Source organism: Solea senegalensis, linkage group LG15 (assembly GCF_019176455.1).
Source record: "Solea senegalensis isolate Sse05_10M linkage group LG15, IFAPA_SoseM_1, whole genome shotgun sequence".
Lineage (NCBI taxonomy): Eukaryota > Metazoa > Chordata > Actinopteri > Pleuronectiformes > Soleidae > Solea > Solea senegalensis.
The window spans coordinates 16,408,683-16,533,702 of NC_058035.1; the positions used below are offsets into that span (position 1 = coordinate 16,408,683).

The 125,020-nt window shown below is 39.2% G+C and overlaps 5 protein-coding genes across 8 annotated transcripts; 4 read left to right on the forward strand and 1 right to left on the reverse strand.

Annotated features, from left to right (window-relative positions):
• Positions 1–6,822: 6,822 nt before the first annotated feature.
• nphp1 (nephronophthisis 1) lies at positions 6,823–14,311 on the reverse strand. 2 transcript variants are annotated; one of them, XM_044045046.1, is made up of 20 exons: positions 14,148–14,311; positions 13,517–13,578; positions 13,327–13,387; positions 12,345–12,478; positions 11,956–12,157; positions 11,302–11,403; positions 10,848–10,999; positions 10,598–10,646; positions 10,425–10,512; positions 10,025–10,119; positions 9,821–9,949; positions 9,579–9,653; positions 8,844–8,954; positions 8,643–8,725; positions 8,455–8,531; positions 8,055–8,148; positions 7,825–7,937; positions 7,678–7,751; positions 7,334–7,378; positions 6,823–7,196 (listed from the first exon to the last, which is right to left on the reverse strand). In XM_044045046.1, exons 1-20 carry the CDS (start codon positions 14,211–14,213, stop codon positions 6,918–6,920), a joined length of 2,091 nt encoding a protein of 696 aa, XP_043900981.1. In that variant the 5' UTR covers positions 14,214–14,311; the 3' UTR covers positions 6,823–6,917. The 2 variants fall into 2 exon arrangements, with proteins under 2 accessions (XP_043900981.1, XP_043900983.1); XM_044045048.1 differs by lacking the exon at positions 14,148–14,311 and having other exon boundaries at positions 13,476–13,575.
• Positions 14,312–14,815: 504 nt separating this feature from the next.
• Positions 14,816–16,870, forward strand: zgc:65997 (uncharacterized protein LOC794398 homolog). The gene is made up of 4 exons (XM_044046099.1): positions 14,816–15,181; positions 15,483–15,660; positions 15,808–15,902; positions 16,325–16,870. Exons 1-4 carry the CDS (start codon positions 14,855–14,857, stop codon positions 16,514–16,516), a joined length of 792 nt encoding a protein of 263 aa, XP_043902034.1. The 5' UTR covers positions 14,816–14,854; the 3' UTR covers positions 16,517–16,870.
• A 2,580-nt stretch (positions 16,871–19,450) lies between these two features.
• Positions 19,451–39,134, forward strand: pank1a (pantothenate kinase 1a). 2 transcript variants are annotated; one of them, XM_044045945.1, is made up of 8 exons: positions 19,451–20,166; positions 29,421–29,567; positions 29,705–29,910; positions 30,599–30,852; positions 33,165–33,341; positions 34,043–34,166; positions 36,120–36,245; positions 36,359–39,134. In XM_044045945.1, the coding sequence occupies exons 1-8, from the start codon at positions 19,863–19,865 to the stop codon at positions 36,416–36,418; spliced, it is 1,398 nt and encodes a 465-aa protein (XP_043901880.1). In that variant the 5' UTR covers positions 19,451–19,862; the 3' UTR covers positions 36,419–39,134. The 2 variants fall into 2 exon arrangements, with proteins under 2 accessions (XP_043901880.1, XP_043901882.1); XM_044045947.1 differs by lacking the exon at positions 19,451–20,166 and adding an exon at positions 20,677–20,862.
• A 4,744-nt stretch (positions 39,135–43,878) lies between these two features.
• Positions 43,879–54,559, forward strand: LOC122781420 (monocarboxylate transporter 12-B-like). Of its 2 annotated transcripts, XM_044045050.1 has the most exons (10): positions 43,879–44,047; positions 46,697–47,041; positions 49,024–49,127; positions 49,255–49,398; positions 50,259–50,354; positions 50,550–50,703; positions 51,631–51,815; positions 52,455–52,680; positions 52,755–53,014; positions 53,313–54,559. In XM_044045050.1, the coding sequence occupies exons 2-10, from the start codon at positions 46,905–46,907 to the stop codon at positions 53,498–53,500; spliced, it is 1,494 nt and encodes a 497-aa protein (XP_043900985.1). In that variant the 5' UTR covers positions 43,879–44,047; positions 46,697–46,904; the 3' UTR covers positions 53,501–54,559. The 2 variants fall into 2 exon arrangements, with proteins under 2 accessions (XP_043900985.1, XP_043900986.1); XM_044045051.1 differs by lacking the exon at positions 50,259–50,354.
• Positions 54,560–69,889: 15,330 nt separating this feature from the next.
• Positions 69,890–98,569, forward strand: LOC122782014. The gene is made up of 4 exons (XM_044046186.1): positions 69,890–70,256; positions 72,516–72,916; positions 79,256–79,377; positions 93,116–98,569. Exons 1-4 carry the CDS (start codon positions 70,240–70,242, stop codon positions 93,278–93,280), a joined length of 705 nt encoding a protein of 234 aa, XP_043902121.1. The 5' UTR covers positions 69,890–70,239; the 3' UTR covers positions 93,281–98,569.
• The last annotated feature ends 26,451 nt before the right edge of the window (positions 98,570–125,020 follow it).

Consider the following 125,020-nt stretch of genomic DNA (forward strand, 5'->3'; position numbering starts at 1 on the left):
TGTAAAAGGGAAATAAACCTGCTCTGCAACGGTATAAGATTTATTTCAGAGGACCACAAAGAAAATAATCCACCAAACACAAATTTCCTAGCAAACAGGGGAGAATGACAGAGTTGGGAGTGGCTTAAAATGGGTATTTATCCACAAGCTTACCATGAGCTGGCAGATGAAACAGGCTTTTGTCGTCCTGTTTCCAATCTTTTTGCTATTATTTAGGATCCATACATAAGAACAAATATCAGTCAGGACCCAACGATGGGCTTTGAACATTTTTTTTTACATAATATTTACACATTTGCTGTATTTTCTTTTTCCAGCCATTGACTTCATATTCCAGTGTATATGTTTTAAATAACAAAATATGTAAATATGTAAAACCGATGCAAACTCATGCAAAGGAAAACGTTTTTCCTATGAGGCATTAATGGAACCCACTGGCCCACCGTGCAGCCCCACATGTCTAAATCAACAGAACATCAGTGAAAAGTGAATAAATAACCATGTCAGACTAATCGTTTAAGAAGAATCTTACATTACATTCTGTTTATTGTTTACGAGAAATGCCTGATGCCAGGTCAGTTACGTTCGAGAATAAATGAGTCGGATTGTGCTTTTGTCTGTGAGAGTGTCGCCATGGCCGAAACTGACAAACACAGCGTGATGGTCTCTAAGCTGAGGGATTAAAACTCGCAAAACATAATCTACACCTATTGTGTGGGACGATTTAAGAGTTTTCATTTCTCACTCACCATCGCACACATGATTAATTGATTAAATGATTTGAACAGACAACAGTATTATTTTATTTTTTACTGTTTGGCTTTTGACCCAGTATGAGACGTCAGTTATGTGCGGAATGGTATTGGGCCACATGTAAAAAAAAAAAGAAAAAAAGTTTGAAAAAATAAATAAAACAGCAGGAATTCTGAGATTTCAAGTCACAATTCTGAGAAAAAAATCACACAATTCAGAGATTAAAGTCCCGATTCTGAGATTAAAGTCCTAATTCTAAAATAATTCTAATTTTAATCTAAGAATTCTGACTTTAATGTTTTAGTTGTGTTGTTTTCATATTTTCTACAGCTTCTTTTTGTTTTATTGTTTGTTTTTAGGTGTTTTAGGTGTTATGTTTCTATATTTTATTTATTTCTATTTATCTCTGATGTCCAGCACTTTGTGTCAGCTATTGTTGTCTATGTATATGTGTGTGTATATATATACATGTATATGAGATAATTCAGGTTTTGTTTAGAAATGACAGAAACAAAGCATCTACAGGTTTCAAATTACACGTTAACTTAAAAGCATAAAGAGTCGATGATGTTTTATTTATTGCACTATAATGGTTTGTGTGTATCTTTGTGTGTTTTGGTTTGTAATCTGCCAGTTATCGAGACAAAGGCAGATGTTTCGTCAGACAACTGACCAACATGCATCACTGAGTCCTAACATTGTGCAGTGACTCATTCTGTAAAGGGAGCTTTTTTATGTTTGTCCTAATGGAGTGTCTCTTTCCAAGGGAGAAACTTGCTTTGTTCTACTGATGCTAACACACCCTCGGTCAACCTGTTAGCCTCCGCTGGAGTCACTAATGTGTGTTTGGAGATACTACAAAGTGACAGAGTAACGTCTAGGCAGAGCGAGGGTGTTTCCCTCTAAAGATGAAGTCCAGTTAAACTGACATGACTGGGGCCAGAGATGCTTCCACGGCCTCCTGCACATTATAGCTGCTGTGTCAAACACGGGTGTTGCCTTCTCTACAGCAAACAGGGCTTTGTCACAAGTAAGATCGTCCAGCTGTGAGGTTAAAATTCATTTGGTTTCTTTTTATTTTCAAGCACAACCAAGCAACCACCTCTGCTTTAGTTCAATGAGCAGACCCATCACCCATCATTATCACCTTAAGGGATTTATTTCATGTACTCTGGTATTATATAGTAGTATATTGTGTAGTAATATACACAAACACCACTTTCACCAGTTCTAAAGCATGACTATGTGTGAAATATAGTAAATGGTATCAAACGTCACATGTTCCTGCATCACCACCATCCTACTTCTGGACAACATTTATCTATTTATCTGCAAAGACTTTAAAGATGTAAGATATAATAATACAATCCGCTGGTTGTAGAAAACAAAGTGTTTTTGCAGCTGTACATTTGTGTTTTTGTAATTATGAACTTTCATACACTGTTGATATTGTTCAGCTTTGATAGACAGGTGATGTGTTCAGGGTGACCCCCTGCCTCTCATCCACTGAGGTTGGGAAGCACAACTTTTCAAAAATACTATCCCTATTCTAGTAATATACAAAGCTAAATCTAAATCGGTGAAGTATTCCTTTAAGGTAATGTTCACTCACATTAAAAATGAAGAGCTTGTTTTATTTACATATCCAAAAAAATAGAGTTCTTTATGGAACCAGTGGAGTCGCCATGTTTGATGTTTATTATTTAACAATTTGTCAGCATTTCTTTCAAACAATCCTGATCACAGTCAATTGCAGTCATTTCAACACACACTCAAAGAAATGGGCAACAAGATGTGTTTGCTCAGTGTTGAGAGAGAAACACTTAAGACTGGCTCCATCGTTACGGATCTAGCGACAAGAACACACACACACACACACACACACACACACAAGTATTTCCATAGGAACACATGCCACCGCTATCACAATACAATAGCTATGATCAGTGTCTAGTTTTTAATACACCAAAGACTGATTAAGAAAGCATTGTATTGTGTAACCTGAGTATTTTCATTCATAAAAACCAAAAAGGTATCGTCTGTCCTCGATAAGTGAATGCACTACTGAATCACTGCAAGCTCCAGGAGATCGGATGACTCTGACCTTTAACCTCCCCAGGTAAACACTAAAAATCCTACATGACTGAAGATAATCCCAAGTGTTAAACAAACTGCAGCTGAATGTCATGTAGAAATAGACACACCATCAAAGTATAGTGCCGGTGCCGGCTCCACTAAGAAAATAAAAAGTGTCAGAGCTAAAAGTCTGGCACCGAATGGCTGGTCCAGAAATTGATGCCACAGATTATTTGCCATTTTGAAAAATCTCTGTAAAAGCAGCCACAACGAGATACTTAGTTTCCACAACTTTTAAATGCAAGATGCGATTATACTAAAGGTTAAAGTGATAGTGACACATATTCATCATCAACCGCCTGCACCGCCACTTCTGAGAACCACAAGCCTTATTAAGAGCTCATTAAAGGATAATCTCATAAAATACAAATCAGCATAAATCCACAATAATAAATATTAAAAAAATATCAGCCTCTCGCTCGAAAGAAATTCTGTCTTTAGAGCTCAGGGACACACGAGCTGTTAGTCTGTGGTTTAAGTGTGTGACACAAAGAGTACAACACAAAAGAATGCAGTTGAACTGAGGCAGAGGAGGGTGAACAGCTCCTGTGTGCCATGATGTAGAATCGCTCAATGCTCAAGTGGTTCACAAAATAAAACACACTTCGATTTCCAGTCGTAAAAAGGCTATGGCAATGGCAAGATAAGGTAGCAAGCATGTTATTATAGACTTAAGTGGACTTAGATTTTATCAGGTAAGTATTTTGTTAAGGGCCTCTATGTCTACTGTATATCAGGTAAACACAGAGCACAGTCACTGCTGATGTATTGATAACACCTCACTACAAACCCTGATCTAGCCCTTTCATTTGTGTATTTATTTTTTTAAAAGTAAAGCAGTTATGTTCCGTCAGCTATTATTTCCCTACTCAATGAGTACTTCCACTCCTTCTTCCTCATCCTTTGATACATACATGACAAACCGTTTGTGTGTGGGCGACACTGTAAGTCAAATGCTTGTTTACTCATCGAAACAAAGAGAAGGAAAACGTGACTCCTGGATTATCGTTTGAGCTTGAGCCCAACAATTCCCAGGAAACCTCCCAGTTTTCCTGCTCAACTGGTCTTCACCTGCTCGTGGGCCTCCTCGTCATCTCCTTCTTCCTCCTCCTCCTCCTCCTCCTCCTCGTTAGACATTGAACTCCACCCGGGGCACAATGATAACTGGGTGAGAACGTCTCAACTTTTCCAGGTGATAATAGCGGTCACGTCTACAATGACGTCTCCTGTCTGTGGTCAAGTATCATTCCACTGCGCACAAGAATGGTCAGTATTCAGTGATGAGCAGAGAGGTCGTAGAGTAGTGACTCTACTGTACTTCCAGTGCGTCTTATTTACAGTAAATACATTTTAAGTGAATATGCACTGAAAAGCGTTCGATCTGTCAAATAAATGTCATTAACCAGAGATTTATCGAGAAAGAAACTGGGAGTTACATCTTCTTAAATTGCCTTTTGATTAATTAAGCTATTTCTGAGGCACTTCAATTACATATTACAGTTACAAATGAACGACAAAAAAGTAATTAGTCAATGATCATAATAATGTGAAAAACAGCTTCTTTTATGATGAAAGTCTCATAATATTCGTACTCAATAACATCTAAGATTACAGATTATTAAACTATATCATTAATAAAACTAAAAAATGACGCTGAGTTTTATTCTTATTATAATTTTCAGCTCAGCGCTTAACAACGCTTTCTTGTCACTACGGGTACTGTAACCATGCCAACACCAAAGGAATGTGGAAATACAGGATATGCAATATTATTCATCAGCAAACACAGCACCAAAAGAAAGCCAGCCCAGTAAGTAGGTGTGTGTGTTTTTTTTACTTATTTTATTTCTCAACTCTTTTCTGGAACTTTTCTGCCACAAACTGATCTTGTCAGGATCAGGAGTCCTCATGGAGAACCAAAACCTGGTTCCAATAAGGCAGAACCTAATTTCTGAGGAAAGTTTACAGCTGGGATTTGAATTGTAGTTAGGTCAAGGTTAGGGTTAGGCATTAACTGGTTATGGGTAGGGTCAGGTCAGAAGGTCAGAAGGTCAGAAGGTGACGTTGTGGGTTTTATCTGTGTTAGTTTTAGGGTTGAGGTAAAAGCTCTGCCCTGTAATGTTGTCGCTGAAGGATTCTTAGTGTAGTAGTATACAAACATGATGGGTGTGACCCGTTGGTCTACACTTGCAAAGGAACTGTTTCACATTTTAGGAAAGCTCTGTGCGGGTTTACACTAAATAGACAGCTTTTGTTCCCACTGACATTCACAACTGAATAAAATGACATGAAACATGAGTGTAAGCCTTTTTTTAAGACAGCACTAATTTCAAGTGTCAATGTCAAATTTAAAAATCAACAATAGCTGAAACAAAGTGCTGTACATCAGAGATAAATAAAACAAATAACATATAAAAACAATAAGATCTAATAGACCTAAGAACAAACAATAAAACATACAAAAAAAAATAAATAAAATACTGTAGAAAGCATAAAAACAACACAAATTGAAAATATTACAATGCCGTTAACAATCTACCACACTACTGGACATTCATTTTCATGGCAGCTGTAGATTAACATCAAGATTTTGTGGTGTGCGTCCTGTGTTTTTAGGACTTTATTATGTATATGTATGCAGGATGAGTATGCACAGTGTATGTGTGGGTATAATTACGTCTTTCATTTTTAACACGCACCAGTCATAAGGACGTTTTCCATTTTAAAATGCAAATTCTGATTTTATTTGGTTCTAAGCGTGAATATAAATTAAAACAACTTCACTCTTAAGAGGGAAAAGCAATTTAATCCAGAACCATGACTTCAGTGCTCGGTTCACCTACATGAACTTTAAACTCACCTTCTCCTTCTTCTATATTGCGGCCTTGACTTATTTTAAATGACGTAACCTGTGCACTTTCCAACTGTGACTGTGTGATCTGTATCAACATTGTTAATGAACAGATTGAGCCATGATGAATCATTGTAATGATCGTGAAAGTTACTCAGTGTGAAACTGCAAGCACAATCTGGGCCCAGACTGATTCAACCTCTCACTGCTCTTGGGCTTTTATAGCAGACTATAAAAAGACGGCAGCACACTAATTATTAACTGTCAATGCTGCTCCAATGCCCTGTAACTCTATACTACACACACACACATACCTGCCCAGTGTTGAACAAATGGGTGGAGACCTGAATAACAGTAAACAACCTGATGCAGTTCAAGAACGAGTTGTGAACAAAAATCATACAAAACTAAACTATCTACAATAAATGACATTATCAGGACATCCTTATAATTTTTCTTTCGCTTATAGAGTTACGCAAAGGTCTCACATCTTTGTTGACAGTTGTCTCAATTTGCTCACCTTCTATTTAACACATATTCAGGCAAAGAGCAAGTATATTCAGCTGCAATCAGGGACTCGAGTCATGACAATACACACAGAGATGACTGTTTGTGTTGGATTGTAATTACACCACGTCTTGTAATTGTACTTGCATTTTCGCAAAACTGGTGCCACTTTTTTTTTATCCATCCATATTCTGCCACTTTATCCTCCACATGAGAATGCTCTGCCAGTCTCAGCTGACGTAGGGTGATAGGCGGGGTACACCCTGGACAGTTGGCCACGTGTAGAGTCAAACAACCATTCTCTCACATCTGCGGTCAGTTCAGAGTGTCCGATTTGCCTCATCCTCATATTGCATGTTTTTGGACTGTGGGAGGAAGCCAGAGAACCCGGAGAAAACCCACGCACACACAGAAAGAACCCGGGTCTTCTTGCTTAAAAGGCAAGAGTGCTAACCACTACACCAACCGTGTGGCCCTCACTTTATTCAGATGATGGGACAAAAACACACATTTATGGCCAGAAACAGCTTCAGTAGAGTTTACACATTTCCAGAAAGGAATTTACGACACATTTATGGGTTTTATTCTTCTTTATTTGGCCAAACTGATGCCTCGTACAAAATAATTTAAAACACAACAATCAACCCATCATTGGGATGATGAATTATCACTACTGTGCTACGTGGGGGAGGTCAAATGTCAACTCTGTGATATCAAAGGCGAGATGCTGGTGCATGGGGTCAAGGAAGACTTCTGGACTTCCTGTTTGGCCGTTGACCTGCTGGGTGTGTTTAAGAGCATCCAGGGTGGCGTAGATGACTTTGGCTCGCTGCTCCTCTGAGGGCGGGTCGGCCCAGCGATGACAGGCCAGAGAGGGAGAGTGAAGGAGGAAATACACGGACGACATGTAGACTTTAACAAACTCCTTTTTGAAAAAAGACAAATCTCTCTGCAAACACAAAGAGGAGACATTATTCTTTACAACACTCCTCATCAGCAGCCTGCAGACATTGTACAGTACGCAGTGAAGACGCACTGCCCTCTACAGGTGTGAACTGGTATTACATTACACACACACAGTCTCACCTTCTGTCCTCTGCTCATACTGATCTCAGCCTCCAGCCAGGCAGCCTGAGGCAAAAACACCAGATGATTTTATGGACGAGCCAGTCTGCTTAAACACTCAGGATTTCAGGAGACTTTCAGTGACAATTTTAAAGAATTCTCAAGTTTGCAAATCAAGTGAAGATAAGGAATGTTGGAAAACCATAAACGTATATTTCAGTTACTTTAGTTCTACAGTAAAATCCATGTATCAACCAAAAAACTACTTGGAAGAAAATTGAACATGGTTAAAGATGTTTTTTAATTATACTGCTCACAATGCTATAATTATGCTATATCCCCATATGGTTTCCCACCCAACTGACCCTGAGAGCATCCAGCAGGTCTGGTTGGTCCAACAGCAAAGGAAATGTGGAAAGTACAGGGCTGCATATCAGATCTGAAACAGAAATGTTCCCTAAATGTTGGAAATCTGCAGTCTGGATCAGAGGCATGGAGGAAGTGAGTGTTACCTGCATTCTGCATGGTAGGCCTGTCCATCAGCAGTGTGTCAGCTAACAGCTGTCTGTGCAGAGCCAGCAGATGGACACAGCTCAAACAGTGCAGCAGAGTGTCTGGGAGGAGACTGAAAGGCAAAATACTATATTACAGTAGTTCTTCACACACATGTGATGAGTGTATAACACCAATTACAATGATACAATTAACAGCAGATATAGTTTTTCCTCGCTGACTTTCCCACCTAAGCTGCGTTCTGGTCCGACTGTTGGTAGATTTCAACTTAATGATCAGTCTGGGCTGTCGCTTGGCCTGAAGCATCTGTTGGAAAACACCAGCTGGAGTAGAGAGGAGAGGAGAGGAGAGGAGAGGAGAGGAGAGGAGAGAGAGGAGAGGGTGGTTGAGTGAAGATACTTTTCGACTGAACTTGTGTTGAATGTCATTGAACGTATATAAAAAATGGATGGAATTGAGTTTTGAAAGTAAAGCCTGGACAGTAGGTCCATTGTGAATTTTGAGGACTCTCGTGATTCCCTCCTGTCCATTTTTTTATACAGTCTTAAAGCTGAACCAGAGTCAGTATATAAACATGTGTATAAAGACATATATATGTATATATATATATAAAATGCCCGGTATCTTACTTCCTTTGATGACTGAAGCCTCCAGTGCCACGTTCTTCTCATATGGAGTTCCACCATTCACTTGCAGTTCATAGGTTCTATACACAGATGAGTATTTTCAGTTTCATATGTTTGTGGCTCTCTTCTATATGATTGAGTGTATTCATTTAAGTGTATTCTGTGTATGTACAGCGTGTGTGTAAATGTACTTGTTGGGGAGCGGGTTCCCCGTATCATCGGTCAGTTTGAGGAAAGCCCAGCCGCAGCTCAGTTCTCCTCGCTCGCCTGTCGACTGAAACAGGAAAAAAGTCATTTTTAGAGAGTGGTCTCAGTTCTGCAATGGTTGAATTACCTCACAATCACTTGTTGTGTGTATATGTGTGTGTGTGTGTGTGTGTGTTCGTCCTTACATTCCGTATAAAGGTGACTCCCAGTTCAAAGAGGACACCGAGGTCAGGAGATGTAGAGCTGCAGCGTAGGAAACAGTCTCCATCAAGGAGGCTGGGTAGGATACCTGCCATCTGGAGCAAACACAGAAATACAACATCAATATTATTTTTAACCTTAGTAAAAAAAAAAACATAGACTGCATATATAAATGGACATTCTATTTAAAAGTCTATATAAAAGAATTTTTTTTTTAAAAGAAAATTTGACCGGCACAGCCAGAAAATCACAGATGGCACCAACAATCAGGCACCTACTGGACAATAGCAGCTGTCAATCACACTGGTGTCCACTGGTTTAATGATGGTTTACAAAAGTGGCATCATGTTCTTTTCTGAAACTAGTTACTAAGACTATTAAGTCCTCAGGAAAATGTTTACTGATGTTATCAATCATCAGGGGTCATTTTTCTATAGACTTCGATAGAAACTGACAAAATACTTTATTACATTACATTACATGTCATTTAGCAGACGCTTTTATCCAAAGCGACTTACAAAAGTGCATTTAAACATTTGGGTACAAATAAGAGCTAGAAGTAAGTAAGAGCTTCAAACTATGAAGTACTACTTCCCCTTTTATATACGGCCATGGTAAAAAAAAAAAAAAAAACAGCATACATCTTGTGCCAGAAAATGTTTAAGTAGAGTTTACATCACCAGAGTTTTACAATAGAGGGAAACCACAGTACAACATACCCTTGGAGAGAAGCTCCACGTCTTTGGGCTCTTGGAGTTGTAGGTTGCCCTGACTGTGTGGATGTTACTCAACACCTGAAACACAAGTAGAGTTCATTAAATAAAAATCCCTGAAAAGCTCATTGAGACATGAGATGAATCACTATGATTTTATTCATAAATACAAAAATAAATAGTATTTGTTAAATAACTCCCACTTGACAGAGGCGATACATAACATACTAGAGAGATAACTCTGATACCTGAGTTCCATCAAAGGCACAGAGGCGGATGTGTCTGCTGAGGACCTGAACCCCAACCCCTGGGGTAGGAATCATCCTGCAGTTCCACAAAGTAAAACAAACACAGGTGCGCACCTGTCGAGTCCGGACCTACATGACCAGAGAATGACAAGTCAAATCACACAAACTAACAGAACATTTGAATAGAAAGAGAGACCATCTCACCCTGCCAGTCTCCACGTCCAGAAAGAGGTCCTTAAAGGAGAGCTGTGATTGGCTGAGAGCAGGCTGAATATAGTGACTTCCTCTGTATGTTACACCTACACAGAGACATAAACTGCTATTACTTTGCCTTTTTATCATATACAGTAGCCCTCGACTACTCCGTTCATCAAAGGATTGTTAACTGGCGGTGCCAACACCACATACAAGACAATCCAGTACAGTAGTAATTACAGAAATGTTGTCCAGTTTCACTGTGCGTGTAATATCGTACACACAATATGCATAAAGTGTAAAACTAACACCTAATTAAAAGAAACACACATTGGGTTTAAGGAATTACGGCTGAAATTATGTTTTTAAATGAATAAATACATTGTATATGAAATTAATGTTAGTTGACCTTCCTCCACCAGCAGTTTGTTGAGAGTTGATGGTCTGAATCCCGAAGGTATAGCACCCATTGCAGAGAGCACATCTGTAGCATCAATCTGTTACACACAAAGAGTACAACATACAGTGTTTGCTGACGGGTAAACAACGGCATCATCAGCTGTAGAGTATGTGCAGTTTTACCTCAGTCAGAGCCTTTCTCACAGTGGACCAGTTGGAATGTAAATCCTTGCTGTCAAAGAACACAATAGTTTCAAAGCAATACTCTAATGATGTCTGCTGACAGTGGATCATGTAAACAGTTTTCAACTGGTTAAACGTCCATATGAGAGAAGCATCAGAAACCCAAAATAGAACCAAACTGTATATATATATAAAATATTATATATATAATATATATAATAATTTTCAAGATTAGATGAAAATGTCAAACCTCTGTTTGTCTTGGTCATTAGCCAACTCTTCACCCTCTTCCTCCTCCTCATCCTCTAGTGACTCCTCATCGTTTTCATCGTCGTCGTCATCTTCTTCATCATCATCCTTCTCACCATCATCATCATCGTTGTTGTCAATACCAGAGCTAATCTGAACATTGGGTGATTTTAATAGTTTCATAGTAACATGTCAGTTACATTATTTAAAAAATAACACATGAATGTTATTGAGTGTTATATGATATATGTTATATGTTATATGAGTGTGTGGAGACAACACATGCCACAGTAACTATATTTACAGTTTTGTTACTGGTGGCTGGTGTAAATATGGAAAAACAACCTTAATTATGTTGTTATACGTAGAAATGATCCTTTGCTAAATGGCTGTTTACAGTAAATGAATGCTAGCGATTACATTGTTGGACACTGTGTGGTGCAGTTGTTTCCTACCTTCAGGTATGTTTTTGGAACCACTCCCCTGTTGCCCTTAGAGTCCTGAGCCAGCCACCATCCATCTGTTGTCTTTCTGATGACCTTCAATGCCTCCCCTTTCTTAAAACAACATGGAATTTAGTCAGTGAATTCACACACGCTAACTGCTAAACTTTTTGTGGCTAGAGCGCCCCCTCTGTTTTAAGTAAATATGACACAATGCAATTTCTGGTACATACTGAAAAGCAGGATAATCTGTAATCACACTCACATGTAATCTAGTTTATGGATTTGGAGAGAAGGTATACCATGACACTGATTTGTAGCTTGTAGGCTTCAAAGACCTCACTCTGGACCATTATTAATACAGTATGTCTTGAACCTATTTTTGTAATTTCATATATTTTCCATGGTTTGTCCATATGAATACGCACATTATTACAACTAACATTAGGACTAGTTTGTAGTTTTGGTTGCCGATCAGTACATGGCATGAGGACATTTCGATAGAGGTGGGGGAACTGTGAAACAGATCAAATGGTATATAATGTATGTGTACTACAGTGCAACTTGCTGAGATTACATCTCCAGCAGATCATTTAAAGCAGGTCTGCAACTCCTGCATGTTGCTGACATCTATCCTGTCAGTCTCTGGAACAGGAAGTGCCTCACCTGAACGGACAGATCTCCAACCTGCTCTCCTTGGAAGTCACTGAGGACTTTGTAGATATACGTGTCTGACTGAGATGGTGGTTTCATAGCTCGCTTCTCATCCTCATCCTCCTCCTCCTCCTCCTCCTCTTCATCATCATCATCGTCATCATTACTGTCTTCGTCCTCATCCTCATCTTCACTATCTGTCTTGGAAACATTGCTTGAGGACGAAAACAATGTAACATGAAAACACATATTTTTAAAAAATATAAACTTTGTTGTCAAACTTATATTTTTTCCTTTTCTTCTATGTTCAAAAAACTATGTCGCATTGCAGTTGATGTCATGAAATGTTTGTTTCTCTGCAACTACTTTAGGAAGAAAAAACAAGCACGCGTGTCACTGACCTTGCGACACTGCTTGGTCCTGGAGGCGAAAGCTCCAGAGAAAGTGTGTTCAAATGCTCTAGGATGTTCTGCAGTCGTTTCTCCTCTTCCTTTTTCCTTAGATCATAGTTTCCCACTGGAGCAAGCTCATCTGCCTAGAAGCAAATGGAGCAACACTTCATGACATTAAAACAAAGAACTGTCCAGGGCCTATCACCCTGTGTCAGCTGAGATTGGCAAAGCAACGCCCCCCGCTACCCTCATCTGGAGGATAAAAGTGGTAGAAAATGGATGGATGGCAATATATGACATAGTGAGTTACAGGCTGATGTAGGGATGGCTACACCACTTTTTTCTTTCTTTCTTTCATGTCTGCTATCACGGCGTTGAGTATCTACTGATACCAATATCAGACAAAATTGCAGATTGCGGATTTTTTTCCCCTCTTGTATCTTGAAATATGTCCACATGGCTCACATGATCAATGCAGTGGGGAAGACATGAGAAGCATCACATGATGATCACGATATAACTTGGTAGTCCCGGTCTGTAGAGTTTCACCTCTGCACTGTACATGATGCTCACTCACCAAGTTGCTGCTCTGAGAACTAGTACTTCCTGTTTCATCATGTGATTCTGCATGCTGAAAATCTCGCCTCTGTTGCCACTGGTGTTTTGCAGACTGTAACCTTTTACTTTTATTTGGCATGATTGTTAAATTTTGGGGTGGTATGTGCAATAGCTCTTTCCTGAATGAATATTCATGCATTGTCATTGTCTTTGATCTATGTGTATCTACCCAGTCTGCCTTAGATCTGCCCTCGCAATTACTTTCCAATAAGAAAGAGGGTTCAGTATAGTACAAAAATATGAATACAATTTAAATAGTATTCAGAATGATCTGAATGTTATAATGTATGATATAATGTTATTGTTGAATGTGGCTGAAAAATGAAGGAGATAGTGACTGCGAATTAGACTCTGGCTTAAGTGAAGTACTCACCTTTGTTAGTTTCTTTAGTGTCCTTAGTGTGTTCTCAGCTGACATCTGCAGTTCTTGACATCTTGGTGAAATATAGAAATGTAATACATGAGAAAAATATTCAGAATAAATATCTGAATAAAAGTAGTGTTTAATTGCTAGTGGGTTACAAATTAGGAAACACTGCTGTGATTCTGGGAGAGTGGTTTACTTCCGAAATGCCTCTTCAGTGGATCTAGCCTGACTCCGCACATCCTTCACCAGGTTGTCAACCTGAAATTAAAGAACCGTGAGAAAAAAACTATAGTAAATGCAGTTTAGAATTGAGTTTATTCATTTCTGTTACACGTGTCAAATGAGCTTGTGTGATCTATACATGTGATTTATTGTCATATTGTACCAATGCAAGTGTTCATTCATGTTTATTGACCAGACTAAGCCTTCATTTGGTAAATTTGCTTTTTGACAATGCGCTTCATTGTATAAGACAAATAGCACTTTGTTTTTATGTATTCTACAAGATTTGGCATAATTTTCATCCACTAAAACGGAACAATTATGGAGAAACGATCGGCTTTTCCCTTTGTTTACATATGGAATTTAAGAGGCAACAATGAAACATAGCTTGTATTTTAAGAATAAATGCTAAGATATATTCCACATTAATGGAGCTGCTGCAGCTCAAACATTAGATCGATTTCATGTGAGGAGCGGTTTGTGTTATTGGTACCGCTGCAACAACAATATCCATTTATTATGACTGTGTAACATGCACGTTTCAAACTGTTGGAGTTAAAATTTTGCCGAAAGAAATGCACAAACAGGCGCCATTTAAAACAAACCTGCTTTTCCTTTTCGTCCACTTCTCTCTGTATAAGTTGCAAGGCTCCTTTTCTTTTGGGTGGCATTTACTCGCAGGTTACGCTCTATGTGTTCGCCATATGTGTTAGTTAGCAAATCGCCTAGCTACTAGCTAGCTAGCTGACGCTAGACTTCCACTAGTCGCTAGGCAACCGAGTCCTTTTCTGCACTGGCTCTGGTTTTCAAGTTAAAGCTACTGCCACCTACTGGACTGGAGAGTTGGAATATAGAAACCTCACTATTAATTTGACAAATTAAAAGTGTTTTTTCCTTGGTGGTTCTTTTTCCCATACTGTGGTGAGTACTGTGCAACACTGTGTAACGTCGATCGAATGACCACAAGAGACACATGCACCTGCTTTTGTAAGTTTTAAGTAAGAGTTTTGTAAGCACGTGACCTCGTACTTGTTGTGAAACATGCTGCGTTTGTGTTCTCCTCGGTGGCTTCTCTTACCCAGGTTAAACGCCGAGAATGTGATTTTTTTTAAACACGTTTCTGTTGTGCTTTAGGTACAAAAAAACCGAAGGTACACATACATATTCAGATGTCTTGTAAAAAACAGTTTTTAATAAACGTCTTCAATATAATGCTATTGGAAATGTGAAATAACGACGTTTCTAGTCGTACCCGAACGCGTCAAACTATACATTCATCCAATCACTGCCGGCGTTACGTGATTCCCCTGTCATGGCTGCGCCTGTCGCTCTCATTCAGGGCGCTAGCAGAGGTCTGGGGCTTGCATTTTGCAAGCATATCCTGAAAAATAAACCTCCCGCTGCCGTCATAGCAACATGCCGAAACCCGGACGGGGCTGCCGCACTGCGGGACCTAGCTGGAGACCACCCAGGTAGGCTCACTGTCCTCCAGCTGGATGTGAATCGGGAGGATGACATCCGCGGAGCGGCTGCTCGTATCAAGGAGAGTTTCAGTCGGCTGGATTTGATCGTCAACTCTTCGGCGATGCTTCACCCCACCGGGAAAGGCGAGACCAGTCTGAGGGACGTTACTGCTCAGGTAAACATCTACATTTTTTTTCTGCAAGATATCCTAGGTATGGTCGATAATTTTTCGATTAAAACGTGCAAATATGAGACTTTTAATTCGAAATAAATCTGCTGAACACAACCTAGTTAGTCGTGTCCAGAACTTTTGGAAATGATATATTTTATTGCATCTCAAATTTGAAAAAGTGCGAATATGGTACTTTTATTTAAGAATTTCTGTAAAACTGCACACACAAAAAAGTGTCCTCCTTCCATAAACATTTTTAAACAGATTCAACCTCTGATCTACACTTGATTTATTTTTCTTGTAGGGCATCATTTCCACCTTGACGACAAACACAGTGGGTCCTCTGGTTATGGCAAAGTATTTTGCCCCCCTCCTTCAGAAGGGTGGCGGTGGTTTCGGTCAACAGGCCACAGAGAAGGCCAAGCAGCATAGTGGCATCATCGTCAACATCACTGCCAAAGTGGGATCAATTGGTGATAATGGTACGTTAACACCTTCTGGAAATTACACTAATGCTCTCACTTTAACCTAAAGTTGTTTTATTTAAATTTGGCATGATGAACAAAAATATGTAGTTGCTCTTGCAGCCTAATCTAACTTCCTCTCTCCACCTCACCTTCTTCATTCAGCTCTTGGAGGTTGGTATAGCTACAGGATGTCTAAAGCAGCTCTCAACATGGCCACCAGGAATCTGTCCATAGAGTTGGGCCGCAGTCGACCCAAGGTAGGTCTGAGTGTTTTTTAGAGGTGCTTTTACATCTACAGAGTTCATACAATCATGACAAATCTGGAAAAAAGTGATTGAATTTGAAAATGCAAAAATCTGCGACGAAACTGCAGTTTGCAGGCCTGTAAATACAAAAAGGTAAATCTGATTTACAACTGCTGCTGCTTCAGGGTGAGAGCGTGACCACCATTTATCTGGCCGAGATTAACAACAGAAGTTCACAGCTTAATCTGGGGCAGAAAAACATAGTGTGGTCAAGGTCATTGTAAAGTCATGGCAGCGCAGTGAAAAAAAATGCATATGAACCGTGTATCTAACCAAATAGATAACCTTTTGTAGCTTTTGGAACATATTTGGAAATTGATGCAAAGTATAAAACAAATAAAGGGCTAATGAGTTGTTTCTCATTTTTCCACCAGGTGGTGTGTGTGTCCTTACATCCAGGGACAGTGAACACAGACCTCTCCCGACCATATCACAGGAATGTGCCACAAAACAAGTTGTTCAGTACTGAACTCTCTGTGAACTGTCTGATGAGCATCATAGACACACTAAATATGGAAAAGACTGGCAAGGCATACAGCTGGGACGGGACTGAGCTTCCGTGGTAAAATCATTGATTAGAGGGAGAGGACTTTTTTTTTCTCATTTGATGTCAGTTTTCTCAGCACCGTCTTAAACTGTGCAGTAAGATAAATCTCACACTGAAGTATTAAAATAATTAAAAATAAAATGGTGCAGGATGTTCTTGGTGGATTCACAGTCAAAGTCTAACCAGCTGAAAACTCTTCTACTCCCTCACAACCAGCTAATTTGCTTTACTCACCTGCAGTGCTTACAACTGACAATTGAAACCCAGGTCTTCTTGCTGCAAAGGCAAAAGTGCTAACCACTTCTCCAACCATGTGCCCCCCCTTTGATTCTTACTCAACAATAATAAAGTTGGAGTCATTAGGGACATGAAACTTGTCTTAAATGTTTTGTTTTGTTTAATACAATCACTTGTAGGCCTCAACCTGCTATAAGACTTATTATGACAATAGAAATAGAATAATATCTCCATAATATATATGGGTATTTTATTGATACAGTGTGTACAATTTAGCAACATTTATTGGTGAAGTTGCATGTTAGAACTGAATATCCCTCGCCTCACCCTTCCCTTCCAAGTGTGTTCTAGAATCTATGAAGCCTTCAGTAGCTATTGTAAAAACATGGTGGTCCAAAATATAAAGCTCCTTAGAGCTGATCCATCTTTTGATATAAATCTAAATCTTACACACTGGACCTTTAATGTTAAAGGAATAATTGGGGCCATACTGTATATTTTCTTTCACTGTTATTTGGATAACGATGGACACAACAGAACCAAGAGCCTTAGTCTAAAAGCTGGGTAAACACTATCTTGGCTTTGACCAAAAAAAGAAAAATCAACTGAGAGAAACGCAAATTAACATTTTTATCTGTACAAACTTATAATTTGTGGTTTAAAATATTAATTTGTGCTTTGAATTTTCAACAGATAAGCAAATAAATGCATATTTTTAGAGTGAAACTATTGCTGTCCATACTACAAGTACTATTTCAACTCTTTACATTACATTACATGTCATTTAGCAGACGCTTTTATCCAAAGCGACTTACAATGAAATTGAGTACAATCAGTCGAACTTGCAACCATTGCGACCATGATGTCTTTCGCAAACAGGGTACCGGTCTTAACCACTGAGCCACTCCACCCCCTCCACTCTTCTCTTTCACACCTGATTGTTAAATACATGAAATGTGTATCATAACTTTCAACAAATAATTCAAACCACTTAACTAATATTTATGAAGTTTTGTTTTCATACAGATATGAAAACAAATGATTTTTACACTATATTCCAATTGAATAAGGGGACTGTGATAAAAAGGCAGGTGTGTGCACAGTGATTGCTCCTGAGGCTACATCCTCCCTAATTTGAACAAGAGTTCTTAACCACCATGGTCTGACAAGTTATACTGTGCTTTTTTCCCCTCAGACCTTGCAGAATTATACATTGTGATGAAGAAGCAGTTGTATGGGTTTCGGGTAAATCACAGTGACACCAACGTTCTTGACCTGTTGCACTTTCCAACATGAAGCTCATCGTCAAATGGGTTTCATTCTTACATTCATGTTCACACAGGAAAAACAATCCAGGAATCTTGGTTGTAGTAAACAAGTGATTGTCTGTGCTTACAGATGAAGAGGAGACACGAGACTCAGGCTTTACTGGGCTGTAACTAATTGGCTGGGTAATGACTGAACTCAATCCTGTTAAAGGATTTTTATTTGACAGTGACCTGATTATTAGCAAATGGAGGTTATGTGTTGTTGGTTTTTTTTGGACTGTTATTACCACATTTAACCAAAAGTTTGAATAAACATCCCATTTTATGAAGAGGACTTTTATTTTACCACTCATTGGTGGCATTAATTCTGTATGAGAGTTAGTATGAGAGTGAATTGTTTGTCTATGTGTTGGCCCTGTGATGGACCGATGACCTGTCCAGTGTGTACCTCGCCTTTTGCCCTATGTCAGTGATACTGACACTAGATACTGATTACAAACTCATATCCCCCTTAACCACAGACAACATGATTATTCACGTTGAACCAGAAGAGGGCAAGGTTTGGAGACTCAATTACGCTAGACTGAAATAGGCTTAACCACAATCTCCACATTTATGGCTTTCTCCTCAGTGAGTTTGGGGCCTCGTGGAAACCATGACATCTATTCATCTGTTGTAATCTCATGACTCTAACTACCCTCCAGTTTTTGACTGTTAGATGGTGGTAAAAATGGTACTACAACATGATTCTGTCAGTGACCGAGATAATGTCTGAATACTACTTTATATTTCATGGTACTGGTGTGTTGTATAGATATATGTAATGTATTATTCTTCATGGCATTTCCTAATCTTAATGGTATTTCTTGTGTTTTTTATAAACCCACAAATGCAGTTTCAACAGTGGTGTTAGGTTTGTAGTATATTCTCACTTTGTGGGATTACATGAATCTGAGCAGTCTGAGCAAATTTTGTTTTTACATCAATCATTGAGTTGTAGAGAAGAAAGAAAGGCTGATTGAATTCTTTATCAAGCAGAGACTGTTGTAGTTTGACCTTTGATTACTGCAACAAAAAACTAACTGCATGCTATTGTATCACACAGCTAAGGCACAAAGATCTGTGAAGGGAGACCTACAAAACAGCAACAGTATTTTTTTTCAGAGCCAAATGATGAAAGAAATACATTTGCATAATTGGCTGCATCTTTTTATAGTGACATGTTGACTGGTGGCCTTGTGCCTGAGGAGGACTGCATGGAATGAGGATGACAGCTCGCAGCGACGCTCAGAAATAAAACGCACACAGCTGCACGTTCGGACCCGCGCGCGCGCGCGAATGTGAATGCGTTGGGCTTAATTTAATATTTTTTTGCGAGTGCTGTTTCTGGAGTGTAGCGTTACCGTGTCGTTTGCTCCAGCAGCAGGAGAGAAAACCGGTCGGAGGAGGTGAACGAGTTCGCTCCTCGGTTGGATGAGCTGGTGTGACGTAGCACCACATACACACACATACACGCCGGCTACTGCGTCGCCTGCCAGGATCTCAATGTGGGGAAATGACCGCAAGTGACCTCAAAGAAAACACTGTATTGTAGCGCTGCTCGGATTTTTATTTTGCACAACATTAAAACGAGAATGCGTCCTTAATTTTAGCTGGATATTCTTACGGTAAATCGCGCTATATCACGGGGAAAAGTGCGCTCTGTGTCGTTAGCCAATCGCCCGAGTGTCTCACTAGCTTTCAAGAGGCTAACATTAGCTAGCTACGCTAAGCTAAGAGCAGCCCAGTGCTACGGCCGGCGCTTCTTGTATTCCACTTCCCGCAGATGCTAAGCTAATTTAGACGGGGCTAGCTGCTGCCATGGATAAAGCAAAGTCATTGGCAGACAAGAAAGGAGCGCCGGGACCTTTTCATGTCAACAACGGACAGAGCCAGAGGGGGCTTAATGGCCACGTCGCTGTGGCCGCAAATGGAGGCTGCTGCGGCGGCAGCGCGTTCGCCTCGAGCGCCGGACCTGGCAGCAGCAGCGGCGGTGGCAGCAGCAGCACCACTTTTGACAGCATGCATCACCTGCACCGCGGTGACGATGCCGAGTGCAACGGGTCCCCGGCCAAGAGGTGCCGGATGCGGAGGAGGACTGAGTCGGTGAGACGGAATAGACCCCGTAAGTGTCACCCAGTCTGCAGGAAAGCACGTTTTTTTTTCCTGCAGCTGTCATTGATTTTGAGTGTGTGTGTGTAAGTGAGACTGACTGTATTTATGAAAATGTTGTGAAACCGTGTAAAAACGATCCAACGGTGTTTGCACAACCATGCTGTTTTGTAACGACAGGGCAGCATCACCATCTGACACCCAGTGTGACTCGTTACACTGCCTTTTTATAAGCCGATCCTCGGGTTTCGTGGTTAATTTGAGTTTTCGATCACTGAGAGCAGAGCGTTTCTTCGTCTCTGTCCAATCTGTTCGGCTTTCGTCGTCGTCAGGGAGACCCCCTTTTGTTTTTATGACCCCTCGGTTGTGTTGGTGCGCTCTGATTGGCCGATTCTCAGTGGTGAAAAAGCTCCTGATTAGTGGGCTTGGCTTGACTCAGCCAATCAACGCCCGTCTCCTGTCTTCAGAAGGCAGACTGACCACGCCCCCATGTACAGGTCCTTTTAGAATGATGAGAGTAAAGATCATCCAGGGAAACTTAGCAGAATGTAGTAAAGTATCGCTTTCTTCGTTGTCTGACACTGGTTTGCTTCACTTCTCCTTTTTCCGGAGTCATTGCTTAGTCCTTTTTTGAGTTACATATTTTTGTTTTGTGTTTCTAAGCTGATATTTTACCTCATTATGAAGCTTTTAGGGGAAAAGAAGCCTGGTAAGTGTGAGTTGTTTTTTTTTTAATTGAATTGAGAAGTCCTTTGTATATCAAGACAACTTCAAACTAAAAACTATTTGACTATTTACACATTTTCTTCAAGTCTCTCTTTAAAAATGAACTTCAGCATATGTAAACAAGCAATTTATGTGTTATATTTCCCAAGTTAATCATCTGTATATGGATAGATGAATGTTTGATGGGAATGGAGATGAATAGGAAAAGTGTGTGCACTTGGACTTTGACTGTCACTCTCTTTACTTTTTTAAGTCATGCTTTATATGCATTATAATTCAGCAAGTATAAATCTAGTCCAATCTCAAAGTATGTCTATCTCTTAAATGAGTTTTAAAAGATTTAAAATAGTTAAATGTCTGATATTCAGTTGAATAATTCTATTGCTTAATCGGTAGTCCTTCATTAATCAGTGACTGTGGGGTGGTGGTGGTCTTCACTGTCACATGTGAAACCTGCCCTCTGAGCATCAACTGGAGGCAGGGCTGTATAATATTTCAATGTTGTTAAACTTGCTGTCTGATCTTAAAACAAGATTTGTGGGCCATCATTCTCAGAACCAGAATCACAAATTCATAGAAGAAATAGGGTCAATTCCATTTTCAAGACAACAGAGTCGACATAAAGTTTTTTTCAGAAAAAGATCTACAATAAGAAACCCTTTGGGGATTTGATGATACAGCGCTTTACTTTTTCTACACTGTAGTCGTTAGTATTTGTGCTAATTTGTTTTTCCCCATCTAAGTCCCTCCAGGCTGTATGTTCTATAATATTTATTTAGGATTGTTTACTTTAGACTACATCCTTTTATAGTTTTACAAACATTCCCCAACTTCATTGTGGGTTCCAATGCACTTAAGCTCTGAAATCTTAAACCCGTTTAAGAGTTAATTCCAGCTTTTGCTTGTAGTTTCAATTAACCAGTGTTGACTTTAGTTTGTTGACCTTAGTTTTTTTTTTTTTTTACCATAATGTTGAGTTTTATGTTGTTTCACAGCAGCTGCACATCCTTTTTGTTCTTGATCCCTTGATTGCAATTCCTATAACGCGACCTTGAAACATTCAAGAATATTCAGGAATTTTGGTCAAAATTAATATATAAAGTTTAGGGTTTTGCTAAATTATTATTTTATCATTGATTAATCTGTTGATTATTTCCCCAGTTTAGTTGTTTGGCATATACAATTTCAAAAAAACCTTTGGTATGTTAACTTCTTGGTGTCTCTCAACCGTGGTTGAGTGGTTGAATACTAGTAGTTAAATACTACATGGATTATGTATCTGTGAGAGAGATGATATTTAATTTTCAAGTTGCACTGAAATTAAAAGTTAAAGAACCTAGTCATACAGGAATATCATAATGGAAATCTCAACTATACACAGACTTGACATTCTGTTCTGCTTGCATAATATAGTGGTGTGATTATTGATAGATTACTTATAAAGTACTGTAGAAGAGGGTTGTTACCTTAAACTCACCACTGACAATGCGGTGTGGTTTTCTTGTCATATGTTATTGATAAGATTATGTAATCAAGGTGCAGTAAATTTTGAAATGTCCAGTCAGAGATTTTGTGCTTCATGGCTGAGTTGTCTTTCGATAGATACCAGCCCTTATGATAAACCTAAATAGCACTCTAAGCTTTTGCTCACCAAGGGCCAACCCTGGAATGCATTATTCCCCTTGGGGTGTGATTTTTCACTTTTGTCCTCAGACTCTTCTGTACTTGGGGCAGAGGAGCACTGTTATTTTGGTAACATTTCGACTGGTTCCTCTTTGTTCACACACCAAAAGCAACTTGGGAGAAAGTTCATCAGAATTGCCTTGAAACTTTAACCTCCAGTTTAACCCTCTCTCCTGTGTAACCAAGCAGATGTTTCCTTTTTATACCTTAGGTCTTTTTAAATGTGTGTATATGGAAGTTTGGGGGACATTACACATTTTTCACACACAGCAAAAAATTATGAAATCAAGAAGAACAGGGGGGTTGTTGGCAATTACATTTTTTAAATTGATTCTCCAAAATTCAGGTCTAATACTGATGTCAAAGTTTAAAATTAAAATTGCCCCACATATATATGATATTGATGCTTAATTTATTTTAATTATGATGTTCTTGTAGCAGAGACACACACAAATCTGCATAATAGAAATGACTGTTATAAAGTATTCAATCCTTAACACTGTCTTTGAATAATTACAATTTCAATCATATAACTTTAACCTTTTATTCTACATTTGATCACAAAAATAAACAATCTTAATCAACTGTTTATTAAATTAGAAGATATTTTTAGTTTATTGCCCAGATAAATCATTTTTAAAGTTTGTTACATGACCAGATGTTATGGATTAAATCAACTTTGCACACATACCTTTAGCATGTACTGTTGAATTCAGTCTGTGTTATCCAATGGATGTGATTAGTTGTGACCAAAGTTAAAGTTTTTCAACTTTAAGTAAGCATCATTATTTAATAATCGGCATGTGTGAATGAAACTGTGGTCACTTGGTTTTCTACGCGATACACACACACACACACACAGTGACTAGTGACTTTACACCAGACTTCTGTAGTTGCGAAAATAGTACTATGCTAGTGAAAGCGCTACTTAAACCGTGGTGTGGCGAGGTGAGTAGAGCCGGTGGAAATGCGGCATTACTCACTGACTGACTGCTGCTTTCATATGTAAATGAGACACGTTGCTTTGACGGATGTGTTGCACCATCTAATCTGCTGTGTGAGGCCGCTTTGGAGTAAAAACAGATAGCTCAGCAGTATTCAGTATGGTATCTTTTTATCAGTGTACAGTATCTAGAGGGTTTCCTAAAGAGACGCAGAGAAACATCACCAGAGGTGATATGATAAAGCTTTTATCATACTGGATGAACACTGTTGTTGTGTTTTTCTTCTATTGTAATTCACATGATAAATCTGCTGAGGAGTTGAGCATTAGCAGCAGTGTTTGATTTTCCATGTTTTGCAAAACCAAGGCACGCGAAGGTCTGCCATGTTTGGTCTCAGTGTTTGAGGTATTTTTGACACAGGTAATATTGTGTGTCTGTGTTTTGTCACAGAGAAATTAACATTTTGTCACAGATAACATGGTGATGTGATGTAGGACATTATGGGAAAGACATATATTACTGTGCAAACACCAGTTTTTACCAGTAACAATATTTAGGGTTCCATTCCAGCTTTAAGAAAGCCAGGCAGGGTTGTGCTACTGTTCAAGTGTTGGTCACCCTAAATACTTCACACTTTAATCTGTAAAAGCTGCTTTCTGGAAAAAATACGGTGCTTGTTTCCCACATTTTCGTAATGTGTTCCAATAAAGTGACTGAGAAATAATTAGACTGTATGGTCTTTATAGCATTGCTAAAACAACACGTTGGCCACCATTATATGCACAACAACAAGAGACTATAGCCTTTAGCTGTTTGTACTGAAAGGTCATTTTTCCGTGTTTACAACTTATTTATATAACTCCCCTTTAAGTGGTACATGTTTGTAAGAAGGTTCTGCCAAGGGTAATTTGCAGATGTATCCTGAAGACATTGTGCTAACAGGTTTCAGTTATGGTGTGGGGGTAATTTAGGTAAGCAACGAGGGTAATGTAACATGTAAATCAAGATGAGTGGAACTGCATGGCACACCCGAAAACCAATTCAAACTACCTTTTGTCACTGTGCACACACCTACAGGAATACTTAGCCCTTTGGGAAAATGTGTGGTGTTGGCGCAGAAACTTTTTAATACAATGGGATGAAAATCTATTTGACCTTTCATTTTTTTCAACTTTTAGTAAGCATCATTATTTAATAAGAAGCATTTTATTGGGCAATGGTGATGTTTTTTCCTCCGCTGTTCCTCCAGGCTAAAGGATTTGTAACATTGTTTACTTTTTAAAGTCTTAAAAGTTATACTAGGTTTAGGTTTGTGATAAACGTTTGGTCTGACAGGTTGTACCTGTGTAACTTGCTGTCATATAGTGCAGTGTTAGCAGAAATTCACCTTTAATGTAATGCTGTATTATGTTTCACAACTGCTGCTCTTGAGGTAGCTCTCGGTTCTTAACTCCTCTCAACAAATGAGTACAGATCCAATCCCAATGCCATCAATCCTGCCTACCTTTAAACCATAACATTAAGGCGCATAAAAATAAATTTAATTTTAGGTAACATTTTATAAAAAAAAAAATAACTGTGTGGATCCAAGTGAGTGTGAAAAATGAATAGATTTAAACCTGCACACGTGCTTCTTGTAGTGACATGTACTTGTTTTCTAACAGTACTGCAGTAATGGTAGAAATCGTGTGTTTCGTAGCAGTAGTACATCAGTGGACTATTTGCACCAAGTGTATGATTTTGTCAAAAGGAGTGGTTAGGTTGAGCTGTAGCCAATGATTATCTTCAGTGAATCATTTGCTCTATACACATAAATCCTCTGAAAGCACTTCCAATAAAGGTTTCCAAAGGTCTACACTGACCTTTTTTATGTTTGTTTTATCACATAAACGAAAAAAATAAAGCTGAAACAGTGATTCAATTAAGTTTACATAGTATAGATAGATATTCTAACGTGAGAACATTATTAATAAAGCAGGCCAAACATTGCCCACATGCTAGACAATAATTTTTTTATTGGTGTGTCCTTTGTGTATAAACACGTCATTTTCTTCTTATCACGCTAACATACTGTACAAGTTTTGTTCTTGTCTTGCGTTGTCTTATGCTGTCCACACCAAGCCTCTGTGAAACCTGAGATTGTCCTTTAATTAACGAGAAACTTCATAGAAATGGTTGTCCCTGGTTATCTCCAAGGTCATGGATGGAAAGCTGAACAGTAAACAGCATGCTTGTGCTGGAAATGATATTATAGACAGAGAGTCAGGACCAATACCTTTCACCTACAAGGGACACAAATCACTCCTTAACCCTCCTAACTGCTCTTTGTCACACTGATCTTTGAGTGAACACTCTGTGCGCATGTGCTTTTTAAATAGAACATATTTCACAGGTTAAGCAATCAGTGTTTCAGCCTTTTCCGGTGATGCTTTACTGGCCCGGTCAAGGAAGTGTTGGTGGGAATCACTGAACAGTTGTAATTACCTTGTTTGTGTTAAGTTAACCATGGAGCTTAAGTGAACATATGAGAGAAGAAATGTAGGTCGGGCTTTTAGTCAGTGTTTTAAAATGTTACTGACAGCCAGCTACTGTAATAGAAGCAGCAATGTTTCCCCCCTGGCATTTTGTATTATTTCTGTTTGTTGTTTTTCCACTGCACGTGGGGACGATCGTGTGAGATCACTGACAATAAAATCTGATGAGGACACATTTCATTCAGTAGGGTTGGATCATATGGCCAAAAAGGTTATTACAATAAATATTTATAAATATTATCAGTCAGTATCAATAATTATCATGATAAATTGATAACAGGCTGTAAAATGTATATGTGTGCGTGTGTCAACAAGACATAAGCAAGGTTAAATTTAAAAAGAAACACTGAATGATAATTATAGAAGATGAAAACATTTCCTGGATGATTGAGATCAGTGTTGTCATAAGTGGAAGATAACAGATACCCTAGTAGAACACATTCATTTGAATCTACTTTTAAAGTTACAAATCCAAAACAACTGTCAAAGCAGATCGTTAAACAATTAGCAAAATCAAGCAAGTGGATTTTGTAGAGCAGAATCTTTGCTTCCAACTTGTTGTCAGAGCAGGTCAGTAGGTGAGAGGGAACAATAACAAAACGTCAAGTAAACAGTAGTAGAGGAGCTAGATTTGTCCCCCCCACACACCCCTAGCATAAAAGGTAAACAGACACCAACCACTGTGGTGGAACAGGAGCAGTTGTGGAGGGTAATACAGCAGGTAACAGGAGCAGCAGTAATGGTGGAGGTGATGGTAGTGCACCGCCGACAGTCACCCTGATGTTATTAGTTTATAGTCGGCACGAGAGGTCTCAGGAAAACAAGTGCACTCCAGGCCAGTGATCATAAACACGCTGTTTAATGGAGTTCAATACAACATCATAGGTCCATTTTGCGGTCGGTCTTTTTTTTATTCACACTGTTTAAAGAGCGTCACATCTGTTTAAGTTTTATATTGTCACTCTCTAAGTCAGGTAATAAAATCAAGACTGTTTATCTCTATTTGGAGAGCAGATGTTGCATCATATGGATATAATTTAATAACACCATGAGAGGTTAACTAATGTATAAAACACATTTGCAGGTGGTTCACTCTTAACACTCTTGTCTCCAATCTCAAAGTGGAATTTGTATAATTATGACGGACATAATTAACTGTGTAGTGAAATGGTCAAAATTCCATATTGTCATCATGACAGAGCTGTGTGGAGGCACAGGGAGGACCAGGGTGACATAAGAGTGCAGAGTTTTTGTTTTGCTGGTAAATGTAGTTAAGGCGAAAACGTAACTCACTTTTTAACTCTTAATTTACCTTCAGTGGAAACATATTTCCAGGATTTTTGTCCTCCTTCTTTTGTCTAATAAACTTAGTAATTAGTTCATAAGTTTCCATCTCACAATAACGACATCTACTTAGTTATTGGTTTTATAAGAGCAGTTTATATCAGTGTAAGTTTGTTTGTATGGTTGTGTCTTGGTGGATGTGGGTCGGCCAGTTATCATGCGCCAAATATTTGCCTTCTACACATTCTTTTGTTGAATGCTGCTGTTTTTCACGGCCACGTTTCAGTGGCCACACTTTATCTGTAACAGGGTTGTCATTGTTGTAAACTGGAGTCGCACTGATTGGTCAGAGTGACACCCTCCGTATCGAGTGTCTCGTGTAACAAATAGAAAACATGAATGTTTCATTGACTAAATGACCGAATGACGAGTCTCCCTCTCTGACATGAACTGCAGTAACCCTTGTTGTCTCACTGAGACTGAGTTATTGGTCAAAAGAGCACACTGTCCTCACTGAGTGTTCACCTGGAACAAGGCGTTAGTCAGACGAAAGGCCATTAAAGAAGCACAGCTAATGTTGTTTTGCTTGTTTACTTTTGACAGTCTATCATATATGATAAAAAAAATTTAATTGGATCTTTACTTTTGAGAAGCTGAGACATGATTTTCTTAAAGGTTGCATGTTGCTTCTGTCTTGATTGAATTATGGAGTAATAGTTGGAACATGTTTTAGTTTCTGCACCCATTGTGGAAATAAATGTTATCACCTTGACCTGTGGGAGGATGCAGGAGTTTGACGCTCTTGATCTCATATTTCCTACACGGTAACTCAAGATTTTGAACACCATTAAACGGTGTTTGTTATTTATCATAAATGTTGATTGTTGATTCTCTTATTCTGTTAATCTGCCCTGTTCTGTTTATCTATTATATTCATAATTGACAATGTAAAATATTCCTTTTACAATGTTGTAAAACTAGTAGAAACACAATTTTTAACCACTCTAGTCTCCATTCAACTGAATCCTGGTGAATCTACGACACACTAATGTACCTCCCAATTAAAATGCTGCAGTTGTTTTGTGGTGCACTGCAAATGTCTTGCTGTCCTTTTCTGTCCATGCCATCGCGCTGGAATGGAATTAAACTGATCGAGAAGGCAGCAAACATTTGAGAGCAGAAGAAAAGGAGACGGTTTAAAGGAAATAGCCAAAACAAAAATTAAAAATCAAACCGGAGAGAGATGCCAGTGTTGGAGTCAGAGGAAGAAAAACAAAGATAGATGATGTGTGTGTGAAAACGGGATAGAAGCTAAGGGAAAGAGAAAATAGGAGGCTGAAGTGTGTGTGTGACACACAGAGACAGATGGGGGTCTGTTACCATGGAAACTGTGGCTCTTACTGAGCTGTGGTCGTTTTCCTTTTTCTTAGCCTCTTGTGCAGAAAGATTTTTTTTTTGCACTGACCATACTGCCCTTGGTCTGCAGCAGTTTTATTCAGCTCACTAATATCATACTGATTTCATGAAACAATAATCAGATTACCTCAGGTTTAAGATCTGCTGCTGTTTGATTGTTGTAGGTCAAATCAGTCGGGCGTAGATTCTTTCAGACCTTGTCTGCACATTCTTCAGTTCAGTTCAATACACTCCTCAGAATGACACAGAATTTCCTTGAATCACGGCTTTCAGCCGTTTCCTCCGTTAAGTCATCAGTTGTTTGTCCCATAAAACTGTCCAGTAACCTTTAATTCTCTTGGAGTATTAAAGGTTCTCCCCATAATATGATGCTGAAGTCATGATGAGAACAGAGCTCATGTGATGCATAAAGGCTCGGACCATGAATCGCAAGTTTGCTTTTTTATGATGCAACTAACTTTTTAGTAAGGTGGTTTGGTTTTATTCAAAATAGTTGGGAACCGCTCAACCAAAACAAAGAGTTTGTTTTGTCTTCTGAAGACATTTTCCTTTTGCAGTTACAATGGCAACTTAAGATGTTGATGGTTGGCATCAGTTAAATCCTGTTTTTTCTTATTTTCCTTTATATAATGTTTTCAAAAGGAAAATATTCTTTACACCTCTGTCTCCCTCCTCCTCAGCTTTCCCCTGGTTTGGTATGGACATCGGTGGCACCTTGGTGAAGCTGGTGTACTTTGAGCCGGTCGATATAACGGCAGAGGAAGAACAGGAAGAAGTGGAAAACCTCAAGTCTATCCGTCGCTACCTCACCTCAAATGTGGCCTATGGTTTGTCTACGCACACACTGTTAATCTCATAAAGACCTCAAGTTCAGTAGTATATTTTTTAAAAATGGAAGCGTGTTTGTTGCACATTTGGCCAGAATCTATATTGGAAAAATAAAGGTTCTTCTTGCGTCTCTCAGGTAAAACAGGCGTCCGTGACGTCCACCTGGAACTGAGGAACCTGACCATGTGCGGCAGGACGGGGAACCTGCACTTCATCCGCTTCCCGACACAGGCCATGCCCCGTTTCATCCAGATGGGACGTGACAAGAACTTCTCCAGCCTACACACAACACTCTGTGCCACCGGCGGCGGCGCGTATAAGTTTGAGAATGACTTCCGATCGGTGAGTGAATAGTCTTATGAAGAGATGGGATAGAGAAGTTGTTGAAATAACTTTATACCAGTTTGAATATCTTTTGAGTTTTATAAATAAAATAAAAAAACAGCCATTTTTCACTGTGAAAATAAATTGTTGGTTCATTGATAATTTAAGTTACTGATCAAGAGCTTCTTAATTAGCATTGTACTACCTTAGACCAATCTCTGAAGGACTTGAGAATTAAAATCAAGAACACAACTGATGCAATTTGAAACAGTCAGATGCTATGAATCCCTTACCTGCCCCAATACAAACCTATCCCTAGGTTCATGGAGACGGCATAACAAGTTGAGGTTGTTTGTTTGACTGAAAGTGGAGATGTTGTTTGCTTTCCTAAAACACAAACAACTCATTTGCATAACAGCATCAGAAGAAAAACACATGGCAAACACTGCACACCACAGTTCTGTTCCCTCATTAGTTCAGCAGAGAGAGGAGATCGCACTGCCAAGTTTATGTTGCATTACCTTGTTATATGGGACATTATTTTATCACTGACTTTGAATTAAAATATCCAAATGCCCAGTTGCAGATGAAATTCTATACCCTACTATATATAGAGTATATGTACTGTATTTACTGTACACTCTGTGTAGTGCACACGTCTTGGTCATGACTTGATTGTGGTGAGATTTATATATTTGTGCTGCAGATGGCAGACTTGGAGCTGCTGAAGCTTGATGAGCTGGACTGCCTGATCCGTGGCCTGCTGTTTGTCGACCGGATGGGCTTTAACGGACACCCAGAATGCTACTACTTTCAGAACCCGTCAGACACCCAGAGCTGCGTGAAGAAACCCTGCACCCTGGACAACCCTTTCCCCATGCTGCTGGTCAACATTGGCTCCGGGGTCTCCATACTGGCCGTGTACTCTGAGAACGACTACAAGCGTGTGACTGGAACCAGGTGAGAAGGAGAGACGACTGTGTTCACACTGTTGACTTTTCAAGTTTCTGTTCTGTGCAGCAGCGAAACGGAGTGACAAGCAGGAGATAATTATCACATGATGGGAGGAGAGCTGATGGATGAGGCAAAAACTTTGAATATTAAAAACATTATGAATGCTTTGACTGTCCACCAACAGACAACAACATATCTGAGAGAGGAAAAAGGACAAAATGAGCAACAGCTGTGCCAAGATGCTGCACATAGGTTAACAATAAAACAATGGCATTTAACACAAAGTTGGATGACAATGCACTCATTGTCAGTTCAAGAGTGAAGTTCAAGGCTGCTCACAGAAATCTAACTTCCATGCTCTGAGTCAGAGCTCTGTTGATACTGATCTGACACACTCATATTTTCTTCTTAAATGTCCATTGTAATTGGTAGAACTAAGCTTTCACAAGTTATTTACCCAGTGGTAACATTTGCAAGTTACAAAATAATAACACCTGAAAACACAAAGTAACACCCCCACACTTACATAGGATGTTCCAGCAAAGCTAAAAAAGCAAAGGGCTCATCAGGTGATCATGTGTTATCATCTGATTTCATAAAACATTATATTTCAGAGCAAAGTGTCTACATTCAGCACATATCGACAATAATCTAAACTCTTGTTTATAAGGGAGAGATACTGAAACAAATGCTAATGCTAACCAAATAGACTAGGAACATGTGCTGAAATAATTAATAGCCTTTTGGGCTTTAATAACTATTGACTCTAAGCCCTAAATCAATACGTTTGGATCGTTAGGTTGTTTTTGCATAAGAGAAAATGTGCAAAAGGTGAAGGATTATAGCTTTTTATAGCTTGAGTGAATCTGCCAGGTCAGACGGAATCAGTTCTTTGCCGTCCTTCATCTCTTATCATCATTAACTGTACCTTTTTGTTATGATGTAACATACTGGAAGATATGTGGTGATTAGAAAATGAACTCTTGAATATGTTAAAAACAAGACCCTGCTTGCATTGCTTTTGGCTGATACTCAACATTGGTACAGGTCGGAAACTGTTCAAAGAAAACGTAAATAATAATTTTAACTAAATCATAATGTTGACTATTTCTTTTGTAGGAGTAGAATATTGATTGAAATGCATGAAATTAATTGAATTTGTTGAAGTGTGTCACCACAGCGAATCATCAGCATGAATGTATTATTGGCAGCTTAGTTGATTGGATGGAAATATTCAGATGTCACTAACCACTAACATACATCTGCTGTAGTTAAATTGTTTTCTAGTTGGATTATTTTTGTCCAGAATATCAGCTGTAACCTCTCGCCATCCCAGTTCACACATACTAATGTTAGGTTCATGGTGACAACATGATGGAAGCAGCTTGTTTATCTGGGAGGTGAGGTGAAGCAAAGTTGTCTGTTTCCAAGCATCAGGATTTTCTCTGCAGTAGTTTGCTTTGCTGAACCACTTGAATCGAATTTGCATGCCATCAACAGTAAAGAAAACACAGCAAAGAACCCTAAAGGCTAAAATGACATGAATAACACTTGTTTAAACAGTGACACATATCACTTAACTGTGTTTGAGTTGGGGATGCTTCAGCTGCCTTTGGGACAATTTAAACAACAATAATATTTTTTATAATATTTTATCTAAGGTTGTCAGTAGTGCTTGTTATGTATTTTGGGATAGATGCTTTTTTTTAGTTTTTTTTTTATGAATTACTTTAATTGTTTGCCTCCTCGTCTCCATGAACATAATTTCACTCTATTCATTACTGGGAGCATTTGAAGATAATGTATCCATCCAATCACAACAATGTTTCACACACACATAAATAAGTGGTAGTTAAAAGTTCAGTTCCCTAGACCTCTTTATCTGAGAGAGTGCAAAACAATAATGTGTAATACATTTTATAAAATAAATTAAGACTAATGAAGTGTTTATACAGTTTAGAGACACTACACTGTAATAAGGTGATTGGTATCGGAAATTTGTAAACAGTGTTTTGCATTTTAAACTTGTTTTGTGAAACGTATTTCAATTTTGATCTGTCATGAGTCAGATCAGCTGGTGATCAGAACATAGCCTCATTCACGTCACATGGCCACATATTGGGTATTTATCTGATCTAGGACCACATACTGAAGTGACACAAGTCTGTGACACATGGTGATCTGACAATAGCCAAAGTCAAGATAAATAAACTACCCTTTTCTAAATTGAATTCCACCATACGATCACCACCTTTATCGTTTATCTCCCTCACATTACCTTATCCATCCTTACTTATCCAATTACTCTCTTTTTTCAGCCTGGGAGGTGGCACATTCCTGGGCCTTTGCTGTCTGCTGACAGGCTGTGAGACGTTCGAGGAGGCGTTGGAGATGGCCAGCAAAGGCGACTCTACCAATGTGGACAAACTGGTGAAAGATATCTATGGAGGAGACTACGAGCGCTTTGGCCTGCAGGGTTCTGCTGTCGCATCCAGGTGAGTGTGATGAAGGTTTGTGACCTGAAAGTCAGCAAGACACTAGGTGCTCACAGTTGGTCCCATTGTTGGGAGAGGTGCTATTTATTTCCATTGGTCATAAAGTGGCCTAAACCAACCAGCCAAAGTTAGAAACACACTTCTAAAGTACTTATCCCCATCAGTGTTTATATTATTTTTGTATCCTCATCAACTCTCCTTTATTCCCAACATTTGAACATTCCAGAATCACATCTAGGAGTATTTATTGCTTCATTACACTTGTTTTACCATCATGCTTTATTAATGCTTTTAATGGCAAACATGGCAACAAAAAATTTAGCACATTCACACACTAACTCGAAACACACTCAAAACATTGTTCGTTAATCTGGCCTTGGCATGTGCACAGTAAACCCTCAGCCGTTTGACTAAAGGTCGATTCATAAAACCAAAGACAACAGAAGATTATAATCTCTGTTTATTGTTATGGTCTCACATTCTGTCATTAACTGAAGCAAAACACACTCATGTTGACAAATGATTCTCTGCCTGTTTTTGTTTTTCCTTCAGTCTCTTATTCATTAAGAGTTCATCAGGCTTGTATATAATGCACAATTATATAATAATATCTAGGAAGAAACTGTGTCTCCATTTGTCTCAAACAATTTGTTTGTTTATTAACACGTGTAATGTGTTTTTTTTTTGTTTTTTTTTTACAGTTTTGGTCACATGATGTGCAAAGACAAGCGAGACAGCATTAGTAAGGAAGACTTGGCCCGGGCCACGCTGGTCACCATCACTAATAATATAGGATCCATAGCACGGATGTGTGCTGTCAATGAGGTACACATACACACACACACACACACCTTTAACATAACCAGTTAATTGACCAAACCAGAATTCAAATCTTAGCCCTAAACTTAAAGGAATACTTCACTGATTTTCATTTAGCTTTGTCTTATTAGAACAGGGTTAGTGTGCTTCCCAACCTCAGTTTCCCCTGAGTTGAGAAATATCTTCATTCTTTTCTATGTTACGTGCCCATCAGTAACGCTTGGTCCTGTTAGCGTAACTGTTAGCAAAGATGGCGGACACTGTTTACATTCTGTAAAGTCCCACCCCCCTAACAACAAAAATAATGAAGATATTTCTCGACTCAGGGGAAACTGAGGTTTGGAACAACAACTTTTCAAAGATATTACCCCTATTCTAGTAATACAAAGCCAAATGCAAGTCGATGAAGTATTTGTAGTTCCTCAGAAAAGAGTTTCTGCCTCATTAGGACTAGGTTTTGGTCTCCATGAGGACTACTGGACACACTGACACACTGGACTTACATAAAGAAAACACAAATGCATTCTCAGTGTACATATTATAGAATATTTAATTTCTAACCTTCACAAGCAATAAAGAAATGACTTTTTTTTAAAAAACACAATTTTCAAACTGTTTTGCATAGTTTTAAGAAACTACAAAATCCAAACTTGAACATTTTTATTGACTTTGTTGTATTGTCACCTTTTTTGCATATCAGTGGGCTTCAGTATTTTTTTTTTTTCATAGTTTAGAAATACATAACATGAATAAATGAAGATGAAGATTTTAGAAGTTGAATAAGTTGAAGTTTCCCCATGGCAGCAGTCTTGTTGTGTATGGAGTCAGGGATCAGCCTGGAGTCTTTCTGTGTGCTGTGAGCTTCTTTACAGTGTTGCCTTGTGGCATGGCGATCAAGCAGCATTGTACAGGGCTATCACTGCACACAGACGTGCAGCAAGGACACACACACACACACACACACACACACATACTCACCAGTGTGTTTTTGATTTCAACTTATTTTAGATGTTGGCTTTCTTTTGCCTTGGAATAGTTTTATGCGGAAATGACAAACATTTATAGAACATTTGCAATGAGAGACAATTATGTCATAAGAAGTTTAAGTGAGCAGTACAATAAAAATAAGTCAATGAACTACAAACAATATTGACCTTTCCTTTTGCCATGGACGCAACGTTTTAGTCTCAATCCTCTAAACACTTGCCCTGTCTGACTTGAAATCAATTATTTCTGTGACACAACAGAGTACAGTGTACAACGTTTTATCAGAATTGAATGGCAGCGGTTTTATTTTTCTTGCTTCATTGTCGTTTTTAAATATTAGTCGGTGTTTGATTGATGGACTACAGTATGTTATTATGACAATGAGTCAGGAGATTTACCGGAGTCTCGTTTTTATGTTCCCTGGCACCACCATGTGGTTTGGAAGAGGTGTTGCAGTTTTATCACAGTCTACACCTTATTTTACATAAATAAGTAATTTATTAGATGATCCATGACCTAAATGTTGGTGTTGTCAGTAGGTGGAAAACCTTAAGTCACTGTCTTGCATCTGTAAATAATATTGTGGTCCAGTCAATGCTTTCCAAAGTGGAATTTAATAACTGAGATATCGACTTTCACAAATGTAAGCCCCAGTTGATAAGTTGAATTTTATTTTTTGCCATTGTCTTACTTCAACTTCTCAAATTCATATTTACAGTATGTAGATACTGTATAAGTCAGTTATGTATTTAGGTTTTAGACTGGATGAAACTTATTATTCTGTGGTTTTTCAGCTTCATAAATATGAATATTTTCTGGTTTCTTTGCTTTTAAGCAATCATTAAAGCTAAATCATTTTGGTTTGTGGGAAAAACAAGACATTTTAGGAAACACAGATCAAGTTTTTTCAACATTTTCTGACATTTGACAATTATTTTTTTAACGGCTCTCTCTTTTCTTAACGCCTGTCAGAAAATCGAGCGTGTTGTGTTTGTGGGTAACTTCCTTCGTATCAACACTGTGTCAACGAAACTGCTGGCCTATGCCATGGACTTCTGGTCCAAAGGACAACTAAGAGCTCTCTTCCTGGAACACGAGGTGAGCACTTGATTCTGTAACTCCAGTTTTCACATGAATCAAAGACACAATCCCACCTTAGTGAAGTGCTCTTAGGTCTGTGTGTGTTTAAACGGGGCAACGTTGTGTTTCAGGGTTACTTCGGAGCGGTGGGGGCGCTGATGGAGCTGCTCAAGACAACAGAGGACCCGTGAAGGAAACCGCACGACATCACCAATCCTCAACAAGGTGATGTCGTCCACCCCTGGAAGATGCGATGTCATCACCTCTTGATGCTGTGACGTCAGCCACTTTTCGACGCTGCTGAAAGGTCCACTTCCCAGAGGCCACTAAAGGAACACTGAGAGAGAAAAACTGAAAAAAGCCATTTTAATAATTTAACAGCTGTAAATAGTGATAACCTCTAACATTTATTGTCTAAATTTCCCAAATAGACCCCCCCCCCATCAAAGAGGTTTTAATATTGTAATTTTTAATTTATGGTTTCCTATAATTGGCTCTGCTGATTCCTGTCGTCACAGAGACGTATAATATTTTAGCGTGTTCTGTTTTGTTACTGTTTGTGAGTTTGTGTGAACAGCTACTGTAGCGTTATGCCCTAGAGACTGTGGTGAGCCGAGCGGCTGTTTGTGCAACTGTTTTTTGTTTGTTGTTTTTAAGGTACACTGTTTGCACAGAAATTAAGTTACTCTTGAATGTTTTTGGGCATTTTATCATTATTATTATTATTATTATTATTATCATCACTATCACCAGGGACTCACAGAAACACAACTCCTCCCACCCTTATGTCAGAGCGCACATGTGCAGCTGCACTCAGACAGTTTGGTAATGCTAACGTCTGGTTGTTACTGATGCTATAAAGACTACAGCTGTGCAGTTTATCAACGGTTCAGGACAGCAGGCATTTTGTTGTCGCCTCTTTGTTGCACAAACAATCGCTCCCGCACACGTCGGTCCTCTTAGGAGTGCACTGAAGCCAAAACCTATTGAGATTTGTACGAAACAGTCTTTAATTCTCACTGTTGTTCCATTACGCATGGCCTTTGCTCCGTCGTTGGTCTCTCCTCCGTCTCCCGACAGTATGTGCAAAACAGCACCAACAACATGGTATTGCCACACATGCATTCTGCTCCTTCTCCTGCTCGGTTAAGTGTTAGACAGTGGGACCAAGACATTGTCTTCCAGTAGATCTGCATTGTTGAGTTCTGTTGAGTGGCACCACTTGTCCAGCTCAGCAGCATGTGTTTGACTTTTCTGAAATACTATGGGTTGTTTATTTTATGGGTTTTTTTTTTTGTTCTTTTGTGTGATTTTTCTGTCTCTCTTTACTCACACTGTCTGATTGTCTAGTTTCTGGGACACTTGAGCATGGTTGAGCCCTGAGTGCTCCTCGTCCTCTAGCTTCTCTGCCACCCCACTGCCTTGATTGGGTGTTACATTGTGATGTAATGAAGCATTCAGGCTGAGCTAATGTAATGCTAATGCTTAAAGTCAACCCTGGGATTTAAAAAAACAACAACAACAACAACTTGACAATGGGGACCAAGATGCTTTTCGATTGGTCACCCCTCGTGTAAAATCCACTGATGCAGGAACTGAATTAGGAACAGAATCCGTTCGTCCGCCGTAGATTTGTCTTCACTGTTTAATCGTGGTGATGTTGTGCATGACGGTTGCTGAATTGTCTGTCATCATGCCGCATCACACCCAGTATTTTATGCTTATTTCTTATCAGCCATGAAACCTGTCGTGCAGTGTTTGTCCAGCTCCGTTGTGACTGAGCACTGTCGCTAGAATTGCTCAGAATGATCCACACTAATGCAAAAGTAAAACTCTTAAGAATTGAGCTCTATGATGCTCAGTTTGCATGCTTCTGTCCAAGAATATCCACAGCCACGCGATGTAGTGTTTCAATGCATCTGCTACTGTGTCTCTGTCGTATTTTAATCAACCGGTGACCAGAAATTCAAGGAAGTAACTTTTATTGAAATGTCTGTAACAGTATCAAGAGTGGACAAAGGCATCTTGCCGTAGTTAAATGAAATAGTCATTGTAGATAGCTGTTGTAAAGCGGCTGACATCATCATCAGTTAGGAGACACCAACAGTGAATTGTGGATTATTTATATTTGTTTTAAAAGAAACGTGGACCACAGGTGTTCAGCTTCCTGGTTGGTAGTGGTGTCCATTACTGCCTTCTTCTGGATTACTGTCATGATAACGACCTTTCACCTTTAACCTCTAGCGCCTTTCATCTCCGCTAATAATCAGAGCAGCTGGACCGTCCAGTCTCCACTGTGCTTTTTCTTGTTGCCACCGTCTTCTTGCCTTATTTTCCCTCCACACTGAGAACCAGAGCTTTTTCCCCTTAACTGGAGTCAGTCCTGTCTCTCAGTTATTGAATTATTAAGTAGTGATACGCCCAAGCTATCACTGCTAACACATTATAGTTTGATGTTCCTCTGTGTTACTGAGCTGGACAGATTCTCTTCACAGGACCTTGTGATCTATTCATTTTACCTGTAGTATAATATTATGGTGACATCCTCTTCATCTGTCTAAACATTATGCAGGAACTCTGTGTTATTGGTGAAATGCACACACCTTGTATTCATCTATCATATACATGCACTACACATGGACATCGGTGAATAACCTGTTTGCTGCTATAACAGTTCTGTTGGATTCATTTGTAAAAACTGGCCCGTAGAATAATCACATTTACACAGTAAAATCCTCTGTATCTAAAAGTAGTTGTTTGCCCTCTGAAAAGAAAGAAAATAGATCTCTTTCTAAATCCACCTCATTTTCAGCCAGATTTTTCTGGCTTTTTTTCAGTTTTTTTTGCCTTGTCGGACGATGTTAGTGGCCTCGACCTGTCGGGTTCCACTCAGCTTTAAAACCAGGCTGGTGTTGGTTATTTTGTGCCACCTGTTGTTTTATTCTGAAAACCCCCTGCAATCTGTTGCCTTCACCCTCTGTTATCCTGGTTACATCACACATGTGCCCTTCACTTTTACGTGGGAATTCATTTGAGTTTCTTACATCCTGAATTTTATCTAAGTGTGTTTTTTTTTTGTCACGGATGCAGGTTTTGTGTGTCTGCTTTCACTCTTTTTTTTTTATGTTTTGTTGTGTTTTGCCATTGTACCGTTTTTATGTTGTTTTTTTGTTTTTCCTAAAGCCACTTTAGATAATGCAGATCATCTCTAACAAGTACTGAAATTTGACTCCTTTACATCATTTCTTTTAAATGTTTTGCAGTTTGTTTTGAGAGCAGTTTTTTTTTTTGTAAGAAATGTTATTTTATGTTCGTAATAATCAATGTGAGTCAATGTGCTTTTCCCCGTGTTCTTTTTAAACACTGTTGTACTTAAATTGTCTTTGGTTGGCACAAAAAGAACCAGTGTGACTGTTGTCAGAAATGTAAATCCCTGCCATTATGCTCTGTCAGTGTTCAGACTTGGTATTGACATCTGACCCGAGCGATCTGATCATGTGTAGGTCCCGGATGTGTCTTGGAAACAGACGTGACCTCATGTGGTCGTTCAAATGCGATCAGATCACAATGGACATCTGTCAATACCAGGTCTGAAAGGGACCCAAGACATGTTGTGATATGCAGCACTTAGTGATAATAGTGATCAGTCTCGGTACGCGTTTTAAACACCATATCCTTGCTTTTTTATCATTTTAAGAGACATTTTAAGATGACACACAATCTCTACACAGAATACAGATGTGTTTTAAAATTGTCCTTGTGCCTGTTTGCCCGTAGTGATGTTGGTATACTCGAATCTGTAATCTAAAACGTTCCTAAATTTAATATGCTCTGTATTAATGCTCAGCAGTATCAAATCCTGCGCTGTCTCTGATATTTTTCTGAACAGCGTTTTAAATATGTTCTGTTGATCACATGATAGATTGAAGTCATGTTACTAAATTGGCTTTTTTTGTTCTGTTATCAGAAGTCAACAGTGGATGTTTGTTTGCTTTGGTAACTCAGTGAGTGAGGTGTGATTTTTTATTTTTTTTTGCCTTTCAGTAACGCTTTTTTTTTTCTGGCATTCACTTCCCAATGGGACCACGTGCAGACCAGTATGTATTTCTCTGCTCTGTTACCCGCTTGAAGCAACAGTGCGCGAAGCGTTATGTCATCCATTGAGAAAATGAAACTAAAGGCTATGCAGCAACACCTCCATCAATCCCTTTGTCCCTTTAAGCAAACTGGCCGTTCCTCTGAGTGTGTCTCGTTTTAATTTAACTTGTTTGTCTACATATGCAATCCTGTGAGTCCCTCGTAGAAATCCTGTTTGAATCTTGATGAAAAGTGTTTCTCCTCCAGGGGTTTTCTGTCCTGCTGATTTAGTTGTTAACACTATTAAAGGTGGATGTTTGCAACAGGGTGTTATAGAGGAAAGTATTCAGTGTTTTTTTTTAATAGTTTTGTTGAGGCAGCCTATGTCCCATTAGTGTGTAAATGTGGTACCTTAAATAGTCTTGTTTTTATCTTTTATGGAAGATACCAAATTGTAAGCACCTTGTCTCTGTCAAACCTTGTGTCACATACTGGTCAACAGTGACAGAGTGCTCCTTTTGCTTGTTCTTATATATTTCATCGTCCTCCTGGAAGCTAAACTCCCAGGAGTTTCTTTATCTGGTGAAAACATCCTGTTGCATGAACACATCCAGCCTTTGAACTGTCGTCTGGAATGCTTGACTGGCAGGACACGACCTTTTCACCCTTGTGTATTTAATTGTACAGAGATTTTTTTGTAAATAATAGTATGATATATTCTACACCAGCAATCTGTCTGTTGATTTAACAAAAAAAAAAAACTTTTCAACTGCTCAGAGCCAGGTTTCCCAAACAGGACTTGACACTTGCATTTAAAGCAGACAGAAGATGCATCGAGACAAAACCACTTTGATCTGCAGCTTCATCCACAGCTGAACTCGAGCTCTATTAAATAATAGCTAATACTTGTAGGCCTGTGTTTTATTTAGCTTCTAGTATGCAGTTGATAGGACTTTTAGGTCTATATGTGTGTATGATTGTTTATGGTAGCAGTTAGAAAGCTGTTGTGCTCAATAAATTAATCCTATAATGTCAGTTTATTGTCACTTTATCACAATTGTTTCCAGGTCAAGTTGACTTTGATTTGTTAACAATACCGAACAGCGGTTGAGAACATAATTAGTGATTGTTTTTAAAGAGGAAATTGTTGTTTTAAATTGCAATCCTCTTGGTTGGCGTTCATCTCAGTGGCTGCAGTCTGTCTGTCTGTCTGTCTGCTGGATTTCAGTGTTGGTGGTTCGCATTGGCTTTTCTGTGATTTAGATGTGAAGGTTTTGGGAAGCCTAGTGCTGGTTGTTGGCGTCAGTTCCGCTGCTGCTTTTAACTTGGGTTTGAAGAATAGAAAAAAAAAGAAATATACAATTTTAAACAGGCTTCCTGCCTTGTGCAATGTGTATGTACTGAAGTGAAACGATTTTGTTTTTCTAAAAAGGAATTAAACTAAAACTGGATGAGGTCTATGTTTTTGTATGTTTCTTTATTCCTCTGTATGTGGAATTAAACAAAGGACGTCGAGACAAACGGACGTGAATAAACAAATGAAAAAAAATAAAAGACACGTTCATCACACCATCCAATTAAGGCTAAACCATTTACCCCCCTGTAAAAATAATGGATAATTGCCTGATGTGTAATATTTAAAAAAAAAAAGTAACACTGTCACAGAAATAGACCAAAAACAACAGTGAAGATGTGGAACATGCATATAAAGTTTTGCACTCTGTAAACTCAATAAGAAGCAGACAACAATAATAATGATGGCATCAGTGAATCATCCTTTTTACTAAGTTAAAAAATCAAAGGGTGGATTTTTGAGATTTCCCTTTTCACTCTGGGACCAGATTTCCAAAAAAGAAAATGTTTTAGCGCTCCCAAAATGCTGTTTCTGGGATAAAAACCTTATATAAGACCAACTTTTTGCAGACTTGTAAACGTGCTCTTGTTTGCACAGGCCCTCAGTCAGGGCTGATTGTACAGTATTGCTTGGCAGATAAGGGACACTGCATACAAATAAAGTTCAAGGATGGTTTTATCGAATGGGTTCCGGGGGCCCTGAAACCCAAGCCTCTGAGCTACTATGTTTTAATGGAACACTGGGGCCACATAACAGTGGTTATATCATGTGGTGTATGTTGATAGGTTCCATTGACCTCAAATCAAGTCCCTCGAATTTTCAGTTTTTTTGTTGTTGTTTTTTTTTACAAACAAGCAAATATAAAAATGAAATGGTGTAATCAGTGATTTTTCTGCACCTTCATTGTGTAGTTGGTGATTAATTAATGGGAAACCTTTCTCTGCTCAATTACGGCCTTTGTTATATGGAGTGTATAATTGCATTCTAAAAACAAACGTGAATTTGTGGCATTAAAAATGTGTGCATGCTGTGTGTGGGTGTGCGTGTCTTTCATGTCCACGAGTCTTTTCTCTTAGATGGCCACACTCTGAGTTATGAACTAATAATGAATATTAATAACAATGATGGAGAAGACACTTCAGCAGTGTGAACTCAAAGTCATATTAGTTATATTATATGGTATAGTCATATTATACCACTGCTCACTCTATCATCACTGTAAGTGAAGGTGGAAAACCATTAGGTAGCCTTTTTTTTTACAGGGTAACAAAGAGATGAATTACATTTACTCTTTAGTAATTTAGTATTTAGTAAATCGCTACATTTTAAATCACATCCGTTACTTTTTAAAAAAATATATAAAATATCACGCACCGGAATCTTTGGAATGATGGTGAATTGGTGTTGATTACGGTCCCTGAGTGAGTGACAACGTTAAAGCATTTGTGACCTCTGACCCATGTTGACTGATACATTATGTGTTTGCATATTTTTATTTTGTCGGCACTTTCATTTGTAAAGGTTTTGCATATTAATGTGATTTGTGGCCCCTTGTCCTTTTTGCACGGCACAAGAAAGAACCTGGTTTTAAAAAAAGTGACTAAGTAACTTTTACTCTGAGTCAATTTTAAACAAGATACTTTATAACTTTAACTTGAGTACAAATTTAAACCAGTACTTTTACTTGTAATTAAGTCAAATGTTATCAAAAATAGAGGTACTTTTACTTGAGTAGAATAGTTCAGTACCACTAGTAGTAGTAGATTTCCACTGCGGTAGCATTTTCTAACATGACACCGGCTTTTCCTGTCTGTGCCAATAAATCCATATTTTATTTTGTTTGAAAATACCGACAAAACTAATTCCATACAGTAATAACATCATGTTGCGTACTGCCACTTTAAGATGTGGGTATTCTCCAAATTGCTTGTTTTGCGGCTCTTGCTCAGTTTTTGCGTCAGTTCGCCTTTGTTAAAGTTGCATTAGCGCCATCTACAGGAAAGCACGTGGTAAAACACGATCAAGTACATAAGTTGAAATGTGTCTGACTGAGTACTAAATGTTGTAATCTAAGCGGTCAGAGTCAGACGTTTTCTGTGCGGTTTCTTTTAAATGTACATGTGTTTGTGGAACAACTTCCCACCACACTGTTGTTTTTCACACCTCCCCTCTCTCCCCTCTCTCCCCTCCCCCTCTCTCCCCCTGAGCAGCAGTAGATTTGGTTCATATTCATGACAGATCACCTCAGCAGCTCAGAGCAGCAGCAGCAGGCGCAGGGAAGCCTCACGTGTCTTCCTGTTTCTGCTTCTGCTTCTTTTTTGTTATCACCGGTCTTTATCGACCATTCGAGCCATGGAGCGGTGACAGAGCAGTGCAGACGGGAGTTGATGTAAGTTCACTTGTTTTTCTCTTTGTACTCTCTTTCCAATGTTCTCTATTCTCTAGTAAAACATAAAAATCCACAGAAATATAAACAAAGATCACGTGTTTGCAGACGTCCAATGTAAAATCTTCTTTTATTTAACATAAAGTTGTTATATATATATAATACAAGTACATGGAGAAGGTGAAATAAAAAGTCAAAAGTGAAAATACAGTGGGAAAGTTTTTTGCAAATTGAGTGAAAATGAAGTGATGATTCAGTAAATTCAGCCAGATAATGGAAACATATTATTTACACATTATAAATGAAATGAAAATGTGTCATTAACTACTAAACTGCCCTTAAGACTTGCAGTGTAGATTTGTTTCAATAAAATAGTAATTTATTTTTTTATTTAACCAGGAAGAAAACACATTGAGATTAAAAATCTGCTTTTCAAGTGTGTTACACACAAACACAGGTCAACGAGGTTACAGACAGTCAATCCCATAAACACACTATAAAAACATAAAAACATAAAAACGTTTTCAAAGACCATCATAGCAAAAGAACCCTGCAATAAATTAAAGTCAAAAGTAAAAAAGATTCATTTCACATGTTTACACATTAAGCAAACAATATGACCTTACAATAATTCTACATAGGAATAATAATAATAGAAATATTAGTAAAATACTAAACATACTTATTACATATCTTACATTCAAATTTTAAACAAGAATTTGTATAAACACGTACAACACTGTCACGTTCTCGACAACAAGTCTGCGCACAGTCTTTGCTCATTGTCGTTAGTGCAATCATAGAAAGTGGCAAGCATTGTGTACAACACAGTTTCCCATGCAACCCTCTCCCAGTGGAAGTGCATAGTCACCCACGGTTTTTATTTAGACTTGCTCAGTGTCAGTTTACTCGGCAGCAAAAGGAGTATTTTCTGTTGTTGTACACAGGCTGTTAATCAACAAGTGCACATAAAGCACAAGATAATCTCAAAATGCAGCGGCTGTCAAAGCAAAAGTAGCTGCACAGAAACCTTTGATCAGGTGCATAAGAGCACACTCAGCAGGACAGATACGACTGGACTTGATATTTATTGTTAATCTCTAGGTTTTTTGTTTTTTTTTAAATGTTGTTTCTCTTTCTGTTGGAAGTTAGCTGTCATGTGACGAAGGTCTCTGCCCTCTCTAACCTCTCTATCTCATTCAAACACACACACACACACACACACACACACACACAGCTTGTTTGTCTGCCTTTATCCATGAATTACAGGTACTCTAGCTTGAATTCTGAAAAACAGCTTGTGCTCATTTCAAATTGAAAGGCACACCTTTTGCTTTGCTTTGCTACATGTGAAGTGTCAACGAGCTGTTTTAGCATCACATTAAAGGGACATTCCAACAGGGCAGAGCATCACCCCAGGGTGCCATTTTCAAATGCAAATAACGAGAAACGAACCGCTGCCTTTACATGTCAACCACGAAATGGCTTCCAGGGAAAAGGTGTCTGACCTCTGATTTGTTGTTGCATATGTGTTAACTCAAACGACCCGGGAGGCCATGGAGTGTCTAGTTTGGTCAGTAGGGGGCCGGTCGAGGGAAGAAAAAGTCCAACTTTTTGATCGAAAGACACCAAACTATTAATGTTTCTGATGATATTTCACATACTTTCAAAATAAAAGTCTTTGTTTTGTTATGGAATGACAAATAGTTCACATTCTAAACGCATTTATGATGCAAAATGAATCTATTAATAAAAAAAGACCATACAGAAATAACTAAATTAAGTTGATTGAGGCGCAAGAAGTTTGCGAACTCTGGTTTAGACATTTGCAGTTTCAGCCATGCTGTGAATCACAAATTGTTGGAGGGTTTTCCCTCCTCATGGCATTGTCACTAAATCTGCATGTGTATAAAAGGTGTTGGTATGACTCTGGCAACGTACACGTAAAACACATGTTAAAGCTTGTAATGCATCGCAGAATGCACAACAAACATGGGTGCCAGACATACGGAGAGTAGAAGCTGTAACACCGTGTTCATGTTCAAAAACACACCCTATGTATGCGATAAAGGTGTGTCTGCGCCGGAGCAGCAGCAGACAATTGTCACGCGATGAGAGGAGACGACAAGGCGACAATAACTGACTGTAAAACATTATTATTTTATACACCTACTACGTTTATGCGAGAGAAGGAGTGGGGGAGCACAAGCCAACCTAGACTGTCCAGGAGAAAAGCATCTGCACCAACATGTCCGTTCACTTTTCAGAGGGGTTGTGAGGCTTTTTAGTCAGTCTTAAAGTATAAAGTACCTTAAAGGGATACTTGAGTAAAAGTATCTTATGAGAAACTGACTTTGGTAGATGTTGAAGTCACTTTTTATAATATTACTTAAGTAAATGTCTTAAAGTATATGAGATGTACTGTACTTGAGTATCAACAGTAATTTTTTGGCAACCAAACCAAAATATTTGAAGCCCACTAAGGACAAGTTATTTTGTGAATATACTGGTAAAACCACTTTAGTTTCCCTAATCTCTAATGTCTCGTCATCTTTATTCAAAGAAGGGCTTTTCATATAATCAGGAGCACAAATGAATGCACAGGAAATGTTAGGAAATGATATTTATGCTGGGTTCTTTGTGTTTTCTCAGTGATGGAGGAAGAGGAGACGAATAAAGGAGCCAAAGGAGGATGGTTCTTTTAGGTTTCTGAAGAAGTGAATGGCTGAGAAAAGCAGGCCAAAGAAGAACATGCTGTGCATTTAGAGACAAAGGGAGAACAAGAGTTATAACCCCCAGCTTCCCTTGTGTCAGAGGGACAGAACGCGGACGCCAGTTTGCCTTGTGATCGGCTGGAACGATGGCAGTCACCAAGGAGGAGAAGCTCAGTGAGAGCAGAAGCACGTCTGAGGACTCGGCCCCACCGGACGGCGGCTGGGGTTGGATGATCGTTGCTGGCTGTTTCCTGTCCACCATTTGCATCAGGGCGGTGACCAGGTGATTATTTTCCTTTTTTCCTGTCCACATCATAGTCTGCATTTAAAAATGTCCCCCAGTTGAAAAAGTGAAAACCAGGACATGGGATAGAAGTAGCAGTTAGCTCGTTCATTTTGCAACTACATTCATTGTTATATGCAGTCTGTGGTCCAAACTAAAATTCAACCTCTGGGTTTTCAAACTCAGTTTTCGGTAATGTGGATTGCTGCCTTACCTGGAGCAGAGTGTGTGCATCCTTGAATGAAAATGGATTCACTTTGTTTCTGAGAAATCAACTTTAAAACAATTTTATCACTGTAACTATCTATCTTAACAATAACCTAACTGTTTAAAACAATTTTATCACTATAACTATCTATCTTAACAATAACGCTATCTTATTTTTTTTGCAACCATGCACCATAAAGAGGAGGGGAAGGCAGGACAATCAGAGACGATATCACACCCGGGACAGCATAGTTACATAATGTGCACCTTACACCACTAATCCATCGAGACAAACACATCATAGACTGATATTGATCAGTTAGGATCGTCCAGTTTTATGCAAGTCGACTTTCCTGTTGCAGATCAGCACATTTCCAGTCCAGCACAGTTTCCTGTGATATACATACATGGTATTTTAATGTACTCTTTAATAAAGTGTACTGAACATGACTGGATTACTGGATTAGCAGCACCGTACTACAGTTTATTACTTGGCAAGACTCTATTCCCACTCAGATCAAACCTTTAAGCTGCTGAACCCAAGTCAGCAGCCACATTGTCTTTTTTCCACTGAGACTTTTAAAACTCCTACTGGTGTTTCCATATTTCCAAAGTTTGCACAGTCAGCACATTGTCCCATAACTCAACAGATACCTTACAATAGTTGACTTTAGAGCTGCAGAGACAGTGTAACTTTTATTTTGTCGACTAGTTTCTGGATTCATCGAGTACTTGTTTGGTCCACAAAATGTCTGCAAATGTTGATCAGTGTTTCCCAAACGTTAGAATGATGTCCACAAACTGAGATTTCTTTGGTTTAGAGAGCAAAGAACCCAGAAATGATTCACATTTAAGGAGCTGAAAATCCAGAGAGCTTGCTTTGATTATTTAAAAAACACAAACTATCACAAATAGTTGATGATTAGTTTAGTAATCATTGCCGGTTTTGAGCAGTAGAATTCATTATTTGTTGGTGTCTGTTTTTTTTATTGTCAGTGCAGGGATTTCACTCACTGACACAAGATCTAAGGAATACTGAGGAACACACTGAGAGTCACGTGGAGCTGAAACGCTCAGTCATCATTGTGTGAACTCATGTGACAGTGGTTTAAATGTTCCATACATTTGTTTATGGTAATGTTATGAAATGCAGTTTTAATTCAGCTCCAGATTTTTGATATAGTATTTTCATGTTAGAAAAACAACTGTCGCAGTCTCTGTGTCCAAATTTACTTTGACAAAATGTGACATTCTTTCCTGTGTAGGAGCTGTTGAAATTAATTTATGCCTGCAGTAATTCATTTTCACTTTTTCACAATTTGATCTTATTAATGTGATGAGCGACTTTAGTGTGTGGTCACAGCTTTGTCCTGATGAGACATAGGATTGTCCTCTGACTTTATATAATAGACAATGAGAGTCATAAAAAAGGGGTCAGGAGTACACAGCCCTCAGATTGTTACGAATGACAGCCATAAACTGAGAAACACCTCACTCGTCTCCACTTTATCAACATAGGGTTGACACCTAATGTGACCATAATCCTTCAATAATTATCTCGTCAGACGCCAACTCAGCATCATGACAAATCATTAAAGCAGTTCCCTTTCCCTTTTCCTCGATGTAATCTAACGCTGTTAATCCCAAACAAACTGGGTAAAGTGTCATGGTCTGTGTCACTGACGGTTTCCACTTAATAGAAATACATTTGATGTGACATTTGTTCTGTGAAAATGCACTCAATTCTAACCCCACCCCCCTCTCTTTTTATCCAGATGTATTTCCATGTTCTTTATGGAGTTTCAGCTTCACTTTGATACAGATTATTCCACCACCGCCTGGATCCACAGTCTGATTGACTGCACCACCATGTTATGCGGTAAAAACATCCATTCCTTGTATTTATTTGTATATGCAGGTAATCTCCCTGCCCTGGAAGTTGTAGTTGCAGCGTAAATCGTTTTTATTTTCAAGTTATTTAGTAATTTAGACAAATGTGTTTGCAGCTCCTCTCGGCGGATTCCTCGGGAGTCGTCTGTCCTGCAGAGCAACAGTGATTCTGGGAGGTCTGCTGGCTTCTGTCGGGATGGTCATCAGTGCCTTCGCTTCCAGTCTGGAATATCTCTACATTTCTATGGGTATCTTCACAGGTACATGAGTACATGAGCATTTAATCAATATAAGTCTGCCTGTCTGTACTTTATTCATCCAACATGAAGCTGTTTATAATGTTATTCTCCACCACATGATTCCACAACAGGTCAGTCATTAAGGATTATCTACACAAATAATGATAATAAAAGAGTTAAACCACACAAATTGGAGGATCAGGTTCAGAAATACATGGGCTGTAATATCAAATTCTGCATTTAGTCCCTACTTTGGTTTAACAATAATTTATTACAGGACACATGAGCATGTGATTCTCCGGATGAAACCATTGTCTTATAACATTGTCATAATATTTATGAATTTACAAGTTTAATTTTATTTTAAATATCAAAGGCTCAAGGACAGTTATGACCTGCCTGGATTGTCCTTTTTTTATACCTTCAATTCAGATCAGTGATTTGGGCCATTATATACTTTGGCTAAGCCTAGAACCTCCTATTCTGGTCTTGGATCAAGCATCTACTGTATAATGAGTTGGTCTCACAAAATGCCAAAGTCCTGGGAGTGACTGGGACCTGGAGGAACATGACCTTGCACTGTCCTGAGAAAACATATGGGCTAACATAGTTTAAAAGAAATAAAAGAACGTATCAGACTTAGAAATTCAAGGTTGTGATATGTGATTAAGTGCGTTACAGTTGTTCATTTCTAAAAACAGCCTGTACCTCTGTGGTACAGAATGAGCTGTAGCTCTTTGTGTGGGAAAGGTGCGTTTAAAAGTTTAAAAATGATGTTTTGTGTTCCTGTCTTTTTGACAGTGAAATAGTATCTGCTCCAATTCGGCATCGATTGGCAGGTTTCTGCCAGTTTCCAAACCCCTGTTATTCATCTTCTACAGGTCTTGGCTTTGCTCTTAGCTACACACCAGCCATAGCGATGGTTGGGAGTTACTTCTGTGAGAGGAAAGCCCTGGCATATGGCATTGCCTTATCTGGTAGTAACATCTTTGCTTTTCCCGTTGCTTTCTATTCTTGTCATTTATACATTACTTTCCCATCTCCTCCAATCTCCTTTATTATCATTTGCCTCTGTGCCTCTTTTCTCTAGTCTGCTTGTCATGTTCCTCTCTTCTTTTTCACTCTTTTTTTGTTGTTTCACCCCATCAAATCCATTGTCACCTTATCTTCAGGTAGCGGCATTGGGACCTTCATCCTGGCTCCGGTGGTCCATCTGCTTATAGAGTATTACACTTGGAGAGGAGCTCTGCTCATCCTGGGAGGATTTGTTTCCAACCTGTGTGTCTGCGGTGCTCTGATGAAGCCACTGAAAGGAAGAGCTGAAGGGTAAGTCCTCAGATTCTTTGTTTTCACGTACACTGAGTCCATGGGAAATAGAATATTCAGCTTATCACAGGATGTTAAAATATAAAAAAATCCTTTATATTAAGGTACACATACTCACCATTAACTAGGTGCTTACTAACATGCATATAAGTAGCATAATAGCCCTTTATTAGTAATTATTAATAACACCTTATTCGACCTCTATTATGACATGAATTAAGATTTTCCTGCACTTAACTACTAATTATCACTTATTGACTGTAAATGAATGCATTGTTGAATAAGTTTATGTAGAATGAGGTGTTAATATGTGCTTAAAAATTACTAATAAAGGTCTAGTATGCTACTAATGTGCATGTTAGTAAGCATGTAGTTAATGGTGAATATGTGTACCTTATTGTTACCAAATTTTTAGCGTAATCACTGGAAGAGTCATGTGGCATACCGACTCCGCCCACGTTGGGGAGGTACTATCGTAATGGATAATTAACTGTGTAGAGTCCGAGCCGTGCTACAACTGTAGAGTGGAAAAGCACCATTAGATATATCAACGAGTCTGGGTTTCTCCAGTCTCTTCAGTCTTTTAACTATTAACTTAACAAAAAATGAGGACTTTAAATATGCCCATCACACGTTCATATAGCACATTTCAAGATTACTTGCTAAACAGGTCTCTTCTTTTTACCGTCAACCAACTTTTATGAGCATAAAACTAACTCGGTTCATGTTAATCTGCCTGGCAAATATGACAGTGGAGCCAGCATTTGATTAGCTTACCTTATTAAATGTATGCATGACCACAACTTTGTTGTTTTTACTGTGTTTGCTTTTGTACTGATGGAAAAAACTGATTTAGAACTTCCTATGTAGTCTTTGCTTGACCTATTTTAAATGATTTCAATCTACTTTGTTTTCCTCCATCTAAAGGCAGTTAAAGGAAAAAGTGACTAACAAAGAACAGGGTTGCATGACAGCGGTCCCCGAACAAGTACCTGCTAATTCCGGCCCAGTGGAGCCAAATCAGCCGGAAATAAACAAATTAAAGGACACTCAGCAGCTACTCATAACCAACAAAATGCTCAAACACATTGGACTTGGCAAGGACAAACTAGGTGAGTGGAACAAAAGATGACATTTAAGCCTCTTTCACACGGAAATTAGCACTTATACCTGGAACCTGTGAATCCAAGTGAACCTGTAATTAAAACCATTCCCATTGCCAGTGGTTGGTCTCCCTGTAGTTTTTTGTTTCACCCCTGCATTAACTGCGATGTCAAAAACTGCCTGGCAACAAAACAAGTCTTAGAAGGTGGTGGCTGTGGCTCAAAGTGGTGATCAGTGGGAGAGCAGGTTGTCTTTCGTTGACAGGATGTGGGTTCGATCCCTGGCTCCACTACTCTACATGCCAATGTGTCTGACTCCAAGTTGCTCCTGATGGCTGTACCACTGTACCAGTGAATGGGTGTGATAGAAAAAGCACTGCACGCGTGTGAATGAATGGTAAAATTGTCGCGTAAAGTAGCTTAGAGTGTTCATCGAGGCTAGAAAAGCATGATATAAATGCAGAAAACAGGAACACCATGGAGCTCAGTGATAATGTTATGTTTGCACATGTTGCATTTTATTTAGAAACAAGACAACGGAGATTGTGCTCAGAGAGAGATCAAATGCTCAGCGGCTGATGTGTGGGGGGAAAATACAAGAGAAATAAAATAAGAGACTAAAAATGAACTGAACTCTTGTGATCGCAGAGACTTCAACCAGCAAGGAGTTTGGATTTCTTCTGATGCCCGACTTCTTGATTCTTTCGGTGTCCATCCTGTTTTTGGCGTACGGCTGCAGCGCTCCTGTAGTTTACCTGGTCCCATACGCACTAAGCGTGGGAGTGGATCACCAGCACGCTGCCCTCCTCATGTCCATATTTGGAGTCAGTGGGATTGTGGGGAACATCACCTTTGGATGGCTCACTGACAGGAAGTAAGTAGGGGCCTGTTGTTGTGTTCCGTGTGTGATAGAATGGCAAAAGTACTGATACATTTCCTTCATGCCAGGTGTTTGAAGAGGTTTCGCTTACTGAGTTACATGGTGGCGATTGGCTTGGAGGGCCTCTGCTGTATGTTCGTCCCCCTCCTTCAGTCCTTCTCCCTCCTCCTCCCCTTTTCCGTTCTCTATGGATACTTTGACGGAGCTTATGTGGCGCTCATCCCAGTGGTGACGTCCGACGTCATGGGCTCCACCTACCTCACCTCTGGTCTGGGTGTGGTCTACTTCCTGCATGCCATCCCTTACCTCATCAGTCCACCGATAGGAGGTTAGTGTCTGTGCAGATTACTGTTCAGTTTATTTTCATTTCACACTTACATTTAAATATGAAAAAGTTTTTTTTCCAAACATCGCATTCTCAGATTTTAGAAGCTGAACTTTGTAATGTTTGCCCTAAAATGAAAATGGTAAACTGATGTCTGTGCTTGTGTCTTGTGTCTGTGACATTTCACTTTCGGATTTCTATATAATTCTGTTTATAAACTGAGGAAAATAAGGAAAGCAAACCACAAATCACAGCAGTTCATTTTTAATCCCACCTGTGTGTCTGTCTCTCTCTCTCGCAGGTTGGTTAGTGGACAGGACGGGCGACTACTCTGCAACTTTCTTCCTCAGCGGTGCTTGCTTCATGTGCAGCTCTGTCGTCCTGGTAGTTATGATATTATTCAGACACTACAGGAAGTCAAAGTGTAAATCATCTGTACATTTTAGTCTCAGTCAGGTGGATGCTGCAGCACAGCAGGGGATCATATGACGCCAGTGCTGATGTGCACCTCACTGGACTGTGGCTTTACACAGAATATACTGTAGAAGAGCTTAAAGCTCCAGACACTCACCTGAGGAATTCTGGGAAAAATACCAAAACACTGCCTGAGCCACTACATCACATACTAAGAATGGGACGACATCACAGGCTGGAGTATCAACGGTTTACAAATGTATAAGTTTTACTTTGATTTGGCCACTTTGAAACCAGTCCAGTTCCCCCTGGTGGATATTTAGTATATTTTCACTTCTGTGTGTCGTGTCTTCATACAAATCGGACGACTGCACGAACTGAAAAAAAATGTTTTGTGTGTATTAATGTAAAAACAAATGATAACAATTTCTACTGTATACCTGAAACTGCACTTCCTGTATTTCCTGCTCTCCAAGCATAAATATTTGGAAAATATGCTATTGATTTTAAGTCATGATGTATGGGATTACTTTGAGGAGTTAACCTTTAGGTATTTCATTTAATGGATTTGTTTTATGATTTGAATGCTCACCTCACCTGCAGTGGTGTGCTTTACGTCTCCATATGATGATGTAAATTATAACACCTATGAAAACATATGATGCATTTCAAGCACTACAAACTCAACTGTAACGCACAACAATTTACTGTATATTACTTCTTCTTTTTGTCTTTCTCTTTTTTTTTTACAAACCTTTTGTGCAATACCTGAACTTAATTAAGACCTGCATTTCATCCAGTATGAACCATTTGTGATTGCTTCATTGTAACCAGTCACATTTGTACCATGTAGCAATAACTGCTTTGAAGCTCGTATGTAGCCGTTTCTGCTCAACGTATTAGAAGAGTCCCCAAAAGACAGGACTCCCTGCTTTTGAGGTCTGACTTTTGGTGTATTTTGAATGAATGTGGAGATTCTTGGGGAATAAATAGCCTATGAACTGTGACCAGTAATGATTATTTGATTTTAAATTGACAACGTACATCTTATTCATACTGTGTTTTTATGGTGGCTGTCTGGTAAACAAATCATACCTGTTGAACACTGTAAATAAAGTTTTTATGCAAGAGACACTTTTGTTGAGTAAAACAAATGTATGGTGTGGCTCTTTAACGTCTTATGTTATGCCACTATATTGACTCCATGAATTTTTATTTCCCTTTAGCTAATTAGACTTAAGTTTTTTGATGAACAAAATCAAGCTAATAATAATGATACTCTTTTAAATGCACTCTGTCTTGTATTGTCTCACAATGTCCGTGTGTCACCGTTGAGTCTGCTCTAACAAGTGTTTGTGTGCTACAGTAAGAGTATCAGTAGTTTGCTCTACACTAAGTGTTACAGTAGAGGTTGTAAATTAACGCCACACCAAGAAGAAGAGATGGGCGTAGAGCAGCGTGCCGCCTGCACGCATGAAAGAGATCCCGCCTGAAGTTTATGGCATCGTTAAAGTGACTAAATACCTAATGTCAAAACTATAAATTATGGGATAAACTGGAAATCACTCAAACGGTCTGACATGATAATTTGGAAATCACTTACAAAGAAAGGGGAAAAGTCCCAAAGCATCTTACACAGAGAAAGAGGGTGTAAATCCTTCCCTTACAGGTTTTTTTTTTTAAAAAAAAGGAAAGACAAGACAGCTAGAAACGATTAGAACAGTTTGACAAAAGCTAATAGTGGAAAACACCTAATTTAACAATACAAATAAGGGTCAGGGAAGGGGGGCGGCTTCTTTCCCAGAAGATAAATAGAGATGCTCCATGAACAGTTTTTCAGTGTAGTTCTGTACTCTCACCTTGGTGTTTGATTTTTGGATCCAGAATTAAATACTTTTTGATTTGAAGGACAACGGCCTCAACTCTTCATTATTTTTGCTCGACAATAGCTGATTGTATCAAGACAGAAAACCTAGTTGATTCTCTCAGAAACCCCACCATGACAAACACATCAACTGAACTTTTCATGCAAGTCTGTCCTTTACTTTTGAGTGTTGTTACCCAAAACCAGTGGAAAGGGACCGGGGAAATACCTTTTGTGGCCTTCCAGTTCATGATTGTAGTCTGTTTAGCTCATGATAAGGTCATATATTCGCCTGCTTTCAGTCTTAGTTGGACCTTCCACAACTCAAACAATCTGTGTGTAAAAGCAGCAGAATATCCTTTTCAATCTGACATTTTCTTGATGTTTATCATTTGGAATCATCCGTTTTCATGGTTCGTCCTCCCTCTGTCCAATAGGTGGCAGTGTTGTCTAGTGTTGCAGTGGGTCAGATGAGATTGAGGTGTGAGTGTGAGGAGTTGCTGCCAGTAAAATGTAAAAATGCATGCCTCATGAATATTTGTGTATTTGTCACTATTTCCTAATATTTGGTACTTCTGCACTGTCAATCAGGTTATCAGCTATTTCAAAATAGTACATTTCCTCTTTGGGTGTTTTGCTTTGTTGTGTGATCCATGTATATATGTATATATACTGTATATACAGTATATATTTGTTTATAAAATAGCTTTAGAATGTTACCATTTGTTCTGTCAGTAAAGTCCTGTTTCATGGAATAACAAGAAATTATCCCTCAAATAAATGTAATGCTACCATTTCCCCTAAATACAACCAATATGGCTGCCAGAGGATGTGTTATGTCATCTGAAACACTACCATAGCGGCATCTCTCTCTCTACCTTTGACTCACTGTGTGTGTGTGTGTCTGTTTCGGGGATGCCAACCTCAGAGGAAACCCCTCCTCTCTCTGCCTCCTACGCTTCCACCTACAGAGTGGAAACTTCTGTCTGGAACACACTCATGCACACTCACACACACACACACACACACACACACACAGATATCACAGATTCCATGCTGCTCTATTCATTCAAAACAATTTATTTATTCTCTTTATCTTGCACATATAAAAGTTGCTGATCCACGAGACAATGTGAATATAAACATGGCCACCGTGAGTTAGCACATGCTCTTATACTTGTTCCAGCAGTGCCGCTGTTTCCTAATTGTTTCATCTTCTCTATCATTGTCATTTGTCTCAGGCAGTGGGACAGTAAATCCTCATCAGTTTGCATGTTTGTCAAATGTCCCCCAGCGCTAGTGTCTGTTAATGCCTTTATGTCCTATCCTGTCTGATAGGAATATACAGCCCCTCTCAGTACAGGAGCTTTGATGTCTTTCAATTGACCAATTTATCAGTGATTCATCTGATAGGGGTCAGGACTCGAAATTGATCATAGATGTGATTGGGATTTTGGTTTTGGATTTGGACAACAGAACAGTACAGCTGCTGTCTCACACAAAAAACACACACAGATTTGCACAGCTATTCATCATTCATCCATTCATTCATCCATTCATTCATCATAACCATCTAATATAACATAACCACTATGCCCCAAACTTGACCAGTTCCTCAGCCTTATTCGGACCAGGTTTTGGTCTCCATGAGGACTACTGGTGCTGACAAGGTCAGTGCTTACACCAGAAAAGTCATAAAGAGGAAACACACACAAGTACACACACACACACACATACATACACAACACCTGCATTGTTGGTTTACACTAGATTTGCTCGCTGATAAACATGCTGCAGGTGCATAAAGCAACTACTGTGTGTGTGTGTGTGTGTGTGTGTGTGTGTGTGTGTCACCACATCACTCACACACTGTTCTCTGTGGGCAGACAAACACATTACAAAACACAAGAAACTCCTGAGGAAGCAGTGACGACAGGGACACATGTAGACACGTTCAAAAAGAATATTTCCTGTTCATTTGTCAGATTTGTATTTGTATTGTATTCTACATTTCTTTCTCCAGTGTTGGTGCAGGACAACGATACCGTGGCAACGTCTGGCTGTATGACTGGATTACTGAAACCTGCAAACTCTGACTGTAGCTCAGGTCCATCAATATGTGAGAGGGCAAGTGCCATTAGCTTAGATCAGCCATTTTCCTGTTAAATGTTCACTATAGCTGCAGCATTTTGAATGAGTTCATTGTCTGTTGATGCTGGCGATACACTAATAACGTGCATGTTACAATGGGAAGAACTTGAAGAGCTTGAAAACACTTCCACTAAATTGTGAATCTTACTTTTATGTCTATGAAGTTCGTTTTAGAGTACATACTATGTGTCCTGTAGTGCTTAAACACACATCAGGCACAGTAAAAACATGCCTGCTAGGAGGGAGATAAAGAAAAACAGAATTGAGACACTTATCATGAGGTTCACCTAGAAAGATCTACACCTGCTCAAAATGTATGTGTTAGATGTTTTATCTCACTGTTAAACCAGCAAACATTATGCTTAAGATATTATAGATTAAGTAGGTGTAGATTTTATAGGTGAGCCTATCGTTAAGAGGATAAAAACAATTTTTCCCTCGGTCCCTGCAGGCAGCCTTGTTATCAGTAACCTTGGATTTGTAGGCATGCGGTGGAGGTGTATGGATCCAGGTGGGGGTTCCGTAGCTTCAAGTCGTGTGCGGCAGAAGTTGAGAAGTGTTGAGAAGAGTCAGACACTGCACAGCTGAAACTGAGCTCTACAAAGTCTACCCAACAACGTACCCACATCTGACAAACTATGATGGAGAGATTTCCAAACCTATAGATGATCCACGGTGATGATAACTTGTCATATGAAAATTAAACAATCACTTTCATCACAACTGTCTGTCAGACTTGGCGGACGTCACTCTCTCACAAACACCAGCCAAAGCTCTTCATTGCAGCTTATTTTATTTATATCCAAGACAGGTCATTATAATTCCTTTCTCTGTCTTACATTTCTCTGTCTTTCAGCCACCTCAGGGGGCCCCCTGGTGGCTTGGGGGCCCCTTTGCATTTGCATAGTCCGCATATAGCAGGAGACGCTTATGGCAAATGTCCAACAGCAGTGCGTGGCAGCAGCACACGTGTCTTAGTCAGTGTTGATAATGCGTCAATAACTCTTACAACCATGCTGCAAAATCCCTGAAATACTATCCCTTTAAGTAGTAGGGGGTGTTTTTCACCCTGCAGCTCAGAGGCAAGCCCTATACAAAAAAATAATTTCCATATTCCCTGTAGACAAAGCTTGGATTACTCAGCCTGTCAGCCATTGTTTGAGCAGCTGACCTGGACTGAACTTTTCTGAACTGAATCAGAATCCGAATAGTTTATTAATCCCCAGCGGGGAGTTGGGTAAATAGTGTTTTGTCCCTGTTTGAACCCTGTGTGTAGTCATCCTCATGTCATGCAATGTGTACCTACTCATGAATTCTGTTCATCATAATGATCTCTTAAAAGGAAAAGACCCTATCCATCAAGTAATTAAAAGTCATGGGTTACGAATCAGCATCAGAATGGCAGCACAAAGAGCATCACACGCCGATATCTGCGGCTGATTCACCATCAGCAAAGTGAGCCAGGCTTCTGAGTTACAAGTCAAATGTTAATTCAATTACAATTAAATATTAAAGAAAAATGTAAAACTGATCATGAGCAACAGCTAAAGCAAAATAATTCAAACTGTAATGAGGTTACTGAGTAAATATTTAGTCACCAAAAATATACTGCTATGTTGTTATCCCTGGAAGCTTGGAAAGGGCCGCATCGTTTGCACTGACGCCAAGTCACCATGGTACAGTCAGTGCTTGTTTCTTTTCACGGAGGACTTGCAGTGAAAAGATACAGTTTATTTTGATTAGATTTGGCTCCCGTTGCCTCAACCACACACAAGAAAAACTAGGATTATACAGACTGTACATGCTGACGGTCTCCTTAAACCAACGATCAGCACGGCATTTTAAAGACACGAGCAACAACTGTGACAGGAAGTGATCTCACAGTCCTCGTCTCCTAAATATTTTTCTCACGCTGACGACGAGGGGGGGAGGGTTTTGTTGGCAGCAAGCGTAATAATGTTGTAATGAGGTTAACTTTTCCCTTATCTCAATTAAAACAGTCATGAGAGGCAAACTAAATCACATTTTAGGCCAAGTGAGGGCACCAACATGCATGTCCACACACATTTGTTTACACCGATCAGCAACAACAGCCTCAACCTGAGTCCCAGTTACCAATTTTGACTTTTTTATTAGACTACTCAATTACTAATCACTGATTTTGATTGAATGCTGTTTCATTTTGTGGTGGGAGGAATAAAACAAGATATTTGAGTCATTTTGAAGTTTGGAACATTTTTCATTATTTTCACATTTTATGGAACAACCGATCAGTAGATTAATTCCGTGCTTGTCTTGCTGTCGTTGTACGGACACTCCTAATTTCCTAATCTTTTACCCAAACATTAACTATAACCTAGACATAATTCACAACATTAATTTGACCCAGTGCCCCAGGAATGAGGATCTGCCTAATTGAGCCCAGGCTTTGGTCCCCATGAGGACTAGTGTTCATCACAGGTCAGTGTTTAAATGTAATAAAACATATTTCACTACAAGTGTAGACTGACCTACTTGCCACTAATGTGCTTGAATAATTTGTGCACAAAGGATGGTCTGATAAGGGACTGATGCAGCATTCATCTGTTAAAAATCACAGTGTGACACACGCGCATTACATCATTATCCCATTATCACACATACGCTCGTAATAGATCATATAGATTTTCCTGTGTGTTTGTGTGTGTGTGTGTGTGTGTGCGTGCACAGATTGTGAGTGCTTACTTTTCTGCAGCTTTGTGTTTGCATAGGCCTGCAAATGAGCAGTCGTACATGTGCTCATGTGTTCATCATGTTGCTCTACGTTGTCAAGGGAGTAAAGTTAAAGAAAACCACACATGACTGTCACACCTGTAAGAACGTAACCTTTCCATCCTTTCTTCTCCACCCACACACGCACACACATTTGCAGAGAGTTGCTTTAGAAGAGGCAATAAAAGGAAGAGGAATATCAAAACAAGACACGTTTTTTTAGATTTTAGAGATGAGGTGACAGAAAGGAAGAGAGATTTATCAATGTTTATTCTTTGAAAACGTTATAGAGGGGATTTTATGTTTAGATATTCAAACCACAGCATGTCAGAAACAACACAGATGAAAAGCAGCACCAAAAGTTGTTCTGCTTTGTTGTGGCACATTTCTTTGTCTTTCAGGCTTTTTCTTGTGCTGCGTTAAAAAAACAGAATTATTCTGTTTTTTTCTTAATAAAATATAGGGTTGCGCTCGGGGTCAAGGTGCTTGGTATTGAGATAAAAACAAAAAAATACAGACAATGAGGTTATTTTTGTTTGTCGGCTCATCCCTTGCAGCTTCCTGCAATCAGCGTCAGATCGTTTGCCTGCAACAGTAGTTCACTGATCAGACTGTTTAGTTCTTTGAACAGTTTTTTTCCTATAGTCCTAAATCTGCCTGCAACTAATTATCTTCTGTGTCTGCTTCAGTGTGAACCCTCTGGTGAATTGTGTCACTGGACCACTGAACCCACTGAACCCACTGCCACGTCAACGTTTACCAACACACCAGTCGCACCGCTGCCCGTGGACTCATTTGAGTCACTCACATTTCACTAAACCCTCTTGAATAGTCTAACCTATCTGCTGCTGCATCTGGGTCCAATTTTGTACATTTGCACAAGCTGGTAAAAATATTTATGCCAATAAAAACATGTTTTTCCCATTAGGTTTTTGCAGAAATGGAATTCCTATGTTAGTCTGTGTCATATTCACACTAAAAAGCCAATTACTGTAAAGTTGTTGTGCAAATTGACTGTGTGTGAGGGAGCAGTTTGGATGTTACGTGTGTACATCTCAGTGTATGTGTGGTGAGGTGTGATCATGCACTTGCTGCTGCACTTTGTATGTTTCATTTATATTTTGAGTAGTATTTGTATGTGTAAAACCAGTTTTCCACTTGCCTTCTGTCAGTCAGGCAGGTAAGAGGAAACCCCAAAGTTCTCATTTTGAGTCAGTCACTGTTCTCGATGGAAACTTCTCTTGACACTTGACAAAACACGGTGTTACTATGAATATATACACTTCAGTCAAAAAAACAAAAACTGTATCATATTGAATATTGAAAAAAAAAAAAAAGCATCCTGTTGCGTGAATGTTAGAAGTTCAGTTTTGAGAAGAATATCAATGATTAAATATTAAAACTGCTAATAAATGAATACAACAGCAGTTTTGGTTACTTGAACTGAAATAAAAGTTGAACTTTCCATATGCTCTTGTTTATCCTGGACAGCTTCAGGAAGAGGAGAGGAGCAGATTATCGCTGATAATGTTTATAAGAGAAACAGACAAATAACGCCTGACAGCACGACGACTGAACTTAAACTCTATAAATACAATTCACAATTTAGCTTTAATTTTAACCAGAGCCTCAGGAATTAGAACCAGGTTTTGGTCTCCATGAGGACGACTGGTCCTGACAATGTCAGTGTTTATCTCAGTAAAGGTCCTCAAATACACAAATACACATTCTTCTTAGATGTGAGAACTGTGACACTGACTGTAATAACATCTGTCTCATATAACGTAGGCCAAATTTGCTTTCAATAAAGTATCAGTGTTTAAAATTATATTCAATATATGTATTTAAAATATATCTAAATGTTTGTGATATTTCTTTTACACTTCGTTGTAGTGCAATCTGATGGATGACATTAGCCGTATGCCTTAAGTCACATGGAGAGGAATTAGACTTGGATTTAAAATGTGCTTTGGGTTGAGAACATGAAGACACGTGGCCTGTTTGGACTTAAATAATTGCACTAGTATTAGCTGTATAATCTGTACGTGCCATTATAGGTTCCTTTTTAAAGAACATGTGACTGGTGGCAACACAATTTGTCTTCTCTAAAAAATAGGGGAAATTGCTGATGAAGACAGTGTAATATGATCAAAAGCCTCCGACCAAGTCTCTTTTGAAATCGTTCGCCAATGTAATAGGATGATGACAGATTTCAGTGAGATATCAAACAAAAGGGTCATTGTCATTAACGGCACAAATGCAAATCTTTAATAATGACAGTATGTGTATTGGGGGACTTGTCATTATGGGGACTTGTCTTCCTTGTGTGGACATAAAGCAAGTCCCCATAACGTAGATGACAACATTTTAAGGTGAATATATGTTTTAAGGTTAGGTTGAGGTCAGGGTTAGGATTAGGCCAGTACTAATTATGTTTAAGGTTAGAGTAAGTCTCCAGGAAATGAATGTAGGTCAATGCAATGTCCCCTCAAGTCATGCATGTCGAACATATGTGTGTGTGTGTGTGTGTGTGTGTGTCACTACTGTTTGATCACAGCAAAGTGAGAACAACTGTGCTACCAGACTGCTGGAACTTATCAACAATGTGACTGCATGCACACACACACACACACACACACACACACACACACGCATTCACACTAATGCACCAGTGTGTTTTAGTCACAGTGAAACATCGTGTTTCACACTAGAAAACTTCAGGACACTCCATGTATGCATTAAAGTTGTAAAATAAGATAATACAGAGGGCGTTAAGGGGGGGGGGAAAGCAGGACAAAGACAAAGACGAGTAGTAATCACAGGTATAAGTCGGGCATTCATTGCAAATTATGTGCCATACATTCAAATAATGCTTCATTCATTTCTGTGAAGCGGGCTTGCTGCCAGTTCTGCAAACAAAGCGTGATGCAAAAATTTTTGGCCTTTTAAATATGTTGTGGATTAAAGATCCCTGACACACAGCAACGACTTGTAACCGTCAAACTGTAATCAACACAACACAACAGACGCACACTGTACAGGAAGACCCAGCAGCAAAACATACCCCAACAACACAGGCAGAACAAATATGAATATGTGTGTGTGTAGCTGTTCACATTATTAAGTCCACATCATGTAAATTACTTGTTTAAAAGTGAAGACATGTTTTAAAGTTAGACTATGGTTAGGATTAGGATTAGGCCAGTATGAGGTTAGAGTAAGTCTTCAGGAAGTGACTGTAAGTCAATGTAATGTCCTCTGAAGTCATGGAAACCAGTGTGTGTGTGCGTGACACATAGCTGTGACCTCTCTCAGCGTGGTGTTAGGTCTTCAGAGCCACAGTGCTATTGTGTCCTGACCTCTCACATTACAACTCGTCAATACTATTATGGGCATGCACACACAAACGCACACATGCTTTCACAGTATTAGTCCAGGTGGCCAGTGTTGTCTCTTTGAGGGGGGTGAGGGGTCATGTGTGTGACTTCATGGGAGAAGATCGACTTAACTGAATGAGTTGCATTTGCGTGAAATAATATAAATATACCCTGAACGATTATGTTCATTCTTCACATTGCCGTCTGTTTGCATGCATGCTCGATTAGCTGTCTGTTTGTTTTTTAAAAGACGTGTCCACCACGTTACATTTTCCACAGAAAAGGGTCGTGTTGTAGGAGTATCATGTTTTGTGGTAGTGGGCCACTGGTGAGTTACTGTGGTGTACCTCAGGGCTGAGCGTGAATGTGACTCTTATCTCACATGAGAGTCACGTTCACGCTCAGTCTAATTCATGTGTTTCAGAGGATTTGGTGTGTGCCTGCAATAGTAAGTTGAACTTAAGTTATATTATGCTATGTTTCCATGTATAGAGGTTAGTATTCAGTGTGTTGATCGCTAAAACATACAATGTGCTTAAAATGTGCTTTTCCCCCTTTTTTTACATTTAATATTTCATGAATTTGGTTAAAGGCTTTCTAAAGCCATAGTTGCGATAGAGTCTTATCTTTAGATCTTTAAACACATTTTCTTTGCATGGTGGGTGCACTGAGCTCCTCCCACCACATGATCACAGACAGACACACACACTCCATATGTGACAGATGACCTGTGACAAACTCTATCTCTGGAAAGCTGCACTCATACTGACACATTTTATTTTCTGATTCTTTTACACCTCTCTTTTCCATTTTTCAATTTGTTTTGCGAAACAGCCATTGTGAGATTCCCGACAGATTGACTGGCGCCATGTCAGGTTTTGCAAGTGGAAATGTTTTTTTAAAAACAAATTTGACATCAGATTCAATTGAAGAAGACATGAAACTAGCAATTGATACAATGAACTTCTCAAGAGAAATGTAGGAAGTCAAGACTTGTTTTCCCATAGACCCTGGTGGCTAACTGCTACTTTCGTCCTACTTCCTGTCCTCCAATTTTTATATTTCAAATTCTGTGCATTAAAAACAGGCCTGACGGAAACACATAATCTCTCATCACAGGCCAGATTGAGAGGAGGTGCAAAGTCTTGTTTCCTATCAGATCTTTTAATTTAAATTACACTAAAAGGTCATTATAGACTGATTGATCAATAAAAAACCTGTCTGTTAAACTAAAGCAGAGGACAAAAACAAATGTTTTGGCAATATTAACTGAATGGGCCTGTCATTATCGTGTGTGAATGAGTCTCACTCTCTCACTGAACAGTGTGCTCACCAGCCTGACCCACCTAAGTGTAGACTTTTACAACTGGGTCAATATACTAAAATGTCACATCTGCACAGGCAACAACACAGTCACTCTACTCATGAACATTTACATCTTACACAATGAGTGCAATTAAAGACCCAAACACTAACATAAGCTTTGATTTGTTGAACATACCTACTGTGGACTGCTGACATCTCAGGTTTCTCAATAAGGAACTAACATTATTCACCTTTAGCCAGTATTTTGTCAACTCCCATAATTGCAGGGTTAAGACTGCAGGCTAGTTTACAACTCGTATGCACCATTGTGCTTAATGGTGTCTTCTAGTGAGTAATCCATAATTAGCCAGCAGTTCCCCAGGGGATGCCGAACGATGCCATTAAACTCAGTTAGGTTTGACGCTTCAGTGGTATCTGGGCCCATAACAATGATTTGACTGTTGAAGCAAAATTACAAAGAGAAGAGAGCGCAGAGCAACAGACGACCACAGAAGTAGAAGAAATATAATGCTGGGAAACATTTAAATGCACTTGTGCGAAATCTGCCATTCAGAAATTCCCCCACTTTCTTATCTGATCCTCTTTATAAACTTGGCAGTAGTGATAACAGATGGGAATGATAATGTGACCATGGCCACAAGTCATGATGCATATGGATCTTAGTCATGGGTAGAAGCAGGAGTCTCTGTTAATGATAAAATGTGACATATATAGTGTTTATGACCTCAATCGTGTGGATATGGGTGAAAAGGGTGTACAACTGTGAAAAAAGTCCAGGAGTCTGCCACCTTGAGAATCAGAAGAGCCATTTTTGACCCCTCTCCACCCAAATATAATTGATCTGGAGCCACAAAACCTATTTGAACCATAACATGAAGATGACATCATGTAATTAGTTTTATATAGAGATATACTGTATATATAGAGAGATATAAGAGAACTATATTTTGTTGCATTTATGAAACCTAAGAACTACGATAAGAAAACTGCTGTTTTTATGTGTTTACAACAGAAGAAAACACTGGCAGGCCTGTACCTACACGTGAAATGAACCACAAAACTTGATCTATTTGAGTCCTTCCATTATTTGTGGAGATTTTATGTTGTTCATGTTTGAGGAAAAGATAGTACAGATAATACACTTTCATTTCTCGTCTTGATCGCTAAATAAGAGGTGTCCACTTTAGACACTTTTAGTTACTTTTTGACAGACAGACAGACAAACAGATAGAAGAAGACACATATTAAGAGCCATTCACACACAGTTTCCCACACTCTGAGGAATTGATCAGTATTGATGGCATGTAAATCACATTGACTGGCTCAACCTTTTGTCTCTGCGTCTCGCTCTGTGTGTATGTGTGTGTGTGTATGTGTGTGTCTCTTCTGCAGCTGCATATACGGCTAAATGCAATCTCCATTCCACACCAAACCCAACCCACCCAACCTTGCCTGTGCATCAGCATCAAGGAGCTGTCACTGCCTGCAACTGAGAGACTTGTCTGGCTGCAGCACATGTTGTACGTGGAGTATTGTTTGTTGTTTCAACATTATGTTACCATTATGTTACCATGTGCATCGTGTTAACATTATGTTACCATGTACATCGTGTTAACATTGAGTTACCATGTACATTATGTTACCATTATGTTACCATGTACATCATGTTAACATTATGTTACCATGTACATTGTGTTAACATTGAGTTACCATGTACATTATGTTACCATGTGCATCGTGTTACCATTATGTTACCATGTACATCGTGTTAACATTGAGTTACCATGTACATTATGTTACCATTATTACCATGTACATCATGTTAACATTATGTTACCATGTACATTGTGTTAACATTGAGTTACCATGTGAATCATGTTAACATTATGTTACCATGTACATCGTGTTAACATTGAGTTACCATGTACATTATGTTACCATTATGTTACCATGTACATTATGTTACCATTATGTTACCATATACATTGTGTTACCATTATGTTACCATGTACATTATGTTACCATGTACATTGTGTTACCATTATGTTACCATGTACATTATGCTAACATTATGTTACCATGTACATTATGTTACCATGTACATTATGTTACCATTATGTTACCATGTACATTATGTTACCATTATGGTACCATGTACATTGTGTTAACATTATGTTACCATGTACATTGTGTTAACATTATGTTAACATTATGTTACCATGTACATTATGTTACCATTATGGTACCATGTACATTGTGTTAACATTATGTTAACATTATGTTACCATGTACATTATGTTACCATTATGTTACCATGTACATTGTGTTAACATTATGTTATCATGTACATTATGTTACCATGTACATTATGTTACCATTATGGTACCATGTACATTGTGTTAACATTATGTTACCATGTACATTATGTTACCATTATGGTACATTTCAGACAGGACTCACCTTATTGGTGTTCAAAACCCTGTCAATAGGAAAATGGTGTACAGGTTTATAGAACATTGAAAGGAACTTCATGTGTGTCAGTATAATATGATGTACTTAAGATGGATTTAGTAATATCAGCAAGAAAGTATTCCTTTCAGCATGGATATGAATACCCATCCTGTTCCCCAAAATTCCCCAAAACAGTCCTGGAATCACAGGATGATTTTGTCTCAGGAAGGATTTTAACTAAGAACAAGTGCATCCGTTTCAGCAGGTGTCATAAAGCAATATCTCTATGTTTATGTTGAAGTCACAAAGCCCTTAAGTGGCTGTAAGACATGTCTTGTCTTTCAGGACCAGGAAGTTTTGGGCTGTAATTATAAAAACCAAAGTCCAGAGAGAGAAAGAGAGAGAGAAAGAAAGAGGAGGTGGGGATGTTTGGTTCAGTCAACAAACCATTGGACTTTAACACGGGAGATCGCTGTTTGTTTACTGTTTCATAATGACTGTGTTGGTTTCTTTTAAGAATAACCATGGTCATTCCCTGACCTTAGTCCAGTACCTGAGACAAAGTAAGTGGACAAACCTTACTTTACTAACAATGTCACACGTGAAAATATTTGTATATTCCTCCCAGAGGCATAATTCCTGTCATTTTAATCTGTCCTTCGTATTCTTATGAATGTGAATGAATCAGAAACCTTTTATTAAGTTGTGATTGACTAAAAAGGATCCTTTCAATTTTGGCACAAATAAATACATGGACCCATTTATGGATTAGGTAAATTGGACACTTTAAATTGACAGTAGGTGTGAGTGTGAGAAGTGAATGTTTGTTTGTCTCTATGTGGCCCTGTGATGGGCTGTTGACCTGTCCAGGGTGTACCCCGCCTTTCGCCAGCTGGGATTGGCACCAGTGACCACCGTGACCCTCGTGTGGAGGATCAGGTGGTAACAGATGAGTGAGTGACATTGATTTATGGAATAGTGATGGGCGTCCAAAAGTTTGAGGATGAGAGACCACAACATACAGAAAAACAAAAATATATTCTCAGTCAATGAGTCCACGGAGACATTGATACATGATGTACATACTGTACATGACAGGGTCATATGGCAGAGTTGTGACAAGCACTGTGGTGTTGCTTGTTCTCCCCTTGTGCCTGTGGGTTTTATGCAGGTTCTCCGGATTCTTCCGACAGTCCAAAAACATGCAGAGGTGAACTGGACACTCTAAATTGACCATTGGTGTGAATGTGACTAACATGCTGTCAGGACTAACGCCCTTTCACCATATGTCAGTTGGGATTGGTTCCAGCTCTCCGTGACCCTCAGGTGGAGAATAAAGTGATAGACAATGATTAAGAGTGTACACATGCTTGTTCTTCACACACAGTGCACAACAATGTCTCCAGTAGAGGTCACTGTATTCCCAGACCAGTCAATGTATAAATGTATAAAAAAATGTCTTCTATATTTTTGTTTTTTTATATTTAGAAACACATTTGATCAGACTGACTAATGGCAGAGGACAATTTTTGGTGATGATTCATACTGTAACTGCAATAGTAGCTCATAGAGTGTTCTGCTTTCATCAGTCATAGCACGCATGGTAGTGTGTGAGTGACTCAATATCAAACACCAATTCAGCTTTCAGATGGTGCAAGAATGGAAAGTGTCACAGTGTTTGTGCACTTTACAGTTTTATTCCACAACAAAAGCGATACCAGACATGCTTTGTATTTATATAGAGCTTCTCTCGTCTCAAAGCTGTTTTTGCCTATAACACATCTGTCATACCCATTCACATGCTGCGGGCACAGTGGTCGGGATCAACATGGGGTTAAGTGTCCCAAAGGACACATTGGCATGTCGACTAGTGGAGCTGGAATTCAAACCCACAACCTTCCAGAGATAACACGACTCGCTCTACCACTGACCCACCGTGTCGTCAGAAAATATTTGTTCCCACAACTTTGGAAAGCTATCAATGTTTCATACTATTTGTGACAATTTTATTGATCAATGACACATACTCAGTGCTGACTGACACATAGAAAAACAGATTTTAGCCACATAACCAAAGGAAAGTGATGTCTGTAACCCAGACTCATAGAGAAAATCAGAATGTTTAGCTCTCAGCCTTCACAGGAGCTGTTGGTCTACTGCTGCATCATTTGGAGAGTTTGTGTCATTTATGTAAATATGAACTAAGGATTCCAAAACACAGAAGTTAAACATCCTGAAGGAGGCAGCAATGGACTGACAATTCCTGTGTGCTGTGGGGTAAACCTGTTCATTCTCTCTGTGGACTTTGGTGCAGGAAGTGTGCATTTTTGAAATGAGTATCCATGTTTCAGGCTGGTTCCTGGTACTGGCAGAAACATACTGAAAGGCACTTGTATGGTTTATTCATTGTATCTTCTATTGTTGCCACTGGGTTATCAGACCTTGGTGAATCAGTCTGGTTTGACCGACAGGGGGAAACATAAGAGCGAAAGAAGCTGAAGAAAAACTCCTCCCAGCAGTAGGTGGATCACAGTCTGGAGGAGGAGCGGTGATATCAGCGCAAGCACAGACCTAACCTTCAGTAGTGAAGCAGACAGAGGGAGGGAGGAAGGAAACCTCCCTAGTGTGCAGACAAAAGAGTTTGGAGTTTGTTTACCTCCTCTGGTTCAGCGGTTTCCACACTGACGAGGCGAATAATTCAAGCAGTCTTGTCCTCAGCAGAAAGTCCGGGATTTATTACATATTTTTTACGTTTTTTTAATTCCACTGTTGTACGTTAATGCGTTTGCTCACTTGGGACCTGGGGATCATATTCGGACTTACGTCGATTTGTATTTTTGGCATACTTGACATCGTGTTATTTGTGGAGCCAGCGGTTATGCTCCGTCACTGACATGAACCCTTCGTCCAGGTAAGTTTGGTCACATATCTTCCTTATCTTCACTTATCTTCCTCTCTTTAAACAAAATAAATAAAAATAAAAATCATCAATGACTTTTTCGTAAACCTCCTGTTTCACTGCGCCTTTACCGGCGCGTAACTTGTCACGCTTCAAACACGCGGTGTCCATCCTCGTTTGATTGCAGTGTTGTTGTTTTTAGAAAATATAGGAAATTAACACCGAACTTGCTTTATCATTGTGATACTTTTTCATAATTCGGTGCAATGTCACTTTATTAAAGAGTGGTAGTCATGCGTAAAAGGTTACATTTGACTTAACGGCGCTTTCTTTTTCACCCAACAATCCTTTAATACTCCAGCAATACAACACTTTCCTTCTCTGTGTTGAATTCTTCTGTTATGCCGTGAGCAATTATGACGCATCTGTTGCAGCCTTTACCTCTGATTTTGCTGGTATGTTTGGCAACAGCGGTTTAACCCAATGACACATTCGTCGAGCGTGTAGACAGCGTTTGACCCGGGATAACATAACTAACTACTGCTTTTGCTTGAGATGACAAGATAATGCAGGTCGCGTTGCAACAAGTGCAGAGAATACAATTAAAAATGTATTCGCTCCAGTCAGCGGATGTATCCTTTTGTCAGGAAGAGTCACATCTTTCTAAACAGCTCCAGGACTCTCACGGTTAGTTCTCCTTAAAACAGAATATTCCATTGAATTCCTCGTTTTTATATCAGAAACTTCTTGGTCTTGTTATGGTCGAGTTCACGGAATTCCGCCGCCGTGTGACTGAGCTCTCAGTCTCCAGAAAGACGCAGCCATTTATGGCAGATCACCTGCCGCTTTCTGGCTGTTAATAGCGGAAAGCAGTGGAATGCAATGCCATATTATTTTCGCCTCTTTATTGCCAGTAATGGAGGCGGTGTGTGCGCGCTCACCAGCGGGAGGCGCTAACGCACCACTGGCGCCTAATAGAAGAAAGCATTACGCATGAGGCAAACACCATGTGACAGCTCTATAATTACTTTTTAATCGATTTATTTGCACACTTATAGTGTTCCAATAATCTAGCGCCGATGTCGGCGTATTCTCAAAAATACATTTTCCTGATGAGACTGAAACCAACTCTTCATCTTCATACAATGCAGCTGGACAGTCCTCGTTAAACATTTAGCACAGTAAGACCTGATCAAATGTCTTGTCTGGTTTGGCACTAATCCGGTGCTACTGCAGTTGGCGGATTTCCTTTCTTTCACTCCCTGCGTCTCCCTCTCTATGAGGTCACCGCCGGCACCGTTTCGGTGCCATTTCTTCATATGTGCCGGTTGGCACGCGTAAAATGGGTCTCCTGTCTGCGCTCAGCTGTGCATGGAAAACCCTTTTGGGAAGTTCTGATTTTCACAGCACAGGAGGACCTGCAGCGGGCGCAGGTGGTTCGGCTGTTATTGCTCCGTGCGTAAAAATGCGTGCACGAGGATGACCATTTACACCAAACGTGCTGAGAAGTGAGGGGGGAGGAGACACGGGGAGACACGGTGTTGAAATGATTACTTTTCATGAATTTGGCACAGAAGAAGACCATTGCCAGTTTACTCTGGACAAACAGGAAGCGCAGAAACTGAATATGATTGTTCAAAATCCACGTTGAGTGTCTTCACTGTGTTAGTTAAAATTGAAAGTGACTTGCGATTTGTTTGTTATTGCTGTTTATTGTTTGTTGCAATATTGTTATTTCTCTATTATTAAATCTAATGTTTTAGTGTTTTAGTGATTACCAAATTGGCGTGTTTCATTTAGGCTGATAATGACGCAGTCGCTTTACTTATGTCTAATTATTCCTGCTATAGTCCAACAAATATCTGCTGCAGTCAGCAACTTCTGTCGAACAATGGAGGCGCACTGGGTTGCCAATTTGAGCAGGAAACCCGCGCTACTGCCCCATCAGGAACACATTCACTGCACGTAATCACGCTACACTTCTCCAAGCGAATCCTTTCAGCAGCTTTGGGAAGTTTGTTCAGTTACCATTTACTGACATGCCCGGTGTTAGTTGTTTAGGTTTGCGTAACTGTCACTGTGATTTTCTGTGAAATTCCCTAGTTATAGAGGAAAATATGGATCTTCGAGGTCCTGTCCTGGCGCAGCCAAAAAAAATGCGTGCGCCACCGTCGTCTGTAGCTCCAGGCGCAGCGCAGACGCGCGGCTGTAGGCTGTTTGGACAGAGTGATGAAAGTCCAGGCTGACGGTGCCACTCTGTTCACCCAACAGACCAGCAAACCCGTCCGATGACTCGACCGCAGTAACCGCAAAACAAGAGAGCGGGGGAGATTTACCAGCTGTCGCCGGTGCCGCTGGAGCTTCAGCGCAAACCTCCCGCTCGAACGACGACGGCAAGCGGATCTCTGGCCACCCTGGCTCCGCCGGAGAAGGAGAAGAGCTAGAGTCGACGAGAAGAAGCAAAGCTGCCGTTGATAACCGAGATAACCGTTGCTCCAGTGGATATTACTCTTTCGAAGGCGACTCCCTGCCGAACTCCCCGCTCTCCCCGCGGCCACTGACAGCTGAAAAATCCACGCAGACTCCGAGCCCCAGCTGCCAGGTGATGAAACACGCCTTGCTGCGCGTGGATAAGGCGCACGGCGGAGGACCGGCCACGCAGCTGCAGCATGGTGAGCACAGACTCTGTAAACTGACGTTTAACCCTTCACTACTCTTATTTACGCACAGCTGGAACAGGCTGAAGTGTCTCATAACAACATACAACTTCCAAAACGAAACACTCTACTTATACTTCCATCCTTCCAGTGTCATTTTTTCTTGTAGAAAAAGCTCTTTATTTGAGGACGCTTGTCATTAAAACAGTGGAATAATAATAAAAAAAGAATAATAATATCACCAAGTTTTCTTCGACCAATGGAGTCAGTTTCAATTTTAAATGGTGCTACTTACACAATAAGTACAGGTTTGACAGGTAGCTGTCAAATGTCATCACTTCCTGATGCTCAGTTGAAAATTACCTGTTGTTGTTTGTGAAAGTTATTGTCCTGAATCAGCCAGAACACGCTGACATCTGTCTGTTGTCACGATGCTGCTGCTGTTGCTGCCGCTGTGTGGGTGTGCAGCAAATTCTGAAACCAGATGGAGACTTTTTACGCAAGCTCCCTGAAGTGAAGCTTCCTCTATCAAAGATTTGGGGGTTTGGGTTCAAGAAAATGAACAAAAACACAGTCAGGATGTTTTTGTTCTCCCCTTCGTTTCTCCTTTCTTGCATACGAGGGACGACAGAGTTATTTATCTCTGTGTGAATTTCTTACATGAATTTGTCAGTATTGTGTTTACTAGTTCCTCACACTTCATCTGCACTTGGAGTGAAATCTGACTCTAAATAAGACATAAATGACACATGGTAGTTTTCAGTTTTCCGCTGCTTCCTGCTGAATAACATCTCCTGCTGTCGTGTGTATAAAACCCTCCCAAACACGACAGGATGCATGTAAACTAAACCCCCAAGTCTGTTGTGCTGTCATAGGCACATACTGTACTGTACATACTCTTTGGCCGCTAAGTATAAAACATAATGAGGTCTGTTTGGTTTCTTGTTTAACTCGTTCTAATTATATCAACCCTTCTAATTTCGCATAAACACCTTAAAGATCTTTTCTGTGCGCAAACCCGGGTGAGCTCTGTGAAACAATCCGACGCATAATGAACATTACTTTGCAATAATGCAGCTGAGGTGCCTCATCGTGGTTGTTTAGACATGCTGATGATAGAATCCTGACTCACAGGACTCATACGTCTCACACACCTGACTCATACGTCTGAATGAAGCATGCGTGTGTGTGTGAGGACACATTTTTTGGTTCAAAATCATCATTGTGAGAACATTTGAGCAGGTCCTCATAACCTTACCTCAACGTTAAGGCTTGGGTTAGAGTAAGGTTTAGGTTAAGGGTCATGTAATATAATAACAAAGTTGCATGTTGCAGCTAAATAAGTGTGTTTGAGAACTTATGTGGCCTCCATAGAGCGGACCTGGCTCCTAATGTGAATATAAACGGTTCATGTTGAACCGTTGTAAATGAAAAACAATTCATACAATCAGGTGATTTTTATTATTGTTATAACTTCCTGCTTCAATCACTGACTGGACCTTTGGTTTAAATGAATCCAACCTTATATGAAACTAAATTAGACAACAAGAGATGAGGAGCCGGATGTGGAGAAGCTCACTTTCTAACTCAGATCAGATTTAAGTTTTAAATGAAAAGTCAGTCACTGGAGATTGTTTATCAGATTTTGCACCACAAATAGTTTCACGCACAAACAAAACCAAATACAAAAACAAATACTTATCATCCACTTGTTGTGCATACTGTCTGCCTGTATCCATTGGTTTTTGAACCCTCTATCTATGGCCCCAAGGTTGAGCTACAATCAGGCTGATATCATACACGTTGACTTCCATGTAAGGGGTTGAAGTACTGAAGTGGAGGCAATGGTGAAGTTGGAGAAGTTTTGGTGATTTCCTTGACACTATTTAATAAATCAAATGTTGTTTTACTACTCTATCCATTCCACACAATTTCAATGTCTATAATAAAGTCTAAAATATAGCTCTGTTTGTATTGATGGAGCCACAGTGTGTCTTGCACATATATCACTTCACTCTTATCCCTGATCCTATTTATATTTCTGCTGTTTATTTTGATACAAAGTCGAATCAAGACACGCGAGTCTGTCACCTCCAGCATACAGTGATTTAAAATAGCGCTTCAGTCAAACTTGTTTTCATCAACACGACTCAACAGAGAAAAAGGTCTCTGCTTTTAGCTGTGATGCTTCAGGCTAAAGTTGTCCTGTTGCTTGGATACAAGCAAAACTGTGCCACGAGGTTGAGTTTTGGCAAAACAAACACAAACAATAACAGAAAGACTTGCCTTGCAGTGTTTGTGCAGTGGGTGAAAAAATATAGCCATTGTAATAACATAGTTTTGTTTTGCTCAGTTTCTTCACGGCCTTTTTCAGCTGCAGAAGCCTCAGCACCTTTATTGCCTCGAATGTAAAGCTACAGTACGCAGGATCGTTAGGATTACGGAGTCTTGTTGCCCTGGTCATTAACACTAATGTTCTGGGACTGAGGGTTTTTGAGGAGCTTCATACACAACATATAACAGGTTAAGGACTGGGGAACATCTGAGCAAGGTACCCAATCCCCATTGTTCCCCATTAGTTGGGTTAATTGGACACTCTTAACTGTCCCCAGCCACAGCGGTCCATCAGTGTGCTCCAAGTGCCAGTCCCAATCTCAGATAAATGGGTGGGTTGCATCAGGAAGGGCATCCGGGCATAACAAAGTCCCTGCCAAATCAAATATGTGGTGACCTCTGCAGAAGGGGGAGCTAAAAGAAGTTGTAGCTCATGCTCGGCACAGCATGACTTTACGTGGTTTGGGTTGTTTTCCATTAGGGCTGAACGATTTGGAATAGAATATTTTGACAGGAAATATCTGAGAGAATGGTCATTTTTGCATCGTTATTCTCATTTTCATTTGAAACATATTTAAAAGGAAGAATGTGTGATGTTTGTGCAGCTGTAATAGATGGGTAACAATAATTCATCTAAAATGATATTTTGACACGCAATTTGGCCTCCTGCGATTTGAAAATTGCAGTAGGATGTATTGTGATTTCGATAAAATTTTGATTAATTGTTCAGCCCTATTTTCCATTATTATAGTACCGCCTCAACGTGGGCGGAGTCGCCCTACCACGCCTGCCCGAAAATGCCTTGATGCCATTTTTATACGCGACACAAACACACAAACTACTGACAAGCAAAGCAGTTGTTTCCATTGGAAAACATTCAAAAGATTAGTTAAGTGCTTCCTGCATGACTGGACCATAGACTAATCACCAGTATATTACGATTTTAGAATCTTCCTTGTTAAAAGTTGGAGATTGACGACTTTAGAAGGGATTTTTTACATCTTTTAACTGATCTGCATTGTGCGGTTTGATCTCTTTGTCGGACATCGCGCTCATCAATCAATGGACGGCAGGCAGTTGGTCGATTTAGTATCGGCTGAGATTGCTTGAAATCTCGCCAAAGAAGATACTTCTAAAATACCAGGTTACATTGTACTACCATGAATGGAAAAGCAAAACAACAACGAGTAGAGTGGAGTCATGCCGTGCCAGTCCGTGCTACAACTGTATAGTGGAAAAGTGCCATAAGAAGCCCTTAGTTTGGTCAAAGTCTCTCATCATGGGCCACAGATTACCACACGGCTCTTAACACAACCTAGAGCAGGTGCATAAACCTTGCTCTCTCTCTCTAAAAGCTGATCATTAATACTAAAATATGCTGCCTACCCCAGCTTAAACCACATACATGAGTGCTTATTGTTTCCACTTACAAGGATAGCGGTGCTTTGTTAGTAAACAGTGATCTCTGGAAGCTAAACAAGAACATCTGTAAGTCTCGGTGAAGTGTAACCTCTGCACCAATAACTCTTTTTATAATAGCAGTGATTAACCGCGCTGATTGCCTTGTGTCTCTTTTATTCTTTTTTTATTGCGGCCAGACAGACGGGATGGCAGTCAAAACAGACAGGCACGTGTGTGTCATTCATTAAGTACGTGTATGTGTATGGCAGTCAAAATAGGCCCGCAGGTCTTTTGTGAGATGCAGACAGAAACCCTTCGCCTCTCTTTCAATGCTCTACAGCTGTCAGCCTCAGGAGATAGGAGATAAACACACACACACACACGTAGAGTCCATAGACACGATTGTCCTCAATGCTGAGAATGCTGGTCCGTCTGTGTGTTTGTGTTAGCTTAAGGAGGATCAGTTTATCCTGTTGTTGTTGCGCTGTGATGGCATGATTGCAGCTCCTATCACAACACTTCCTCCTCCTCGCACAGCGGGGTGATCACACCTACAGCTCACTCACGTTCCTTGAGATTCAGCTGACTCTGATGCCCTCGTGTTGTTCGTTGTTTTACACTCACAAGGTTTATGTTTTATATTACACGACCCCAGGCCTGGTTTCACACAGTCAGAATTTGCCCTGAGCGTTATTCACAATGCAACGGTGGTTTTGTGTCATCTGCAACAAGTTTCTAAGAGAAAATGCCGTGATTCAGTATGTTGTGTGCTGCGCTTCTGGATCGGCAAACTACAAGGTGTCAGCAGATAATGGGTAAGTACTCTAATTTCAGCATGTAGAGTCGTGTATGCACAGTCACATTCGACTATTGTCTTTGTGGTCACTGTGGTCGTTTTCAAAGAGACAGAATCCATGCGCAATCCATGACACTGTGTCCATTCAGTGTAACAAATCACTGAAAACCGTACGTCCAAAGTCAGTACGAGGACCCAAAAATAGTTTTTTTAATTCAGACTGACAACCCTCATGTGGAGAATAAAGTGTTAGACAATGAATGAATGAACTCCCACAAGCTAATTCATTTACTGTCCACAAACACAGACTGTCCACTCATTCACTTCAAATGTTCAGCTTCCTTGTTGCTTTGGTCTATAAACATTTGTGTCTCGTCGTAGGGTTGGACTCTATTCACATCTAATCAATACAGATACTGGTACTTTGCCGCTTTTGTAATGACATCATTGCAGTTAAAGTGGTGAAAACTAAATCCAAACTTCTCAGTTTTGATCAGGATAAACAGACTTTTCCCATGAACTTGTTCACTCTGACTCAAATTGGTACTTGTTAGTAACAATATAATTTGGTCAGCACCGAGTTCCGCACCCAACCCTTTCTTGCAGCGAGTTCGGGTTTGCGTTCTTTTGTCTCTTCATCCCACAGTGGAGACGTCTGGTTCCAGCATTTCCCAATCCTGATGACATAATCTGCTCCAACCGATCTCTGCGTATCTCACTCGTGGATGTTATGAGCGCACTCTGCACTGTGCGTCGAAAACACAGCAACTTTGCTTGTATTGGCATTTACAATAATGAAGGATGTGAGAAATATTAAATGTAGGTTTCATAACTGCCGCGCGTGAGTCATAAGTGGAGATTGGTGAGAGGTCAAAGTCTTTCATAGTCATACTGTAGTTCAGATTTAAAATATAACAGATTAACCACAAATATACACATACTCATGCAAACACACACACACACGCATACACATAAACACTCACCCGGTCAACATCTTTATTATGATGCCAGTGACACATGATAAATTCAAATATTGACTCTTGTTAATTGATTTGTTTTCATGTTCTGGTCCCTGTTCTTTTACGGTTGATAAACGACATGAATAAGTTTGTCTGGTTTACATCTTTTCTGTGTTTTTTTTTCATGTTTTTGGATGTGTGTATCCTTATATTCATCAAATGAACTCTAAATTTAAAACTCTCACCTTCTGGATCACTCTCTGCTACTCTGGTTATTACTAATTTAATTTTCCTCTTAATTTTGAACTTCTGGCAATCATTTATGCAGTAGACTGAGATCAGCTGGAAAACGAAACATGCATGCCACATACATAAATCCAAAAAAAAAAAATCCCATGTGAAGGCTGTTGTTACACTCATGTATTTCGCTTTTATGTCATCAGTTGAGTCTGCAGTTACTGTGTATAATTGAGGTCTGGTTGTGTGGCCCCAAAGGATTTGACGTGTCAACAATCAATGAACAATTTATACAGTTTTTTGTACATCCATTGAGTCTTGTTCCCTCTCTGATTTCTCATAATATTAAACCAGTTATACTTGAAATATTGCTTTTCTCAAGTTTTTATGACAACACCTCCAACCACACGTACGGTTGACCCTGGTTTGGTTAGATTTACAGAGAATCATCATACACAGGATGTGGTGTTATTCATTTGTTGTGCCAGTGATAGATGACAGAAGCAAAATATGAAGCTGTTTTCAGACTTCACTGCATATCTGAAAGCAGCTTAAGATGTACATTTGTAACATACAACACATACAGTATAGTCAGTGCTTGTGTGACTCTTTTCTTCTCTGTTTCAGGGAGCTCTACCAGCCGCTCTAGCACACAGCAAGGAAGCGCAGCAGGGGACATGGAGGCGGAGGTGGTCGGACAGGAGCTCCGACGCATTGGAGACGACTTTAATCGACTCTTCTTGTTACGGGTCAGTCATCACAGACTTTGTGTGTGTGTGTGTGAGTGTGTGTGTTGATGGCCACTTTAAATCGGAGGTTTCAAACTCATGGCTCATGCGGCTAACCACTTAATTATTCCTTGTGCCTTTTCAATTTTTTATTATTTAAAAAAAAAATAAAATAATTGTTATTATTTATTTTATTTTGCACCCTAAATATGTTTATTATTGTGAATTTACATCGTTAAAGAGCAAAACAAACACTTTTATTTTGAAATTTTGTGAAATATGGTCACCAGTATCATTATTGCGATAAAATTATGGAATATTGCGATATGACCTCAGAATTTTTTTTTCCGACTGGCCCCCATTTTACCAGACTGTGGCCCCCACGTCATGTGAGTTTGAGACTCAGCAATAATGACAGAACTTGACAGACTGAATATAGTATGGAAAGAGCCGGGGCATTCCATACACTTTCTTAATAAAACTTTCCCTCAAAACTACCATGGAGAACACTAAGAAATCACAACAAACAAGATATGTAAGTTAATTAGTTTATAGACCAGATACGCAGCAAACTCAACTTCCACTCAACTCACAATGACTGTGCCCCCTAACTTTATCAAATAAAATATATAGGTTTTATTTGTGTCACTGTGTGTTTCCACACAGTAAGACTTTACACGTCAGTCCAACACACTTTCAAACCAATAACACGCACTTTTGTAGTAAAGTAACATTTCCCTTAACTGCTGACCAGGAAACTGCAAATCTGGATGCTACGACTCAGCGTCATGATTCAGTACCTGGTATAATGTGATCACTATACAGTCTGTTGTCTGTGGTTCCCATCAATCCGTCTTCTGTGGCCGCTTTGGGTGTGTTTTATAGCAGCGATCCGACTCTGCTGTACTCGGGATCTTTAATGATATTGTAAAATGTGCACAACAGCTATTCACCATCTTCAGTTTTTATGAAAAGACGAGATGTCTGATATATTGCGTGACATCAGCTACCAGAGCTCCATAGAAAGCAGCAGCTCGTCACTCTGAGCTGAACAGTTGCAGTAAAGCAGCTGATCAACCGAAACTGTGGTCTGTTAACAAACAAATGACTTTAATAATTCAGCTTAATATTTAAGATTATGTTATGTTAAGTGATTAGCCAGGGTTTATCAATCCACTTCACCACAGAAATTCAAACTAAGTCGAGCCAAAACAGTGGCTGTTTAAATATGTCGACGCCTAGCAGGTTTAAAAAAGAGCAACTTGCTCAGCAAGGCGGGAAATAGAAGAAAGAGGGAAAAATGTCACTTTAATACCACCACGGGGGATCCAAATCCAGCTGGTTATTTTTACTGTGAGAAAAACAAAATTACTTTTGATCAGAAAATAATTAAGCAGAGAGCCTGAAGCTGCAGAAAAGCCAGATGCCACAGTAACCACTGCAGTTAAAAAATAAAAGAAAGAAGCCCTTAATACAAAAAAGCCCCTCAACAGACGATCGTCTCCAGTCTCCCTCATCCTGTTACCAGCGAGGGGAAGAAACAACAACACAGCTTGGTGGTACAAATTGGGTGTTTAAATGTGGTGAGACCCACAGTAGCTCACTGACTGCTCACATTATGAAAGTGGAGTTTATGTGTTCAGCCTCAGTAGTTAAGCTGATTACTTGTTGGCTTGCTGACTTAAGAAGTGATGTTCATGGAGGTGTAATTGTGCAGAATCCTTTCCAATCCATCTATGTGTGGAGCAGTTTTTTTCACGTTTTCTTCGGAAATGTTAAACGCCATAATAATGAATTCTCACCATGTTGCCGGCGCCTCCGTGGCCTGTCAAAACATCCACTGTGTTTTGACCATCGTCTGCAGGCAGGTGAAATTCAACACAACGTCACTAAATGCAGCCTTTGTGGAGCGTGTTGAGCCCTCGGCAGGAAGACACAGCTGTCCTCACTGGGCCTCACGTCTCCTTTTCATATGAGATATGACTCATTCTTAAGGTCTGGGTCTTACTTTCTATGTCTGCATGTCCACAGCGGTGCACATGGAGCCTTTGTGAGGAACGCTGAATGCATGTGATTCTTGTAGCTCTTGTTTTGGTCTAAAGAGAAAACCAAGAAGATGGTGGCCATGGACACTTGCTTAAGTCTGTCCCACAAATGGAGGATAATTGGCCAGATTTCAGTCCTTATCCGACCCTCCCGACAATCCTGGGTGCCTTCCGATTTTAGGCTGATTTGAACAGATTATTTGGACAAATTAGCCGTTACCAGACATGATTTGAACGTCATCAGACACATCAGAGTCTTCCTGATTTTGAATCGTAAGTATTAAACATGAATGACGAAAACAAGGGACCCTCATTTTGGTATGAATGGAACCTCCGCCATTTAGAGGAAATTGCAAAGCAGCACTCTGCGGACACCGAGGGCAGAACGTATGTTATCATATGATAACATGAGTTTAACACTGTTCTGAAAAAGCAAAGTGATGCAGCAGCAACTACAGGACGATGGAACGATGATGAAAGAAAATGCTTTTTTAAGGTGTGAAATGCATTCTGCGTGGTTTTTTTTGGGTGCTTCAAAGTCACATGACTGGATTTAAATGTAACAACTTTTATGTTTCCATCCATGAAAAACTGATTTGTGTTGGTGTGCGCTTAAAACTGGCAGATCGCTTTGTTAATTATCCAGCTCAGCTTAATTACATCAGTCGGATTATTGCCTTACTGCATAAATAATCACATTATTCCAGAGAATATAAATTCTGTCAATGGAGCCGCTGACCATCAGTCAGTCAGACAGGGTGTGTCGTAAAGTTGCATCGCTACAGTGCGAGTTCATTTCCTCTTGGCCTGTGTTTCCTTGGCAACATTTCTGCACGTTGCGTCATCACTGTTTTATGAGTAAAGCTTTGGGAAGCCAGAAAAAAAGCTCAATGCTGGGTTGAATTCACTTTAATCTTCATCACAGAAATGGATTAAAAACTAAAAAAAGGACTGGCAGGACTTTGATATCACAATTAAAGCTTTGAATACTCCCTTGGTGTTAGTGGGCATGTATCGGCTGTTGCAACTATGACACATTCCTCAGACAATCTGATCGCTAATCAAAGGAAATCATTTAAATACAGTACATAAAAAAAAAAAATTAATGAAATTGTGGAATATGTCTGTCAGTCCTGTCATTTCTGCGTTTCCTCCTCAAACACGTGCAAGTCGTCAGTTCCTCAGTTATTTCAGTGCACTCACGATTGCAGCAGTCATCACTTTTCATTAAAAGCAATCATTTTCAGAGCTGGATTACACATCCATCCTGCAGGTTTTGCATGTATGTGCCTCCTGCAGCATTATCTCACTAAGTTAGGCGAATAAGTTGATTGGTTCAGGTTCAGTTCAGCTGGCTGACAGCAGCATCACTCATTGCACTGACTTCAGAAACATGTGAATTTGTTCCACTTATCTGGAAAATCCCAACATCACAAAACTTGCCTTCAAGGACAAAGATGTTTTATAAATACTATTTCTTTTCCCATGCTCCTTCCTAGATATACAGTATTGGGTCAAAGATACACTTTACCTGGACTTTGTTATGGCACACATCACACTACTCATAAAGTAAGCATTCCACAGGACGAGGCAGCGACTGACGACCTTAACACTATCAAAATCAGCTTTGTTGACAAAGTATGACTGAACATACAGGGAATTTTACTCAGTTTATTTTTCTGTAATTAGGCTTAAAACAGCAAAAGGAGACACGGCAATAAACAAACAACTGACTTACAACAAGTTAACAATGAAAGCTTTATGGTGGCCACCCCCTTTATGCCTTTATGTTATGTCCCTTTAGCAATAGCAATAAAAGCAGTAAATGGCAGTATGCTTCTGGGGGAATTGTGTGATTTAAACACATCTCAGTATGTCAGTCTCTGTCCTCTCCCTCTTGATTTTTGCATGCTCCTCCTCTCTCACATCAATGATGTACGATGCACTGTGCAAATGCACATAACCGCTACCTAAGCTCTAAGGTGGAAGGAATAACTAGTCCGAAAGGGTTTTTTTTATGCCTTGGCTTGGGTAATGATATCATCATGCACGAACATGACATTATTTAAGGTAATGGAATGCTCTAGGTGGGCCCCCTGTTGGTCATGGGGCCCTAAGCAGGCGCTTAGTTCCCTTATGCCTCGGGTCGGCTCTTTGCTGAACCGTAATGAAGAATTGGCGAAAAAAAAAATGTGAGGAAGGTGATGAGTCATGTGTGACTAAACACCTTACTCTGCCAGAGAAGACAGGAAGAGAAAGAGAAAGAGGACTGTATATATGTCGCTCTCTGACCTTCAGTACAGAACATTCCAGACGGTGTTTGTTCACACTGCAAAACAATGAGGAGGCAGAGAAAAGAGGAACGCGGCGGCGGCTTCTTCCCTGTTCTCTGGCCAGGTGTGATCAAGTGCTCATGCATGGGTACATTCAAGAGGGCTCAGTAATATAAGGGTTTTTTTTAAATATACATTTTAATCAGACACTGACAGTTAAGAAACTGTAGCTGAGAGACAACATGCCACAATATCCAAATTGAAAGGTATTGTGATGTGTGAGAAACAGCATTATGATGCAGATATTCACTGGCCCCAAACTTTTGCTCTTCAAATGAGAAAACACATTTGTTAAGCGTACAAAAATGTTTCGATTTGCGAATGTGACAGTTAAAGATATACTATGTAACATTTCTGCATTAAAATATCTGAAAATTTTCTTTAGGTGTGTACTTTCCAATGTTCCAACCTTCTTGAAGTCCATAGAAATCAGTTTTTATATAAAAGGTCACGGACAAGTAAAGGTACTCAGCCTGACCAAGGGCTTTACAGCTCCAAACCATTCCTTACTTTACCAAACTGAACTATCCCAATAGGGAAACACATCTCTAGTTAGCCAGTGTGTATTTTTTTCTTGTGAATTCTGCCGCTGAAGCTCTACCCAGAAAACAAGTCGGAGAGACCCCTAGTGTTAGAAGTTATATACTGTGTATTTAAGAGATAAAAACATTGGATCATATTACAAACTGCAATGATAATTCACATCAAGATTTTACCCCATAAGCTAAGGAAGATAGCAGACATAATTTCACTCCCAAATAGAAAGAGTTGTCAGGTTTAAGAAGGGTTTCCTTTTTCGTCCAATATTTAATTTGATCTGTAACCACAGTAGGGGTAAGTTGGCTCGTTTGAATTGGGCAGAAGGAAAATAGTAACAGGAATACTTGCCATGAAGACGATAATAGATAATTTGCTTATCATTGTTCCAGCTGGAGGCGGTCACCCTGTTTTGAGGATGGGGAATGCCTTATCGTCTGATCTTTTCCACACTTAAAATCCTCAACGCTTCTCTGTGATCCGATCGTGGCCTTTGCATAATAGGCATCAGGCCAACTCTCTGCCATTCACAATGCAAAATCCCTCTCCTGAGAGCAGTTTGCCTTCAAGAGGTGATCCTACCAGGAAGCCTGGATCAAGTCCAAGGACTCTGCAGGGGTAAATACAGTATCTCCCAATTTAAGCGTTGACAAAAAGGAACTCACTTTCTTTCCTCAAACATGCCCTGCACTTGATAACATACAGGCTCAGCTGGATAGATTAGTTATCCTGAATCCTATCTGACTCTGGGGTGAATTTGGGATGATTGTGGCGCCTGGATCACCCCTGATGACGTCGTGAAATCGTGACATCGTGACATCTCTTCTTGAAACGTCTTTGACGACTTAGCAAAACGTTCTCCTGCTTTATTTTAAAGACAGTTCAGTGATTATGTACTTTATCACATGAGCTGTTTCCTGACATGAACTGTGGATAATGTCCAGCGATCCCGGTATTTGCAGCAGGAGATTTTCTGGCTGAGTGGGAGAATCCCTGCTGGATGCAGGCGATGTGATGGCATCTGACTTGAGCGTGCAGGAGGCAGGATGCATTTACTCATTTTGAGTATCTCTGGCTGACATTAACCACAGATTAATGTCTGTCTTGAGCAACTACTGCAGACATTTACAGTTCACACATGTCGCCCCTGTGGATCTGGAGAGATATTCTGAACAGACATTTGTGATCCACAGAACATCACCGCCATCACATCAACATTTTGGATTTGTCTCACGGAAATGTCTTGACAATTACTGGGTGACATTTAGTCAAACAATTCAATGCTTACAGGACAAAACCGAATGTTAATGTGGTGAACTTTGATTAACTTTCCTGCAGTGATACCATGACACTGACTTTTGTGACTTTGAGTGAAATGTCTCAATATCTGTGGGATGGAATCCCATGAAATTTGGCACAGGCCTCCAGGTTCCCTTCAAGTCATAGACACACCTCAACTTTGGTTGATAACAAAGTACCTACAAGTTGTATAACATCCCCCACTGTCTTACACAGATGTACAAATGTTGGAGACCTTACAGTCCAGAATCTGGAAACTATATTGGTCTAGATCACTGGTTCTCAGACACCTGTGGGGGATAATTGAGTCACATGACAGATCTGTAAGCCCTGCCGTAGAGAAATTTATTCCACTATTTAGCTTTCCTGATAAAAACTGACCTTGTGATATTTATATGCAAGTGGATTTGTTCATCACACTGAAGGGAATACTTATCTACTTCATTACAAGTTCTCACATTGTTGCTAACCAGCTGTTATCATCTTTAAAGCGATGACAAAGAGTTTATTTGCCTTCACCGCTTGAAGGCGTCTGCCAAGACACGGAGCCACATCACCTCAGGCTATAAAATGACTAATGTTATTTGTGATACACTCTCTCACACACACATACTTTGGTGTTTCCTCCCAGTTCGGTTCATTTTATTAATGCCAGAAAAATGAGAAGCACTCAAAAAAAAACCCACTTGTGTTTAGAAACTGTATTGAAGTGATTAATTGTCACGAAAGAAAGATACCAAGTACATGATGAGTAATTATTTGTTTTTCCATCGTCTTACCAACACTGACACACACAGTCTCTCTCTCCTTTGTTCTCATTTAATCCACCCTCTCCCTCTCTCTCTCTCTCTCTCACTCTGTGAAACATTTACTCAAAATGTGCGTGAGTATGTGTGCATGTTTGTTTTGAAACATCTGTGAACATGCTCAGTGGTGTGTGTGTGTGTGTCTGTGTGTGTACCTCTTTTTGGCATAAACACTGACCTTTTTTAGGACCAGTAGTCCTCATGGTGACCAAAACCTGGTCCTAATGAGGGAAAACCTTAATTTCTGAGGAAGTGGTTCAGTTTATGGCTGACATTTGAATTATGGTTAGGTTAAGGTTAGGGTTAGACATTAACTAGTTAGAGATAATGCTTTGTTTAGGCTGTCTAAATGAATGGAAGTCAAGGCTGTGTCCTTAGAAGAATAGCTGCACAAACCTGTGTGTGTATGTGTGTGAGAGAGGGAGACAGACAGAGAGAGCGAGAGACTAGGGCCCGTGTAGGTCCATTATGGCTCAGCCCTGTGGTTAAACAACTCTAAGAGAGCAAAGCACAAGGTCTAATTATCCTGCCAAAAAGCACACGCACACACACACACACACACACAAACTCCAACACACACTCTTTTAGTAGGAGGTAAAAACCCTTTGTCCTGTGGACAGAAATAACCCTGAGGAACAATGCGGACCAGTCGGGTGTCACTGACTGGCTGCTCATGTTTTTGTTTGTGTGCGATTGAATTTGCTTAAAACACTCAGAGATCAAAACTGTGTTTTCGAACCGTCCCTCACTTTCCAGTGCGTTGTTGGCATTTTGTAAAACGCGACACCAAGGTTGCTGTTCTGCAGTCGCACGACCTCAAATGTCTGTGGGGAAGGAGACAGCAGTGATAAATAACAACGGAATAGTACGAGAGGTGACAGACACGCCGCGTGATGCCTGGCATCAAAGTCACCGAAGTGTCATTCAACGCAAACACTGTGAGTGGGTGTTGATGTGTAATGTGTGAGTTTGCATGTAAAGGACAATGTCCTGTCCGGACAGATGTTTATATAAGGGTTGCTCTGGAAAAATGAAGTTAAATATTTCTCTCTCTCTCTCGTGTGTGTGTGTGTGTATGTGTCTATTTTTGCGAGGAAGCATAGTAAGCTGTAGTAACCAAACAAAGTCACATGAGCTTTTTGGAACTGACTGACTCAGTGTTTCCACTGTGAAAACAAAGAGACATGAAGAAGAAGAAGAGCAACAGACCTAGCTGAGAAATTTAAATCCTCAGCGTCAAGTCTTAGCGGTATTATAAATATCACTTCTTTACCTCTTTATATTCACTGTCAGTCATTTGTTGACAAAGCTTTAGTTTTTTTGTTTTTTTCATTACATCACTGCAATATTTCTTTCCGTTATTACACACAGTACGCTTGAGTTGGGTTATTCACTACTGCACTGTTTCTGGTGAAAAGATGGTGCATTCAAGAGCTGATGGGGAAACTCAGACACCCCTTTTTTTTTTTGCTTTAGTTCGGGAATGGAAATTTTGGATGCGAGAGTTTCCCACCAACATAAACAGTTTAAACAGTTTGAAGTAACTGGATAACAACATCTAAGTCTGACATAAACTATCATCTTGTTTGATTGATTGATTGATTGATTGACAGAGAGACAGGCATTGACACAAGCTCATGGAGGGTTTTGTGGCCAGTGTCTTAGACCATTTGTGTCTTTGTGAGCTACTTGCTAGAATCGTCTACTGTCACAATTACTCAGACAGGTTTTGCTTTCTTAGATGATTAAGGAGGTTAGTTGAGGTAAGAGTTCAAATGATGAAACTATTAGAGGATCCACACACGTGTGTGTGTGTGTGTGTGTCCGTGTATTCCCCTCTCAGCAATACTGAAGTAGAAGATTGAAAATGTAGAGTGTTTTGTGAGACCACTTTTGGCCTCATATCAGACTCTAAAGCCTGCAGTTTGTCAGCTGAGCGGTACATCTGCTTCTAATTGTAGTGAAAGTCATACCTCTCAACTTGAAATACGACCAATCACCCAAATAACAGAGCAGCCCAATTGTCTGCGTGGTGTTTCTTAATCATAGGCAGTTATTTGTATTCCCAGAACACTCAGCTTACACTAACCTGTTTGGCATAACCTTTTTTTTTTGTGATTTAAACAAGATGCCACATGTTGATTTATGAGTTTTTAGTGGTGCTGGTAGCTGTTTGGGCCAAGCACAGCCAGTTGCTTGCCAGTTTATCTTTATCTTAATCTAAGATAACAAGTGTGAAAATATAGCTTGGAGGTCCACTGTGGAAGAATTAGTGACATCTAAAGGTGAGGCTGCAGATTGCTACAGACTATGTCTTCGAAAACCAATTGATTTTCATTTCAATGCAATTAAACACTTATGCAAACATACTGATGGGATGCATTCTCAATTATTCTGTCAAATGTGGGCCAGCGATCCGATCACTTCTGATACTGCGTCATCTGTTTACGCACACGACATGTAGAAAACACAAACTAGTCAGATGTACATTTTTCATACATTAAGAGCTGGCTCATCTTAGGTACACCACATCCTCCTCTCATGTCATCATTGACAGTTTCTCCTTGCACTTTCATTAACAGAAGGTGTGAAATAGATTTAGTCAGTCATTTAGTCAGATTCAGTGAAAACAGGCTCTGTCAAGCAATACTATCAGATGTGACTGAGGGAGTGTTTGCGTACGCAGCAGCAGAGCAAGAGTGGCTGCGACATTTATTCAAACATTCAAAAATAATAGCTATGTTTTAGCATTAAAGAGCTTCTACGTACAAACATGAAAACTAATCTTGATAATTACCAATGTTGTTCATTTAGGGCAGCTGTGGCTTTGGGTTGTGGGCTGATTCCTTTTTTAAAGCACTGTACATCATCGATGATCCTTGAAAACACAAATTGAACACGAAACAGTGAAACAAGCTGTTGCCTTGAGTCTCAGTGACTCATTTGCTGGTCTGGTTCCTTCCCTCCCTTGATCACGTCGTTACAGGGGTCGGTGAATTAAAAGCACAGGAAACTGTGCCAATAAAAACCTTGCAAACCGTGTGCTGCTCTTAGTAAGAGATGAGTCTCTAATGAGCGACATGATAAATGCTGCTGTAGGAAAATTCAATTCAAAATCTCTAATAATAGTGTCACTAAAGGCTAGAAATGATGTAAGCTGGAAAAATAAATAATCAAAGGAACACTGCAACCTCTTTGCTGCTTTAACGACTTCTCAAAACAAAGGCAAAGCTCTAATTTGTGATGTCAACCAGCAAACTGTCGAGCTGCCAAATGGAAGTGGAGGCTGAATTAATGGGTTTTCACTTCTTTGACATCCACATGAGCCCTGATTGATGATAATGACAGATGTACAGGTTGCGGGTGAAAGAGTTGTCTCTTCACCTTACTGCCAAACACAACACTCTTTTGATGACATTGAGGTAAACCCAGGGTTAGTTTTAGCTGCTCTTCTGTTCTCTTCTGCACTTTCAGTGATACTTTCAACCAGAGTGTCTCCTTAAATGTTGATTTAACTTCTTAATGTGATGGAAAAAGAAAAACAACTTTATTTCTTGTCAGAATAATGTGCCTTTACAGATATATATGTTCTTTACATGGAGGTGGTGAACCAAATGTAAGAGTCTGCACACAAAGACGGTGCTTAGCAGGTAAGCCTATGTGGTACTGTACTATTAATGTATTATTCATTTTAACTGTACACACATGGGCTGGTGGGAGTGTTGCTCTACCCATCTAAACCCAGGCTTTACCCATAGTAACAGTTTCTTTGCTTGGGATAGGTTAGGATTATAACACAAACTGATCTAAAAGTCCCATACCAAACAGTACTAAGGCTGGGCTGAACAATTAATCATTTTCATATCAAAATGTAAATCTTTTCATGTTCTCATTGTATACCTCTTTTCCTTGCCTTGGAAAATAATAGATTATATTCCCAAGTATGCTTTAAATCTCTTTTACACAGAGAATATTCAACCAAAGCTTGAAACTGCAATTAGATACTGTGTTCAGTCCTAGTGTGTATGCTTGTTTCTGCCTTTGCTACGGTGATTTTCGTCCTCCGCGTCCATGAATCCGCTGGCATTGTCAAAACAATTCTGACCAGAAAATCTGGCTCAGATCACTTTTCCAGCGTCCCACCCTGGTCACTTGTGACCTGTTTGTTGAACCTGGTAAGAGTCAGAATTACAGAGTGTGATTCATCAGAGGGATAACTAGTCTTCTCCTCACCTGTTTCCTCCTTTGGCATTAGTGGTTTCTGTGGCTCTTGGCTCGCTTTTCAAATCAAACCACACCACATTGATTCCCCCCCTCTCTCGCTGTCTCTCCTGTTTTTCAGAGCACACTCCTGCCTCGGGGCATGTTCTGTGCCAGTCAATGTCTGCATGGTGTTGTACCGTCTATCTGGATGGTGTGTATTTGAAGCATCCATAGCCAAGTGCACTTGTAAATGCCTTAGTTTTTCTTGTTAACGCTCCAGTCTGAGTGTTATAAAGTTTTATTTATTAGAGTAAACAGCAGTTGAGGATTTCTTTCAAGCATGTACAAGTTTCTTCGGCTGAAAGCAACATAGCTCACCCACAACCTTCCACTGTTGTGGTGTTTCTGTCTTCTGCCAAATGGAATTTTTTGAATTCAACGTAACATCCTTAGTATTTGTTTAAACTGGAGCTATGAAAACATGATCTCCAATTTGTTTTCATTCATTCACTTGGGAGATCCCCAGCCATCTTTCCACATTTCCTCAGCAACGTGGACATCAACGCTTTGTTTTCCTGGTGATTGCTCTCCCAGGAGAAATGTCCTTTCTGCTGAAATGTGTTTGTATGACTGTGGAAGGATGTTGGAAATAGTAAGAGACAGGAAAGGCAGCTGTGACAGCAGGTGATTTCATTCATACTTCAGTTTTCTATATGAAGAAGAGTTTGATGGAAGACTGGACAGTGCAGTTTAGCCGGGTTTGGAACACTTTGTCATGAGACCTTGTGAATCAAATTTTTCTTTTTCCTGTGCCACTGTGCTCTACATTAAAATTCAAATGTATAAATGTCTCTCACGTCTAAAAGTATACAAGTGGACAGTTGAACACACACATACACACATGTTGGACATTCATGACTTGAAGGGACATTGCATTGACTTACATTCATTTCCTGGAGACTTACTGCAACCTTAACCACAATTACTACTGGCCTAATCCTAACCCTGACCCTAACCTTACCCTAACCTCAACCTAACCTTAAAACATATCTTCACCTTAAAATTTAGTCATTTACGTTGTGGGGACTTGATTTTTGTCCCCACAAAGAAGACAAGTCCCCATAATGTGACTGTGTAAACAATTTCAGGTCCCCACAACATTAGTAATACCCACACACCTATACACATACACACACACACACACACAGAAACACATTATTTTAAAGCATTCTGTGAGGATACTTAACACATTCCCTAACCCCTTGCCCTAACCTTAACATCACAAATAAATACTGACACCTTTAACCTAACCTTAAGCTGAAACTAACCCTAACCCTAGAACCAAATCTACCCATAAAAAGCCCTTTTAAGGGCATCGAGCGTCACTTACTACTTTCGATAAAACATAAGCCGGCTTCTTAACCTCTGGTTCAGTTGTCGCTAAGTGGAAACTTGGACTTTGTAAGGTAACATAAGCGATTAAAACACCTGATATCAATAAAAAACATTAACATGGAACATTTACTTTTAGTAGTTGTTTTAGTAGTTAGCCCTGGGGGATTACACAGGGCCTAAAATGAAATGTAAGCATTAGAGGGGACAACAGCAGAGCACTGCTTTGCACAGCCGCCACTAAACTCTGTAATTCATCGCCAAACACTCTTGGTGAGTTCTGCAGACAATAGCTATAAAACATCTTTGCATGTTTGGCCGACAGCTTACCGGAAATATTGGAACTGGCTTATTAAATACTAGGAAGTGACCGTGCATGTCGTCAATTGTCCTCACTTTCAGAAAATGTTCTCACTTGATGTGATTTATAAGGTTTATGTTCGACGCAAACATGTATGTACAAGCACATGCATGCACACACATACACCACACCACATTGCATATAGTGTATTATAGTGTATAGTGTAGAATTTACACTATACACTATGGTAGGGTAAAGAGAGGTGGCAGGATGTTGAAAACTGTACTTACCTGCTTCCTGTGGATATAAGCACACCGTCAGTGTTTGTGTGTGTGTGTTTCTTTGATTTTAAACCATCAAGGGTTCCCTCTGCAACACACTCAGAACATGTCGTTAATGCCAATGATTAAGCAAAAACGTTGTATCATGTCTGCTGATGTTTGTCACCAAATACCCGATTTCGCCCATTTAGTACATAAATACTTGAGGAGTTTAATGTGGATTTCATTCACTCCATTTGCTTGATTTTAACTTTAACAAATGATGTTCATATTTTGATGTCTTGAAAGCCAATCAGTGTTGAGAATGTTACAGAAATGGTGGCAATAATAAGCCGTGCCTTTTCTCTTCTTTTCTGTAAGAAAACAGAATCTTTACACGTTGTGTTTGCGCTCACAGGTCATTACAAATGAGCGGGTGAGTCAGGTAACAGGAACATTTGCTTCCCATAGCAACTTAAATATTTGATTTCACCAAAGATGTATCAGTTGTGTGCAATCATGATTCTCTCATCAATGCCGTAAAAACCTCTTTTTCTTCTTCTCTTCTCCTTTTTCGTTGCAGGGTGCGGCTGGCAGACATAGACATGTTGTCATTCATCCATACCCGCTGCCGCACGTCCACCAGGAGCCCACTGTGCTGTTCTGCATGGGCATCCTGCTCCTTGTGATTGGACGGATAATCTACTTGCAAAGCAGTACGAACAGCCAGGACCACTCTCAGGTTTAGCCTTTGGAAAAACCCAGCAGACGTAGCATTTTTTTCCCTTCAGTCATTTATTTGTGTTTTTGGATCTGTCACATCTTGTGGGGGACCTATTTTTCACTCTCCAGCCTTTGGACTCTGCTTGTCTTAATTTTCTAATGGAGATTATTTCTTTTACACCTTTAAGGAACTCTAAAATGGCCGTGTTTTTTAAATTTTGCACCTGCGTTTTTCCTTCATGGTTTCTGAGCCTTTGCGATGCAACCAAAGAGCCAGGAGTTTGCACTCTTTTCCAGCGACGAGGCGGACATGTCACCCAAATATGCCTCTCTGCAAAATGATGCCTGTGGAAATTCAACTGTGCCTTGTACACATTTTTTCATACAATTTTTTTCTTGAAAAGAAGCTTTTATTAAGAGGTTTTTCCTTTTTTGTACAGAACTTATGAGTTTCCCTGGGAGATCAACTCCGCAGACCCAGGGTTGTAAAAGAACGAGGGTCCCGTTAATAGGACTTTCCCACATCTTTTCCCCCTGACCGTTTCAGGCGGGGAAAAATGATGCACTCCACCGTCACGTTAGGATCCAGCATGCAACGAACTCATGACATGTGTGGGCACCGGGCCAAAGATTGAATTTTTATCCAATATTTTTCATCAAAAGTTTTTGCTACCATGAAATGCGTCTCATGTCTTCGACACGTCAACTGTATGTTTGTGTTTTTAACCGCAGAATTGTGTCGCCTTTGAATCATTCGAGTACTAAATGACACGGATGTTGACTCATGGCCATCAAATGTCATGTCATGCTATATTTTACAGATGTAATCCAGATTCATATTCCAGGAAGAAGTGTTTAAACATTTGATGTGAAGCCCTTGTTCAGGATGATGTTCAGAATATTGACCGATTGTAAAAGACATCACTGGCTGACTAAAACAAACTATCTAGAATATATGTGTCCTGCACTAAGCAGCACATGATACATGGACATCTCAAATAATTAGTCTATGAACCACATTTTCCATTAGAGAAAAGGTCAATTTTTCTTTTTATTTAGTTAAATTTGAGCCACAGCAGCTCCTGCTCCTCCTGTAACATGGATTTATTCTTTCAAAGGTACTTTATGGATGCACAAAGGCTGCTGAGCAAAATTTATAGTCATGGAAAATTGCAAAACTAATGTTTCCCAAGTCCTTTACAACTTACTAAACAGCAGTTAGTATAAAATGGATGGTCTGACCTGTTCATGTGGAAACTGAACCTGCCCAGACAGATTTAATGATCCTTTTTTTTCATTCACTGTGAAGAACAAGTCAAAATGCTCTTCTTATACTAATTTGATGAAACCGTACCAGCCTCTGAGTAACTGATACCACACACACACACACACAAGCCTGTGCCATTTAGCACATGGCACACCTCCACCACAACTACAAACATTTCAGAATCTTTTTTTTTCTTACTTAAAACCTTCACTTCACCTATAACTTCACATGTGAATGCAAATATTCCATTTCAACTATTAAACGGTGTCATTCCATGCAGACGTGTTTACTCATCTTCTGCCTTTCATGTCAACCAACCTCACTTCGACGTTGTTTTCTAATCCGGCGTGGTTGTTTTGTTTCTATAACAAGCGGTCAAACCGTTCTGTCTTCTTCTGTTCTCTGTGTCAGCCTCTGGATTTACCATTATAGCAGCCAGACTGGGTGCAGCTTACGTGCACTGGTTTGTAGACAAGGTCATGTTATCCATTTATTAGCTTAGTGATTCAGACTCAGGCCAAGTTTCCTCACGCCTGCCAGGTCATTAAACACTCACGGGAGAGATTTCTGGATAGAAACCAAAAACTGAATCATGTGGCGTCAAAGAGGGTTTTTTGTTATTGGCTGGTTATCTAACAGTAACAGCAAACAGTGGAGATACAGATTCAGAGGAGGTACATTTAGTCTTTGTGCTTATTGAAACATATCAGTTCTTTTTATTTGACTAGTTAGTGCTTGATATGTGATTACTGAGACACGTGTTGTCAGATAAAGCTGAACGATAAAACAGCCTGTTCAAATCATATATATATATAAATATGAAATGCCTCTTGTGTGGATAATTGGATAGTTTTCTGTTGGTGTCTTCAGCAAACAGTTTTAAGTGTTTGTAAAAAAACTAATAAATAAGCAAAGAAGAAATTGACCCAAGCACCTTATATTTTTATTTTTATTTTTATTTTATTTTTTATCATAGGTTAATTAAAGAACATTTTAGTTTACTATGAGGGAAGTTTACCACGTGTCCATGAGAGCACAGTTTGGGCCACATTTTCCTGTCTTATCCCGACCAAGAAAAGAAAACTCACCAAACCCGACAAACATCCGGCTTATTGTGTTTGAACTCATCAAAGTCACATCCTCCATCCTTAGCAGAGATAAGATCAGCTGAGTCCTCACTGCGTACAGTGTAACATAATCATGTAACCAGCACTGACTGGACCGGAGTCAACAGACTAAATATCTATCAACGTGCCTGAACATTATCTCAAAACATTTTATTAAGACTATACTCCTGTTGGGTACATAAGCCAAACTAACCAGTCAGTGTTGTCATCCATGTGAAATAGAACTTGTTTGGTTCTGACTCGGACTCGAGCATTGACTGTTGGGTCTGTTGATTTCTGCCACTCATTTACCATATCATAATGAAGCTCTTCTGTATTAAAGCTCACCTTTTTCTTCCCGTCATTTGCTACCGTTTACAATTCCCTCGTTCCCGTCCAGCTTCACCTCCTGTTCAGAGAGAACCGCCTCTTTTTAGAGTTCTTGCTCCTGATTGGATGAAGTGTTGTGCGTCACTTCATTCCCCTAGATTTACTGTCAGAGCCCTGAGAGAGACAGACAGACAGACAGACACCGAAGTCACCGTGCAAACACTCTAGATCACTGACAGCAGTCAGAATATAGATATTTCCAACACATATTTAAACCAAACTAGCTGCACTCACTGCAGTTTTAATGAGAGTTAGACATGTTCACAGCCTACACTGTTAAGAAGTGGCCCTAATAATATGTTTTACATTCACATATTTTACATAAAGTGACAGTGACATCAATCGACTAATTAAATAATTAGTGTTAAATGTTGATCCCTATTTATTTATGTCAGTGGAGCACTGGAGATAACATGACACAGACTCTTTTTAGTGACTCGACTACACTCTCTTCCTTAAAAAAATCAAAACATAACTTTAGATTAACTGATTAATATTTGAAACTGGGATAACCAGGTTAGTTTGGCTGTGCCAGATTTCTACATCAAGAGTCAGAGAAATGCCCTTTAAAGCAATTTAACTGAGAGGTGGACAAAACGACTTTGTTATTTGTGTCGTGTGTGTTGAGGTTACCCAGACAAGAAGTGCAAATCAGAGAGGCAACAGGAGTTTGTTACACAATTAAAAACCAAATTCATCCGAGTGTGTTTGAGTCACTCTTGGATGTTTGCACAGTTCTGTCAACACCCATTCATCACAGATTAAGTGTGATTTGGCTTTCAACATCATTTTAAACTCTCATTCGAAAACTGCGTCACCCCTCCGCTCGGTGATCGGCCTGTTTTAAATCAGCTGTGTCTTATTCAGAAAAAGTCTCACAGTGTTGCTGCATTAAAGTGACATGACTGATTCATTTCCCTGGACAAAATGGACAGAAGGAGCTGCTTTAGTACAGATGTAGAAATCCCTCAGACTAATCCACATCTGACATGGCAGCCGTCTCACAGAAAATAGTGGTTTGAGGACAGAGATCCCGACGTTACATGTCGTAAACAGTGGATTAGACGTGAAGTGCACAAACCGACAGCAACGCAAAGCATAACCCCCGAGGCAGGGCTAGAATCCTCAACAATAGTTGTTGGAAGCAACACAAAATGAACACATATAGACATATACTGACTATAAAAAACAAAAATGGAAGAAAATGCATTGTGTGTTGATCCCACTGAGAATGAGTGAGTGCTGGTTAACATGTCCATAGCAGGTGTTTTATTGTTTTCAATAAAAGAGAAAAATCGAACCACTATTAATGTCCTTGGACTTAAAATGTCATTCTTAAAATCATTGTCATTCAAATCATTTGAAATGTGAGCGTGGGTAAAACTACTTCCACTGTTACAAGTGTAAAAAGTTAAACTTAAAAAACTTGTTGTGTCATTATATCACCACTCTTTTGTTGCACTTTTCAGTTTCTAGTTGTGTTTCCCTCTTTCTCTTTTCCTTTGCTCACAGTCATTTGGAAAAAAAAAGAGATGAACATTTCACACAAACAAACATCTGGCACTCTTCCTGTGCACCATAACCCCCACCCCCCAACACACACACACACACACCCTCCTCGCTGTGACACTGACAGCGCTGTGACTGCATGTTGACTTGTGATTTTGTGCCATGTGAAACCCAAGACCTCATTTTGAAGTACTGTATTACAGCTGGAGTGTGAGAGGAGAGAGCATGGCAGGGTGGAAACAGAAACATGAATTGCCGCCTTCTGAAACTGAAATGGAAACCTGTGTTGATTCACTGCTTACGTCTGACTTCCAGCATCAACTCTGCTGGAGCCCCTTCAGGAAACTGTGTTCCAGATATGTATTTGTCTTGAAACTTTTTTTTAAAGGAACGGGAGACTCTTTCAAATTTTGTTGTGAGGAAAGTTAACATTTATACCTACTGTTGTTGTTGTTTTTTACTAGGGGCCACATCCTCATAAACAGGATTCTGTACTTTTTTGCAAACAAATGTAAGTCGTAAAAATTGCATAGGCTGGCTTTGTTCCCAAAAGCTAACGGATATTTTACAAGTGTGTTAAACTGTCTTTTGATGCATAATTCGCTTTGCCTGGAACACGCCGTGGTATTGCATGTGTTTTGTTTTCATTTCTTTTTTTAGTTTCGTCCTCCTGTTGGTTAAAAATACTGTGTATACAACTGTATTTGTTCTTGACTTATGGGAGATCCAATCACACTTGGTCACTGGAGATGAGTATGGAGACTGTCAGGTGGGGATTTCCTGTGTATGGGCCCCTCCCACAAGTGAATGGATCACCCCAGATACATAATAATTAATGTGTGGTATGAATGCAGTCTGTGTTGTGCTTTGCTGTGCAGAAATGCAAATGTTGGAGTCTGAGTGTGAATTTTAGCGACAAAGTAAATGACAAGTACCCAGTACGACTGTAGCAATGTTTGTTATTTTGTACTTTTATTTTACACTGAAAATATTGTAATTATGCTGTTTCACTTTCTGTAAATAAAGCCCTTTCAAGTTTTTACATGAAAGTGCAGGCGTTATTTGTTCTATATTGTTCCATCATAATCATTGCATTATTGTACTCAGTTGTGGCAAAGGCTTGTTCATGTTTTTCCTAATTTGTCATCATTCTCACTTCAGTACAAACATTTCAGTTTAGTACATGTACCTACTTCAAAACCTCAAAACATTATAACAGTGGATTGTTTATGCTCCTCGTTAAATTGAAGATACAAGTTTGAATACACATATTTTATGTGTAGAACATGGAGGAATAATTACAGTAAGCAAGAATTGGTTCAGTGTACATATGGTTTTAAGAGTAAAAATATTGTGACCCAGTTTCTACCATTACACCACTAGGTGTAGTATAATCTTTAAACTCTACACTATGTCTTCTGTCTTCATTTAGAGCATTTATTCTAAATTACAGGTGCAAAAATGATGTTTACAAGCTGTAGATAATAGATTAATTAGACTTTATTGTGGGACATCCCAGTTTGGTCCTTCACCAGCAGCCTCTCAGGTCATTTGAGGTCATGTTGCTCCATGTTGGTATTAAAGTTCATTTAGGTGAAATGAGGACAGATGTTTTTCTTTCCTTTTACTGTCTGAAGCAGACTCTTGTTATTTTCTTCCTCTTGTCCTCATATAGTGTGTGTGTGAGTGTGTGCATGTGTGTGTGTGTGTGTGTGTGTGCATGCTCATCTGCAGGACACGGAAAGTACTGTGCCTTCCACAGCTTGGCACAAACACATGCTCAGATAATTATATGTCTTCCACACACAGACACACATACTCACAAGTCATTAGCGCACACACACACACACACACACACACACACATACACGTGTGCATGAGTCAGAGCAGCAGTCCGGCAGGGTGGATTCCTCCATCTGCACAGAAAGAGAGAAGTAACAGTTTTTAATCCTTTGTGGTTTCAAGGTGAGATGACAAAAAGACATTTTGCTTTTTTGTCCAACGGAAATTTTATTGCACGGAGATCCGCTTTGTATATATCACGTGGAGTGCACTACTTACATAAAATAAACAGCTATAAATATGTGTTATTTTACAACAAATCTAGATCATTTGCTTCATACAGAAGCCTCGACATGTCCACAGGAAGACTTATGGTGGTTGACAAATATGTTAAGGAGCCCACAAACGCTCAAGGTTCATTGAGTGACAATTGCTATCATGTAAATCTAAGGCAAAATATCATAAAGACCTTGGAGTTGGCATCTACTTCACTAGCTCTAGCTTTGCAGAGTGCCACAAGGTTAAAATCTACATTTAGTTTTGGTCTATGTTGCACATTCTACAAAACAATTGGTTCTTCATCAAATGATCAAAGGGGCTACGCAGTGACATAGTTGTAGGAACATGTACAGCACATGTCAACATATTAACACACAAAAAGGGTGAGGCTTGTATGTTGCAACCCAGCCAGTGTTTGAACCTGTCCATTGACGTCAGATGAAGCAAACGATAACATCAAATGTCTAGTATGTAAAATGGAAATGCAGTGAAACTACATGTGGAATTGAAAATTTGAAAAAAATACAATCTGAGGCATCGCTGACAGTAAAGTGTTGGCCATGATTACAAAGAAAACATTTAAACATAGTGGCACATAGTTGTTTTCAGTGGTTTGGTTCCAACCACTACTTCTCTTCTTCAATCTATCGCGACTTGTACTTTGAACAACACAGCAGGAACCAGGTGTGCAGATACTTTGCCTCTGTTACCTTTTCTCTCTTAACGTCTCTCTGGCTCTGCTGCTCTCTGTGTGTCTCTGTGTGTCTCTGTGTGTCTCTGTGTGTTTCTCTGTGTGTGTGTGTGTGTGTGTCTGTGTGTCTATCTGTGTCTCTGAGCTCAGTCTTCTTTGCTGTGTTTGCTTTGTTGGGGCCAAGAGGAAAGTATATTCAGGATGCTGTGGTCAGAGACCTCCAGACTATTCTCTTCCTCTATTGACTGTGTGTGTGTGTGTGTGTGTGAGAGAGAGTGAGCCCCCACCTTGACAGAAATAGCCATTAATATCTTTTCCTTTAGTGTTGCTTAAGACTAAAGCTAATACCGATGAGCCTGTAAGCATTTAATTGACATTTAACAACAAATAAAACATTGGCAAAACTAATTCATATTGTCTAAGTGGTTCCATTCCCTCTTCTTTTTGCTGCTTCCACATGAAATCAGCAGTGACGCTTGAGAGACGGGAACGGGACAATTGCCTGCTTTGTCTGTCCAGCTGCAACGTCCCTGTTCTCCACGATGTTGCACTTGTATGTTTCTGCAAACCACAGATAACTGTGAGCTCAAGTGAGCTGAACCAATTGACTTGTCTACACATGTGCGCATGAGGGTGAGGGTGATGATAACCATTTTCTGGTTGTTAATTGAGACACAGAAGATACCTGGTTCGTGGTCTTGTTGCACGGTTGACATTTTGCTCACTATAGTTACACCACTGCTGACCCCCCAGTTCATTCCTGCACAGAATGTACCAATGAAACGTTTCCCATGGTTTCCATAACTGTCACCAGTTGTTCCTGTATTAGTATTACATCTAAATTGAAAATTACATATTCTCATTCAGGAAATAGTATTTCAATTTATCTTATCTTATCAGATGTTCAGCTGGGTTGAGATGGCAATGAACATTTGATTCAGATCATGATCATCCTTCTTAAATGAACTAAATACATAAACAAATAAATGAATGAAGAAATAAATAATCATCACTAAATCAAGTGGCTTGGTTTAGTGATACCAACATGACATGGTCTGCACTAGGGAAGTGTTTTGGTTCTTTTACTACATCAGAATGAGCGATTTTAACTATAAATGTGTAATAAACATGGTCATCATGAACATTATCACCTTTGTTTATAACCTTATAAACTAATGCAAAGTACTTTATTTGGTCATGAGACTACTGAGTGTTTAGTTTCACCTCAGGTCATTTTCTTACTATCCCTAAACAATATTTAACAGCAGTTGTTTCTTGTCAGTGGGAAAAAAAAGGGTGCTATAATCACATGTATCCTCTTTGATTTTGTATCCTGTTTGTTGTACTTTTCAGTGCAAACTGTGTTCCCTATCAGGTTGAAACAGGATGTCAGGTCAGGTCACACAATGAGGAAACAGTGAAATGGTTTGTTCAAAGAGTATCTAATATATTGGCCCTTAAAATACAGAGTCACAAAAAAATAAACACTCATCCAAACACAACCAGGAAAAGCTACACGCTGTAACTCTGTGCTGCAGCTGTATATGTTGTATAACTGTGTAGCAGTGGCGTGCCATATTTTACCGTTTATGTACGAAAGACTTCAAATATTCTTTCTAAAACCTGCAAATTTCACAGCAGGACTAGTTAACAAAAGGGGAAACAAAAATAACATGCAATATTTCTTTGCAATGTGTTATTACTGTAATTTTACACTCACGAGTGACCACAGTGCGGTGAATTATGGTGAATTCTCAAAAAACGGTTTAGTGTGCAGTGGGGCTTTTGAACACAGAGAAATGCTATTTATAGCTTTGATATGGTTGTTGATGCTGGCTTTTGTGGTCTGACATGAGTGTAGTCATTTCCTGCACTCATGTCGAAGGGGGCATTTACTGGACATGTCTGGAAGGTGTGGGCAGCATCTTTACTACATTATTCATAACGGTTTGCCCGCTCCATGTGGTCATACTTAGACTAGAGATGATTCAGTACTCAAATAATGTATTTAGCTGCAATAATTCTCTGCTTTAACTTTTTTTTTTTTCATTTAAAGTCAAATGATGAATGTGCAGTAAGTTTTCAGAGTGTTTGGCAGCTAAAAAAAGCAACATCCTCTGTTCCTCTTGGCCCCTGCTTGTCTCCGTCTTTTCTCCTACACAGACCTGACGTTATCATTTTCTTGAACATTTTAAGTGGGACTGCAGTTGTTGGAGAAAATCAGGCTAAATAACAATGACAATCAAGTCAATAACAATGATATTCTTATAAATGTACTCTGTTTTGTATATTTTTATAATTGTATTGTTGCACAATGATAGTGTGTTACTGAATAGTTAGTTTGGAGATTATGTTTGTGTGCTACAAATAAGAGCATCTGAGGAGTTCATAAAGAGGACATGTTCGTGTGTTTTACTATTTAACACCTGCATGTTCTTGGAAGTCATCCAAAAAATATATCAAGATGCCCAACATGAGTTTGGAAGTCACCCAACGGTCAGGCTCAGAAAGCTGCAGAGTCCCAAAACTACAACTCAAATAATCAAAGTAAGAGGGAGCAACCCCCCTTTTTTTTTAAAAAAAGAGGAAGAAACAAGAAGCGAGGCACGATCAGATAAGCTTGACCCCAGCTACTTGTGGAAAAAACCTAATGTGTGAGGTCGAAAAGAATAAGGGGGAGGAACAAGCGGGGTGGCCCTTGCCCAGTGGATAAATACAGATGCTCAGCGGACTGTTAGTCAGTGTACAGGGTAGCAGGGTCAGGCTGTGCACTCACCTTGGTGTTCGATTGTGGATCCAGAATTAAATGCTTTTTGATCTGAAGGACAACGGCTTCAACTCTTTATTATTTTTGCTGCAGCAATAGCTGATGTATCAAGATAGAAAACTTTTTTCTCAAGAAACCCCACCATGACAGAGTGAGGGTTCCAATTTGAGAAAGCATCACCTTCAAAGCCTCTGTACACCAATACTTCACTGTCACAGCATTGTTTTCTCATGGGTTCTTTGCACAGTAGCCATTTTTGACATGTTTTAACAGGAATAGCACAGGTGTTACTGCTCAGGACTGTGTGACAGTGAACCAGCACTGCTCACGCGCTCTTGCGCAAAAAAGGCACGTTGAACCTTCTTTCAGGACAATATGAGTGTGAACAAACTAAATTTGACTGAAAGCTTAAGTCACAGTACTACAAATGATGCTTTTCCGCCACACAGTTCCAGCACAGCTCAACTCTGCACCTTTTTCTTGTTTTTCCATTAGCGATAGTACCTGGTATCTGGTACTTATTCCAGTAGTAAGAGAGCTGGGCTAATACCATGTGTGATGTCACAGATTGTCTTCGCTGGAAGAGTCATGAACGCGATGTCAGACACAGAAATCAAACTTGACAATCCTGAAGACGTTAATCTCCAACATTTAGCAAGGAAATGTCTAAAATCTCAATATTCTAAGTCAGAATAATATTGTCTGTGCTCCGGTCTTTGAGGAAGTACTGAACAAATCTTTTTTAATTAACTGAGTCTTAGTGATATCAAAAACAACTGCTTTGCAAGTCACTCGTCACGTCGTTTGTGTGTGTCGCGTATAAAACCATGTCACAGCAGTTTCATGCAGCTGTGCTATGATGACTCCGCCCACGTTGAGGAGGTCCTATAGTATAATTAATTAAAAACACCTGTGTGGCTTTGCTGACCCTTTTAACGAAATTGTTGCATAATTTAAACCGTATCACACAATTTGGCCAGCGCCATGTTGAGGTCTTGCAAGCAGTGGTTCAGAGGAATGACCTGCAAAATCATACGTGACCCATTTTATCATCTATTTTCCTCTAAATGGGACCAAAACTGCCAAAATTTGTGATACGTTTGACTTGTGAGTGTGATTGTTCTTGGAGTCTTGTCAAAATCATGGACATGAAGACAGGGATGGCTGAGTCTGCAAACACAGCTGGAGTAAGACAATCTTAAGTTACAGCTCATTTAATTACAGGTCAGCTGTACATGAACACACACCCACACAGACGTAACGTAACTTTCTACTCTCATTAAATAATTATGAGATCACACAGCTACAGTGCTAAATCATTTTATACTGTATGTGTGACTGTGGATGAAAATGCAAGAGGCAATGAAAGAAAGACAACAGTTGTATAGACTCTATGTAAAGGAAGTTGTGCTTTCCCCGCCTTGGACCTCATCAACACTCGGTACTCGGTGTAAGTCATAACCACAATGTGGCGGATGCTGATGAACAAATTGTGAGGGTCTCTCTGTTGGTTATGTGCCTGTTTTCACCAATATTTCCTTTTCTTACACAGAGGTGCTGCAGCTGCTGCAAAAATAAAGACAACTCCTGTTCTTTTTCTTCAAAAGGCTGAGGCTGTCTGAGAGATTTGTCTCTGTGAGTGTGTGTCCGCATGCACATACAGTATGTGATGAGCTCAGAACATAGCTGTACTGTATGCGAGTAGCGTTGCAGAGTTGCAGCTCTTTGGCTCAGTGTTACATCAGCCTCACTTGAAGCAAATATACAGCTCTGTAGCAGTTTGAGCCAATGTATACCACCAGACCCACTGAGGCAAATCAAGCTGCAAGGAGCTGCAAAGACGACTTGACAAATCCAAAGCTAAAGAGGGAACAAACCACAACTGAGTCAAAGCAAAGGAAATGTAAGCAACTTACCCAAACCACACACTGACACGACCAATTTAACTCAAACTGACCTAAACTAAGTTGATGTGCTCAGGAGACCATGCTGCTCTGTGAGGCCCATCACAATGACCATGAGTAAATGGTGCAAGAGCAACAAATGTCAAAGGGAAATCAAATACTAACACACACCAACACACTACAGAAATCAACACGCCGAAAACACCAACAAGCAATTACATGCCAAAACACACCAACACACGGCGGCACAGTAAAATACCCGCACATGTCAAAACACCTGAATACTAACATTGCTTGTCTTCAAACCAAAATTTAATTCCCAGCTTCTCTCTTCTACTTCTCAAAGTGTCCTCCGAGACATCCAGAAAACCCATACAGGATCCAATCATTCATTCATTCATTCATCTCCCACTTTGTTTGCTGTTCCGGGTTTCAGGGAAGCTCCAATCAGACACACCCAACCCAAAACAACCGTGGACAAAAAAAAAATCAACTAAACACCAAATCAACCAACTCACTCAGTCACTCAGTTAACCATTCAAAACAAAGACTGGTTTAAGACGGCTACCGTGACTCTGTCAGCAAATAACAGACTTTACAGCCCCTAAAGGTCAATAATCACACTCTTATCTTTTATGTTTAATATGCCAGGGTTCAACTCACTGTTTCTTTATCTTCATCGTCACATGACAGTGGTGTCAAAGACTTACCAGCAAACTTTAACCCAATTATCCTGAGAGACGGAGCAATGTATGCTTTTCACCACAGAAGAAAAACAGATACATTAATATTTAATGTAATATAACTTAGTTTGACTAAAATACATCACAATATACTAAAGAGATAAGGCAGGTTAAATCTGGACCAATGTCACTCAAAATCACTTTGTACTCAGGGAATAACAGAGTGTCTGAAGTCTTTGCATATCACGGTTAGACTAAATAAAAACAGTGCTGGTGACTGTGTACCTGCCACTTTCTGTAAAAGGCAACTAACTGAAGTGATTATTGGAAATGATAAATTGTGTTTTGACTGATGCACTTCCTGTACTGGCTCTCATGCTCAACTTAACTTCCTGTTTACAGCTCCAACATCCCACAAACCCCTGCTTCTCTAATAGAAAATGCTGCGCAGGCCTTCTTAGTTCACACTGGCCCGACGCAGCCACATTTTAATCAAGTTCCTGAGGAGATGTCATGATGGAGTTTCTGCACACGTGAAACCTGTAAAGTGTGGACAGTTTGCTCAGGATCTCAGTTTGGGTTGTGTGGAATGATTTTGTAATTAATCTCAGCATTTGCTGCTTTGTTGTGTAACGTCAGATGTCTAATTATGACAATTTAATGCTTTTATTTTATTGGAAGAAACTTGTAAACCACAGTTATGAAATGCTCAGTTGAATGACAAGTGAATGCATATCTATATTAACCTGCAGATAAGACACACTTTTTATGTCCCCTGTGTCTTCTATTGCATAAGGTCCTGAACATTGTGTTTCTGAACCATTCTTCTGCTTTCATGTACAGCATTTTTTTTATTTATGACATGGTGCAGACACTTTTAGAACACTGACACAGTGACACCGGATTCTTTTGTCTTCAACAAAAACAGAACTCAGGGAGTTTACACAGTTTAGAAAGTTGCTGTAATTGGTTCAAATCACAGATGTCTCACATTTTGTCCATGCGATCAGCTGTAGAGAGGTTGACATTACCAAAGACATCAGTAGTCGTTTTGGAAGCATGTTTTGTCACCTTGACATGCAATACGAGATATGAGATGATTGGTGACTTTGTCTATCAAGCTGGAGTTTGTTTGTCAGTATTTTATATATACATGTACATATTTAAAGTTATGATTTCTGCCAACTCTATTTAGCTCATTGATCTCTTCCCTTTCTTTTTTGATATCCTGTGCTGCTTTTCTTTTTCTTTCTTTCTCATTATGTCAAACGTGATTTAAAGTAAGTGTGGCAGTAGCCACACGTGTCTGTAAGGGCAAAAGGGCAAATGTACATGCATGCGTTTGAGGAAGTCTTTCTGTGTACATTTGACAAATACAGAACTGTCTCTTATAAATGCTTAAAGCTTGTAGGATTTGTCCTCCTCCACCAGACATTAAAAATTAAACTAATAGAAGAAGAAGAAGAAGAAGAAGTATAGAAGAACTATTATGAATCCAACTGAACACTTTTGACTTTACTTTGCTGCACAGCCCGGGCTCTTGCTGTGCCCTCGGGGTTAATCACAGGTTTGTCTCTCACAACATATAATTGCTGGCATTTAACAGAGCAAACGCGTCATTCAGTGACTCACAGTCAGATTTAGTGTTACTCTGTGTTGTAATATTCTTCCAAACAAAATAAGCTGTTATTCCTCTATGGTCAAAGCCAAGTTAAATGACAAATCTCTTTGTTGATCATTTTCGTGTCGTTTTTTACATTGACATTGTCCCGGATTCTCCCAAAGCCACTGAATGAGCTGCTTTTAAAGAGAGCAAAGAGCTCTTCGGGACGCTCAATGCAGATCACATCTGAATCTGATCTACAACTGAAGACAGTGAGGTCATTTCCTGGCGTTTTTCCTCGGGGTTTAGTAATTTTAGCAACAGGCAATTAAAACTTTACACATGGAGCACAAATTATGGGCAAACTGCACATTTCCAACTGAACACATTTTAAATGTGATTGCTTCATTCATTTGTCAGTCTCAAAGATTTGATATAGGGAATTGTATTCAGAGCAATAGACAGGATCTAGATTTATAATTTCAGATTTTGTAAAGCAGGACACACAGACACTGTTGCCTCACAGAGAGAAGGTTGCTTGATGTTGTTGATGTTATTACTGCCAAATATTGAGATAATCAGTTGATGACATTAAGAGTTAAGTGAGGATTTAAATGTGTATATATGTCATTTCATGCTTCAGTAATAATGCAATGGCTTCTGTTTACACCATGCATCTCCCTTGCCCCCATCAAACTAGATGATATGCTGTTAATGTGTTTCAAATGCAATGCAAATGTTTTACCCCTGCTGAGAAATATCTCTCCATGGGAAATATTGCTGTGTTTTGACGCATTTAAGTGATTCATCAGTGAAAGTGAGCCAAACAAGATCAAGTCCAGCTGTGCTGTATTTTTTACCTGATTATCTGAAGCAGATTCCGAAATGAAATAACCTTAATTTTAGCACATGAAATTGAATTTGAACTGTGTCTTCATAGAAATGTAAAATCACATTGAGCAAAGTCCTTGTGAAAGTCATATATTAGCACAGCTTTATTGGATGAACACAAATTGGAGAAGATGTGAGAGATTAACAGCCTCACACTACACGTGAACCTCTCCTACATGAGACTTCCTCCTTCCACTGTCATGTGCCTCATCACACAACGACCGTAATATTTCATCAGCTGTTTGACTCACTAAGAGATGTCTAATCTCTGTGAAGCCTGTGAAAGACCTTTTAAACTCCACTTATGATTAAAAAATCAGGTGCTGTTGCAAAACCTCTGCCACAGGTTTCAGAATCAAAAGCTTTCACATCTTCAAAAACAGAAATATCAAAGCTGCTCGATCACCTCAGGCAACTACACGCTGCTAAAATGTTTTTTTGTGTGCTCAACTCTGGGGAAAATGATGAGAGATACACCTGATTAAAGTGAAAAATTTAAAGGCTTACGCAACATTGTAAGGGTTTGTATGCGTTGCTTTTATTTACTTTAGATGTTCAGTATTGCAGTGTGGGTCCATAGTGTTGCGTTGCATTGTTTCAGGCTGTTTTGTTTTGTTGTTTTCACACTGCATTGGTTTACATTGTGTTTTGTGCTGTGCTTGGATACAAATGCACAAAACCGCGCGGTAACTCTGCTCAGGGAGAAATAATTAACAGTAACAATGTGTCAATCACAGTCATTTTAAAGGGACAGTGAGCCTGCATTTGGAAGCTGGGAGTAGGTAAAATAAGTCAAAGTGGATCAACGAGGCCTGTCCAAATCTGTGGGATCCTCTTAATGCAGCTAACAAATGTGGCTCACTTTTCCCTGCTGCACGGTTTTAATGAGCAGCCCAGAATATCCCACAATTATTTGCACTACAGAAAAGATTTCTCTTTTCCCCAAACAAACGCCAAGAAGAGATTGGACTATTCTTAAAATGTTAAATGATCAATAATCAATGAAAATGTTCTATGTAATTTGATAGCTTTATTATCGTGTTTACTATTTATCCTTGATGAAATGTGTTTATTATCGAGTTAAAATATGTTTTAACCTTTTTGGTTTATTAGTGTTAAAATATAAATGGTTTGTTATGTAACATATAATGTATAGCTAAGAGAATTCCTGGCTGCCATATGCTGTCATTGGTGATAAATAGAAAAATAAAAACTTAAAGTTCCAATAGTATATAAAGAAGTGCTGTGAGTTACAGTAAAGGCCTGGACAGCTGGTGATAGAATAATACAGCTAAATAGAGACTGAGCCAGGTTATTGAGTCCAGACACAAGTGCACAAATATAAAATCACTGAAGTGTCTCTTTAAAGACATTTATTTTCTACAGTCTATTCATTTGCATCAGTGAGACAAACTTTAGACATGACATCATGTGAAAACAACACAGAAAATAAAGTAATGCAAATTAAATTTGAAAAGTTTGAAATAATCAGTTTGTTTATTTATTAAAAAACTAAAAGCACAGAGACTTAAGAGATACATGTTTTTTTTACAATCATTTCTGCTTCATTCTCTCTCAGCCGACAACCACTGTGATTAATGTTTGATACATTTCTGTTGAAATGAAGAAATGATGTGATTCTCGGTTACTGTGAGGGTGGAGGCTGTGCTGTTGTTCGGATCAACAGTCGTTCTTGGGAACAGGAGGGCACTCAGTGCTTCCTGTGACCAGTCACCGTTGTTCTCTAACCTTGGTCAAATGATTCATATTTTAACCAGAGGTCATTTTAACACAGACCACAATGTTTCTCTAACCAAGTGTAGTTTCTACTTAAAGCTGGGATAGACAACTTTTTGGCTGAAACTTTTCATTGTATTGAAACTGATTCCACAGTTTTCACCTTCCATATTTACATTTGTCTCCATGAGCCGTGTTTCCATTATCTTACTCTCTTAGCATCTGGTATGAGAGTTTTTGTCCACAGAAAAATGACAACTTAATTTATAGCACAAACAAACTGGATTATTCTGCATCAAAAACAATGATGAGAATAGTTCGTACCTTGTGTCAGTGGCAGTTTTCACACAGAGGATCTTATAATGCCACAACACCGGCTCTGAGGCAAAATACCTTTTAGCTACGGAGGAAACAATGTCTGACCCCGAAAATTAAACTAATGATTCATTTCAAAATAATACACAAGGGAAATTGATTAATTAAAAAAAAGTGATTTTCTTTTATTTTTTTTAGAAAAGTAAAATAGAAAATGCAAGTTAACAGGAAAAGTCAGTTCACAAAGCTGGTTTACCTTCACTCACCACGTCTACTAAGACACCTTTTTTTCCAAGAAATGAAAACCAAGATGGTCCAAATGAGGAAGTGGTGTTTGTCACATGTTTACAACGTTATATGCTATTGTAAATGACTACATTTGTTTCAAGAATCACATGCTCAACCACAAACTGTGGCAATATGGGTACTCAAGTACAATGAGGTTCAGTCTTTCTGAGAAATCAGAAAATACATCAAAGCATCTGTGGAGAGGACACAGCAAACACCTGATTTGTGTTTGACACTCACTCATCCATGTGTGGCAGACCATCTTTCATGAGAGGTTGAGTTGGAAATCATTAGAATTTTCTGACTAATTAAGAAAAATGGATGTGTAACCCTCCACATGTGGATGACCAGTCTACAAGAAGTATCACTGGTTTAAGATATGAGTTAAAGATTGTTGCAGAAAAATGGGAAATTTTTGCATCTTTGTTAAGAACTATAGCAGAGTCACTTTTCTAATGAAACAATGTCTGCTGGTGCAGGTGGTGCAGCTGGTGCAGCTGTTACTGTACACTACCAGCTGACAACCAGCTCCACACCCTAATTCATATTTTGCTTCCTCATCTACTTTACCGTAAATGGTGCAGAAAGTGGATATCATACTGCAATGTAGACCTGAAACTAGTGACATAAAATGTTTGTTGATGTTATAAAGCAAGTGACATGTATTTTCTCATGGACTTAAGACATGTTTCTAACTGGAACTTGGTGTATTTCCACCACAGGGGGAAACTAAATAACTAAATGGAAGTACCATTTTTTTTTCTGGCGCCCATGCGAGTATGGAGCAACATTTTATTCAGTCTCCTTACGTTAAAAATACAGCAGTTCAGGTTTTTTTTTTATTTATTTGCTTTTCTCTTTACAGCAGCACGTGTTGAAACTCCTTCATGGTTAATGTTGCTGTTGGTTTATTTGTTTGTAAAGGGTCTGGACTGTGATGGCCTTGACACAATATTAGGAAGAAATTCCAGATGACAGATGAACGGATGACTGAGGCCAAATTGCATTTTTGCGTCACTGTTATATTCCAGTGTTTACTTATTTCTTTATGATTAAAAGTCCAGTTGTATGGAGCTCCAGACATGACATGTGGGGAAAAAAAACTCTATTTTATGGCCACTAAATGTAGACAACAAGTTACATAATTATACTACCTCTACTGTACATGATAATATACTGTCCTTGTGCTCTGGTCTCACTGATGACTGCACGTAGAGATCATTGTAGTTTCTCAGGCTCTTTTTGATAAAGCTGAGGCTGTAGCTTGTTGTCTACATGACTATGATTCAAAAATATGTCTGTTTATACCTAATAATGGGATGTCTGTTTGCTCTGCTGCTTTAATCGCAGTAGCAATGTTGCATTGCAATGTTTTGTTGTTTTTATTATTCTGCAGTCTTGGTCAGTCAATAGTCTTGAACTGCTATATTAGTTCCAGTTTTCAGTTTTTGCATTAAAACTGCCTTAAAAACCCATGGGAAAGACACTATTTTCCTTGTGTTTTTCAGTTATTGTGAACACATGAGCTGTTCTGATGTGGATGCCGCACCTTCTTACAGTCACACCGACCACATCTAAAGGCCTCCTGTGGGGTCATGGAAACTTTGTGTCACTGAGCCAAACAAAAGCAAACAACCTGAAATGGGTTTGTTTCACCGTCTGTCCTTGTCTTTCCCATAAGCCCATGCACTGCATGATGACGACCATTCTTTTGGGGGTTGTCTCTTGAACTTCCTCTTTTCTGTGTTTCAAAGTTTGTCAGATTAATTAATGGGTCTGTGATACAATAAGCTCCTCATTTGCAGCAGATCATGATAGTTCTTTTTTTAAGATAATAGACTCTGAAAATAGGAAGCTTTGAGTGCCTTTAAAACCTTTAATGTTTGGGTGAAATTATTAGTTCATTTTCCAAAAAAGGAACAACATTATTATGCACACACGCAGAGAGAGAGAGAGACAGAGAGTGAGAAGAGCGAGCGAGAGAGAGAGAGAGAGAGAGAGAGAGAAAGAGAGTGACTTCAGACTCATCTAAAATCTTCAGGTACTTTCCATATGGATGAGTCCCGTTTTACTGGTAATCACACCATACTGCAAACCCCACCTTTGTTTGTCTTTGCACCAATCAGTGAGCCCTTTGCCTCAGTCTGAAAATAAATCTGTTTTCGTGCTGAAGCTGCCAGGTGGATGAGCTGGTTCCTCCTCTGATGTCCAGGAGATTCTTCAAGTTTAGTTGGTAGGAGTGTGGTGCACCACAACAGACTAATAACTCTCTGATATGTCAGCAGATTTTTAGAATAATATTTAATATAATATATAATATAATATATAATATAATCATGCAATCCAAAATGGTTTATTTTAAATGCCCAAAACATGTTAGATCCTAGACCATGTTTAGACCTTTCTGTTTTGTGTCTTTATTTTATTGCAGATGATGAACATTTGTTTGTTTTTTTAATTCTCCAGGTAACTTTCATATGCATGTTTCATTTGTTTCTCAATCTTTTCACTTTTATACGTATTACATTTCAAAAGTCATGTGGCAGCTAATGTTGACAAAATGCCACCATGAATGACAAAGACACTTCTTATCGCCATTTCACTATTTAACTGGAACTGGTTTTTTCTCCCCTCCCCACATATGCATCATTTCCCATTAACAGTGTCTCATGACCAGAAACGTTTCTTCATGTTTATTTGATGTTTTTGGTTTCACTTTCTGTCTGTTGCAAGTATACTGTCCAGGCCTTGTCCTCTGAACCAAAATAAAATATGACTTTGTGTTGAATCAGGATGCGGAAATACCAGGGTGGATCATTTAACAGCATGAATCTAACAGCAGTCTGACTGGTCATCAAGTCCAGTCATTTAAAAATGCTTTACAGTCTTATTGAAAAGCCATTATTAACTTAAAACCCATGGAGCCAGGAGACGCCCATGCAAACATATACAACCAACAATGAATAGCACACATTCTTTAGTTGTGAGTCTCTCCTGTTTGCCTGCAATGACATTGCACTGCAACACACTTCTGCACTGGATACATTTTGCAAATCCAGAGTTCCCTTTTATTGTTTAGGTGTGTTATCATCACCGCATGTACTCGGTATCTGCAGTGAATGCCAAGTTTCTTTTAAAAACTTGGCAAAAAACAGGGCACAGGATAATTAGTAAAGCAAAGCGTCAGTGGGTTACAAAGTAAACGTGGAAACCAGGTGCATGTTGAGGATAACATCAATAGTCTTAGGAAAGAATGCATAGAGTGGCATTCCAAAAAGAACGCGTGTCAGGCACTCTGAAGTAGAAAAATATAAAAGTTCCTAAATAAAACATGGACAACTTTGAAGTCTCACTACTAAAGTTGCATCTGTCTTTTTTCTTCATTAGCTTTTCTCTTTTTTTATTGAATTGTGAGAACTGAATTTGAATTGTGAGAACTGACTGTGAAAAATATATAGAATTTTTCCAATGCAATGATTCAAATTAAACAATACAAATTCAAATGATGTGATTCAAATTCAGTTTTGTAATGCAATTATTCAAATTTAGCTATTTAAATGCAAATATAAATGATTCAAATTCAAGTTTCTGGTGGCACATGCAGTATCTCAGCCCATATTTAGTTCTCAGTTGGAGACACTATTGTGTTACATTTTTGCAAGCAAATGCACACTTTTCCCTTTACCATTTTTGACAAAGGAGGACTTGATCTTGGAGAGACTATTATGTTTACATTTTTACATGCAAAGATTATTTTTTTCAGCAAAGAAGGACAAAGAGCCTTCATAGAGGCTCTTTGTTTTTGCAATGTACATCTTTAATTATTTGAGCAAGTATTTGTAAATACACTGTATGGTAAGTTTTAAAATGTTATAAAAGTATATAAATACTATGCTACAAGAACTATGCTAAGCAAACTTACAAGTATACTTAAAGTATAACAACAAGTGGTTAAAATTATACTTCAAGTATACTTCAAGTGGACTACAAGTATATAACTAGTACAATGGCAGTATAGAAGAGTGTACTTGTGGTATACTTTAAGTATACTTCAATAAACTAAAATGTGGACTAGAAGTATAAACCTAGTACACTAGTACACTAGTATATATAGATGAGTGTACTTGTATACTTGAAAGTGCACTTGTATACTTAAAATTACCTTATAAAGTATACTTAAAGTATACTTTTATAAACATGAAATGTTCCAATTTAGTCCAAAGAAGTATTAAATTAGTATACTTTTAAAGTACACTACAAGTACATCGTCGCACATTTGCCATATTGATACCATTCATATTTTCCTGAACTCAATGCTTTTGAGAGACAATCGTGAAATTGTCTATTATATTTTATATATATATGTATACTGTATATATACATATATAGTATATTATGATGATAGAAGAAGCGATATCCACATCGGTGCCATTACAGCCACGTTTTTCCCTCCAAAACTTCTTCTCCATTGAAACATTGAAAGTCCTGACTTGTTATTGGCTAGTGTGTCAGCCAATGAGGAGCTGTTGCCTGGTGACTCAGAACTCTTCCCATTCTAATCAGTGTCCTGCCCTTTTTTTTTCTTTCTTTTTTTACCCACTGTTTCATTTTTCAAACTGGCAGCTCCGTGGTTGTGTCACTCGTGTCTCATGTGATTGGCCGGGCTTTTTTTTGTACAGGTATATAAACAACAGCAGATATTTTGGGCTTGTGTTCACATAGAGAGACAAAGCTCAGCAGTCAGTCTTTGAGTCTTTGACCCAGGTGGGGCCATGTTATAAGTCAATTACATAAACATTTGTTTGAATATTATGTTTAAATGTTACTAAAGATACATTTCTAACATTTTATTGGTTTCTTTTGAACCGTGGATATTTTACAAGATTTTAAATGAGTTCAATGATTTATTAAAATATCGTGTTGTTAAACCCACAGTAGTGCTATTTGAAAAGATTATTAGCTACTCCAACAATGCAATATATGTTGCATAGTTTACAATAACTGCAGTAGTTGATCTCATATTAATAAATGAGTTACCTAAAAGCTTATAATGTAAATTTGTAAACCCATGTTTTATATAATTATATAATAATATCGACATAATATCCAAGAAAAGCTCTGTGAGATGATTTACCCCTCCAACGAACCATCAAGCTATCATGTAATTCAGTCAAACGTTCCAACACTTTTCTGATGATCTGTTTGTTTATCGGATTATAGTAATTGGCATCATAATATTGTTTTAAGTATACTGCAGAGGGATACAGGGATAATAGTACTACTCTATGTAGACAACATCTGCCATCGCTTCTTATTCCAGTAGAGATAAACACATATGGGGTCCACATGGCGGTATAGTGGCTAGCACTGTTGCCTCACAGCAAAACAAAACAAGCCAGGTTCACGACCCATTCTGACCGAGGGCTTGTATTGTTCTCCACACTCGTGTGTTCTGGTTTTCTCCAGGTTCTCTGGTTTGCAGAGGTTAATTAGACACTCAAATTAACTGTAGTTGTGAGTGTGAATGGTGTTTGTCTCTGTGTGTTTGCCCTGCGATCGACTGGCGATCTAAGTCCATCACGAAAGGTGGCGTAAACCTTTCGTCTGCCCTCTGCCAGGTGGGATTGACTCCAGCTCCCCGAGACGCTCATGTGGAGCATGAAGAGGCAGAGAATGAATAAATGAATGAATTAATGAACAAATATGACTGTAAGTCTAAGCACAATAAGGGATGAGTTCAGTCAGGTTTTGGTGTTACATTTAAATTGTTAACATGATTTATGAACACACTTCTTAAATATAAAATAAAAAAACAAGAAAATAAGACTGTTTATTGAACACATTTAACTTAAACAGTGTCAGTGAACACACAAATACATCACATGCTTGTTTTAACATGTAATGTTGAGTTGACAATAGCGAAGGATTCATTTCCTTATTCAAAATAATGAACTGTAAGTGAATAAATAAATACCCTGAGGGAAGCAGCACACTCAGACTCAAGACAAAAACGGTGCTATGATATCATCCGCTTCTACGTCAGTGTGAGTTTGATTGCGCAGTTTCACATTTCAACATGTCTGCCTCTTGTTCGTTTTGTCTGAACAAGAAAAACAGAGCGTTTCCTCCACACACACACACACACACACCGCTCTGTGTGTGTGTGTGTGTGAGACAGCAACAAACTTCTCCTTTTTAGCCAAAGCTCTTTCTTTTAACCCTTCACATATAACTTGACATGAGTTGTGAAAGCCCTTTTTCTCATGCACAAGTTCATTTCTTCAAGCAAAATTGGTTATTTTTCATGTTTCTCCTACACTTTTTTGTACTTATTCCACTATAGCAAGTAGCAACATAAAGATTAAAAAAAGTAAAATTTGACAAAATGTTTATCTCACATGATCATAATGGTTTATGATGTTCAAATATGTAAAAACATTTCTGTCATGTACAATATATCTCACACGCTGCTGACATAAATGTTATCTATTCAACTACTTTCAAAATTGCACATTGTGTCACGTGTGTGTGTGTGTGTGTGTGTGTGTGTGTGTGTGTTTCACATGTCAGGGCATGAGTTGACTCACTTTCCATTGAAACACTGTAGCAATTGTGTTCACTGCACAAATTTCAATAGTGTTACTCATCAATGTACTGTGTATGTATATGTGTATGTAGTGTTTATATACTACAAACCCCTTTTCCACAAATGTTGGGACACTTTGTCATATTGCAATTAAAACTAAAATATGTATTTATTTCAAATAATATTTCAATTGACAAATCAATGAAGAACAGCTTTACAAAGTAAAGAGAATGTAATGCTTGCAGCACTTTCATTCATTTCAACTGAAAAGGTTACACAAGGAACTCTGATCTGGACGGCTCAACATTTAGCAGGTGAACTGGTAAAAAGTAAGGGTATCAAGACGAGGCATAAAAAGAGCGTCCACCAAAGGCTTAGTCTTTGCAGGCAAGGATTGGTGGTGGCTCATCTCAGCAAAATCCTTAAAAAAAAATTAGAGGGAAAAGGGAAAATGTCTGTGTGTGTAAAGGCCAAAGGTAGAAATTGCAGCTGAATGTGTGTGAACATCAAGTCTTCAGGCTGTGTTGTATGAGAACCATGATAGCCACATGGGATAAGAGTACTGTAAAGTAAGAGTACTGTAAAATCACTGTCACTTAACACAGTCCACTGCTGTATCCAACCTGAAACTGTTTGAAGCAATGAAGAAACCATGTATCAGTTTTGTGCAGAAAGGCTGGACCCAAACTCATCTCAGTGGAACCAAAAGAAACGATGTTCTGTGGTCAGACGAGTCCACTTTTCAGCTTATTTTTGGGTGAGCTGCATATACTTTATGTCAGGGGTCTCAAATTCAAATGACCTGGGCGAGTGTCTAGTTTGGTCAGTCGGGGGCCAGATGCAAAAAAAGTCCAACTTTTGGAGAAAAATATATTAAAATAATATATTAATAATATTTCTGATGATTTCACAGAATTTCAAACTTGAATAGTGATGAATAGTTCACAATATAATCATGTTTATGATGCAAACTAAATCTATTCATTTAAAAAAAAAAAAAAACAAAAATAACTCACCATAACTTGATATTAAGTGACAGGTTGCATGAAATTGATTGGTGGGGGCGCATGTTTTCTGCGGGCCACAAGTTTGAGACCTCTGCTTTATGTAAATATACCACTGATGCAGAGACTAGAACGTTTTGGAGAGATATATTATATACCGTCAGGAAACTCCATGGCTATTTCAGCAGGACAATGCAAGGACTCATTGTGAATGAGTTAAAACAGTGTCACTTCATCCAGTGCATGTGCTTGACTTGGTCTGTCCACAGTCCAAATCTGTCTCCTATTGGAAATGTATGGAACATCATGAAGAGGAGACAAAGATGAGTCAAATAAAACAAGAATGGACAAACATGCATAACAAGTAAATAATAATGTAATGTAAAACGATAACAACAATTAGTATCTATGATAGTATTCATGATTAGGAAATAGAATTAAATGTGACAGCAAAAAAAATAAAAATCTTTTGTCCCAAACTTTCTGAAAATAGGGTTTGTAAATGGTTGTGAAATTACATGTGCGTAATGCAGAGTCACTAGTTTCCTCTTCTGTCTTGAGCAACATATCACATAAAGTCAGAGCCATGTCTTAAGAAACAACATCTGATTAGCCTGTAGAGTTAATGTATTAAATGAAATGAAAGAATGTGAAGAAAAAGACACGTGTATATCATGTAACAGTGGGCCGGAGAGAACAAAGAACACACAATGTCTGCCTTTGGTTCTGAAAAGTCTTTGTCCACAATGAGAAGTTGTGCATCAGGCACATTTAAATATCTGATCACAAAGCTACAGAGCTACAGAGCTTGGCAATATATCCATATTACATTACATGTCATTTAGCAGACGCTTTTATCCAAAGCAATTTACAAGGGAATTGAGTACAATCTGCCAGGGGTGGAGTTGAACTTGCAACCATGATGTCTTTTGCACACAGGGTACCGGTCTTAACCACTGAGCTACCCCACCCCATATTCTATCTATATTGTGATATGAAGATTATAGATATCATGATAAAGTATCCCTGATGACTTTTCCTGGTTTTAAAGGCTCTTGCTTTGATAATATATTGTATTGTCTCTACCTTTGAGAAACACCTCAAAAGAAAACTTCTCGTGAGCCCAGATATCAGGATATAACCTATAGATATTGAGATATATTGATATTGAATTATATAAAAAAGTTCCCATATCACCCAGCCCTAGACCAAAGTCTAAATTTGTGTACTAACATGTTCCACTCTTAACTTAATTTCTCCTTTTTGCTTCTTTTTCTTCTTTTTTTTTGAGTAGAGCTTCCCTCTCATGTGATCACTACATAGTTGCATGTGTTATTTGCAGATATGAACTGGACATACAGAAGGCTGATGAGATGTGACTTGCAGCTTTTACCAATTGAAAGTCTAAAAATAGATTTCAAAGACATTTTAAGAGGATGGGTTCCCAAAGATTTAAAAAAAATATTTTCTCACTGAACACATCCACATCCACACCTGTGGATTATTAATGTGGTGCCAATCAAGAAAAGCCATAAGACATGTTGTCTTTGAGTTATTAAAGTGAATTTATCCATCATGGGCCAATTCCCTGAGGTGAGATCTTCCTTCCACCTATTTGTATACACATTTCCACTGTTACAAAAGCATCAGTCAGTTGTATCTACTCCACATCCAAGTTTGACGTTATTCATCTGTGAGAAATGATGCTTGTCCAGCTGGAGAAGTACAGAATAGCAACATGTATTTAAATATATTAATAATGCACCTCCACGAAGAGAAACGGGTGTGAAGTTATGTTGTGTGATTTGTGGGACAAGCTTATCTTTGCAGAGTGTGGCTCATATGTGTGATTTACTGAACTCCTCGCGGCTACAAGCATGTCGTTGAGGTCACGGTTGTTGTTAATTTTACCAGCACAGTGAGTCCATTGCGTCTTATCCGGGCTATAAACCAGCTCGCACAGCTGTGTTTAATCACACTGCATGGCTGTCTTTTATGGACGCATGAGTGGCACAATCTGTGTGCATGTGTGTATCTCAAGTGTGTATTCTATGTGTGGACCAGTTTGACTGTAAGACCATTTGGGCTTGGATGCATTTGGCTATTTGAGATTTCAGATTGGTTAAGGTAAGGGTAAGGGAAAGCCATTTATTTGTAATAGTTAGGGTTTTAGGGTTTTAGGATGGACATGGACACAACATGGAGATTAAAAAAATTTTTTATTCTAATACTAAATCCTTCGTAAAATCCTGTTCAGTGAGAAACATGGTTAATGAGAGTCCTTAGATAGGAGTAAGGCGTCTCTCTTTCTGTGTGTGTGTGTGTGTGTGTGCAGTAGGACATGTCTGGGCGTATTCTCAGTCAGATTCAGTACTGCACAGAGGCCGAAGACATTGAAAACACTGACGCACACTGGCGTCTGTCATTCAGTGACGCATAAAAGACAACTGATTAAATCATGGAGATAAAAAACAAGTTAAAAAAAAACACTTAAAAAGCATGTTGGTCTCTATTTTATTTGGTGAAACTCATGACCTCTGTATTTGTTAAATGTAATCAGTCAAAGGTTTGGACACACTTTCTCATTCAATGGTTTGCTTTTGTTTTTTTTTAAAGTTAATGGGAAAATGAGACATCAGTAAATATGTTCCAGAGTTAATAATCCCAATAGCTAGTTTTGGTTCTTCATGTCAATTGTTGATTGTGATTGTGATGTGACAATTGTGATGCAGCATGATGTCAATTGTGTCAATGATGTTCCCATTTAGAGGAAAATAGGCGATAAAGAATGGCAAATATATTATAAGTGGACGTGAGTGTGATTGACAGCTGGTATCTTCTAATAAAAACTAATAATAAAAAAGTGACTTTGTGATCTTCCACTTCCAGAACGTCAACATGGCTCTCAGAAATCTGGAGACTTTGGAACGGGAGTTCAGATTCTTATGGGTGACATCACGACAGGTTTTCACTTGCATTTAATATAAAGAAACATCAAAGTCCATCCATCCATCTTCTACCGCTTTATCCTCCACATGAGGGTCATGCCAGACGCTGGTGCCAATCGAAAGCGAAAAAGGCGGGGCACAACGAGGACAGGTCAACAGTCCATCAAAGGGCCACACAGAGACAAACAACCATTCATTCTGTGTCCAATTTGCGTAATCCCCAAATCTGCATGTTTTTGGAGAGTGGGATGAAAGAAGAGAACACGCACACATAACCACGCACATACGGGGAGATCATGCAAACTCCGTGCAGAAAGACCCTTGTTCCCACTGGGTCATGAACCCTGCAAGAAGAGTGCTAACCACTACACCAACCATGTGGGCCTTCAAACACCAAAGTCACAAGACAAAATATTTGAATATTTTCTTAGTGCTGAACATTCAAATAAATACAAATATCTCAGGGCAATGTACATGGTATGTCAATGAAAAGAAAGAAAGCCAACAGATCACACAATGAGAAAGCTATTGGCATCAAAATAAAGAAAAAAAATCCACATTTCAATTGTTTTAAATTATTGAGAATAAGGTTTTTAGATGGGATTTGTTGGCAGTCATTAGGGAGAGAGAGTGTTGGCGCTCTAATAGTAAAGGCTTGATCTCATCGTCGTTACAAATTGAGATTTGTTACAAGAGGATGGAGGCAGCAGTGAGTGCTGTAATATAAAAGCCCTGGTTTTCTCAGTGGACTATGGTGTGGGGAGAGTGAGTGGTTTACAGACTTGAGATTCCAACTGGAAAAGAGCTGTCTAACAGTGAGGAAAAGCATTGAACAAACCCATGTAGGCAAGGCTGAAGCAAAGCAGCAACATAGTAAGACGAAGTGGCTGCAAACAGCTGGACTATGGCACCATGGAGCACCCCTAAAAGTGGATTTTATTAATAAGCCCATCCAGTTGTTTATCGCAGCTGGGTAGCAGAGAGGTGGCTGTGGTGCGAGGTCGCCATGTAGAGATGCCAGCTGTGTTTTGGTAATTAGGTGGGAGAGATTTTATTAAGTGAGCCTTTTGTTAAGTGGCTAAAATCAGGTGTTTATTCTGTCCACGTCAGCAGTTATCAGTGACAGTGAGTATCGAGCTCACAAGTGGATAAACACCTGTGTTTAGTGAGGTCTGTGTTGATAAACAGACACTCATTAACATCAGCATAAACAGCAGCAGCTGCACGTTAGAGGTGTGGTTCATCTATGGCATGTTGGACTGACTGAGTCACCTGGAGGGGAGGCGGCACAGAGAGAAACCTGATGGTATCATGTTGACACTGTTTGTTTGGATGGAACAAAGCGCATTCACAAGTGTATGGAGAGTGTACAGCAGCATTTACATACACTTAAAGTGTCCAGGTGCCAGAGTACAAGTGAAGTACATCTTGATTAAAATCTGTTTATGAGCCTCTTCCATTTTTTTTTTTTACGACAGAAATACTGCTGACTCATTGTTATCAGGAGAGCGACCTGCGCTGCACCCGATCTCATGAACGCAGCAGAAGAGGTGGGGTATGACCGTTATTGAAAGCAAACAGGAGAAATTTAGATCCAGGTAGCTCCACAGTTTACACAGTAACAGTTTGTGTGTTCTAAATTAGGAAACCCTTTAGGACCACATCATGCTTGTTTATCTCTTTCCTCTGCCTTAAAATCTGTTAACTTATGTTTATCTTTCACCTCATCTAACCTTCAATGTGAACAGCTCCATCTTTGCATCCACAGTGAAACTTGTAAATCTGCTTTACCCGACACCAAAAGAAATATACATATAATTTTTTCATTTACTTTAAAGGCAATATTTTAGTTTGTTGTGATCCTTGGGCCATTTTCAGTCCTGCTCTACAGTTTGTATGTTGTAAAACAAGACTTCAAGTATAAAATGTAAATGTGTATAAAAGGGTCAATCTTTGGTGCAATCTGGAGGACAAAGTATAAATGTGTAACAACATTTACACTTTTAAAAGTTAAAATATTGATATTTATTCAAACATATAAATGTCTGGATGAGTTATAGTGATGTTTGTGATTGGGGTAGGCATTATAAGCTCTTCACTATTAATGCAACAGTATCTTTGTTGCATTTTTTCTTTTCTGTCGACAATAAAAAAAACCCTCTTCACTTTGAACGTCTTACAGCCTGTTCTCCTGGAGGAAACAATAAAACTGCTATGAAACATTTCTACAAACCATCATACCATTATTATGGTATGACCCCAGCGTGGTCGTGGTATGGAACTTCATCAGCAGACGTGACTTTTAACAGCAAACATTGGATGATTTATTCTGTTGTAGTAAGGGGATGATGTTGTGAAGTTAAAACAATATCTGGTCCATAAACGTTGTAAACCAGTTGTGAGTTAAAACAAACAATTTACTCAATAACATAACATTTCATTTGTGAATGATTGTCACTGAAGCCGTGAACTTTTACTCCATGTTGGGCCACACGTGATGTGTGAGTGGACTCCTTTGTCTTATTTACAGATTATTTGCCACATTGCTGCACTTCTCTTCTAAAGATTCAGGGTTTTGCTCATTTTCTTGCCCAGTTTCTACGTCTGTATGTCATAATTTGTATTGAAAGCACTCAAGTGTTTCTGTTCCCTGAGAGTATTGTATTTTTTATTTCCATAATGAGGAGTCCTGCCATTTAGTTGAGTACATTTGCACAATCAAACAAATATTAACAGTGATTTTCAAAGGTAGACCCCTATGTAAAACAGTGCAGCAGCTGCACAGCAGAGCTGTGTGAGACGAGTCTTTGGTACTGGACCTCTCTTTCAACATTTAACTTCTGTGGACAAGCTGAAATAAAGGAGTCTCCAAAGATTCAAAAAGGTCACTGGGGAAGATCAGAGTTTGACGCAAAAGTGTTTAATCTTTCAAAGAATACAAACTCCAGCTGAAATATTTATGTCTTCTGAAATGCTGACTCAGCTGGGCTCTGTGCCCATCCAGCTGGGCAATGGCTCCACCTGATTATTTTTTTATTTTTTTGTAAGATCGATTCTTTCTTGTTTTCTAATGGTATCTTTTTCTTTCTTTTTTTTCACACTGGCATTTCTGTGACGTGGAGTGGAGTTAACTATGTGGTGTGTGGTTTTCTCAGATCTGTCAACTCCACATGCTTCTTTTTCTCCCATCAGATCAAGGTCACACAGCTGTGTCTTTTTTGAAAAAAAAAAAAGAAGAACAACGAAAGAGAAACACTTTCTGGACACTCCACACATCTTCTTAGCTGCTACTATAGGCCAAAAGATTACACCCAATGTAATTTAAATTCAATGTATTGTCATTCGATGTAACATTGATTTTGTTCTGGGGGGTTTTTGGAACACACAGAGATATGAGCTTTAAACACACAGACCACATGTTTAACACAGCTTTTATATGTCACATATGTTTCTTTGGATTGCACACACATCCAGTGTGTCTCAGGTGTACACAAAATGGAACCACCATTTCATTGTGTGCTCCTTCAAACATACAGCAAGCAACAGCTTCCCCAGTTTGTCAAGTTTTATTGGTGTATTGTTATCTCTTACGGTCAGACTCAGGATTCACTTCTGCTGAACTTTACTCAACAAGCCCAGAATTAGAAATGAGAAGCATGCTGAGCTTTATAGGCAGACAAATATATCTCTGCTCCTCTTTCTCTCCCTCCCTCCCACTCCATCTCTTTCACACGCACACGCACACTCTTTCCTGTTCAGATCCTTGTTCTTCTCTTCTTACTTCGCTTACTCTCTTCAAGCACACATGCACGGCTGTGTTCCTTGATCTTTTATTTTTGCCTTCAGGCTGTTGACAAGCTGCCGTTGTGCCATAAAGGTCTTAAAATAAAAATGAAAAGGCCACAGTTTGAACTCCTCTCTCACGAGCACACACCGTACACAACAAGAAGCTGAGTTTTACCCCATCAGACGTTTGCCCGCATCTATGCTAACATACCTAAACCAAGTGGTGTCC

What these genes read in the sequence shown, in the direction of transcription:
- nphp1 (XM_044045046.1), bottom strand. Translation starts at nt 14,213, where the DNA reads ATGCCACCCAAAAGAAAAGGAGCCTTGCAACTTATACAGAGAGAAGTG. An exon ending in TGAGAAAGGCTCTGACTGAG is followed by an intron (nt 10,513 to 10,597) that starts GTAAAACTGCAC and finishes TGTGTGTAACAG; the next exon opens with ATTGATGCTACAGATGTGCT. An exon ending in TGGACGTGGAGACTGGCAGG is followed by an intron (nt 9,950 to 10,024) that starts GTGAGATGGTCT and finishes CTGGTCATGTAG; the next exon opens with GTCCGGACTCGACAGGTGCG.
- zgc:65997 (XM_044046099.1), top strand. Translation starts at nt 14,855, where the DNA reads ATGGCTGCGCCTGTCGCTCTCATTCAGGGCGCTAGCAGAGGTCTGGGG. An exon ending in TGAGGGACGTTACTGCTCAG is followed by an intron (nt 15,182 to 15,482) that starts GTAAACATCTAC and finishes TTTTTCTTGTAG; the next exon opens with GGCATCATTTCCACCTTGAC. An exon ending in TGGGCCGCAGTCGACCCAAG is followed by an intron (nt 15,903 to 16,324) that starts GTAGGTCTGAGT and finishes TTTTTCCACCAG; the next exon opens with GTGGTGTGTGTGTCCTTACA.
- pank1a (XM_044045945.1), top strand. Translation starts at nt 19,863, where the DNA reads ATGGATAAAGCAAAGTCATTGGCAGACAAGAAAGGAGCGCCGGGACCT. An exon ending in GGTGAGACGGAATAGACCCC is followed by an intron (nt 20,167 to 29,420) that starts GTAAGTGTCACC and finishes CCTCCTCCTCAG; the next exon opens with CTTTCCCCTGGTTTGGTATG. An exon ending in GGTTCTGCTGTCGCATCCAG is followed by an intron (nt 33,342 to 34,042) that starts GTGAGTGTGATG and finishes TTTTTTTTACAG; the next exon opens with TTTTGGTCACATGATGTGCA.
- LOC122781420 (XM_044045050.1), top strand. Translation starts at nt 46,905, where the DNA reads ATGGCAGTCACCAAGGAGGAGAAGCTCAGTGAGAGCAGAAGCACGTCT. An exon ending in TGCATCAGGGCGGTGACCAG is followed by an intron (nt 47,042 to 49,023) that starts GTGATTATTTTC and finishes CTTTTTATCCAG; the next exon opens with ATGTATTTCCATGTTCTTTA. An exon ending in CTGAAAGGAAGAGCTGAAGG is followed by an intron (nt 50,704 to 51,630) that starts GTAAGTCCTCAG and finishes CTCCATCTAAAG; the next exon opens with GCAGTTAAAGGAAAAAGTGA.
- LOC122782014 (XM_044046186.1), top strand. An exon ending in GGCCACGCAGCTGCAGCATG is followed by an intron (nt 72,917 to 79,255) that starts GTGAGCACAGAC and finishes TCTCTGTTTCAG; the next exon opens with GGAGCTCTACCAGCCGCTCT. An exon ending in ATCGACTCTTCTTGTTACGG is followed by an intron (nt 79,378 to 93,115) that starts GTCAGTCATCAC and finishes TTTTCGTTGCAG; the next exon opens with GGTGCGGCTGGCAGACATAG.